Source organism: Rattus rattus, chromosome 12 (genome assembly GCF_011064425.1).
Source record: "Rattus rattus isolate New Zealand chromosome 12, Rrattus_CSIRO_v1, whole genome shotgun sequence".
NCBI classification, from domain to species: domain Eukaryota; kingdom Metazoa; phylum Chordata; class Mammalia; order Rodentia; family Muridae; genus Rattus; species Rattus rattus.
Genome location: NC_046165.1, coordinates 44929210 through 45073388, shown reverse-complemented (window position 1 = coordinate 45073388; position 144179 = coordinate 44929210). Strand labels below are relative to the sequence as shown.

Genomic DNA, 144179 nt, shown 5'->3' with positions numbered 1-144179 from the left:
AAGACCCTCCCCACCCCCTTTCTAGGAGGGAAGGTAAAAAGGCCCGGCTGTGAGGATCTTTTATAAGAAGGCCCAGATGGACTCCTGAAGATGGTGGTCGGACAGTCCTGTACAACATGCCCACAAAAGAGAGGGTATTTTTCAAGTCACCTCTCTGATAAGGAACCTCAGTAATTTTCTACAGCTCCACACTGAAACAGAAGTCAGTGAACACTGAGAAGACTTCCTTGATCGGACTCCTCGCCCAGCGGAGCTCTCTTCAGATAGAGACACCATCATCAAGGATGAGGGCACGGGGCAGTGGGAGGCCTCAACGACAAGTGGCAATGTGACACAATGTGACCGCTTCCATGACAATCAACAGTTCCTCAAAAGGTTAGCACAGAGCTTGATTTGATCCAGCAATCCTAGGTCTGCTTCTATAACCTAGAAGAGGTAAAACAGACCTCCAAACACTTGTACGTGGGAAGTAATGAGAGTGTTACTAGGCCAAAAGCAGAAACTCAAATGCCATCCATTAACTAAGCGATGGTTGTATATACAGAATGCGACGTCCTCATGGTGGAATACTATTTTGTTACTCAAAGGTATGCCATATGGATTAACCTTGAAAATACACTAACAGAAGAACACTGTATATAATTTCACGTAATGTGTCTAGAGTAGACCAATTCATACAGACAATGAACAGCGATAATGACTGTAATATCTGGGGATATGCTAAGAGCTTTGAAACTAAAATTCCAGTAAGTGAATCATATCTCAAATATTCTAAAAAAGGGGGGGAGGGGTGTGGTGAGATAGCTCAGCCAGTAAATGGCACTTGCTGCACTAGCCCGCTGACTAGAATTGAATCCCAGGAGCCCATTCAAAGTTGTAGGAAAAGTTGTACCTCACAAAGATGTACTCCAACCTCCACACATGCACTGTGGCACATGTGTGCATATCACACACACACACACACACACACACACACACACACACACACACACACAAGTTCTTTAAATTATGAGAGAAAAATGTTTACATTGTATACAAAGCTTTCTTAGAAAATTGGGGAAAAGAAAACAAAAGGTATCTTTTCACAATACCCTACAGAAGATCGAAATCTTATTAGTTCTCAAACATGCATTGCTAGGTGATTTTTACCACTGAAGGAACATCATAGAAAGGACTCAACGCAAACCTGGGCAGCATTATGTTGATCAAGCCTAACATCTTCATATAATCAAGAAAATTGGTAACCAATGTCTGAAGCAGCTGTTAGTACAACAGAGATGCTGTGTACAAACGTCTAACACCTGTGACCTAACGGTGGGAAGAAGGTAATGACTGCCCAAGCCAGTAAGTAGTGTGACTGTCGCTGTCATGCTCAACTCTTATGACTGAACGTGACACTATGTATGACCTGAAGCTCGGTAGGCTCACGCCGGCGTCACCACAAATATCTAATGCGTCCCACTAGATCACCGTCACAGTGGCTGTGATGTCATGAGGTGCTGGAACACTTCCAGCTCTGTTGTAATCTATAGGACTGTCATCCGATGTGGTCTGTCATCCACAGGAACTCAGGAAGGTCACTCTGCACCACGTGACTATATTTGTGGTCCTAGCTTGTTTTCTGTTGCTGTGATAAAATCGTGACCAAAGCTGTCTGGGGAGGAAAGGGATTTATGTGACTTACGTGTCCCCCTTAGTAAGTAAAACTCTTACAGGAACTCAAGCCAGAGCAGAGGCAGGAACCATGGAGAGACGCTGCTTACGGGGTTACCCTCTGTGGCTCCCTCAGTTTGCTTTCTTAAAGCTGCCAGGATCCCCTGCTCGGTGATAGCACTGTCCAGACTGAGCCAGACCCTCCCTCATCAGTCATTCATCCAGCAAAAGCCCCGAAGATAGCCCATTGGCCTATCAGTCGAGTGTAGTTCCTCAAATGAGGCTTCCTCTCCCAGGTAACTCCAGTCTACTCAAGTTTACAGAACCAAGCAGCACGAGGAAGGTAGGGGTGGGTACTGCATCAGCAGCACAGACACATACATACATATACATGTATATATACATGTATGTATATGTATGTATATGTACATGTATGTATATGTATATGTATAGTGTATGTATATGTATATGTATATGTAGAGTGTATGTATATGTATATGTACATGTATGTATATGTATATGTACATGTGTGTATGTATATGTATATGTATGTATATGTATATGTACATGTACATGTATATGTATATGTACATGTATATACCAAGACTGGAACAGGTGAAGCTCAGCACAGCCCTGAGGATGACACACAGAGTAATGAACTAGTCCATGGTTTTCATTTTCCTCGGTGGCCCAGCCACTGAGAAGTGGCTCTCCCTCAACCTCCCACCCACACTCAGGCAAGAAACTCTATAATCAAACTCTGGACTACACACAAAAAGACTTGAAAGTAGGAGGGTGACTTGCTGAGAAGGGTCCACAGGAAAGGGAGAGAAAAAGGGAGGGATTGGAGTGTATGTGAAAATGGCTAAAATGTATTCTATAAAGACAAAAAACTATCAATAAAAGAAAAATCAAAGACTTTTTAAAAAGATTTATTTTTATGGTTTTTTTCCCGCATATATATCTGGGCAGCCCAAGTGTGTCTGCTGCCTGAGGAAGTCTAGATTCCCCTGGAACTAGAGTTATAGATAGCTGGGAGCAGCCTTATGGGAGCTGAGAATTCCATCTGGGTCTTCTGGAAGAGCAACCAGGGCTCTACACTGCTGAGCCATCTCTCCCGCTCCAAGGGAAAACGTTGAGATTTTATTTTTTATGTCCTGTTTGTGCACCACATGCATGCAGGGCCAGAGGAAGCCAGAAGGTGGCGTTGTATCCCCTGGCACTGGAGTTCGTGACAGGTGTGCCTGCCGTGCGGGTTCCGGGCATTGAACCCAAGTCCTCTAGAAGGGCAGTTAGTGCTCTCAACCACTGAGGCTTCCCTCCAGCCCCACAAAGACAAGGTTTAAGGTAAGGAGTCTGTGTAAATGGGGTTCTCACTAGGACTCCAGAAGCCCGTCATGCCGCTAGGAAGCTACTGAGTGGAGACACACTGACGGAAATAAGACAGCTTTCAAGGTACAGATCCCAGTTTAAATTTTATTTGTATACAAAAATATATTATGATGGGAAAGCTTATTATGACCTTCAACTATATATAAGTAATTACAAATATCTCCATAAAAGCACTTTAATTTATAGAAGAGCTATGTTTAAGGAGTAAAAACACATTAGATAGATCATCTGTTGAATATGGTGCAGGCAGGTAAACAAAGTCAGCTTCATTGTCTGAACTGCCCAGAGATGGACCCAATGGCTAATGTTATGGCGAACCAAGAACGGCCGGATGGCGCGAGCTCTGCCCACTCCTGCAGCAGACTTAGTAGCCGATTTTGCCAGGGCCTGGCGCAGCCTTCTGGAGTTTCACTCTTGTGGCATAAGAACCTCAAACTCCTTGCTTCACATACCTGAAAAGAGGACATAGAATAAGTTACCCCTGCTGGAGGCTTACAGCTCCCGCGCTTAACCACATCAGAGTCTCAGACGGCATCAAGAGCAAGGTTAATGGCAGGTTTCCTGTGCGACGTACGGCTGGTTAACTGGAATGGCTAGGAGGCCAGCTTCAGTGTGCGTAAGGTAGGCAGACGTGTTGCACGGACTGAATACAAATTGTGTTGCAATTAGAATCGTCTCTGTCGAAACAGGCCTCCGTCTTCTGATGCAGGATGGCGCAAAAGAGGGCAATAAAACCATCAAGCAAATACAGAACGAGTGTTAGGAGCATGGCTATTTTAAACAGGCTACTCCAAAATTAGCTACTGGGTCTAAACTTTTTAGATTTTTTACCTCTTTGGCAGAAAAAAAAAAACCAGAATATTTCTTACAGAAAAAAAATATCACTTTCACAAAGTAATTAAGAAACCCCTATGAGAAATGCTGACGCCAGCAACCCTACAGGCTGGGGCTGGTCCTTCTGCGTCCTGCAGTCTTGTCCTTTGGAAGTGGATCATGCAGACAGTATGGCAGGTCCTCCCTCTAACACAGGTCCCCACCCCACCCCCATTTCAATTTTGATCTCAAGTTTTCGGTTTGGGGTCACACAAAATAGATATTGAAGATAAAATTCCCAAACGAGAAGCACGTACTGAATCTGGGTCGCTGGCGAGTTGGCCTGGGTCAGACCTCTCACCAGGCATCTGCATCAAACCCAGGGAAGTTACCAGACCCCTGTGGCTTGCCGGAGGAAGCCATCTGCCCCCTTCTCTCAGGACTGAACATCTCCTCAGCAAAGCTCTTACCATTTTTGAAACAATGTGTCACTGGCGCACTGCTGACCTGTTTGCACAGTTGGGAGAGCCACTCCGCCTACCTTCCTGCAGGCTCACCCTCCAAACTGCTTTCTGAGCCAGTGAGGTTGCTATACCTAGAGCCTTATGGTGAAACTTCCTACCCGCCAGGGGCAAGCTGGGAAACTTCATAGCACATTATCAAAGGCGTGGCTCGGGGTTCTGTCGGGTGATGTTTTAAACACCAAGCGTGTACTCACTTGCTAAGGTTCTGTCCAGATCGGCGATGAAGTCTTCCAGCTCTTTAGTGTCACCTAATTTGGCTGCAAAAGAGAACAGAGTTCAGCTTCCCTCTCGGACACAGCTGATAGGGGACTTCTCAGGGTTTTGGAAACCTTTGTCTTCTGAGACCTCACGGGAATGTGCCCGAACCAGACCTCAGTGTCTGCTCGACATTTACTTTCATCTCAGCAACTGGCCTGGAGGCTACCACCCTCAGCCACCACCCCACCCACCTTCCTAACCTGGAAGACGGGTCTCTCAGGGTCATAAAAGTGGGGAAGGGGGCAAATTGTGCTGTTACTGGAAGACATTACTGTAGTCCTCCAATGTGATGTGAGTGTAAAGCTACTACTATTGCGTGTCAAAGTGGAACATGGAACGTGACAGTCTCACTTGACACACGCAGAGTAGCACGGAGCTTGTGTCTAGACGCTGCTGCCTCTGCAGCGATGCCTACGGTCTCCATAGGCATTTTACTTTGCTAGCTATCGTTCTCCGTCACCCTTGCTGCCTACAACAGATCGTTGTTCTTAGCTCTCAAGCCCACTCACCACTAGGGCCTTTTCCTTCTGCAATCCCCACCTCTGGAGGATTAGGTAGCTCAGATCAAGCAGTAGGCAAGCCACTCTCTAGGCTGCTCTCTCCCCGGAGTGCACAGATCCATTACAGATCAGAGGCTGAACAACCGTGGCCGAATCCCCGGTGGCTGCCAGCATTCGCGTTGAGAAGGGAATTTAAAAATACCTCTTTCGAGAAAGAGAGAAAGAAATTCTACTTGAATGCTGCCTGGAGACAAGTGGTGGAATCTTCACGTTCCTTTGAAATTTGAAACTTTTTTTTTTTTTTTTTTTTTATTTTGCAACTGTTTCCAGCCACTCCAACTTTCCCTGGAGGGGGTAACTTCCTTTTGTTCTCAAAAGGGCGCCTGTCCAATGTAACAGAATATTCGGCTCTCTAGCTGGTGAAACTTGGCCAGTTCCGAAAACTAAGAAGGATTGGTGAAACTTTATCCCCTCTTCAGTCTATTCATACCTAAGCAGAGAGAAGGGGAGCTGCTGTTTTCAATTACGTCCACTTTACTTTTTAAAAACATGTATGTTTGTAACATGTATATTATAGATATTATCTATAATATTATATAAAGATCTATATTAAAACTATATATATATTTGGTATATGTGTGTATGTGTGTGTATGTATGTATGTATGTATGTATGTATGTATGCATGCATGCATGTATGTGGGGATCAGAGGATATCTACTGAGGAGGTTCCAGAGATCAAACTCAGCTTCTTGGGTTTGGCAGCAAGCACCCTTTCACACTGAGCCATCTCACCAACTCTACATGACATCGCTCTTGTCTCATAATGACAGTTGCTAAATTCTGTCACCCAAAAGCCCTGGGGTAAACAGTTAATGAAATTAAAAAAGAAACTTCTCATTGCTGCAAAGCCACAATGCTGAGTGTTTTACATTCCGGAACCAAGTCTGGGGAGACAATGAGAAGCACTCCCTCGGCCACAGACTTTCAGCCAAAATCCAATGGAATGACTCGCTCACTCAGCCCTCAGCCCTTCCCCAACCATTTTCCTCATCTATCTACTTTGTGTGCTGCGAAGGGAAAGCCTAGGTGAGGATGGGGGTGGGGATTAAAGAGCAGAAAAAGCCATGCAGTTGGTGAGGTCACCTTTCCGAGGAGTGACAGCGGAGGACAAGAGGGCTGGAGTGGAGTCCGTCGGAGAATTCAGCTTCTCATCACTGAAGGTGAAGCTGTCCCTGTACAGGGAGTCTGCACCTTGAAGGAAGGAAGCCATATTCATCAGGAGCTAATCTCAACCAAACCACATGCTAGCCAGTGTGGGTCTACGGCTGTTAATCTCAGAGAACCAGATGTTACAGATCTATACTTTAAAAAAGCAGGCCAGTTCCCAACTAGGCCCTAAATGATGTTAGGCAAGGAAGTATGTGTGTATTCAGTCAAGTAAGTCCACTGGCAACCTTTGTTCCTCTAGAAACAAAAAGTGTGACCCGTTAACAGGATCAGATCTCTACCGGTCAGATCCTGGGTGATGGGATAGGGGTTGGAATATGACTTAGCCTGGTTGGTAGGTGCTTGTCCAGAAGGCCTGAAACCCTGGGTTCAGTCCCCAGCACCATATAAATTAGGCACAGTGGTGAAAAGACCAGGAGTTAGACTCCCTTGTAGGCAGGACAGATAGGCAGAGGGGCCATGGTTGGATAATAAAGGTACTGATCTCCCAAGACAGCTGGCTTCTTCCTCAGCTTCCTGACTTGAAACAAAAACCTGGCAGTTTAAGCAAAAGGCCTTGAAGGCTTTTGTCACCCACCCTCAGGCTCTCTGCTGATGGACTGGCTCAACAGGTTCAAGGCTGGATCAGGACTTGTTACACTACAGCTGTGGCCCAGCCAACTAACTATCCTGTCCCTCTTCAAACTGGCTAGCCCTAGATTAGGGGGGGAGAACTCCATAGTCTTAAAAAACAAAAACAAAAAACTACAAAACAAAACAAAACAAAAAACTACAAAACAAAACAAACAAACAAAAAAACCAACCTGGCTTCTGCTCTGAAGAGGGTCTTGTTCTGTGCATCTGACACATACGTGTTTCCTCACCCCTATAACCACCATTTTCAAGTGCTAATTCTGTCTGCTCTGGTTTGCAGTATTTGAGATTTCTCTGCGGCTCCTGCTGCATTTAAGACTTTCCTTGCCTTTAATACTTTAATTGGTAGAGGAAACAACCAGAGCCAGAGCCCTGGACTGTATCAGCCACGTACCAGTCAGCGGCACGCCGGCGATCCCAGCACTCTGGAGGGAGAAATAGGGGGATTGGAAATTCAAGGTCATCCTTAGCTGCACACTGAGTTTGAGGCCAGCCTGACTCTGGAAATGCATGAGGCTCTGTCTTTAAAAATAAAAGGGGGCGGGCGGTGGGGTGACGGAGCAAGGACTAAAGGGATGACTCATCAGTTAAGAGCTAGCTGCTTTTCCAGAGGACATGGGTTCAATTCCCAATACCAGCCTAACAGCTCCCAACAATCCATAACTACAGGTCTAGGGATCTAATGCCCTTTTCTGGCCTCCTTGGGCATCAAGTACAGGAGTGGTACATGCATAGGGGCAAAACACTCCTACACATAAGTCAAATTTAAACACAAAATATAGGATCATTTTTCAGTGAAAAATGTTCTCTTCCTTCTAAACACTTTTCAGATATAAGCACAATGTTGGGCCCTGCATCTAATTAGTTTCCCTTCCTTGCTCTTGAGTCCTGACCACACAGTTCCCAAGATTCTGCACTCCTGTACTGGAGTCCAAAACAAAGACTGTTTTTGTTCTTGTCTGTTCATCCATTACAAGCAAGGGACTTCACGGTTTCTCCTATTCTTACGCCCTAAATGTCAAGGCAGCAGTAGGCAGAGGCCCTGCCAGGCCACGCTGCACCAGAGCCAGCTACTGTTTGCTCAAGGGTGCTGAGGAGAGACCATGTTCTGGGCCTCAACTTACTCATCAATAAGAAAGAAAGGAGGACTGGAAACCCTTCCAGACCTTCCCAGTTCTGAGATTCTAAGTCCTGCAGAGAAGGAGGAAGCCAGTCCTGCTCTGAGAAGGTAACACCGGAGGCTCAAAGACAGAGGTTAACGGAAGCAGGATGTGGCCCCAGAGGTGGTGGTGAGGAAGCCAATTTTCTGGTTAAAACTGAAAGGAAAGCAAAGCCAGCCAGGGTACAGCTGGAGCTCTGGAAGGCCCTCGAGGTGAGCAGCTGAATGAGAGCCTAGCCAGGCCCCTGCTCCCCCAGAGGGTCCTGGTCTTCAAGCCACTTCCCTCAGTTCAGGGAGAGGAAACACATCTTGCTCTAGTTCCATTAACATAGAATGAACTTGTCTGAATTATTTGTTAATGTGCTCAGAATAGAAGAAAATCCAGCTCTGACAGAAGTTTCTGGTCTTGTGAGAACTGGGCTCTATCCCTGCAAGGCTGCCACCCTCCTCAAGTTGTCGTTTGGTTCCATTTCCTCTGCCTTCCAACCACCTCCTTGTCATCAATTCCGGCCTACAGACCCACCTACCACACTTTCCCCAACATCTCCAGAGGATCCTCCTGAGCAGTCCTCGCAATCTTTGCTTCCTTAAAGAGTTCTAGCCCAGACTACCTTAAAGGCTTCCGGTCATTTTTCAGGGCTTTGATGATCAACCCATCCCGAGACCTTCAACACTGAACCTTAAATCCATACTTCCCCTCCAAAAATGTTATCATTCACTCCCACCCCCCCAGAATGCTGGTCCTTGAAATGTGAGACCAACTGTGTTCTGGCAACACCAAGAACACCATTCTGAATACCCTGAGAAGTATAATCACTTCTGGTCTACGGGGCTGGCCTCAGCCCTACTTCCCAAGTGTACCTGACAATGGGACACTTTGTGCCCTCCTGTTAATATCTCTTAGGATGTTGGAACTCCCTAGAATTTGACTTGGAAGCTCTTCTGATTTTCTTTTTCCCCAGCGGAGTCCACCTGTAGAACAGCACCAGTGGCAGCAACCCCATCCCCTGCACACAGGAAAGTACACCACACATATCTGTCGCTGCTCCCTGGAGCAACATCACCGTTTATCACTGTCAGTAACCAGCAGCGGTCACCACAGATGCAGGCTAAGAAGAAACATAGGAAGAGAAGATCTTTGGAGGCAAGAAAGCCCCGGAGAGGCTCAGGGGAAGCAGGCTATAAGCCAAGAAGGAATACCAGCCCCCTTGCCACCTTATCCTTGTCTCTTAAAGACATCCAAGAGCATCCATCATTTAGACCAGAGCTCCAGCTCCGAGACCCACTAGCCCAGAGCTTAAAGGCTACCCCTCCCTGTTCTCTATCTCTCAGAACAGCTGCCACTTCAGAGCCACTTTCAGTACCACACCTCATTCCACCCATCCCCGCATACACCACAGTCCTTGCCCTGGCTTTGAACTTCATTTCTGTTCAGCTCCAAATCTCCAGACACTTCACATCCACATATAATCAGGTTGGTTCGCCTTCTAAACAATTGCACCAGTAACCATTGGCTGTTTAAAGAGACAATAATCTCCACATGGGAAAGGCCATTACAAAAGAGAATGACAGAATAAAGACCATCCACAGAGGAGTAAGGGAGACCTCATCCTTGAGGCGGTGGGGAAGAGTCTCAGGGGACCATCCTGGCTTCCTTTGATCCTTCAAAATCTAGTCCGTGTGATAAATTCCTTAACCCATGCATTTCCCTCAAGGTCAGAAAATAGAGGCAGAATCTGATTTTGACATGGCAAATCCATTCAGTTATAAGTCTGACCGTCTGATCCGCGTTTGCCTCTTTGCTGAGGAACTCATACTGCTCTCACAATGAGGGAGGAAGAAGGGATAAAGTACAGCATCTATATTACACATACATACAGAAGCAGGTCAGCATAGCCTAAGGCAGTAACAACCCACTCATTCTGCATATGATGCTGTGGTTTCATAATGATTTGATTTTCGAGTTCCTAGGAAAACAGCGGGTCCAGGGAGGAGGACCTCATCACTGAGAAGAAAAAGAATCAAAATTCTGAGCCCTGGATTCCTGCTGTTTTCAGATTATAACATTTTTTTTAAAAGTTTCTCTTCAGAGGTAATTAACCAAGAACATACCCACAACACAGAGATACCCAGACTCTGAACTTCTGTACCCAGTTTTTCCCCTAACAGGCTTTTAGGAAGAGCCTGATTAACAGACTCTCATGCCAGAGGTTATAGTAGATGAATAGATAAGCCAGGTTCAACCTCCTACCGTGTCCGCTCCCTTGGAACTCTAGTTCTTGCAAAAATAAGATTCAGCCAGTCGGATAAAATGACAGCGGTGTGTCTCTGGCTGATATCACAGACAAGTGCTGCTGTCCCACCCTGTGCGGTGTTGTCACAATCAAGGGGCGCAGTGGTGATCTGAGGAACCTTCATGTGTGGTAAGGTAGACCGTAAACCATCTACTTTAGACTGCCTTGAAGGATGGCCCACCTCGCTAGAATCAAATTCCCGCTACAAATGTCTTTTAAATTCCTGATCCATTTAATACATTGAAATCTCAGATTCTGGGCCTGGGTCTCCTAAGGGACCATCAAAGAATAAATAGACAAAGCATATTAAATACACGACCCCTAACTTTAGGTATGGCCATCAAGTATAAGAAGTTCCATAGTACAAACAGAAGCTTTGTTTAAAAGAAAGGCATAGGATTTTTTTGTTTTTTGTTGTTTTTAAGTTGGGGGGGGCGGATTTGGGAGAAAGGTAATTTAGGGTTAGAACTGACACATGCTACCCCAGAGAAAAGTAAAACCACAGACAGTGAGCCTTGCCCAGAATGCCTGTAAATATAGAACGATCTGCAACAAGTGAACTACAGTAATTAACCAAGAAAAAGGAAGCCCTGGGCCTGTGGACTTTCCCACAGGGAATGACAGGCATGAGGGGGTCTTTCTTCTCCTCCATTTCTAAATTCTGACAGCTTCAGTGACACGTGGCACAGTGACAAAGAATCCTGGGTCTGTTTGATCGCCGTGCCCCCAGCTACCCTCTGGAATGGCCCTGTCCCCCCTAAGATAGTTTGCCAGGTATCAGAGAATAAGAGTCACTCGCTCAGTTCCTAATATGGTGCCAAGTATCTGGAGGGCTCCTACCCGGCCTCATCCTCTCACATCTTGACGGGTTTAAACTCCTGACTCCTCAGCTCCATTAGCCACTGGCTTGGTAACTGTAATTCTGGTTTCTAGGATCCCCAAGGCGTCCTCTCTCGGGGCCAGACTAGAATATTCTAAGCAGAACTGTGTAGATGTTCTAAGTCTTGCTATGCTAAAGAACCCAGTTCCTTATTCTCACCTAAGATATCTGCAGTCTCATCATAGCTACAGCATGGAGAGTAGACTTCAGACCCTTCCTACCAAACAGCAGAACACTTGCCCCCTCACAGGATGATCCATGTGAAACCCCAATATATAAGAATCACAATTGGCTTCATCTTTAAAGGCTTAAGTCAATATAATTAACCATTTGCAAAGTCAACCAGTAGAAACATACAATTAATACATGGGTTAAAATTTGGGATAGAATGAGTAAAAATTTTATTAGACCCACTTAAAGACTCATGCTGTACTTTCAAAGCCAATAATAATAATAATAATAATAATAATAATAACAACAACAACAGCAGCAGCAGCAGCAATAATAATAATACTGCAAAAGAGCTGGGCGTGATGGCACACACCTTTAATCCCATCACTTGGGTCTCTGTGAGTCTGAGGCCAGGCTGGTGTATAGCGTGAGTTCCAGGATAGCCAGAGCTACATAGTAAGACCCTGGCTTCAAATAAATAAATGAACCTAAAGGTGGTCAACTTCTACAGCACCCCAGAGGCTCAAGCCTGAAGACTATTTTCTAGCTCCCAACTGCACTGCCCTTTTACTGAGAATCTTAAAACTGTTCCTAAGGGAGTGCTATGGGAAAGACACAGCCCTGTAAAAAAAAAAAAAAAACAAAAAAACAAAACAAAAAAAAAAACGTTTTTACTTATTCCCCAATGTGAATGTGTGTGTCTATGCATTTGAATACAGTACCCTGGGAGGCCAAAGGTGTCAGATCCCCTGGAGGTAGAGTTCCAGGCAGGGCAGCTGTGAGCTGTCAGCACAGGTGTTAGGAACTGAATGAAGTCTGGTCCTTTTGAAAAGCAATTCCAGTCTTCAACCTCTGAGACATTGCTCCAGTCTCAAAACCTGTTTTGTTGTTGTTGTTTGTTTGTTTGTTTTGGTTTTTATGAGGAGAAGAAGGTATTTTTCAAAAGTCAGAAAAAGTCATCACCTATGTCCACAGACCTTCGATCCTGAAAGCCTTGAGGAAGACCTGCAATAACCTATATAAAAAGATGCATGGTCTGAGCTTGAGGGAAACACCAGGCTACTCCCAAGTTCGGCTCACATGCTAGCCAACCCTTTGTAAAGACAGAGCACGGCCGTAGATGGCCAGCCTTCCTTCTGTTATTTTATCAACAAGATTAATGAAGATAAAGGTGCCTACTTGTAGGGCTGTGGTAAAGATTTTGTGTGATAACATTCAAAGAACAGCCAGAGATGGCTGATAACAAGAGCTAACACGTTACAATCATAGCAACCCCAGGGAGAGCATGCTGAAAGTAAGCTACTTGCTGTTGCCGCCATGATCAACCAGATTGGCCCTCTCAGGAGAGCTAAGATTCAGTGGGCTGCACCTCTCCCAGACATCCACTTCCACCAGACAGATCGAGTATTAGGAATGTCTGCGCTCCATTCCTGGAGACGATTAAGATATACATGTTATGTGTCCTTAAGGAAGCATGACTTAGATACACACAAATCCCAAGAGGATTTCTAAGCATGCAGGAAACAAACCACATTGACAGCAAAGACCAAGGTCATCTGGCTTTCTCAGATCCATCCTGTTACTTCTCTAACCACCACAGTAAGAGCTTAAGTTAACAAAAGCAGAAAGCAAAACACGCAGAGATAACAACTCTCTCTCAAACTAAGAAACTGTAGCAAATTCTCTTTTTAAGACTCCTAAAAACACGCCCTGGATCTTAAACCCCTCCTGGCAGAACCCCTCCTGGTGGGTGCTGTCCACTGTCACCTCACAGGTTCAGACGCCAGACTGTGGCTTAGCAAGGAGCTGTCCTTGACTACAGGGCAGCAAGGACAGACCTAGCCTCCTCTCCTATGGAGAAGAGAATTTATACACGATGAAAAATGTGTCCCTTGATCCAGTGGAAGGAGATATACTCAAGTTACTCCACAGCTGTGGAGACAAATTTCCAAAGGAAGGCTTCCATTACATACTGAGAACAAGTGACCAGGCCATTGGCATCAAAATGCAAAAGCTCTAAATGGAGATGAACAGCTCACCAGCACTCTTCCATCCCCCTTCACCTCCTAAGTCACGTGGCGGTCTGTGCAGGCTGCTAAGGAAAATCAGACTGGAGCTCAGGTTTCGGATTCAAACCCTGACCAGGATGTCAAACATTATCCTTCCTTCGGAGGACAGCTCGGGCCCAGAATCTTCACCCAGAAAGAAAGGAAGAGTTTTCTAGACTTCAAAACAACAACATGACTTTTACTCCCAGAATCGAGGACAGCACAATTGGTGATGTCTGAGCCTGCATCTAGGGACTAAGGATGCATGAACAAACAGAATTTAAAGTTCACATTGAAAAAACAGTGAATAAGCCAACCAAGATTTGAAAACAATTATGTAATAATAAAAAGTCGCCAAATTCACTGTCCTTGCAGGTCACTTGGGTTACTGAAAACACCCCCCCCATCCCCCTTTTCTTTCTACCGAGGTTATTAGGACAGAGGCATTGTGGAAGAGGTTACCAGGATGAACCAACCTCTCTGGGTAACCCGGAGGGTGGGCACGTCTGAACCCTGCACTTGACCTCGGCAGCCCAGCGGGAGATTGTTTCAAAAGTGCCTGAAGTGGCGAAAGGGCTGGCAGCTCAGCAGAGAGCGAACGAAGTTATTTCAAGCATTCCAAAAACAGCAGCTTATGAAATCATTTTGGTTTCACAAATGGTTCATTATTTGTCCCCAAGTCCCCCAGCACCCATTCTGGAAAAGGAAAGGGAGGGTGCTGTTGGTTTAGTGTTTGCATAGCATGCAAAAAGCCCTAAGGCGGACCCCCAGCATTGCCTAAACTGATGTGCCCAAGGAAGGAGGATCAGAGGTTCAAAGTCATCCTCAGCTACATAGATCACCTGGGAAGGGTTTCAAAATAGTAAAAAAATGAAGAACGGGGAGAAAGGCGGGAAAACTGTTGGCAGGCCTGGCTGGACTCCCAGGAGTTCTGGCTGGCTGCACAAACCCTCAGGCCTCATGATACACACCTGCCATGACAGGTAGACCCACAGCTCTTCAAGAGCCCCCTAAGATCCCCTCCGTGACCGTCCCCTCCCCCAAGAATGCCTTAATGACCCCCGCACACACGGGCTAAAGACTCAGAAAGTCAACTCTCCAGGCCTCTCAGAGCCGGTGTACACCCCCAGACACCGTGCCTCAGTTTATAGATGACACGGGTGACCCTAGAGCTCTGGGAAGCCTGAGCCCTGGGGTTACCTTCTTCCACAGAGCTTCACTTACTCTCGGAGTCGCTGAAGCCGCTGCTGTCACTGACGCTGGCGCTGCTGCGCCGCTTCATGCGCTCCAGGTGCTCCTCATAGTGGAAGTGGCGCTCGTGGAAGGGCGACGCGAAGTCGGCCAGCACCGCGTCGAACTCGCACAGCACGTCCGTCAGGTCTGCAGCGGCCGCGGAGTCCATGGCCGGGGCTGGGGGAGGGCACAGAGGGGATCTGGAGGGGCAGCCAGCGTTCCCTAGAATGGCTAACTTCGCTCTGCCTTTGCCCGTGACAGCCACGCAGTCAGTTACTTCGTAAGCTCTCAACCACCCTCTAAAGCGCCTGTCACCAGACACAGACGAGAAGCGGCCTCCGTGGGTGGAGCTGGGAAGTCTGGAAGTCACTTAGCCCACCCCACGCGCTTTCCTACTCGTGCCCACGCTCGCTCCCTGGAGCGCGTGGCGGCGGGACGTCTGAGTCAGCAAGCACCCGTTACGTGTCAGGCTCAGGTTCCCTGTCCCGCGTGGGACGAGCGATTCGGGGACGGGATGCCAGGGTGGTGGAGGACAGAAAGGTGGACACTGGAAGGGGACCATCGCGACCCCTCTTCTCTCGCCCCTACCTGCAGGCTCCGACTCTCAGGGACCCCGGAGCTGAGCGTGTAGCTTAGCGTGGACACAATCCCTGGCTTCGATCCCGGGGCGCAGAGGTGGAGGGGACACCCCAAAAGGCACTCACCTGCGGCCGCCACGGCCGCGGGGCTGCTCTGCGTGGAGGGCGGCTTCATGGAGAGGTTGCTCAGTGACACGTGTAGCAGAGATGCTGCGAGGTGTTGGCCCTGGTGGCTGCCGCCTGCACTGCGGTCCGCTGGGGTGGTTCAGCCTCGCTCCTGTCTGAGCCTGAGCGCTAGCTACTCGCCTGCGCCGCCACCCGTCAGCTACACCCTCTTATAGCCACCGGCAGGGGCGGGGCGGGGCGGGGCCGCCGAGTAAGTCCCAGACGATCTAGGGGACGCCCCTGTCTCCCCACCCCCTACCCCCAGCACCGCCCTAGCCACGCGCCGGCCTCCGGAGAACCGCAGTGACGATTGGTGTCGCCGGAGCCCGGGTTACCGCCCCAAATATTTACCCGCCGTTTTCTCCACCACCCTGACAACCCGACCCAAAGAAGTGTCTTTGTGGGCATCAAAATTCCCGCCTTCTGGCCAAGCCTCCTTGAGTCTCAGGTCCCTCATCTGTGAGCCTCAGGTCCCTCATCTATGAAATGGAACTGCAAATGCAGAGCCTCCTTGCTTGCTGCAAAAATAAAGGACCTGAGGACCTCAGTAGGTTGTGCGAGGAGCCAGTCTCCATCTGATTTTCTCAAGGAATTTGCAAGATGGCGCGTGGACAGAGTAGACAGCTGAGGCTGTGTGTTGAGGTGAATGCAGTCTTCAATTGAGGTGACCTCAGAGTGCAGAGCACCACATGGACGGATGCATTCCGGTATAGCGCCATATGATTGAACATCCATACTTAGCACGGCCCAGTATAATTCCTGCCTCGGGTGACAAATTGCCCTTTTCCCCAGGTAGTTATTTTAAAGTACAGTAAGAGGATGTAAGTGCCTATAGTCCCAGGCCTGAGGAGGATGGGAGAAGGGGGCGGGGTCCAGGAAGAGAATGGAGATTTGAGGGCTACCGTGTGAAAACGACATAGCACAATCCTGCCTGTAAAGTGTTTGCTGTGCAAGCACGAAGATCTGAATTCGAGCCCTAAAATCCACATTAAAAACAAAACAAACAAACAAAAACAAACTGGAAGGACACCCATTTATAATCCCAGCCCTGAGAGGCAGAGGCTGGCAAATCCCCGGGGCTCCCCAGCCTAGCCTAAAGTGAGAACTCCAAGCCAATGGAAAGCTGTATCTTAAAAATATGGAGGGGTTGGGGATTTAGCTCAGTGGTAGAGCGCTTGCCTAGCAAGTGCAAGGCCCTGAGTTCAGTCCCCAGGCCCGAAAATATATATATATATATATATATATATATATGGAGGTGGGCAATGCCTGAGAAATCAATCACATTTGAAGTTGACCTCTGACCTTGACATGCACAACTGTCACCTGTGTCACCTGTGTCACCTGTGTCACCTGTGACCTGTGTGTGTACCTGCCCATGCTACACACACACACACACACAGACAGACAAAATTAATTAAATGTAAAGTAAGGGGTTAAGTGGCAGCTGGAAATATGTTTGGTGATAAAATGCTTGCCTAGAATGGGTGAGCCCTGAGTTTGAAGGCTCATCCTCAGACCTGCAAAAAAATAAATAAATACTTTTCATAAATAAAGGTAAAACCATCAAAATTGAAACAATGAAATGTTCAGTCCCTTAGCTACACTAGACATTTTTAAGGGATCAATGGCCATCATCACAGGATCTTTGGACAGTGTTCTGTGAGGACATCTTTCCTTGGTGACTCTGGCCCTCCAGCCTAGGTGTCAGAATGTGGCATGCACCCGGTCTCTTCCCAACAGCCACCCTGAATAGCATGATCATTGCCAATGGTCGGCAGGTGTGAAAACTGGAATAGGCAGCTAAGCAGCTTGTCTACCCCTTAGTGGTTTAATAGAAAGCAGGCCTGTCTCTTTTCAGCGCCACTTTGAGGTTAGCCACACCCTTCCTCCCTAGGGTGGAGAAGAACTAAGCAGTCCAAGGAGGCACTGAGCCCCAGAGAGCCGATAATGCAGGCTGCAGAAGCCCCAAGCAAGGCACCTCCTTCTTTAACCAGCACTGCCCCCCACTTTCTTCTCTCTCCCAAAGCATTGTTTTTGATCTGCCAGTGGCACCCACTGCTCATGCCCTGAGCTGACAGCAGCAGCCAACCTGGGAGGTGCAGCTAAAAAGGTGCTAATTACATGTTTCAGTTATTCATGGAGCACAGTTGATTTGTGGACAGTCCAGCTGGTGGGCCATCCTCAAAGGCCTCATGAGGTGTTACACATGTGCTGATCTTGATTTCTTCCCTCTAACCAGGTAAAGGTTTAAACCCTTAATTTCCAGAGCCTCCTGCCTGGGCTCCATAGCCCAGGGCCTTTTATGGCCACCACCCACCTGACAGTGGTGACAGAGATAGTCAGTGACCTAAGTGTTCAGGTGTGACCTGTCCCTCAGGAGGGATGGGGAGCTGTTTCCTTCACCTCCTCACTGAGACTTACCTAACTTCCGAGTTTCAAAAGGTCATTCGGACATCGAACACAATGGCCTCAAGAAAAAGACGGGCTGGAGAGATGGCTCAACAGTTAAGAGCTCTGACTGCTCTTCCAGAGGTCCTGAGTTCAATTCCCAGCAACCACAAGGTGGCTCACGACCATCTGTGATGGGATTCAGTGCCCTCTTCTGGTGTGTCTGAAGACAGTGTACTCACATACATAGAATAAATAAATAAAATTAAAAAGGGAAGAGAAAAAGACTTGATGTTGCCTTTGATTTCCAACAGGGAAATCAGGACTTCTTGTGCCATATAGACCTGGTCTTTGTTTTAAATAGTCTCTCCCCTGGTCTACTTTGCTATCATATAATAAAAATATCACAGGCTAGGTAATTTGTGAACCACAGAAATGTCTTCGCCACTGTTCTGAAAGCCAGAAGGCCCAAGATCAAGACTCTGATTGGTGAGGGTTTGCTGACTGCTCGTGGGGCAAAAGGAAGGAAAGAGAGCAAATGGCCCCCACTCAGGCCCTTTGGTAATCCCTAATTCCATCTGGGAGAGCTCTATTCTGCTGACAGCCAGTTCACAAAGGCCCTGTGTTTGTCCGGACCAAATTTGCAATTAGATTGCAATGTTCAGACCACCCCAAGGCCTGGCATATTCTGGCCATAGTCCCCTCTTCTCTGCACATTACTTACTGGACACTCTTTTCTTGAAACTTGTCCAGAGCATCCCCTATGGGCCTCATCTTTCCGAGTCCTCTGGGTTATCATGACTGAGCTCCGGCTCCCTGCCTGCCTCTCCTGGATCCTTCTCAGGTTTTACCTTCTCTCAGCCGTCTCACCCTCCTCCTCGGAAATGTCTGACAAAAATTCATTCACTTTATTTTTTTACTTTCAGAACTGATTTTCCTCCCCTTAAATGTCTTATCTGCCATGACCCATAGGACTCCTACACTTGATACTCCTCCACAAATACTCCGTGGAAGAAGCTTCTAGTTGAATCTGTAAATAAACAAGTAGACTCATGGATTCCTGAAATAGTATATTTCCAGTTTGAGTTCAAATTGGTGATATGACTACATTTTGGGCATCAGACCGAGATATCCTATGTAGACTCCTGGGTAAGTCTCCCTTGCTTGACCGTCTTCCCCAGGATGACAAGGAAGCCTTGAAGCTGGATTTTAGCCATGAGGTAGAGGTCACTTTCCTAGAATGGCAGCAGAAACATAGAAGTGTCTTGGTTCTCTGATGTCATGAAGCAGCTATGTTAACCAACCCTGGGTAACCAACATCTACAGGAGAAAAATAAACAGTCAGAGCCTGGAGATGTTAGCTCAGGGGACAAGCATGTGCCAAGCATGTGTCAAGCATGTGAGATTCGAGCACCAAAACTACCAAAAATGAATAAGTAAACTGAAATCTCCATTGTGTGTAAGCTCCTACAGGGGAGGGGTACATTCTGATCTTTAAAATTCAACTTTAGCCTTAATGCCTCCTGTACCAAATAAATAACACTCTTGGGGAAGGGGGGAATTCGCTCAGTGGTAGAGTGCTTACCTAGTGAGTACAAGGCCCTGGGTTCAATCCTCAGCTCCGAGAGAGAGAGAAAAAAAAAAGACAAAATAACATTCCTGGCCGTTCTGGTCCTTCCTGTAACTCTAAGAGACAGACTGGCCTTCTTCCTTAGGCTAGCTTGAGTCACCTGTTCATAGCTGAGCTGCTAGGTAAGTTAGAACAACAGATGTGCATTCTCTCCCAGAGCTCTGGAGACTGGAAACTGGTGGTCACATGCTCGCTGGGCCGGCTTCCTCTGAAGGCCCGCAGGGAGGATCGGCTCCAGGCCTCTGCCTGGTTCCTAGGGGCCTGCAGGTCATCCTCAGTGTCTGATGCTTGTCAGTGTGTCACCCTGATCTTCTGATTGTCACGTGATATCCCCTGTACATCTACTTGGATCTCTTCTTTTAAGGGTAGCAACGACTACCTTACATAGAGTAGGCTTGCTGTAACTTTGGACGGCCTTACCCTAACTCCATCTCGTCTCCAAAGACCTTATTTCCGAGTAGGTGACATTCATAGGTGTTTGAGCAAATCTGACAGTATGACACAATTTAACCCAAGCCAGTGATATAAATCCCAAATGGGCTTCCATTAATGAAAATCATAGTAGAAAAGATATGGTGTCAAGACTTGACAGAAAGCTACAATGACGAGAGATAGTTTTAGATGTAGCTTAACAGCAGACTGCTTGTACCCATCCCAGCACAGAGGGGGAAAAAAGATTAATTTGGCAAAGGATGGTAGTGCAGGAGGCTGAGGCAAGAGGATTGCTAATTCAAGGCCAGCTTGGGTACTGGCTTTGAAACCAGTGATATTCTGTTTCAAAATAAAAGACTAAGCAAATGAACCATTGGAACAGGATAGAATCCCCAAATGGATACAAACACATTTGGGCTTCTAAGAAGTAACAGTGCGGTGAGAAAAGTCCCTTTTCCAGTGATACTGACGTAACTGTCTACCACAGACCAGACCAAAAAAAACTGGTTTGAAATAGACCTATAGCATATGAGCTAAAACTATGATTCTTTCAGTAGGAAACAGGAGAATATCCTCGTGACTCAGTGATTTCAGACATAGTGCAAAAAAAGAAAACTGAAAGCAGGAAGAACCCCACCCATCTACACTTGCATGGGCATCGTGTGCATATGAGAAATAATTTGTTTTTTAAAGCATAGAACCATCTACAAACTCATAATAAAACGACAAAACGTAACAGCCAAGACACTTGAAGATATACCTCACAAACCAAGAGAGGTGAGCGACCCATGAGCACATGCGATCTTCTCGTGGGTTAGCAGTTCTCCTACCCAAGTGGAATGAAACACGAGGTGAGAATACACTTTTTCTGTGCAGTAGCCCCAGTTGCTAACTGAACATTCTTCCAAGGCATAAACACAAAAACATACAAGTCCTGATGTAGAACTCTCAGCTTCTTTTCTAGCCCCGTGCCTTCCTGCACACTGCCGTGCTTCCTACACAATGATAATGGACTAAACCTCTGAAAGTAATGGCCAGCCCCAGTTAAATGTTTTCTGTTATAAGAGTCTCCACAGTCTCTTCACAGTCATAGAATTCCTAAGACGGCCTGCATTAATTCATTTTCCGTGGCTGTCACAGAATACCTGGCTCTAAGTACCTCTCAAGTAAAAGGGAGATACTCAGCTCACAGCTTTGGAAGCTCGAATCCACCATTGGCCAGCTTTACGGTTTCCACCTCTGATGAGAGTCATCGCTATATCACCCCATGCAGATAGCATTGTGGTATGAACTTATGTAAGAGAGATAACACTAAGAGACAAAAAGTCAGTAAAATGCAGGGCATTTTTTTTTTTGCTTGTTTTTTATTTTTTATTTTTTTATAACAATTCATTTTGGGAAGTAACCAGAGTCACCAGAGAACTACATTAGTCTCTTCCTAGGACAGGGTCCCCAGTGACCTCACTACGTCCCATTAAACCTTACCTCTCAAAGATCACACTACCTCCCAACATCACCACATTAGGAACAAAGATCACAATATACAAGTCTATGGACAGGAGCATATTGAAGCCAGACAGGGCCCAGTCTGATGACATGAATCTGTAATTGTGGGATGATGTCATACAGGTGAGGCAGATACAAGATAGAAGGAGGCCTGTCATTGGACGAGAAGGAAGGATGGGCGGGGAAAAAGTCTGAGGGAAGAGGAGGAGACTGGAGGAGAAGGTGCAGAGAAGCTGCAGAGAACATGGAGGCTGACGTTAAAATTCCACTCTGTGTATTTACAGGTTGTTATGAATGTTCTTAAGGGATGGATGTGTATAGGGCTTTGTATGTTTAGGTGGGCAATTATCTTATCAATTGGATCAGAGGTTATTGTGTTGTGTGTTCTTTCATGTAGTGGTTTAAGTTTAAGAGAGTGTGTGGTGGCCAGAGACGCTGGGCCGCCACAGAATTGAGATGTGTATTTCTGGCACGGTGATAGCCTGCCTTGGGGACTGGATGGATAGAGAGATTGTTGCCAGGCTCAGAGAGAGTGTGTGATATGGGATGGAACTTCGTTGACTGAGATTAAGATATCTACCAGATATCCTGGGGCACTGCGGTGCCGATTCTAGTGGGGGTAAAACACAGCCAATTTTATACTTTTACAGCAACATGCAATAATTATTTATTATTACATTAATAGCAGAGAACGTTTCCTGGCTATGGCTAAGGGGAGGATGTGGATGTGGGAGACAGGGATAAGGGATGTGTCGGTGCTAATTTTGAAGACTGGAGAAGGAGTAATGGGACAATTAATATCAAGGTGGTGGGGAGGGTGTGTCTCAAGTTAGAAAGGCAGGAAGACAGTTTCCCTGTTAGGGAATAGAATTCGACCTTGCCAGGACACTGACTGAAGCCCAGCAAAGCCTTCGGGGGATTTCTTTTATGCTTTTGTTTTGCTTCATAGTGTGGTGGCTCAGGCTACCCAGGATTCACACTCTTCCCTTTTCTGCCTCCTGGGTGCTGGGATTTCAGGAGTGTATCGCCACACCCAGTTCCTCGTTGGAGTTCTAGCACAAAAGCTGTAAGATAGGTATGTGTGCGGTCACTTGTTACAGCAGTAGCGAGAATGCTGACAAGACTGTACACTGTATGATTCCATCTACATGAGATACAGACAAAAGGAAATCAGTGGAGATCGGAGCCAGAACTTCTAGGAAATGTTCTGTGTCTCCATTTGTGTGTTTAATACTTACAGTATACAGAAAACAAAAACAAAACAAAAACAAAAAGAATTAGACAGAATCAGTGTGCACTTGACTGGGTGTAAAATCTACTCTTGGAAGCAGGAGCCACTGTGCAGTTACCTTTCCACACTGTGAGGATCTGCAGTGCCCTCTGTCTCCCTTCCAACCGTAAGCACACACCCTTCACCACAGACTCCCAAATCACCATCTTCCAGTCGCAGACATTTCCCAAATCATCCTTAGAAAATTCCAGAAAAGCAAGCAATTAATTCCAGAAAAGTCAGCAGATTTCTGCAATGACAAACTGGTGTCCCCAACAGTGTTTAGAAACAATCCCAGCCCTTGATACTTATCAGACAGACTCTTGACAGTTTCTCTTCTTGGGTCCTGGTGACAAACTCATGAAGTTAGTATCAGGACCACCGTTTTCCAAATGCAAAAGCAGCCCTGTCCCTGTGACCCGGTTAATGGAGTCAGTGCTGGGCTCCACAGCAGTTCACACCCCCCTGCATCCTCCCCATGACCTCCCTACCACCAGCTCTCTCTCTGCTCTCTGGCAGGGCTCACCAGTCATTCATAACAAACAAGCAGTGGCGTTAAGTAGGGCACTCCAGAGGTCAAGGCGCTCCTTTAGGATGGCTGAGCACGGCAGAGGATCCTCTTGTGTTTGTTGGTTTTAAGGGGGTAATGGTGTCTTTTTTCTGTAGTGCTGGGTATCAAGCCCAGAGCCTTGTGCACGCTAGGCATTGGCTGCTGAGCTCCCCACAGCCCAAGTCAGTTCGTTTTTAAGCCCAGGTCTTATTCTCAGTCCAGGCTGGTCTTGAACTCCTATTTCTCCAGCTACCACTTCCCAAGTGCTGGGATCACAGGCGTGTGCTACCGTATCCATCACAAAAGAACATTTAAAGACATAACTATGCTTCTTCTCATAATTGTCTCTCAGTACAGTTTACATACAATTTAGCTGCACAACTATAGAGGGTCAAAAGTTGATAAATGTTGGCATATACTCACCAGATACTGAGCATAGACACACACAGGTTTTATTTCCTGCCCTATTGTGACCCCCATATTAATGTCCTTCATTCCCCTGACACCCCTGACACCCTGCTTCACTTTGTCACCTTCAGTTAGCTATATAAATGGAACCCATCATATGCACTCCTCTGTAATTATGTTGAGGCTTACCCATGCGGCTACGTGATTCCATTTTACTGATGGGTCTTCCTCCACTATGCAGATCTGCCATGGTTAACTTCTTCAAGTGTTGATGGGCATCTGGCTTGTGACTGGTTTGATCTATTACAAAGAAAGCCAGTAGGCAACTAGGGGCATCTGCTTTTCTTGAATAAATTTAAGAATAGAAAGACTGGATCATGTGGCAGGTTTGTGGTTAACTTTAAAAAACTTTTAAAAAAATGATTTATTTATATGTGCTTTGGTGTTTTGCTTGCATGTGTGTCTGTGTGAGGGTGTCACATCCATGGAACTGGACTACAGGCAGTTGTGAGTTGCCATGTAGGCAATGGGAATTGAACCCAGGCCCTCTGGAAGAGCAGCCAGTGCTCTTAACAGCTGAGCCATCTCCAGCCCCGCTCCCTTCTCACAGTGTCTTGCTATGGGAGGCTGCCCTCAAACTCAAGCCCTCTGTCTCAGCCTCCTACATGCTGATATGTGATACATGTGCCACCAAAATAATACACAGCACTTCTTGGGTGGTCTTCAAGCCAGAGATGCCCAGAGGTGGACTCTACAACTTTCTGCTGCCATTCTCTGAGAAACAAAAAGAAAAGAGAGCTGTCTCCAAGAGTCTAGTCCCAACACAGGATCTGTGCAATGTCTCTGCTTTCTCCAGCTGTCCCCACCTCACCGGACCTACAACTACAGCCCCTTCGGAATTTCACCTACCCCACTTCACTTGACTGTAGGAGAAGGGTTTCTTAATGGTTCAGTCACAAAATAAAACTCCTGAAAAGAAGACACATGTGACCTTAAACCTACCAGGGTACTATTCTGGAAGCAGCATCCTAATGTTCCAGAGGGAAAAGCAAATTTCAAATGATCAGTCGTGTGTGTGTGTGTGTGTGTGTGTGTGTGTGTGTGTGTGTGTGTGTGTTGCCCATGAGAAATACTACATTTTCATTTGTTGAATGTCCCTGGCTGGTTTTCTGTCAACTTGACATGAGGCTAGAGTTGTCTGAAAGAAGGGAAACTTTCTAGGAGAGGGCCCAGCCTGTTGGGGCGGTACCATCCCTGGGCAGGTGGACTTGGATTTTATAAGAAAGCAGGCTGAGGAAGCCATGGTACGTGAGTTAGTAAGCAGCACTCTCCATGGCCTCTGCTTTAGCGCCTGCCTCCAGGCCCCTGCCCCTGTGTGTGTCACCATGGCGATAGTAACCTTAACTATGTCGTGAATGAATAAATCATTGCCACACACATTTCTGACACAGGCACTCACATGAGTGGAAATCATTAGGTGAAACACAGGAACCAACGGTTTGTGTGGAGAGAAGTAGAGGGAAGAGTGCAGCAGGCCATTCTTAACCTGTAATCCCCAGAAGTCAGGAGTCAAAGTCAGGAGGGGAGCTTCAGGCAAGTGGATGCTACAGTTAGACCTGTCTCTAAAGCAAAAGAAATAACAACAAGCACCATATTGGGGTGATCCGGAATGTAGGTCCGTGGTAAAACATAGGCCTGACATTGCAGGCATGGGAGTAGGGGTGGGGGAGGAACTCAAAAGAGTGCAAAACTCCCTCCTGAGGAACATCCTGTTTCAGAATCCCCCCATAGAGAAAACTTCAAGATGACCATATAATTACAATGAAAACTAAGCAAGGCAGAGATCTCAGTAATAAGAAACAGACTGGCTGCAGGGGTTCCCAGAGTATGGGAGCTACACTTCCCACCCCACCCCCCATCTGTCATGCACTGCAAGAGAGAGAGATGCTCACTGCAAGGCTCCCCTGGTCTCCCAACTTGAACTGCTCTCCAAAAGAAGAACAGAAGGAAATGCAAGGTACCTTAACAGCTTCTTAAACACCGAGAGTAGTCTGGGTAATTTCGCTGGAAAAGAAACAGTGACACAAAGGTCTGAGTGGTCAACCTAGAAAAGTTAGAGCCACATTCAACCTCACACACAAACTCTGAGAGTAACTTGGGTCAACCTGGCGGGGGCTGCAGGCTCTCTCTGGAGCTGTCCCTTGGATTGTCCCCAGCACGCGTGCCACTGGCACTGAGATGTCATCCTCTCACTTCACTAAAGAAGACACTGTCAGGCTGCAGAGATGGCTCAGCGGTTAAGAGCACTGACTGCTCTTCCAGAGGTCCTGAGTTCAATTCCCAGCAACCACATGGTGGCTCACAACCATCTGTAATGGGTTCTAATGTCCTCTTTGTGTCTGAAGACAGCTACAGTGTACTCACATATGTAAAATAAATAAAAATAATATAAAAGATTTAAAATATCTAATACAATAGTTTATTTAAAAAAAGAGACATGTGTGGAGAAGAGGAGCTGATTGAATGTCTCAGGAGGAAAAAGATCACTTTTAATCTGGAGTATTGTAAAAGCTTTTTAAAAAATGCTTGGTGTGAGCGCTAGAGAGAAGATGCCATGGACAAAGTTTCTGGCACAGAGGTCTGAGGACCAGAGACTGGGTCCCCAGAACCCACAGCAAAGCCAGGTGGATCTCCTGGGAAGGCTGGCTTTGCTCAGACAGATTCCTGACCTCTGGGTTCTGCATGAGATCCTTCCTCAGCTGCACACACACACACACACACACACACACAAGGGGTTGATGGTGTGGAACAACCCAGGGGAAGTTCCCATTGAGATTCTCAAACTCAATTAAGAATCAGTAAAAAGTACAAGTGTGGAAACACTACCTGGCTCACCTCCAGAGTGCTAAATTTAACAAGTTGGCTAAATCTGACTTGGGACTTAAGGATCTGTATTTCTGGCTGAGCATGGTGGCGCATTCCTTTGGTCCCAGCACTCGGGAGGCAGAGGCATGCAGATCTCTGTGAGTTCGAGGCCAGTACGATCTACAGAGCAAGCTTTCAAGACAGGTAGAGAAACAGCTGCCTCGAAAAGCCAAACAACAACAGACAGACAGACAGACAGACAGACAGACAGAATCTCCATTTCTAATGTATCCCCAGTGAGCACAACTTACAAACTATAGATAGAAACTGCAGGTCAACTGGATAAGTCTTATCAGGGGACTTATCCTGATACTCAAAAGAGAAAAAAAATGAATATAAAGCGTACAGAAAGGCAATCGCAAAACACCGTTCCAGCCATTAATCTATAAGGATGCTTAGCCCTCTTTTGATGTGTTGTTGGCTTAGAAAGCACAGTTCACTTACATAGAATCAATAAGTGGACATGCATGGAAAACCCACAACTGAGTGAAACCACTCCAAAAATGCAGGAACTGTCCCCCAAGCAGATAGGACTAGACAGCACCAGCTGTGAGTGGAATGACACAGCAGAGAGGGGGCCAGCAGTCAGTCAACACCAGAAGTGTCCTATCACCCACGGAAGTGCTCTGCTCCAAAACCATAAACTAGGCAAACAGCCTAAAGGGGAGGAGTACTGGATTTTCTATTTCCTCCGGCCAAAACGCAAAAACTAAGACTAAAAAGTTAAACGATTCACTGTAATAAATATTCATGAGACAGTATGTCTTCAGTTAAAAACCAAACCAAAAAAAAAAAAAAAAAAAAAAGGAGGAGGCTGGAGATGTAGCTCAATAGTAGAGTGGTTGTGTTAGGTTCCAAGCACCATAAAAGAAGAACAAATGAGCCAGATTAACATGCAACAGTGGGGCGGTTAATTTGGCAACACCCACCAGACAAAGCCTGGACACTGTTTCTGAATGAGCTAGAACCCATGAGAAAGTGGGCCTGAGAACTCCTGTGGATAAAAGAGAGTGGAACTTGAATCTCTTAGGCAGCCAGCAGCGGGCCAGGGGTTCTGTTTGAGCTGAGCTCTCAAACTTGGAACCAGTCAGTCTGCAACAGAGATTCTAAAACCACGGAAGGTCTGACCTGATTTTGGTTTTTCACTTTTAGAATCTGTAAGACTGCTGCAGCTGAACGGGGAAGAAGCAGAAACACAGGACAAAAGGTACTACCTCCCCACACTCTCGGCTAGTACGCAAGGACACAAATGCAAACAGGATACCGTCGTACCCGTCGTAGGACCTAGCAGGGCCTGGCTAGCTAAGAATGGTTTGATTCATAAGAGCCCCCAGACTGGAAACCAGTCCAAAGTCTATGAGCAGGAAAAAATGAGCAAATTTCAATGAGAGAGGGGATGAATTACTGATACATGCCACAGTGTTGGTGAATCTCAAAAACAGTATAAGCCAAAAGAGCTGGGTATAAAAGCACAGGCAAGTGGCTCTTTTAAGTACCTTTCCTTTTGCTTATCTATTGAACTAGTTACTGTCTTAAGTGTTTAGAAAATATTGATAAGAATTTCTTACTTAAGATTGATAAAGATTTCATTTGTTCGGTTGTTTGTTTTTCAAACAGGGTCTCACTGTACAACTCTGGCTCAACTAGAACTCACTCTGTACACCAGGCTGGCCTCCAATACAGAGATCCACCTGCCTCTGCCTTCAGAGTGCTGTGACTAAAGGTGTGAGCCACCAATCCACCTCTGGTAGATAAGGTAGATAAGGGTCTTAATCTGTCAAAAATTCAAAATTTGGAGCCAGCAAGATGGCACCTTCTGCCAAAGCTGACAGCCTGAGTTTGACCCCCAGAGCCCACATATCAACTCCAAAAGTTGACCTCCTCTACATGTATACCATGGCACATACATATGCGTGTACACATGCAAGTATGCACACATGTGCACACACAAAGGAGTAGGCACACATGCATACATGCAAATAAATAAATGTAAAAATATTTAACAATGTTCAAAAGTCTAAATTTACCAGTTATGAAAGTCATATCTAACTATGTTAGGAAATATAATTTGTGTGCAATTCTAGGAACCAACCAACGGTTTCATGCCAGCTAAGTAAAAACATGCTCTGCCAGTGACTTATACTCCAGCCCTGTGTTTTTTTTTAAATTTTAATGGTTAAGAGACTGCTAACTGCTCAAAATATTTATAAGAAGAAAATATATTTTTGCTAATCAAGTCATAATAGCAGGAATGGCTCTTCTTTGCAGAAAAACTTGTTATAGGATCATTGTTCATCAACAGGTATTGAACAATCACCTCCAGCCCTCCCACATGAGGGCACATAAACAGAGCACAATCTGATGGCACCGGCCACCCTGGGTTCTGCCATTTACATGGAATTATATTCAAGGTGTGCAGTTTGCCTTTAGAGATGGCTCACAACATTACCCTCTCTCTCTCTCTCTCTCTCTCTCTCTCTCTCTCTCTCTCTCTCTCTGTGTGTGTGTGTGTGTGTGTGTGTGTGTGTGTGTGTTGTTGTTGTTGTTGTTGTTGTTGTTCTTGTTGTTTGAGACGTTGGTAAGGCATCCACCAGTGCACCACACTTGGCTGGGCTGTCACCACACTGCCTGGATCCAGTTCAGAGTTACTGGAGACTGATGTTCCCAACCACTTCTTCCTTGCTGTGCCAACCAGCTTTGCCCTAAGGCAGATCAGAGTGCAGTTCCAAGTTACAAAGACATGTGACCTCTGGCCTTTCCAAGCTGCTTATGGAGAAGAATACACCAAATATGTCTACAGTGCCTGGCACCTAGTAGGTGCTTAGATCACAACGGATGCTTAGATGGAACATGTTTTTCTGAACATCACCTCTCATCATTTCTTCCCCAGCAGCAATCGCAGCTGGTTCCCTGCTCTGGGCTGGATGTTTTACATACTCTGTTTCTGATATTCTTCCTGCCTTACTTTCCTAGGGTCAACACCCGGCCTTCTGCGGCTCTCTCGGTGCTATGTTCCCTGCTCCTCTCTTGTTGGAATTCAGCTTAATCTTGTCACCTTCAGGCATTCCTTGGTCACCCCGAATACCATTCTGTTTATAATTCATAGTCATATGATGATTTTCCATGCCATTAAGCAGTGTTTATCTTCATTTTAAATGTCTGGGTAAATAAAAAAATGACTAAGTTAAAATGGTAAAAATACCCTACTTTTTAACACATATTTCCCCCATGTTTACTATTAAAAACCCATACTTCAACAAATATTCTAGGATTTATAGATCTAAACTCATTCCAGATTTTCCTTTTTATTTTATTTTTTTTTCTTTTTCTTTTTTCTTTTTTTTTTTTTTTTTTTTTTTTTTTCCGGGCTGGGACCGAACCCAGGGCCTTGCGCTTCCTAGGCAAGCACTCTACCACTGAGCCAAATCCCCAACCCCCAGATTTTCCTTTTTAAAATTATTTTGTGCGTGTGTGTGTGTGTGTGTGTGTGTGTGTGTGTGTGTGTGTGTGTATGTTAAAAGGCAACTTTGTGGAAACTGTTCACAGAGGTTACATTTCTAAGTTGGAAAAAATACAAAATGTGAAGTTCTTGCCTGAATTTCTGCATAGTTCAGTGAGGGTTTTTCTGACTCTGTTCCAGCCCTCTGCAGACAGCACAAGGGAATACTGTCCTGCCATACATTTTTATTTAGTATTCTCTTCCTGACCAATCTACAGAAATGTAATAGATTAATAACGCAAAAGAATCTGATGCAAGTCACTGCTTTCTGAATCGTCACCCAAATCAGTGTTCTCAAGGGCCACCTTGCAGTGTGGCACCTGTTGAATAGAATTGTGTTCAGAGCTGGGATGTAACTCAGACACACAGTGCTTGCCCAGAGCATGCAAGGCTCTGGGTTTGATCCCGAGCACTGGATAAAAAGAAAGAATTCATTGTGGTGGGATTTGATGGTAGGAAGTGGGAAACCTCTGGACTGGAGGGAAACTGGGGTTGGAGGGGTGTCGGGAGTTTTGGGCAAGCCTGGGCTATAGAATACAGACCTTGTGTCAAAACAAAACAAAAAACAAACAAAAAACAAAAAAATCTACCCCCTCCCTTCACTAAATAAAATGTATACATTAACAAATATAAATAATCTGAAGGCATACGGAGCGGCTGCCAGGCCAACACTGTGGCACCTGTCAGCACCCCCTCCTTTCCCACTCCATTTTGTCCTATGGGTCCCCATTAAGCACTGTTTTCAGCCATAAGCCTCTGGGCTTTACATAGCTACGCATGTCTTTCAGATTAACCCCCATCTCTTCCCGCAAGTGGCTGCTTTATTCTTATAGCCAACAGGACACAAAACTCAGAGGCAGAAAATTGTCTTCTATGTTTTTTAATGTCTTAAAAGCATGTGTGTGCCCATCTGTTCTCAATCAAGAAGAAATCAGGCATATAAAAAGAATCCAGTATCGCGGATCAATCAGCTTGTTAACTAGTGTGGGGTGCCAGCGATTTTGTGCACAGTGGTGGGATAAATAGAGAATACACCCGAATACATCGACTGGGCTGGGGGCCAGCTCAGGAGTGGAGCACTCCTCTAGGACTTGTGAAACCCTTGGTTAGATCTCAGGAGCCGGAAAACCTGAAAACAAAAGACCGACAAGGACTCTAACTCCCTTTAGATCTGGTACTTTTTCTGAATTGGGAGGATGTTTAGTGTGTGGTTTGTTTCTCTAGATACTTGCTTCATCTTTAAACTATAAAAACAGTGATAGGAGGAGGGAGGGAGGAGAGGAGGGAGTGGGGGAGACCAGAGGGAGGCAAGGGTTAGAAATTATGTTTTTTAAATATCCTGTTTTCTTCTAACAGGCACGTTTTTATGGCTCCTTTGTTTGGAGACAGGGTCTCAGTATGTAGATCAGGTGGTCTTGAACTCACAGGGATCCTTCTGAGTATAAGACTTCCAGAAGGGCTCCACTTAGGCACAAAGGGACTAAGACTCCAAGTGGGTGCCAGGAAAGAACCACAAAAGATCCACTACCTGAACTGTGAAGACCGAACCTTAGCCTGTAGGAGACGAGTCCTAAACCATGATATATTCACAATGCGACATTATGGACGGCAGAGAGAATGAGCTACTGCCCAATGCGGTGTGGGTGAGACCAAGAACAGAGCTGTTTACCCCAGCAGCTCATCACACGGGGCTGTTCTCTGGGGACTGAGCCTGGCCTCTCCCACACTGCAGCCTATGGAGGGAGGTGGGGGCTGAGGAGACAAGACGCTGAACTGTCAGCACGGCCAACTCATGTTGTTCCCCTTCGCTGTTCACCTCACTCGGGAAGGAGCTACTAGCGTGTTACATGAAAGATCAACAGGATTTTTAGCAAAACAAAAAACAAAAAAGAAAGAAGGACTGAGAACATCAAAGAACTGATGGTGTTGATTCCTCTGCCTGGGCCTGTACAATATAGTATAGACAGCAAAGGATTCTCCAAGTGCTTGTGAAATAGAACAATGTGGTGGTGAAGTGGTTACCACAACCTGACAAATGGACACGACACAGCCTGCCGCTCATGTGCCCTTTCGTATACTTAAAGTTAACCACTATATACTGGTACACACACACACACACACACACACACACACACCACACATATACACACACACACACACACACACACACACACACACACACATATATATATATATATTTAGTATATATATATATATATATATATATATATAGAGAGAGAGAGAGAGAGAAGAAAACAAATAACATCTATTAGTATGTAGTATTTGTCATGGGATTCTTGGACTACGAGTTTGAAAGCCTAATAAAAATTTCTTTTTATGTTGGCCATTTACGAAAACATTTTAACACACGTAACTTATTTTAACTTGCTTACAGCCTGGTAGTCCTTCACAAGTGTAAATTTTTCTAATTTTAATTTACATAGGGATTTGAATTCTAGAGAATTATGAAAACTCCTTGATCAAAAACGGAGAATTTGGTATGGAAGACTAAGTTTAAAGGGAAAATTATGTCTGGGTCAGCAGATGCTGGGCTTGCCCTTTTTTTTTTTTTTCTCGGAGCTGGGGACTGAACCCAGGGCCTTGAGCTTGCTATAGGCAAGTGCTCTACCACTGAGCTAAATCCCAAACCCCCCCCCCTTTTTTTTTTTTTTTATGGTAGGTGGGTTTAGAACATGAATTTAGATTCTGTTATATAAAGGAATAAGGATGATGGAGATCTCTCTCTCTCTCTCTCTCTCTCTCTCTCTCTCTCTGCCTCTTGATTGACAGGGTCTCATTATATAGCCCAAGTTGGCCTGGAATTTTTGATTTTTACTTAATTTTTGAGAAGTATTTTTATTTTCCGTACATGGGTGTAAAAGTAGGACAGAGCGTGGCCGTGTCTGGGAGGGTGGGTGCTGGCCATCCATGGTCACATGATACTTGGGAAATCAAGTTCCCCTCTTAGGCGTCTTAGTTTCATTAATAGAAGTAGAGACACAAACAGAACCCATATCCACCCGCACCCCACTTCCTCACCCCACCCCCTCACCCCACCCCCGGCAAACACCCAGAAGCCTGAGGGCAGCTTTTACAGTCTAGAAGGAGAACCCTGGGGCAGTCAAGCCGGGAATCTCCTGGCTGCCTGGAAGGGGGGAAAGAGGGAAAACAGCCAAGCTATTTGAGATAAAGCAGCCCAGAGGTCAGCCACCTGGAGGCCGCCAGCCGTGCATCGGGAGCAGATCGTGAGCACCAGGAGGGGGACGTTAGAAAAGGTGTTAGGAAGTCCAAAGCTTTGGTTAGGGAGTTTAAAAAGCATACTTAGGTCCTGGTCCTACTGCAGAAAAGAAAAATAAATAGTTCTGGGTTCTGTGTCAGCCATCAGACAGGGCAGATCCCTGAGCCTCCCGGCAGCTTTGATGGCTGTCGGGGCTACACTGCAGCCTTGGGCTTGGGGTGGGAGTCGGGCAGTGAGCATGGACAGAAAAAGCACTTTGTCTAAGGTGAGCAGCACCCTAGCTAGTCAGGTCCCCGATCTGCCACAGCACTGAAGTAACCCTTAAGACAAGAGACAAGGGCCTGTCTCCACCTAGAGGTAGATTCTGCTCTCGACACTACCGGGCCCAGCAACTTAAAATGAAAAGTGTAGGAGACACCCTAAAATTATTTTATAGATTAGAGGAGTACACAATAAATAGTCTCAAAGGCGAGGGTTCCCCCACAGACACCCCAGGAAAGCTGGATCCCTTAACCCTGATTCTTACTGCTTTCAGTATTTTTTGTGTATTTCTTTTGTCTGTTTTGTCCTTTTGTTTCAGATCTAGGGCTCACATGGGAGGGCATAGCTCCACACCTAAGCTGCACCACACACACACACACACACACACACACACACACACACACACACACACACACACACACACAACACACACACACACACACACACACACACACATACCACACACAGACACACATACACACACACACACACACCCCACACACACACACACACACAAACACACACATACCACCACCACACCCCCCACACACACACACACACACACCCCCCACACACACACACACACACACACACCCCACAACACACACACACACACACACACACACACACACACACACACACACCCACACACACCACACCCCACACACACACACACACCCCACACACACACACACACACACACACACACACACACACACACACACACAGACACACACACACACACACACACACGCCCATGTGTTCTTTTACGTAGAAACACAATGCACCAACTCTTATGCTGAATCCATTCTTTTGAGATAGTATGTTTTTAAGGGAATAAACTGTGAGCACCCCAAAACATGCTGGTACTGACTCTTCAAGGGCTCTGAGCAGACTGATCATGGGGGATGTGTGGCCGGCACTGTCTCTATGTGTCAGGATTAGCTTTGAAAGAGAAGTATCTCACACACTCCCTCAGGACATTAGTCCCCTCTTTCCTTCCAGGCAGAGGTCCAATGAGCGTTTTGAGTTTCCTGGGCACCCAATGGCATCTCTGTCTCGTACATACCTCACAGGCTGTATTCTGCACTTGCTGTTTTTAAACAGATTGAGTAGCAGCTACTGGTCTAGGCCTGAACTGGACTGGTGTATTTGTGGCTATGAGTAACACAGCAGAGAATGTCTCGGGCATAGATGAGTGCAGACAGTTTGTCTCTGAAGGTGCTGGGAGGAGCCAGGCTCCTGTCCCCTTCTCGGCGTGTGGAGTATTTCTGCACCGTCTTCATGGGCACATAAATACCTTTACAGCTCCATTCTTTCTTAAGTCACTGTAGTGATAAACCTCATAGCAATTCCATTGCTTTATGACATTTCCCTTTCTTTCTATATTTATTCTCTCTCTCTCTCTCTCTCTCTCTCTCTCTCTTTCTCTCTCTCTCTGTGTGTGTGTGTGTGTGTGTGTGTGTGTGTGTGTGTTCACACGTGCCACAACATGCATGAGGTCCTCAAAGAATAATTTGCAGGGGTCAATTCTCTACTCTAACTATGTAGGTTCCAAGGATCCAACTCAGGCCACCACACTTGGTGACAAGCACCTTTACCTGCTGAGCCTTTTTGCAGGCCCCATCTTTAGGAAAATTTCAAGGCTGTAGAACCTTCTCCCTCTCCATCCTCTCCCCAGGCACCCAGCTCTCAAGAGCCATCCACTGACTCTGTCTCTATGTTTTTTCTCTCCTGGACATTTCCTGGTCTGGAATTAGACAAGTTGGCACTTCTTTCCTTTGAGTCTTCAAGTTCCATCCATTCCAGAGCATGTGCCAGCACACCAGCTTTTCAAAGCCAGACAGCATCCCATTTTAGAGAGAGATATGCACAACTTACTGGAAATTTTTCTCTCCTTTTCTTTTGGTTGCCACAAATAGTGCTATTGTGAACAACTGTGTGGAGATGGAATCTCATTGCTCTAGGAATGGAATTGCTTCATGTGAGGTTTGGATGACAGTGGTCCCTGTGGTGGTTTGAATAGGAATGACCCCCAGAGCTTCCTCATGTGTTTGAACGATTGGTCCAAAGGGCGTGGCACTATTAGGAGGTGTGACCTTGTTGGTGGAAATGCCACACTCTTGGGGTAGGCTGTGAGGTCTCCTGTGCTCAAGCTACACCCAGTGGGGCAGACAGACTCTCCTTGCTGCCTTTGTATCAAGATGCAGAACTCTCAGCTCCTTCTCCAGCAGTACATCTGCCTGTGTGCCACCATGTTTCGCACCATGATAAGGGACTAAACCTTTGAAACAGTAATCCAGCTCCAATGTCTTTCTAAGAGTTGTCTTGGTCATAGTATCTGTTCACAGCAATAACACCCTAACTATGACAGCCCCATAAGCTCATATGTTTAAATGCTTCCTCCAGTCAGTGGAACTGTTTGGGTAGGATTAGGAGTCATGGGTCTTCTTGGAGGAGGTGTGTCGCTGGGGGTAGGCTTTGAGGTTTCAAAATCCTAGGCATTTCCAGTTAGCTTTCCCTCTGCCTCCTACTCGTGGGTCAGATGTGAGCGCTCAGCTACTGCTGCAGCCTGACTGCCCTGCTCCCCATTGTAAGCATGGACTCACCCTCTGGGACTAGAAGCAAGTCCCCGATATTGTAATAAATTCCCACCACCACAGCCTCCTCAGCTCCCGGAGGGGCCCACAATCCTGGTGATGCAGCCCAACAGGAAGCAAAACAAAGGGAAGCAGAAATGAGAAACAGTATCTTAACCCGAGTTCTGGATCAGTCAGCCTGGGTCAGGTTAAGTGACTTAGCACTTGTGAAGCCTGATAAAACGAAAGCAGGGGAGCACCGCGTACAGATGGCGCAATGGGCAACTAAGAGGGACGGTGTCAGAACAAGGTTTCATAGAGACACCTGAGAAAGTCAGCCGACAGACAGAAGAGAAAGCAACAGTGAGATTCAACAGAAGAAAAGTAACGGACTCCGACGAAGATGACGATTATTAAAAGTTCATGCTTAGGGCTGGAGAGATGGCTCAGTGGTTAAGAGCGTTGACTGCTCTTCCAGAGGTCCTGAGTTCAAATCCCAGCAACCACATAGGGGCTCATAACCATCTGTAATGAGATCTGATGCCCTCTTCTGGTGTCTGAAGACAGCTACAGTGTACTTCTTACAATAAATAAATCTTTAAAAAAAAAAAAAGTTCATGCTTAGACAGACTTACGGAGCAGTGTCTAGGACAGTGACCACCTTGTAAATGTTTACTTTGTTCCCTGTCTATATGCCTTTTGAAAAAATAAACATGTACCCCCTACCCCAAACTCAAATAAATAAATAAATAAATAAATAAATAAATAAATAAATAAATAAATTGCCTTGATCATGGTGTTTCTTTTGGGGTGAAAAGTTAGGGACAGGATCTTTCTGTGTAGCCCTGGATGTTCCAAAACTTACTTTGTAGGCCATGCTGGCTTGGAACTCAGAGATCTGCCTGCCTCTGCCTTCCAGCTGCTGAGATTAAAGGCACGCACCACCATTCCCAGCTCGATCATGGTTTCTTTACAGCAGTAGAAAATAACTAAGACACACGGTTAAAAGAAAACTGTAAGGAAGAATGAGAGGCCCCGCGGTTTACATTAGTATCAGAGCGCTTGTCTAACAAGCACAAAGCCACATATCCAACCTGGGAAGGGATGGGGGAGGGGGGCCGTGAGCCCTCTGCCCTCTCTAATGCACTGATGTACTATAGGAGTGGGTATCTTACACAAACAAGGTTGATTGAGCAAAGAGGCAGGGTTCTGTACTTCCAACTAAGGACTCAGAGGCTGAGGCAGGAAGAACCAACCTAGAGCTTAGAACCCAAGATTGAACAGCACAGCCAGATAGCCTCCAACTCAAAATAACCAAATTGTAAATAAAATCAACTTCATTCCCCCGTTCTCCCCTCCACCTCCTCTCATCCCAGTCTGCCTCCCAACCCAAGGTGATGCCAAACAGGGGCCCTCACAGGAACTGGCAACCCCTTGATCTTGTACTTCTCAGCCTTTGAACCAGTAAGAAATGCACCTCTATTCTTTATAAATGAAGTATCCAGTCTCTAGTGTTCTGCTATAGCAGCACAAGATGGACGAAGAACCTCCTCCTGGTGTCCGTTTTCTGGTTGTGATAAAACATTCTGACAAACGGCCACTTAAAGGAGAAAGGGTTTGTTCAGCTTACAGCTCCTCTAGCTTACAGTCACCCGTGTAGGGAAGTCAAGGAGGTCCATTTGCTCTGTGAAGTCTCTAATTCAGACGTTTGTTTCTGTTTACTTTTGTTGGGATGGTCTACTAGTGCTAAAAATGGGATATTGAGGCTCCCTGCTGTTCAGGATTAACCCTGCTGGGGTTAATCTGTGCCTTTACACGCAGTAATGTTGGTTTTACAAAGCTCTGACGTTCCCCGATGGACTGTTCCCTTAATCACGTGAGATGACCTTCTTGTCCCACTAATTTTAACTTAAAGTTTACTTGTTGATATTTGCTTGGAATGCCCCACCCCCACCCCCTGGAACAGAGTCTTGGTACATTACATAGCCTAGTGTGCCAGATAATTTTATACCAACTTGATATAAGCTAAAATCTGAAAGGAGTGAACCTCAATTGAGAGAATGCCTCCCTAAGATCCAGCTATAAGGCATTTTCTTAATCAGTGATTGATGTGCGAGGGCCCAGTCTAATGTGGGTGGGGCCATCCCTGGACTGGCGGTCCCCAAGTCTACAAGGAAGCAGGCTGAGCAAGCCACGAAGAGGAAGCCAGTAAGTAGCACCCATGCATGGTCTCTGTATCAGGTCCTACTTACAGGATCCAGCCCTGTTTGAGTTTCTGCCCTGACTTTCTTCTCTAATGAGCAGTGCTGTGGAAAGTGTAAGCCAAATGAACCCTTTCCTCCTCAAGTTTCTTTGGTCATGGTGTTTCATTACAACAACTGAAACCCTAACTTAGACAACCAGGCTGGTCTAAAATGTATGTAACCCTCCTGCTTTTGCCTCTGAAGTGGTAGAATTACAGGTGCACAGCACCATATCTGGTCCTGCATCTGCCATTCCAGGAGTGGCATTGAGTGTCTTTCAGCAACCGGGAACCAAACATTCAACTACATGCGTCTATGGAGGGCTCTCTTAGTTAGGGTTTTATTACTATGAATAGATCCATTGTTGAAGTTGGACTGGTTCTTCCTCTCAGCGCCAGTGCTCCTAAAAATAAGTCAGACTCAAAATATATTTACAAATACCTTAGCCATATAGCTAGGCTCTTCTCTGACTAGATCGTAACTTAGATAACTCAATTATTTTTACCCACATTCTGCCATTTGTCTGGTTACTTGTGCTCAGGTACCCTGCGTCCTTCTCACACCTTCCTGGCCTGATTTCCCTTTGGCTCTATCCCAGAATCCTTTCTGCCTCCCGAATGCCCCGCCTCTATTTCCTGTCTAAGCCATAGGTCACAGGCTTTTTAATTGACAGGTGATGTTTCCATACAATACAAAGGATATTTTCTCTATACTCCATGACCAAAGCAACTCTCATAAAGAAAACATTTAGCTGGGGGTAATCAGGTTTAGTCTATTACCAACGTGGTGGGAAGATGGTGGTACTCAGACAGATGTGGTGCTGGAGAAGGAGCTGAGAGCTCTACATCTGGATTTACAGGCAGCAGGAAGAGAGAGTGACATTGGGCCTGGCTTGAGCATCTGAGACTTCAAAGCACCCCCCATCCCCATTCCCTGCAGTGAAACACTTCTTCCAACAAAGCCACACCTATCCCAACAAGGCCACCCCTCCTAATGGCGCCATCCGTATGGGTCTATAGGGGCCATTTTCATCCAAACCAGGACCAGGTGACCAGGGAGAAAGTGCTCCAGGACTGAGTCACAGATTTACACAAAGGATGCTTGCAGGCAGGGAAGGGCATCTTGCTCTCTGCCTAGCTCCTAGGGTTCATGTCAGTGGGAAAGAGACATTATATACATGTCAGTTGGGCAGATGAAAATATGGTGGATGGGTAAATACTTGCACACATGGATGGAGGAATGACCAAACAGACGGCCATGCTGCTAAGACAAAGATTTGGTCTCCAGAGCGTTGCTAAGAAACAGCACTCACCTGCTGCTGACTTCTCAAGTTAAAACCCCTGCTCTCCCAGCTCTTTCAAATGACAGCCCTCTGTGCTAAGTCAGAAGCATCTTGACACACCCCTGTCCCCTCCAGATCCATCTGAGTCAGGTAATAGCCACTGCCGGTTCCCCAGATCCCTACTTGTAAACCACAACTTCTGTTGCATCCGAATGCAGGTGTTCCCTGTCATTGGTGTCTCAAGTGGCACCTCCTCTTTTCTGACCTTTTCCCTTTGGAGATTCTGAAGGTCTCTTAGTCCTTCAACCAACACTAACTCTGATTTTCTGCAGCTGACTTTCGCGGTGTCATTTTGTTGATACTAGAACAACCTCATGAAGGGGGTGGAAGTTTTCCCTTTCTTCTGGGCATAATTTCTAGTGGTGCCAAAGTGACTCCTACAGGATCCAGGTATGCGCATGCCTGCACACACGCCGCGCGCGCACGCGCGCTAGAGACCACAGACTGTCTGAAATAAAAATGGTTTAAGGAGCCATCAAAGACACTAGCAAGTAAAACACTGCATCCTGGGATGTTTTCCCCAGGCTCCCGCAGAAGCGGCGGCAGGGTCCGGGAGTGTTGGGCGATAGCCACTGAACAGTGGTTTAATGTACAGTTGGAGAGGGAAGGTCCAGTTGTTTGTTCTGACCTGGATTCCCTGTGGATGAGGACGGAGCAGCGTTTAAAGCTGGCCAACTCTGAGGGAAGGTGGCGAGAAGTGAGAGATTTGAGTTTAGGTTTTACCTTTCCAATCGCACGAATAATATTCCCACCTTGACAACTCCATCCCCTAGTGCTTGAAGCTCGACTCAAGACAGCTTGGAATTCTGCCCAAGGCTCTACAGAGCCGTGTTTGTAGTGAGCTCACTAACTAATCAGAACCCTCAGGGTTTCTTAGTGTGCATTGAAAAGGTGGGCTTTGTCTGAGATCCCGACGACACGGGTGAGAAGCAGGAGATGCTGAAAGAAGGCATAAGGAACAGCAGGTCTGTGTCTCAAACACCACAGAGGGCGCACAGGAGAGAAAACCACAGGCCAGGAGAGAAAACCACAGGCCAGGAGAGAAAGTCGGTGTCTCTGGACCTTTGCACACAGGAGTCTGAGTTTTCTTTCTTTCTCTCTTCTGTTCACTTCTGAACATGCAGATTTTTTTTTTTTTAAGGACTATATGCAAGGGTCTAAGCTCTGGCTCATCCAAGCTGTATCCAATTCTTTTGTTAGCTTGTTTTTTGAGATAGTCTTTCTCTGTAGCACTGGCTGTCGTGGAGCTCACTGTGTAGAACAGGATCCTTCTGCTCCCCCCACCCCCCAACCCACCAGCCTGTGCTGGGCTCAAAGGCGAGCACCGCTATGCTTGGCTGATGTCCGTATTATAAGACCAGGAGTCCCAGTGTTTGGTATATATAGATACACAAGTATTGCACCTTCTCGATGGACTGTTCCTTTTATTAGTATAATATGGAAGAAATCAGAACATGGCTGGGGGCAGGCAAGAGAGATGAAGAACAACACAAAATAAAAATATCTATGCACAAAAGTCACAATGAGGGTTGGGGATTTAGCTCAGTGGTAGAGCGCTTGCCTAGGAAGCGCAAGGTCCTGGGTTCGGTCCCCAGCTCCGAAAAAAAGAACCAAAAAAAAAAAAAAAAAAAGTCACAATGAAACCAATCCATGCCTTTGCACGATAACCAAAAGAATAATTTAAAAGGCAGCAAATAAATACAACCTTGTGAAATACCTTTTTTTGGAGGTGGGGGTGGGGTGTATTTATTATAAAAGAAAGAAAACAAGATTCCATCGGCTTTTTCAGAAGGAAAGAAAACAGACAGCCGGGACACAGAGTAGGACACAGAATGACAAGTGTTTTAACTCCAGGCCTGCCCTTAGTCCCTCTAAGAGCCAAGTAGAAGGAGAGATTGAAACAAACAGGCAGTTCTGTGAAATTAGAAACCCTACAAATTTAATTAAAATCTAAACTTGTTTTGCTTTAAAAATTTTTAGTATATTAAATACATTAATATATCAAAAGGCCTGCTTTAGTGACATGCTAGTCCCACCAAAAAATAACCCCAGTAACACCCACCCACCAGTCAGTAACAGTGTTCAAGTTGACCACCAACTCAAACTTCTAACTCGTGTGTGGATTAAGTATACGGGTCCTCTACATCTAAGCCCAGGGGACAGTGGTGGCAAGCAGTGGCATCCCACTGGCTACCTCTCCAACATCTGCTCCTGCAGAGCAGGCAGAGAAATCCTAAGTAGTAATGAAGCTGAGCCCCCAAAATAACCAACTTTCCCAGACTGCATCCTCACCCCTACCTCAAGAGAGCCTCACTTCTAAACCAAGCTCCTCACTCAAGCTGGGCACCCAGGAAATAGGATGGTTTTCTCAATTAGAAAGACATATATCCACACATCCATATATATAACTTTTTGTTTTTTAACATTTAAATATAAAAATACTACTCTGTTTTGTGTTATAAACAGAGGACCCAGAAATGGCAACTTTTTTCTTCCTTTACAGTAGGGCCATTCAAGGTGATGCGCTCACTGAACTGTGTTTATGGAGGGGATGAACGCCCCTCCCCCAAGCTAAGGAAGCCTGGCCCGAGAGACCAACTTCCTCACCTCACTTCAACAGAAAGTTGGTTTCACCTGAAGAACTAACAGCTCTCAACCAACAGAGGAAATGTTAATCTAAGCCTTTGGGCCCTGCCCTTTCAATTATCCTGAAGAAAAAAAAAAAGTCCTCCTTCACCCCAAGTACACCGCTTTGTGACAGCTATGCCTACAGGACGTGCATTCCTAATGAGATGAAGCAGTGGATTACCCTTCCCCTCCCCCCTCCCGCTCCCCACTAGGAGGAAGCTAGATAGGAAAGAAAGGGTTGGGTGTGTAGAGATTAAGAATTTGACGCCTCTATTCTGACCACTAAAAGCAAGATTAACTGGGCACCAGGAATAAAAAGACCTTGGTAACCCATCCTTTGAGTTACCATGGGGACCAGTGGGGAGGGAAGAGTCGATGTGGGATGAACTAGGAAGGGCTCGTGGTCAGTTTCCTTGAGGAGACACGTGCCGACGATGGCTTCTGTCACCGCATAGGGGGTCACAATTGGCAGGAAATGGATTTGTGGAATCCAGTCAGACGCCTGGCGTTGTCCAGGCCCGCCGCTCCCCGGCCCCCCCTGGGATCGTAGGCACTGATGTGGTACTGGTGCCTCTTCCTAGGTTTGTCAATGGCCTCCTCGATCACTTCAGACCATTCTCCTCCCGCATGGCCTTGGTGCTAAAGTTGGTATGGCAGCCTGCACCATTCCAGTTCCCTGAAATGGGCTTGGGGTCCAAGGTTGCTATCACCCCAAAGTCTTCACACAGCCAATGCAAGATAAAACGGGCTATCCAAAGATGATCTCCCGTGCGGATCCCTTCACCGGGTCCTGTTTGGAATTCCCACGGGGCAGGCATAATCTTAGCATTTGTCCCTGTGATCTTGACTCCGGCATACAAGCAGGCCTGTAGTGAGCCTCCACAATATCCTTACCATAAGCTTTGTCTGCTCCCACACCGCAGTAATACGGACCGTGGGGTCTAGGGAGCCATTGCCAGGCCAACCAAAAGGGTGGCTGTCTGTTCCTGTCAGAGTATATTCCTGCTCCGTTCCAAACCAGGGATGCTGGTTGCTCACCGTGTCCATTACCCATTTACAGCACCTTCCATGGGGTTTTCTGTGACCAAGGCAACTACTATTCAAGAAACTTCTATTCAAGAAAATAGAAGTATAGCTGATAGACTGTTGGAGGATACACAGTGAGAAATGCTGCACTAAAGCCAGAGGAGGCAAAAAGGCTAGAGGTTAAAGGGCAGGGTGAAGGGGGCAGCAGGATGGATGGAAGGAAGGAAGAAAGGAAGGAAAAGAGACAATAAATAAATCCAGCACCATCAAGAAGGAAAAGCATGCAATACAAAAGACAACAATAAATACAGCCTGTCTGTCTGTCAGTCAGAGGCTTTCTTGCTGGACTGGCAAGACATAATTACTGAGAATGACAGCCAAGAATACAGTTCAAAGCTTGAAAGAAATGGATCTGGGTTGGACTCCGAGTTGAGACATCACGTGGCCCTAAGAAAACTATTACCTTTGAGTCACATCTAATGAGGGTGACAATCATGCCTCTCCAATGGTGAAGGGTGACGGAGATGAGTCAAAGTACGGAGGTGAGTGCCAGCATTCAGGGATAGAATTCACAATGAGTGCTGGCTCAGAGCTTCACATTTCACAGTCCAGGTTAGGAAGCGAGGATCAAGCTAGATACACTGTAGCAAGGGTGCGAGAAAGGAGTCAACTTCCTAGAACACACAGCTGTATTTCAAGGTTTGGAAAAGTGTCCCTTTCAGACGCACACACACATGCACGCACATACACGAGTGAATAAATATTAAAAGATCTTTATGTCAGGCTCATGTCAGCACTTGGAAGCAGAGGCAGGGTGGATGTTAGTGAGTGCAAGGCCAGCCTGCTCTACGTGGAGAGTTCCAGTGCTCCCCAGCTGCACAGGAAGGAAAAGACTGACAGACAGCTGTATTACTGACAGACAGACAGCTGTATTTTTTGTTGTCTTTTGTATTGCACACTTTTCCTTTTTGATGGTGCTGAATTTATTTATTGCCTCTTTTCCTTCCTTCCTTCCTTCCTTCCTTCCTTCCTTCCATCCATCCTGCTGCCCCCCACCCCCTGCCCTTTAACCTCTAGCCTTTTTGCCTCCTCTGGCTTTAGTGCAGCATTTCTCACTGTGTATCCTCCATCGGTCTATCAGCTACACTTCTATTTTCTTGAATAGAAGTTTCTTGAATAGTAGTTGCCTTGGGGTTTGCAACATAGCTTTACAACCGATCTTAGTCCATTTTAAAGTATCACTTTACCATTTAAATCCTAGGTCACACAAGTGCCTTGAATCAGAGCTCTCAGCTCCTCCTCTCCTTCACTCATTTCCACGGCTCATCCCATGAATCCCTAAGTTACAGCCATCCAACCTACTCTGATACGCTCTACAAATTAAATACAGAAGAAAAAGAAGAGTTTTACCTTAATTTAGTCCATCTCTAACACTCCGTACATTTGTTTCTAGCCGATCCAGTTTTCTTTCTCTCCTGAGAATGCTTAGCGGATGTAACAAGAGGGCTCTACTAAGGACCAAGTCAGACTTGTTTGGTTAAACTTTGACCTCTCCACCTCTGAAGGACACTTTTGCTAGACACAAAATTTTAGACTGCTTTTTCTCCCAATTCTTCTAGTATTATATTTCACCGACTCTCTTTTCTGTTTGGTTTGTGGAAAGAGATTTGATGCTAATTGTTATCTTTTCCCTCTGTAAGAAATGTGGATCTTATTTATGTAGGATTTTCTCTGTCTTTGACTTCCTGTGGTTGGAATAACTTGATATACTTTGCAACAGCGAGCCCATGGAAGTCACCGATGGCCGCAACACCTTGTCTTTGTAGACTAGACATGTTTGGCATAAGTTTGGATTGGATTACTTCATCTGGTTCACCTTAGCCTGCTTTCTCTATTTCTGTACTTTTACTACAAATTTTAGTTTCCCTTGTGCTTCTCATAAACAATTAACACAACTTAAAAATCTTGAGTCTTCTAGTTGGCTAAACCACGAGTCTAAACCAGTAAGCTACTGACTAACCAGTAAGCTACTGACTAACCACTGTAATTAGTGTCACATCAGAGTCTCTTTAGTCTCCAGCTGAGTCCACTTCGGAACTTTCCTTCTTGGGTTGCCACAGGTTGTACAACCATTTGTCGTTCTCTACTTATTTTGTAATCTTTTCAATCTTTATAATTATTAATTTCCTTTAAAGAAAAAAACCTACACTCTACATAAAGAATTACATGCAACTAAAGAATGCTGAAAGTTGGAGAAATACTTTTCCTCAGGGAAGAGCACACCGACTGGTTATCTAATACAGAATAGTCAGCCCTACAAACATAATACAGGTAGTATTATACAGACTGAGAAGGTTGTATTTAAGATATAATATGGGTCAATGTGGTGACCTTCACTGAGCCACCTAACAGTGGGGATTTGGAACCTGAAGTGGCCACCTCTTATAACCAGACAGCACCCCCCAGTGGAGGGTTAAGGAACCAACCCTCCCACAAAACCTACAACCCAAAATTTTTCCTTTCTAAAAGAAATAAAGGGACAAAGATGGAGCAGAGACTGGAAGAATGGTCAACCAATAGCTGGCTCAACCTGAGACCCATCTCATAGACAAGCACTAATCCCTGACACCCCTGACACTCTGTTATGCTTGCAGACAGGAGCCTAGCATAACTGTCCTCTGAGAGGTTCTGCCCAGCTCTGACTGAAACTGATGCAGACACCCACAACCAAACACTGGGCAGGGGTCAAGGACACTTATGGAAGAGCTGAAGGAAGGATTAAAGGCCCTGAAGGGGATAGGAACTCTATAGGAAGACCAACAGGGTCAACTAACCTGTTGGTCAACTTAACCGGTTGGTAACCACTGGTAGCTCTCCAAGACTGAGCCACCAACCAAAGGCTGTATGGGTTGGTCCGAGGCTCCCGTCATAAATGTAGCAGATAGATGTGGCTCAGTCTCCATGTGGGTTCCCCCCAAACTGGAGAGGGGCTGTCCGTAAAACTGTAGCCTGACTGTGGAATCTGTTTCCCAACAGGGCTGCCTTGTCTGGCCTCAGCGGGAGAGGATGAGCCTAACTTTGCAGAGTCTTGATGTGTCAGGGTCAGGGGATACCCAGGGGGCCCCACTCTCTCAGAGGAAAAGAGGGTGGGAGACAGGGAGAGACTTTGTGAGGGAGGAGTAGGAGGGGACAGCATTTGGGATACAAATAACTATGTTTTTTAAAAAAGAATGTAGGTATGTACATATACACATAGGCATGTAGCAACAATTAATACAACTTGCTGTGGATTTGAAAAAAATTAATTTCAACCCACTTCAGTTAGGAAGGAAGAAGAGGAAGAAATGCAGCGTTTACTCGTTCAACAAGCATTTTCAGAGTACACACAGAGCAGGGAAACTTGCATTAGTACCAGGAGTGTAACAACAAGCATTTTTCAGAATACACACAGAGCAGGGAAGCTTGCATTAGTACCAGGAGTGTGAAAATGAGTGCTGGAGTTCACCAGACGTCCTGAGTTTAAATCCCAACAAACACATGGTGGCTCACAACCATCTGTAATGAGATCTGATGCCCTCTTCTGGTGTGTCTGAAGGCAGCTACAGTGTACTCATATATAATAAATTAAGAAAGAAAGAAAAAAAAGGAAGGAAGAAAGAAAGAGCCCATGAGGAGGAAGAGGAGGAGGAGGAGGAGGAGGAGGAGGAGGAGGAGTGGAAACACAGAACTGAGGACTCCTCAACTGGACCATCGAGGTTTTCTGGGAGGAAGAAGTGGGTGAAAGTGCACCGTAGAGAGACAGGAAGCACAGGATTACAAAGTCCAGCAGAAAGGAAGCATAACGTGTTAGAGATAAACAGAATCTGTAGGACGACTCAGAGTCTGAGTCTGGAGAATAGAAGGGTTGGTCTTTAGACCTGGGAGGGGCTCAGCATGTGAGAGCCCTTGCTGCACTTGCTAACCTGACCTTGGTCCCTGGAACCGGTGGTGGCAGAGGGTCAGTGCCCAAAAGTCCTCTGGCCTCCACACAAGCATGCGCGCCTGCTTCCCTCTCTCTCTCTCTCTCTCTCTCTCTCTCTCTCTCTCTCTCTCTCTCTCTCTCTCTGTCTCTGTCTCCCCCTTCTTCTTTCCCTCTCTCTCTATTCTTTCTCTCTTCTCCCCCCTTCTCTCTCTCTATGTGTCTCTGTTCTTGTTTGTCCCTCTCACAAACATAAATACATAAATGAAAAATTCAAGGTATTAGTATTTATTCATCAGCTATGTGTCAGTTACTACATTCATGTACACACACACACACACACACACACACACACACACACACACACACGCACAATATGAGGGAGGCAAGTATAACCCCCATTCGACAGGAGAGGATAACCAAGGTTTAGCAAGGCTAAGCAAATTATTCAGCAGTGGGTGCTGCTCGGCACAACTACAAGACCAGGCGAGGAAAATGATGGGACAGGCCAACAATCTGACAAAGTCAAACCACTAAAGTCGCAAATTCTCAAACGCTTGACACGGAGTTGTACTGTCAAACGTGGTCCTGCAGGGCACAGGCAGGGAGGAGTGGAACCTGCATCATCAGAAAGCAGCTAACGCTCCCACAGTTGCTCTGGCTACCTGTGAGGGTCTGGGCCAGGGCACCAGGGACGAAGCACACAGGCAGGATGGCCAATGGAGGAAGCAGGAATGCCATGCCCCCTGGTTTCTGGTTCGGCTTCACCACTAGCAGGCTTGGGAAAAATCCGAGGTTCATGAATAGGACTTATTAGCTACTTTTATGTCAGTGACCCAAATACATCACAGAAACAACTTAAGTGAGGAGAGGCTTACTAGATTATGGTTTCACGGTCTCAGTCCATCATAGCAGAGAACACGGGTGGAAGAGTTCAGGATGGCGGACAGGATGTGGCACAGGACGGCGCACAGGACGGCGCACAGGCAGCAGAGGTGGGTTTTGTCTTCCAAGGGACTAATGACTGAACTTCTGCCAACTCCTAAAGTCTCCTTAGCTTTTAAAATAGCACAATCTGGGGACCAGAACTCATGCACATAAGCCCGTGGGCGACATTTCTGATTCAAACCATAGCACTCAATCCACAGCTCTCATTTCATAATGCAAATTCCATAACTTAAGATATATTCGGTCCTGCTTCAAGTCCCCATGGTCCTAATAAGGTCTCAGCACTGCTCAACGGTCTAAAATATCTTCTGACAATTTAAAACATTCTCTTAGTTGGAAAATCTGTAAAATCGAAAAAACCAAGTTATGCGTACTCGCTGTAAATACATTCCAGGTCAACATTCCTAGTCTGTCCGAAAGGGAAGAATGAGACACAGAAAGGGAATAGTGAACCAAAGCAAGATCAACACCAGCAGAGAAAACATGACACCCTGCAGCTCCATGTGACATTAGGGTCACACGGTGGCATGATGAGCTCTGAAGAGCTATTTACCCAGACCTACCATGCACAGCACATGTGACCACTCCCTTGGGGATAGCTTCACTGAGAGCCCACGATCCTTTCCCCAACAAACAAACATTCACATTTCAGACGTCTCCAACATCCTAGAATCACTCTACAACTTAGAACTCAGGCCTAACCTGCTTGGGGACTCCCTGCAGGGTATTTAGCCCCGGCCTCACTGGCTGTCTTCAGGTTTTCTCTGGTTCCCGCAGACCAGGGCTGCTGCAGCTTCCAAGTACCTGCACAGCTGAGCATGGGGAAACTTTTCCCTAGATGGCCCTTTGAGTTTGGCCCCATTTCAGCGCCCGTTTCTGTCTTTCAAATACACTTGTATTGCCATAGGATGGGAGCGTTATCTTAGGGTTTCTATTGCTGTGAGTAGACACCATGATCATAGCAACTCTTATAAAAAACGTTTAATTGGGGGCGTTGTGGCAGAACCTTGCCCTAATGAATAAAGATTTCAGGAAACCAATCATTGGGTGAGGAGTAGGCGGGACTTCCAGGTCAGAGCGGGGGTGGGGTGGGGGAAGAGGAGGCAGGAAAAGTTGACTTGCTTTTTTTGGACAGGGAGAGCTTGGGGGACAACATATAGAGAAATAGAGGCCCCGGGTTTAGATGGCGGATCCGCCAGGATTCGTCACTGGAGGATTTAATTTAGAATGGCTTACAAACTAGGACGCCAGTTGCTGCGCCCAGCGGTTGAGTTACCTGTTGATTTTAAACCAAGTTTGTGTGGTGTTTTCCTTGATGCGGGACTCAACTGAGTTCCAGAGAAAGGTACTGTGGCAGGGCACCCCAGCCAGCCACGGGAATTTGGATGCGTGGTGCTAGCATTGCAGCGATCGGCCATGGGAACTTAGCGAGTCGGGCGGAGAGATTTCAGAGCTCCGGATCAGAGAGTCTCCATGAGATGGGAACAGGCCAGGACTGGTCATGGAAGTAGCGGAAGTAGCCAGACCGCTGGGGCCTGAGGGTAACTGGTCGAGCGTGGATTGCTTTTTGTTACTTCACACGACAGGGATGGCTTACAGTTTCAGAAGTCCATCGTCATCAGTGGGAAGCCTGGCGGCATGCAGGCAGACACGGTGCTGGAGAAGGTGGAGAGCTCTCCATCTGGATCCCCAGGAAGAGAGTGAGCCACTGGGCCCAGCTTGAGCTTCTGAGGCCTCAAAGCTCACCCCCAGTAACACTTCCTCCAGCAAGGCCACACCTATTCTAAAAAGACCACACCTCCAAGTAGTGCCATTCCCTATGGAGCTTTGGGGGCCATTTTTATTCAAACCACCAAACCCTTTACAGAGGTAAATTTCTGATTTCCCAATACAAGGCAAGCAGTGTCCCTCCAATCCTGATAAGCTTTAATGACTGCAACTGATGGGGACTCACAAACTGCATGTTTTTCTGAGCTTTTTAACTATCAGTTCTCTTTATTCACTTAGCTAACAACCATCCCACAGCCCGAGCATTATCCTCTGCTAAATTTAGTCCATTCTTACTTTGATTTCAGACTCATCCAAATTTTCAGGCCACAGGCAAACTGTCAGACTCTGCTAGAGTGCAACACAGGCCTCCAGCCCTGCTACTGAGTCACTGTCCTCTCAGGAACTGGGCATCCACCATGTATTTCTTTCAAAACCCTCACCAGAATGAAGTTTTCTTAAAGCACTCTAGCATTTCCCTAACCCACATCCCTAAACTCTTTCACATTCTTCCTTCAAACCAGTCACAGAGGCCTATGAGCCACGCAGTAGGGTTAAATCATAGCATACCCACTTCTCTGGGACCAGTTTCCTATGTAACTTCATTGCTGAGAACAAAACACTTGACAGAAACAGCTTAAGGACCTGACCTGACATTTGATGGTGTCTGTATATATGAGCAGTCACTCAGGGAGCTCGTGATTTAAAACTACCAGAACTGGTAGCTGAGAACAGGTGTGGTCAGGCAGACTGGAAGAATGGGAAGTGGCAAGCCAGGAAACAAGTGCACATACACAGAAATCTCTCAATATTGGCTTTTTCTTTTAAATTGGATTAAGTTTCTGTCATATACCTGGTTAGGCCATGATCTTGGCAAGGCAGTTCTGGGGATCCCAATGCCAAGCCTCCCCACCCCCACCCCACTTCCCAGCCCCCATCATCCTACCCACACATCAGCTCTGGCTGAGGTAGGGGAAGTTTAGAAAGTACCACAGGCCTACAATTGACCACTCACATCTCAACGGCACATACCCAGAACTATATCAGAAACACTAAATTATCCCCAAGGAAATACTTAAAAAAAAACTTTTAAAAATAACTTTATTATCCACATTATATTTTTTTGCCTATGAGTGTGCTTTGCTTCTCAGAGGCCAGAAGAGGATGTGAGATCCTCCGTATGTGAGTCGTTTGTTACAAACCACCCAGTGTGGGTGCAAAGAACGGAGCTTAGGCCTGTGCACTCTTCTGCCCCACCCTTCTCAGTAGCTCCTTTGCAAGGCTGCTGTTGAAAGCAGTTTCCAGTGTAGTCCCTAGCATCTTTCTGAAAGTGGCATCCTGCTGACAGTAAGATGAACTACTTATTTGCCAGAATATTTCATTACAAATATCCATTAGTTTTTTCTTTTTTAAATCAGTGTCTCACCATGTAGCCCTGCTGCCCTGAACACCAACTGCAGAGCGCACTGGAACTCCAATTCAGAGACCACCTGCCCGTCTTCCAAGTGCTGGGTAAAAGATGTGCACCACCCGCCATGCCCGGCCTATTTCTACATTTTAAAACACCAAAGAATCCTATTTACTGTGGCACCGAAGCTTATCTGGGGGTTGGTTACTGACAGTCACACTTTCTATAAGCTTGAAGAATAATATGGTTAAGTTTCTACTTTCCCAAAAAATATTTTTCAAGTATGGACACATAATAATAGATATAAACAAGCAACTCTGTATGAAATAATTTATTGTAGCATTGTCAAGATTGGCATTATTTTACAGTATTTTTTTTTTCTCTTCAAGAACTACGAATCTAAAGAAATAAAGGAAAAATACTTTAATTAGAACTATCTAAATAAAATCTTCTGTTTGGGTTTATATCAGATAGATTTACAGACATATTGTCACTGAGAAATAGAGTGATTCCATTTATAAAATATGGCAAAAACGGTCCCCCCGAAATACTGTTCAACAACACTATGGTTTAATAGTTTAATTAGTTTAAATTCTCATCTGAGAGACCTAAAAATTTACTGAATGGCTGTGTGGGGACAGTGCTGTGTTTTAATTTGTACTTTGCCCAATCATCCTCCCTTGAAGAAAACTCAGGGTAAGCTACTTGCTAACTCTCTAAGCAACTCAATCAAGAAAACACAATTGCTATTCAATTAAAAAAAAAATCCAGGGGTTGGGGATTTAGCTCAGTGGTAGAGCGCTTGCCTAGCAAACGCAAGGCCCTGGGTTCGGTCCCCAGCTCCGAAAAATAGAAAAAAGAAAAGAAGAAAGAAGAAAAAAAAAATCCAATTTAAGAAAAGAAAAAGAAAGCAATTCCTCTGCAATAGTCTGTAAGACCAGAATAGATACACAACAAATTTAATGGTTAAATTTACATGATTAAGAGGCAAACCAGTCTTCACATTCTGAATCATCAACATAACACTGGTGTATCCTTATTCTACCATAAAGTATCACGTTTATGGCTATGACAAAGGGAATAACCATACAAGTTAAGGTAAAAAGGGAACAAATCACATTATCTGCCAAGATGGAAAATATGGCTGTTTCTTAACATTCAGTTAACACTTCAAATAATCAAATAACAAGAGGTCAAAACAGATTCTGAAAGTAGGCCCTAAAGGAAACAATGTAAGAAGGCTGTCTATACCTTAGTCAGCAACCGAAGTCTATAATACAGAAGCAACAACACTCATAGCTCAGGAGTGTGGGACTGCACAAGTATCAACAGGTAACTGTAACAGACGTCTATGTAAACTGGAGGCCAGACACAGCATAAAATAAGCTTACACAATATTCCATTTAAAACTTCTATCCAAATATTTTATTTCATAGCAGTTTAAAATGTACAGAAACCCTGATGTGAATTCAGCTAAGAGTCTGCAGGAGCAGCTTCTCACAAGGTTCAGATTTCATTCGTTAAGAGCTTGTGCTCGGCTGTGTGGTTCAGTTCAGTGCTGAGACCCAGGGCTTCATTGGCAGCAGGCAGGAAAGCAGGTGTCAGTGGAAACAGGTTATGGCAGGTCTTCCTGTACTCTTCATACTGGGAACTACAGTTCCCAAAGCTGCCGTCCCGCAGTGCCTCAGAAACCTTTATTAGAGTCTAGTGACAGAAGGAGAAAAGACCAACTGTGTAAAGATAGAGCAGCTCATCTAAGTGTTACCAACAGAGACAACTTGTCCCCCAGAAAGACTGCAGTAGCCTCTTCTTATCTACAGTGAGCAATCACTTCAAACAAAGAATGCTAACGTCAAGCTCTGAGATGGGTATGGTGGCACAGGTCCCTCTGATCCCAGCACTCGGGGCTGAAGCAGGATTCCAACTTCAAGTTCTGTATAAAAAGGCACTCAAGTGCCTCTATGGATGAGCGAGGATGTGGTACCTACCTCATGCTTTGTTATTTCAGTTAACTCACACTCAAGTGTACAACAGCTTGCACATCCATAGCTTGCCTGAAGCCACACAGGTAACAATGGATAAAGTAAGATTTGCATTCAGGCTGAGCTCTTTAACCCACCTAAAACTATGTTGTAAAGATCTATGTTTTGTTATCCCTTGCAAGACCTATAAATCAATCTGTGAAGAATCTTACCTTCACATTTTTATTTTTAATAGTTTCATCCAACCTAGTGGCTGTAGCAATTGCTTTCTCTTGCCTTGACTTGTCCAGAAAATACATCATTTTAGCACCTGAAATTCCAAGACATTACAGGGTGAGTGACTCTGAAGACTTACACTGATCACTCGGATGTGGCTTAAAGTGTTTAATAACTCAGTGGTGGGCTGGAGCTGGCATCAACCAGCTTTAGGCAGCCAATCGTGACAATTTCTTCCTATTCAATAACAGCTCATTGAACCTTTTGGCTACATTGAGACTGTGAGTTACCATGGCAAAACAATCAGAAGAGAAGGTAAGAGCTCTTGCTGCTCTTCTGGAGGACTCAGGTTTGGTTCCCAGAACCTATGTAGCAGCGCACAATCTGTAACTCCAGTTCCAGGGAATCTGACCCCCCTCTTCCGGCCTCCACAGACACTGAGCTCATGTGCATCAACACACACACAGGTAAACACTCATTCACATAACATTTTTAAACACATTATCAGAGTTTCTCCTTCACAGTTATTAAACACTTACTGAAAAAAAGCCTAATTTGACAATTTCTGTGATTTAAAATACAAAGTACAGGGCTTAAGACCATCAGTCATTTCAGCTGGAAACACTTTTATACAGCACAGCGCCTTAAGTAGAGCATCTAAAGAGCAAGTTATTGTCATGGAAGGCTGTACTCAAAGAAAGGTCTTTCCACAATCATAAAGAAGGGAACTTTTAAAAGCTATTTAGAATAAAACAAAACACAGTTCATACATGTCCTATAAATATGGTCATGTTCACGGTCTCACTGTATTCTTATTGATGTATATTATCTGGCAATAATTTGTTGAGAATATTATATAATATTAACTTACACTTACAAAATGGTCTTTTGACTTTGTTTTATTCTTATATGGTAGACATTTTCCTTTTCCTTAGAATTTCATTTAATATTTCAAAAGCAATTTCTCACAATTATTTAAATGTTTTCTATTATCCCGATTTTCTAAAAATTATTGCTTCCACCTATTACTTTTTTTTTTTTTTTTTTACTATTTTTAAGATATGTGTGTGTTTCTGTGTGTGGGTTATGAGTGAGTACAGGAAGTCACAGAGGCCAGAGGTGTTGAACTCCCCCTGGAGCTGGACTGCTGCTGAGAGCTGAAAATCTACCGCAGATCACCTGGAAGAGCAACACATATGTGCTCTTAACAACTGAGCCATTTCTCCAACCTGTCCTCTGCTCTTAAAGAGAAATTCTCTGCTCTTTCTGCCTAGAAATGTAATTTATTATTAATGTAAGCATTTCTTCCAAATATGTTAGAATGGAGACTTCTGCTTTAACAACAAAGTTCAGATTAAAATAATCTATATATAAATATGGCATACAGTAGAGCAGTTAATTTGGTACAACTTTCATTTTGTCTTCAACTCCTTTCCAACATCTTTCCTCTAATTTTCATTAATGCTGCCCTTAACATTTTAGGTACTTGTGTAAACAGCATAAAGTCCTTTCCATAACAAGACAGGATACAAGTAAATTTTCAAGATAAAAAGTAGATAAAGAAAGGCTAGGAATGAAGCCTAACTTGCATGAGGCCTGGGCTCAATTTCCAGCACTGCATAAAACTGGAAGTGGTAGCACATGGCTATAATCTCAGTACTCAGGGTGTAAAAGCAGTGAGAAGTTCCAGGTTATCCATGGCTCTAAGAGGCCAATGGAAAAGATATTACACAATCCATCAAACAAAACAAACAAAACAAACAAACAAAAAACCCAAAAAACATAAAAGCAATAAAGATTTGAGGAAAAAATTGGCTCATAGTCCAAAGTCAATGTTAAAGTTTGGTATACACTTCCTTTCAGACTTTGTCCCAGGTATATTTTTACATAGCTGAGATTTATTGTTTGTTAATCTCTGCATATGTATTATAAGAATTATTTATAACCAGGGAGATGTAATCCCAGCATTTAAGTCAAAGCAGGAAGATTAAGTCCAAACTCAACTACATACTAGATTCAAAGCCAGCCTGGGATGCATGACACCTTATCTCAAAACAAGACAAAACAAACAAAAAAAGGCTGTTACTATTATTATAAATTGTTTGAATAAACACTGGTTTAAATGACTACTTGGTATTCCAGTCTACCATTGACTGCTGTTTCCTGTATCTCTGAACATACATTTTAGTTCATTTTCTTTCCCCCAAATTTACATACATTTTAGTAGGTATCTTTGCATTGAAAGCTTTCTTTGCTTGGAATAATTTGGTTTGAGCCAGGGTCTGTGTATATAGCCAACTGTGTATAAGCTAAACTTACTGCCCTGCACCAGCATGTGGAGTCCCAGGGATTATAACTGAAAACTACTACCCCTCAGTTGGATTACGTTACTTACAAAGTATGACTACAGAATGAAAAGACACATGTAATATCTAACTTTTAAACAAATATTTATATATATATTTATAAATATAAACATATATAAATAAATATAAATAAATAATATATATGTATATGTATATATATATGTGTGTGTGTGTATGTGTGTGCTGCACACAGAAGTCAGAGGAGAGCACTGGATCCCCTAGTGGAACTGGAGTTAAGGATGGTTGTGAACTACCATGTGGGGGTCTGAAAACTAAACTGGGGTCCTCTGCAAGAGCAGCAGCACTCTTAACTGCTAAGCCATCTCTATCCCTTAAAATGTGTAACTTTTAACAAGACAGACAAATTGCTTTCCCAATGATGGTGCAAACCATCTCCAAGAGTGCTGCTTACTAAATATACTCTACTCTCCTTTCTGACAACAACACTCTGGCTAGTTACACCCTATGGATGGTCCTGTGCTATTTTCTTTTTTCCTCTGGAAATTAAAAGTAGACTGTTTTCCAAATACAAACCTGCAAGCAGATGCTGAAGAGAGGTAGCGTTGTGTTTGAGAAAATCCTCATTAAAGCTGTGCAAATCTTTGTCGACAAATATCTTCTTCATTTCTTGAGCTAAAACTGTGCTCACGATGTCTGGAAGATTACTGTGATTAGATACTACAAAAAACCAAAAACAGGTGGATTTGTTTTTCATGGACTTGGACGGGGGAACAACTGAAAGATTTTTATACTTAGGATGTTAAGCTTAATGTGTATGTATATACCCATACACACAGAGATAGTAAAATTACTTTCTCCTTTGAAACATTAATAGTCTAGTCAAAAATGCACTAATTGTATATCTCATTGCTTAATTACAGGTATACCACCATTTGAGTATCAGGTAAACATCTGGTTTGGTTAGATCTCTGAAGTCTCCTCCCTGTCTTATTAAATGGAAGATGGCTTATATTTGCTTCTCATAGTTCCATGCATATAAACATCTCCTCCTTATACTTACCAGATTTAGAAAATTTAATCAAGCATTCATGTAACCAAGGGTTATTACTGTCAATGGCAAAGGCTCGTTTAACAGACTGCAACATTAGCAAAAACTTCCCTGTGCCAGAAAAACAAAACAAAAATGAAGCATGAGCATTTGTGTTATCTTTACTTATTCCCTTTAAGAACCTACTTTAAAAAAACACGTGAGAAAAATTTAAAATTAACTTGCATTATCCAATTTTTTGCTTTCTGAAGAAAAATTTAAAAAATTGTTTCACATAAATGTTTTAGTTAGGTTTCTACTGCTGTGATAAACACATGACCAAGTGTGACTTGGAAAGGGTTTGTCATCATACAGCTGGGGGCTCATTACCCAGGGAAGACAGAGACAGCTTCACCCTGAGGCCTGAGGGAGGCCATGGAAGAACGCTGCTTCCTGGGCTGCTCCTCATGGTTTGTTCAGCTCGCTTTCTTATACTTCAAAGAACCACCAGCCTGTGGGTAGCACTGCCTACAGTGAGCTGGACTCTTCCAGATCAATCTGGACAGTACCCAAAGGACAACGTGTGAGGATATTTCCTCATGTGAAACTCCCTCCTCCCAACCGGCTTCGGTGTGTGCTGACACAGAACCAGCCAGCACATGCAAACAATCTGTATATTGTTCACACTAGGCTCACACCAAATTTTAGAATCAACATTATAAAGGTTAGAAGCTGAACTCAAGGCTAGGAGTGGGCAGCTCAGTGAAAAAGCACGTGCCCAGAATGTATGAGGCCGTATGTACCATAAAAAACAAAACAACAATTAACGGACATATACAAACCTCAATTCAAAACAATGTGTTACCTTTTCTAAAATATATTTCAAAGGCCAGCAGGTGGGTATAAATGTTATCTGCAGCAAGGGTTTTTAGAGGAGTGAGGAACTTGATGGCTTCTTCTAATGGATTGTCAACCTATTTTGAAGCAGAAAGGAAAACTTTTATATTTAAAAAGCAGGTAACACAAGCCAAATTCCCCCTCAAGTTTACATATACAGATGTATAACTATTCGTACACTTTCTTATATAACTAAACAAGCATGAAACATTTAAAAATTATCACCTACACGACACGATCAGGGGATAGAGAGATAGCTCAGCTGTTATGAGAACCCAGCTCCTAGAACCATGGTAGGTGGCTCACAACCACCTGTCGCTCCAGCTCCAGGAGATCCGATGCCCTCTACCAGGCTCCATAAGCCACCTCATTCCATACGTACATAAACAAATAATAAAGTTAATCTTTTTTTTAAAAGGCACATGACCAATAGTTTTATTTTTTTAACTCATTTATTCATTTTATGCATGTGAGTACACTGTAGCTGTCCTCAGACACACCAGAAGAGGGCATCAGATCCCATTACAGATGGTTGTGAGCCACCATGTGGTTGCTGGGAATTGAACTCAGAACCTCTGGAAGAGCAGCCGGTGAACCATCTATTGGTCAATAGTTTTCAAAGTAGAAATAGCTACATTATTTTTATAACTATAAAATCAGTGTACTTTTATACAAATCAAGAACTATTTGAAATTATTCCACAGAATTTATGAAATTATACACCAAGTACTGGTAATGCCTTATATATTACAAATGTCAAAAAGAAGTAGGAAAATATCATAACTGGAAAAAACGTAATGAAAAATCTTAAATATTTATTAGATTTCTAACGAATGAATCAAAGTTAAACATTTCTCTAAATCTGGTCCCAAAATAACTAACATTTTGACAAGATCTTAGTTTTTAGGTACTGTTTTTAGAGCTAGATCATTGTCTTAGTTTGGGTTTTACTGCTGGGAAAAGACCAAGGGAACTCTTATACATAAAACATATTTAATTGGGGTTGGCTTATCGTTTCATCATGGTGGGAAGCATGGCAGTATCCAGGCAGACATGGTGCTAGAAGAACCAAGAATTCACACTTTGATCAAAAGGCAGCCAGGAGAAGACTCTCACTCCACACTAGTGGAACCTGAGCATTGGAGCCTCAAAGCCCACACTGCCACAGTGACACACTTCCTCCAACAAGGCCTCCGATTGTGCCATTCCCTGGGTCAAGCATATTCAAACCATCGACCATTTATAGAGAGAGACAGATTAAACCGATAATTCCAGACTTTATAAACTATTTTACTGCTGCTACAAATTCCAAAAACTGGGTGGCTTCTTAAACACTTCTTTCAGTTTTGTAGATTATAAATCTCATACTAGTCTACTCATCAGGATTAAAAATCAACATGTCAGAAGGACTGCATGCCCTTTCATGGGTTCTAGGAAGAATCCCATTCCATGACTTTGTCTACTTCTAAAGGTGGCCCACATTTCTTTCTACTTTAAAAGCCAGCAACACCACATTAAGTCACTCTCACAGCACATCACCCTACCCTTATCTGCTTTTCTCCACCATGACAGACCCTGTCTGACCACACTGGGCCTTATGGACATTTCAGACCCATCTCAGCTGTTCCCTCTCCTTTTTATTGAAAACATTTTTCCCCTCACATAATATATCCTGATTACAGATACCTCCCACCCTCTCTCCTCCCAGTTCCTCTTCACCTCCACTTTTTCTAGATCCACCCCTTTCTGTGTCTCTCATTAGAAAATGAACAGGTTTCCAAGAGATAATAACAAAATAAAATATAGTAAGATAAAACAGAAATAACACATTGGAATTGGACAAAACAAACAGAAAAAGCACAAAAAGCAGTGACTCATTCATTTGCACAGTCAGGAAGCCATAACATATACAAGCAAAGAATCTGCTTCTATGGCTGGCATCTTAAGCTAATCTCTCCATCTTAAGATTGGCGTATTGCAACTTTAAATTCCACTTGATGGAATTTAAATTTCCCTTTGCCATGTACTCACATTCTAGGAATTAGAACATACCTTCAGAGGACCCTACTCTGGCCTATGATAGTTCTATATATAAGTAGCATTAGCCACATTTTTGCCTATTTTGGACACTGCATATTACCATTCAAACAATACACAGTGGCTCTTATATGACTTGAAATATTGCAAGTAACTTCTTTTTTATTTAAACATTTAAATACACTATGGCCAGAGCAGAATCAAATATCATAATTTTGCCATAAAACAATAGTTATAGACTCAACTCACCCTTTCCAGTTTTTCAGGAATAAGTTCTTCCTTATGACCACTGGTAACTTCTTCTTCTTCTTCTCTTTTTTTCTTTTGATTTTTCTGCTGACGTTCCCTTTCTGTGTGCTTTCTCTCTTCTTCTACCTTAGCCTTTTTCTGAGCTCTTCTTTGCTTGCTAAGCATTTTCTTCAGTTCTTTGGCTGACAGGTTTTCTATAAACATTCAAATATGCAAAACATCTGACTGTTGGTTTTCATTTTTTGTCTTTTTTACAATACACACTATTAATATAGCTTTCTTTTTGGAGAAAATGGGGGTTATCTATGTAAAAGGTTTTAGAAAGTATTTTTGTGACTAGCCGAAACATGGCACACAAAAGGCAGTCAATAAAAGTTGGTTGCAATAATAACTAAAACTAATTTCAACTAAGTCCTTCCTCTGTGTCAGCTTGACACAGTAGAGAATCATGAGACTATCTACATTAGGTTGGCTTGTGGACATGTCTATGGGAGACTGTCTTAATTATGCTAACTGCGGTGGGAAGTTAGTGGCACGCTTTCCTGGGTTTGGATCCCATTGATTAAAGAGGAGAAAGCTGAGTACTGTGTGTTCATTCACTCTCTGCTCCTGACTGTGGCTATGACCAGCTGTTTTAAGTTCCTGCTGCCTTTGTCTTCCCTGCTATTATCCTAACCTGGAATTGTGAGTTAAAATAAGCCTTTATTCATTAGCTGCTTTGCCAGTATAGTTTATGACAATAAGAAACAAATGCAGTTTCCCACACAATAGATAACAGGCAAATCACTTTATCCCTCTCAACTTCAAGTTGTAAAACATGTACCAACTATGCTCTTGGGATGTTCCAAGGGTGAGAGAGAATGTATGTGATGAGATCCAAATTCCCTTTTATCTACTATATACTATACACTGGTACCAGTGACTGACAAGCAATAAAGGCAATCTTACTCCATAAAGCAGACACCACACTCTGTAAGAACATGTATTTTCCTGAGGTTCTTAAAGCTTTTAAAATTATATAATCATTTAATTATATAAAAACGTACTTAATTATATATAATTATAAAAATAAATGTTTAATTAAGAACATTTATTAGTGTGTTTGTGGCAGAGAAGAGGCTGAGATTAGGGGTGCATGCCCTCTTGCATGTATAAAGGTCGGAGGAATGGAATTGATTCTCTCCTTCACAGGAGCTCCAGGCATCAAACTCCTATCATGAGGCTTGTGTGGCAAGAGTTTATCTGCTGAACCATCTCACCAGCCTTCAAAAGCCTTTTCTTCAATTAGCATTTCAAGAAAATAAAGTAGCATATAGACATTTATATTCTTTCTTAACTGATGCTACTAAAAACAGAACCAAAAGAGACAGTGCTTGATGTTGTGGTACACACATACACAGAGGCTGAGGCAGAACTATCAAGAATTTGAGGGCAGCTGGGCACTGAGACTGGGGGACAGGAGGACACATGCAAGGCCTCTCACTTGGTTGATGGAGGTACATCAGCTAATGTACAACAGCCCTCAAAGAAAGATGAACTGTATTGGAAGTTTCTCTGGCTTTTTCCTAACGTATCTATTAGTCAATACTGTCTTCACATCCATTTGACAACATGTCTTTTATTGTTATTTTAGTTATACAAACATTTGGATCGAGGCAAAGCAATTTGATATAGTATGTAGTGTATGACTGATTAGGGTAGATAACATTTTTATCTCCTTAAACATGTGTTGATACAATTTTCCAAATAATATGTTAATCTCTTATAATATTCTCAAGTTTAGTATTCTTTTTAAACCTTTTCATTACCTGAATCTATGTCTTGTTGTTTGCTGTCACTGGTTAAAGGGTTATCGTGTAATTTCAAATATATTTCAATTGCTGATCTAGCAGCCTTGAAATAAAAAGTATGTCTTCTGAGAGTGTCTTCTAATCTCAAGAGGTCAACATAAGCACGGAGGGTCATCCTTCTCATGCAGTATGTGTGGAAGTCAAACTGATCATCGGTTATCTCAACAAAATGCTTAAAAACAAAACCACAAGATTATCCCTTACATTTATGTCAATAACTTTTACCTTTTAAAAGAAAACTGTATAAGAAAGAAAAACTGTAAAAGCCTCCAGAAGAATACAGTCACAGTTTCACTGGTTGCAATTGATTTACAGTATCATTTTTTACAGCTGCAAAACTGAACACACCTGATCTCAACTTAACAGGCTCTTCTATAATCCACCCTACTTCCTGATATCACAATTGTGATGATACTCTATTTGACAAGAGAGGTATCAGGTTATCTCATGGTTATGTTGATGAAGTTTACCTCTGTACTCCAATATAAACCAGCAAGGCAGAGCTAATCACAACTATGAAGCTAACAGCATGCAGGTTCCCACTAAATGTTTACAAATCTGACTCATCTACTCCTCCCTGAGCTCTTTTCTTGTGTGGGCAAGACTCACCATCTTTAAGCCTCATCTCTACAGAGTGTAACACATAGCACAGTACCTACCAACTGGAAGGAAGGAGCTTATCATGCACAAGTCTTTGATTTCTTAGTGTCTTAATTATTTAATCTAGGGTAGGAATATATCTACATAGCAGTTTCTTAAGGTGATTGATCAAGCAACACATTTTAAAGTTTCTTCTCATTAACAAAGTATTATTACAAAGACAGCATTATGACTTTTTCTTAGCGAAGAAGCTCCCATTAACATATGAATATTCCATAAATTCTTAATTCGTAAGTCTTCATAATAACAAAAATAGTAACTTCTTCCTAAGAAGTAAGCTCAACACTTTCATCTAATTTCCAAAGGACTCACCACCTGAACTTCAAAGCTTAAGTAGTAGTTGCTTTCATGAAAAGAAGAAAATTCACCTTCAATATGTACACAAAACAATTTTATAATTTAGTTCCCCCCCCCAACATATATTTGTCCCTCTGCTTCCCCATTGCACTTTGGTTTCTCCAGACTCTATAGAAAAATGAAGTGTTCCACAGTCCCTTGGGGAGGAGGCGCACTGCAGTGGTCTAGTGACTAAGCAGAGGACACATTCTATCAATTATGCCTAACCACTTGATATTTTTAGTTATCTTGGTAATTAGAAACATGCTATATATACAAAAATCATACCAAATATCTAAGAGTTTAAGAAAAGAATTCTAAAAAGAATAAAAGTATAACACAGAGGACAAGCAACAGGAAAAAAATAAACATTTCATATTAGTTCACTTATTAGAAAATCATGTTTTAATGATATATTTGAAAATTAAATTTTCAGAAATAAATTAGTAAGTAATCACATCAATTTATTTCTTAAAAATCGAAGGCTAACATTCATAATGGTGTTAGTGCTTTTCCTTAATGTAAACCAGGCTTACATAATCCAACACAGTTGGCTAAGGGAAAGAGCAATGCTAAGTCATGAAACACCGTAAGATGAGAACATCTAAGGGAGTGCACGACATTATTTAAGTTGAGAAACATATGAGGGAGGGATGACAAGCTTCAAAAGATATTCCTAGAAATATCAGTAGATATGAATTTTAACTCACACTTCAAAAGTAATCTGGAACCACAAACACTTATCCACCTCTTTATCAGTAACAGCCCACAGGCTGCCTCTCTCCAGTTGATGTCTTCCATAAACTGAGTGACCAACTTAGCCCAGTTTAACAGAAGTCTTCCCAGTTTTTCCAGTGAATACACTGTCTTGGAACCACTTGACCACAGGCAAACCTGGGTGTTTACTTAGATTTCAGTTTAAAAATAAAATTAAAAAGCTAGATAAAAATCAAAAAAAGGAGAATACTACAGCTACGGTTTGTTGATATTTTGCTTTGGAATAAACAGAGGTACTGCAGAATACTACATAAGCAACTAAATAAATAATTTCAATCCCTTTCTCCCCTGCCTGGCAGCCACTGTTAGCAGATAGTCAAAATTAGGCCTCACTGTGAACTTTGAAGCTAGCGCTGACTACATAGCAAGACCCTCTCTCAACAAACAAATGGCAGAAAAAATAGGCTTGATTTAAGACCAGTTGCCAAAGAATTAGGAAATGCTCCATCAAAGCTTTAGAATATGACTTTATTCAGGAATCGTGTGACACCCTCTTCTAGCCATTCCCCTGGTCTATTACGTCTCTGAATTCTTGGCTGAGACAATTAAAAACTTAAACAGAGAAAATAATAAATGTCCGTTCTTAAAAGTGGTGAATGGGGAGGGGGCATGACTGGGAGGAGCAGATGAAAGGGAAACTGCAGTCAGGATGAGAGGGTGGATGGGTGGATGGGTGGATGGGTGGATGGATGGATGGGTGGGTGGGTGGATGGATGGGTGGATGGATGGATGGATGGATGGGTGGGTGGGGATGGATGGATGGGTGGGTGGGTGGGTGGGTGGGTGGATGGGTGGATGGGTGGGTGGATGGATGGGTGGGTGGATGGGGTAGATTGATTGATTGATAGGAAAAAAACCTATTCCTCTGAAGAATCTGTGATTATAAAGCCTGTGAGAACTTAAAAAGATGCAATATGTTTTATTCTGCCAGAAATCCTAGAGTGAATGAACAATAAGAAATAATATATTATATGCCCTATATATTATATTATATATTATATTATATGCCCTAACCCAAATAAATATAAGCCAGCACACTAAAGAGATCCCAATCAGTATTTAGAAAAAGAAAAATAATATAGGATGTTGCTGTGAACACGAGTTTATAATAAGTACTTTGAAGACAGCTGTTTTGTTTAAAAAACTTAAACATCAGATTGGACTGGGCCACATGACCTTTACAGATAATTTTAAAATCCACTGAGAGGGTCAAACTAAAGACAGAAAAGGTACTATGGACAATTCCAGAATGCTAAAGTTTCAACTCCAATTTCTAAGAAGCCATAACAGGATGAGAAAGCTGAAACTACTTTTAAAGAGAGAGTTCTTGATTGAAATTGTCAGAGCAGAAAGATCTATTCTTTATCCTTAGCTTTACTTCTATTTAAAAGATGCAAAGTTTTATTTGTGATTGGTATTTATTTCCTTATTAAATATGAGCCAGGTGTAAGTTAACTTATAAAGTAGTTACAAATCATGTTTGAGAGATGGGAGGTGCATGCCTTTAACCTCCACACTCAGGAGGCAGAGGCTGTGGGATTTCTGAGTTTCAGGCCAACATGGTCTAAAGGAAAGTAAGGAATACATGCATAGTGAGACTGTCTCCAGAAATAAAAGTCATCTCTCAATTTTATACTTTTGCATGTGCGCATGAGAATATGATGTGTGTATGGAGGCAGAGAACAACCTCAGATGTCTTTCCCCAGGTGCCTTTGATTGGCACAGGGTTTCTCACTGGCCAGAAATTTGCCATGTTGGTTAGGCTAGCAGATCTAGTAACTTTCACAGATCCACCTGTCTCTGCAACCCATTTTGTCACTGCTGGGATTATAGAAGCACATCATTCTACCATATTTTTTCCATGGATTCATTCAGAGGATCCAAACTCAGGACTTCATGCTAGCAAGTGGTGTGGGTGCACGTGTGCCCACACACTTTTCTCTGTGGGTTCATGTAGAGACCAGATGTTGAAGGCAGAACATCTTCCTCACTTCCCTGCTCCCCTCCCCAGTTGTTGAGACAAGGTCACTCACTGACCCTGGCTCACTGTTTCAGCTAGACTGCCTAGCTAGGAAGCCCCAGGGGTTTGTCTGTCTCATCTGTCTCAGCCCCTAAGATGTGTGCCTCTATGCCTGGTTTTTGTATCAGTGCTGGAGATTCAAACTCAGATCATGCTTGTACAACAGGTTCCTTAAGCATTAAGCCATCTCCCCAGCACCCAAGCCTGAACTTTATACTCGAAAATCTTTCCAAGGACATTAATACTTTTTTTTCTTTCTTTCTTTTTTTCAGAGCTGGGGACCGAACCCAGGGCCTTGCGCTTGCTAGGCAAGTGCTCTACCACTGAGTTAAATCCCCAACCCCCAATACTTTTCTTTCAATGTATTAATGTAAAAATGTACATATTATCCCTGAGTTAAGCTTTTTTATTTTAGTATTAATATAATCATTAAAAATGACATGAGAAGTGTTCAGGTTCTCCATAGAGTGAAATGCCAATAGCAAACTCTGAATAAAGATAATTATATTTTTAAATAAAAATAATTACGCCTTATGACCAGAGGGTGTTGATTTCTACATTTTAATCTCTGGTAATTAATGTAACCCTTTCCTTCAAATATACTTTCTTCCAATTAAATTATTTTTTGAACTAGAAGTAGTTTAAGAATTTAAGAATTTCATTCACGTTACTTAGGTAAAGTCACTATAAACTTAATGATACACAGTAACAGAAGATATATTTAACATAATCTGGCAATCTAGCAAATACTGAAAATCATAAAGCAACACAGGAATTAATATCAAGAAGAATTAAGACTTAAGTCACAAAGGTTCCAACTATAATGAACCTACAAACATTTAAATTAAACTTCTACGGGAAAATGAGTAGGTTTCCAATGGCATCCTTGCTCAAAGTACTAGTCTGTAAATGCTTAGTAAAGAGCTACAACATCCCACTGACAGTGAGGTACACGAAATGTCTTTCTTTAACAAGCAGAAGGCTTTTTAACTGGTAGACACTAGGGAGCACTGACACAAAATACTGATATTCAGTACTTTTCACTGCTGGCTTTTGTTCTTTTCTGTGTTATGGTTTGTGTTGACATTTGTATATGATGGCACATATATGGAAATCAGAGGATAAACTGGGTTCTCATATCTCACTTCCTTTTGATTTGCTGGTTCTTCCCCATTGTGTGTGTGTGTGTGTGTGTGTGTTTCGCCTGCAATGTATGCCTGTGCAGCATGGGCATGAGTGGTGTTCATAAAGGTCAGAAGACAGCACCAGATACCCTGGAATTAGAGTGAGGAATAGTTATATATCACCATTTGGGCACTAACAATCAAACCCCGGTCTTCTACAAGAGCAAGTACCTTTGCTGAGCAAGACATCTCTCCACCCCTCTATCTTGTTTTATAAGGACCTCTCTTGCTGTCTGTGTATTCAAGGCTAGCTGGTCCACAAGTTCGACAGGATTTTCCTGTCTCCACTTCCCAACTCACCACAGGAGTCCTGGGGTTACAGACGGTATACCACCATGTCCAGGTGTTAAGGATCCCAGGGATCTGAATTCAAGTTACTAGGCTTATACAACAAGCACATTTATACACCAACCCATCTCCTGTCCCTTTTTTTGTTGTGACAAGGTCTCACTATGTAACCTAGGTTGACCTTGAAAATCATCTGCAACTCAGGCTGGCTACAAACTTATGGTCCTCCTGAGTTCTGGCCTGCACCACCAGTCCTAATTCTGTCCTACAATTTCACCACAGAAATAGGTACCTGATTTAAACTATAATGTTTGGATATTTAACATATAATCCAAAAGGCTTATAATTCTCAAAGAGAAAATGAGAACTCTTTCCCCTAGAAATACAAGTTTAAAGGACAAGAAAGACAAAAACAAAAACAAAGCAAACTTTGGTGATTTCTATAAAAGTTCTGACATAATCCGAGTTCCAATTCCCATCAAAAGCCACCCCCTAAGACAGAGCCTTCTTCTGGGTAACCTCAGGAGTTTCACATGGGAAGAAGGCCAAAGTGACTGCCATGGTGCAGACATCAGGCTCACCTGACTACGACGCCTGTGGTTTTATACTGCGTCAGCAGGGGAAGAGTGGTGCCGAGTGCCCCACAACTGAGGGCTGCTGAGGACTGCCTCAGGGGTGCATTTGCGGCTCCTTTCCTCCTGTGGTCCATGTAGAAGAAGAGTGCTTCAGAGATGACAAAGAACAGGAAAACAAAAATTCACACAAAGGAAAAGAAAAGTGCCCTCACTAAGGCATATCACACACATAATTCTAAAAGTAAGTAATAAAATAAGCCTGCAACTGGCTATTTGATGTACAGGGTACCAAACGTGAAAACAAGCATCCTGGGAAGACGAACTGGAGAGAGGCTGACTGTGGACCAGATCCTGATGCTTAAGGGGAAAAGAGGTTGCCACCAGCTCTGTGTCCTCCTAGGCTGCCGATGAAAAATTAAGTAATGGCTGAATCAGGGAAGAGAAACTGTGAATATATGTCAATGATAGCACAAACTGCTTTTACTAAATTGTTTTTCTTTTTCTCTTCAGAAAAAGAATAAACATGTCGGAAGTATCAGAAAAGTAATCATTTATTACACAATGCTCACAGTACTAAATATAAAGATTTGTTTTCAAATGAAGCTGTCAAAGTCAGTCAGAAGAGGCAGACGATCCAGTGTAGACTTGTACCTGCTTTTCTTACAGATAAAACTAGACTCCACACCCTAACAACTCACCCTTTCTACTTCATGGCATTTTTTCAAGGCATCCCCGTATCTCCCCAGGCGCTGATAGGCAGAAATGCACTCTGTCTCAAACCACATACACTGCATTTCATTTAGATTTTCCATGGCAGATGTTCCTTCCTAAAATGGAAACGTGCATAAATATAAAGCAGCAAGCAATAAAACTACTCCTCAAATCACATTTTTTTAAAAAGGAGATTTAAAGCCTTGAGTTCAAATCCTGACAAGAAAAAAAAATCATCTTTTCTTTTCCAACTATGACCACAATAACCAGCAATGAGCGTAAGTTATGCCAATAACTAGCAATGAGCATAAGTGACATTAAGGCTTGTGATATTTTTAACAATTTATTAATTTATTTTGTGTTTGTATGTATACACACACACACACACACACACACACACACACACAAGGTCACAATTTGGGGAGTCAATGCTTTCCTTTCACCTTTGAGTCTTAAGGATCTCCTTGCAGGTCCTGGGAGCAACACCTTCCTCCTGAGCCATCTCTGCAGCCCTTCTCAGTGGTTTTACTTATTTACTCCACTGGACCGTTCACTACTTTTACAGAACAGAGTCCAGATTACTAAGACTATTTTTAAGCATCAAAGCTCTTATTGTAACTATTTCAAACAATAACATCTTCTTTTCACCCTCGTTTTCTTGCTGACTCAAGGTCACTATTGCAAAGATCTAATACTGTTATACTTCTTAGCAAGTTTCCAGTTTCCCACCCTCCCTACTGTATGCTAAGCTATTTCTTTGTTCATGAACTTGCTGTTTCAATAACAAGTCTTTTACTTCTCTAGCTCTCCTCTGCCACATACTATTACAACCAAGCCACATACTATTACAACACAGGGCGTGGTGGTGTATGCCTATCAGCCCAGCACCTAGGAGGCTGAGGCAGGAGGATTTTGAGTTCAAAACCAGTCTGAGGCATAATAATGAGACAGACAGACAGACAGAGACACGGACACGGACATACACACACACACACACACACACACACACACACACACACACACACACACACACACACACAGAAATATCCCTGGATTTGTTACAAATATTTGTCAGTTCAGGCTTAAAGGTAAGTATAAGAACTTTATAAAATACGTATACGTTCTTAGTTTCAATGTAGGGTATTATATTTTTGTCCTGACTAGAATATATTTATTTTAAACATTTGTGAAATCTCAAGAGAGATAATCAAAGTATATTTATGAAAACATTCTCAGTCTTTGGCCCTTTTTTAGCCCACTTTCTATTATCAGGTCAATTCTTGGAATTCATTAAAAGTCTAAAACTTTGGTATGCATAGGAGGATGCATAGGAGGTGAAGGCAAGAGTATGTCAGTGTAAGGCTACCATGAGCTTACACAGTCTCAAAAAAAAAAGTTTAAAAATTTATTATCTTCAGATTTAAAAAGACCTAAGAGATATATTATTTCTCATTTATAGCTATTATATTTTCCATTTTCTGATGACTGTATCTTCACAAAAATATTTCATCATAAAAAGTAACCATAAGGAACTATTAAGTAAGCATTTGTAATTCTCTATAATTCTAAGCTGTAAATAATCTGTAAATGTGAGCATTTCACTCATTCCTTGCAGGTTGAACTGTTTCTCATTTTCCTAAGCCCCTGACATGCTAGTTGTCTACTTAAATTGCTGGACTGAAATTTAACTTAAATTTTATAAATTAATTTTCTACTGGTTATTTTAGTTATTTACATTCCCCTTCCCAGTTTCCCCTCCACAAACCCCCATCCCCTAACCCCGGGCCTCTATGAGGGTGCCCTAGCATTCCCCTATCCTGGGTCACAGAGCCTCCACAGGACCAAGAGGCTCCCTTCCCAGTGATGCCAGACAAGGTCATTCTCTGCTACATATGCAGCTGGAGTCATGGGTCCCTCCATGTGTACTCTTTGGATGGTGGTTTAGTCCCTGGGAGCTCTGGGGGCGGCTCTGGTTAATTGCTATTGTTTTTCTTCCTATGGGGTTGCAAACCCTTCAACTCCTTCAGACCTTGTCCTAACTTCTCCCTGTGCTCAATCTGCATCTATGTACTTCTAATCCCTACCTTCACCTTCCAGAAAGTTTTTTCTCTAAAAGCCTAATAATTTTTATGCCTATTTGTTTTAGTCTCTTCTAATCTTGCCATCTAGGACAATGTAGCACAAAGGGCACTGAACCACAGTACTACTCAGTATAACCAAGCATGGTCTGTGTATCCTTTCCAAGCCTCAATTACTTTTCTGTAAAACATCAGACACTTGAATATATGCTATGTGAACATAAGCAATATGACTATTTTCCTGACTTACTTTTCTCCTAATATCCATTGCTACCCCTCCCCCAATTACTGCTTGCACCATTTTGTATATGCTATTGAGTCTATGACATCTCAGCTTCAGAAACACTACTTACTGTAGTTTTGGCAATGGTTACATAATTTAAACACCAATTTAGCACAGAACAACATGGGTTTAGAATCACGGATTTCCAATGCAGAGTATTGGCTCTAAATAACAACTAGCAAGGTAGTCTGGCCAGGACAGTGTTTGACTTCTAAACATTTTAACTGTATCATGTAGCTAATGATACACAAAACTATTAATGAAATGAAATCATGTATATAAGTACTTAGCTTAGTACTCAGAAGCACTGAAGCTATTTTCCTATTTCCCTTTATAAATAAGTCAATTATTAGCACTGTTGAAAATATTGTATATCAGGGCAATTCATCTAAAAAAAGAAAAAGGTTATTTTTATAGCAAACAACAAGTTTTCTTTAATAAAAGCTGAGAGTAGAAAAATGAGAACACTGTGTGTGTGTGTGTGTGTGTGTGTGTGTGTGTGTATGTGTATCTGAACAAAGATCATCATATCACCTGTCAATAATTCGTCATGTCAGACTTAAAATTCAGTCTATTCTTTTTTTTTTCCTTTTCTTTTTTTCGGAGCTGGGGACCGAACCCAGGACCTTGCGCTTGCTAGGCAAGTGCTCTACCACTGAGCTAAATCCCTAACCCCAGTCTATTTTTATGAGCACAACATGCTTAGAGCTTTAATTGTACTTTGCTAATTACTAGAGAAGACAGGCGCGTTTGGTGAATTACTCCTTTCTTACAGTGTCTTGTAACTTTTTCTTTTTTATGTTTATATTTCTAGAGCTTTTTTCCAAGTAGAAGTATTATTTGACAATAAGCAATGCTATTCTGTAGCTTCTAAATTATAAGGGTTTTCCTAAATATCAAAACACAATTCGAATCTAGTTAACATTTCTAGCATATAGGTGTGCAGAGGGTGGGGTAGGGGAATGATACCAGTGATATCTTGGCACCACAGGACACAGTAGTACCTTATTTTCATCCAGCACTGAGCCCTCTTCTTGCTATATAATGTTTATCTCTGATATGCAGATTTCGAATCTCAAAGTCTTATCTAAAACTCAGATCATTAACTTGTAAATAGGGTTTTCTTACTAGGTGTCAATGCCTCATTTAGTATGTATTAGACATTTATTTCAGTGAATTCTTAGGATTTTTTTCTTTTAAAGATTTATTTAATTTTTAATTATGGGTATATGTGTGTCTGAGGCCAGAGGCATTCAAGGAGTTATGAGTTACCTAACCCAGGTGTTGGGAATCAAACTCAGGTCCTCAGGAAGAGTAACTCATGGACTTAACCACTAAGCCATCTCTCCAGCTCCAAAGTTCTTGTCAAAGATTTTTGTCATCATCATAGGTTGGAAACATTGTCTAATTCTCGCTCACTTTGATAACAACTATTTTGTTATACACATACTTAAATTATAATATAGTCAAATATATAAATGCTATTCACACTTTATCTGAAACATTTCTAGGGTAACTGAATTTGATCAGTTCATGTTATATATGTTCACATATATAACACACTCGATAACCCCATTAATGTGCACTACTGTTATATGTCAATACAAATTTAATTAGTAGAGCTCAAAGTGCTGTAGTTCAGTTGGTAGAGTTCCCATACTGTAAATGAAACCCTGGGGGCTGGAGAGATGGCTCAGTGGTTAAGAGCACTGACTGCTCTTCCCGAGGTCCTGAGTTCAATTCCCAGCAACCATATGATGGCTCACAACCATCTGTAATGGGATCTGATGCCCTCTTCTGGTGTGTCTGAAGACAGCTACAATAATCTTTAAATAAAATTAATTAAAAGAAAGAAAGGAAGGAAGGAAGGAAGGAAGGAAGGAAGGAAGGAAGGAAGGAAGAAACAAACAAACAAACCCTGGGTTCAATCCATAGCATCACAGAAAACTGGGCATGTTGGGACAAACTTGGTAGCTCTAACACTCAGAAGGTAGAGACAGGAGGATCAGGTCAAGATCATCATCCCTACACACTAAGTTCAAGACCACCCTGGGCTACTGGAGTCTGTCTCAAAGAGTTAAATAAATAACTAAAAAAGATGATCAAAGTACCAAAGAGAAAGAAAGTTAGGAAAACAGTGTATTAACAACATAGAAATATAAAGAAATAGAGCAGGGGGAGAGGGATGGGATAGGGGTTTGAGGAGGGGAAATGGGATAACATTTGAAATGTAAATCAATTGATTGGAGGAGAGGTCAAAACAAATTGGCACTTAGCAAACAGATTTGTTTTGTTTTGTTTATTTGAGACATTCATAGTCTCTACATAGTCCTGGCTATTCTAGAACTCGATATGTAGACCAGGCTGGCCTCAAACTCATAGAGATCTGCCTACCTCCTCAGTGCTGGTATTAAAGGTATATGCCAATGGATATATATTTAAAAGAGAGAAATAAATGTATTTTGGAAGATACAGACAGACAGATATCAGTGCTGGTTGAATGGAAATGGCTGCCATAGGCTCATAGCAAGTGGTACTATTAGGAGGTGTGGCCTAGTTAGAAAAGTACGTCACTGGAGGTGAGCTTCTGAGGTCTCCGATGCTCAAGCCAGGCCTAATGTCACTCTCTCTTCTTGCTGTCTGCTTATTTGAATACAAAACTCTAGCACCATGTCTGCCTATGTCCTGCCATGCTTCTCAACATGATGACAATGTACTAAACCTCTGAACTGTAAGCCATCCCCAATAAAATGCTTTCCTTTATAATAGCTGCCATGGCTATAGTGTTTCTTCACAGCAATATAAATCCTAAGACAAAAACCTAAAAAGAATGAAAAATCTTTTTCCCCTTCTTTATGCCGTCTTGCTCCTTTGGAAAATAAAGAATACTTCCCCTTCAAGCATGAAGAACATTCTGTAGCCTAAACAGACTCCTGCTGTGTCCTTTCAAATGTGTTTTCTATATTTAACTCTCTGGTCCACCTGAAACTGGTGTGTGTGCAGGGTAAGACACGGATGCCATTTAATATTTTTAAACACAAATGACTATCTCTGCAATTTCATCTTTATTTTAAAGTACTTATGGCTACATATCAAGTCTCCAAATATATTTGAATCTATTTGTAGGCCTTCTGCTTGGTTTTATTAGCCTGAAATTTTAATCAAAACCAAGTATCATATCTATTAAAATATAACAGAAGGAATGATAAAGGAAGAAAAATAGGACAAATATTTGGTCAATTAGACAACTTAAATTTGAAACTGTCACAGAAAACACACAGAAAGAAATCTGAGCAATTCTGAAAATGAATTTATAGAAAATGAAAAAGATATGAACTAAAGTTTTAGTTTATTTATTTTAGGCATGGTGTCATTATGCAAGCCTGCATCTTACTATGAAAAGCAGCCTAGGGGTTGGGGATTTAGCTCAGTGGTAGAGCGCTTGCCTAGGAAGCGCAAGGCCCTGGGTTCGGTCCCCAGCTCGAAAAAAAAGAAAAAAAAAAAAAAAAAAAAAAAAAAAAGCAGCCTAACCTTGAATTCACAAAGATCAGCCTGTTTCTGCCACCTGCATGCTGGGATTAAAGGTATGCACCACCATACCCAGCACAAACTGAATTTTGCAGCTAGGGGCACACACGAACACATCATGGTAAGAAGCTACAGTCAGAACATAGACTAATGGGATTTTTAAAATAGGTATTCTTATGAATTTAATGATAAACTTAAGTCACAGAACTTCAGTTTTCCTAATTCAGGCAATTACATACTTGTATGTTATTCCCTACCCGTGTGAACCTGGAGCACATTTCCTCTGCTTCTTTTATCATATTTGCTCGAAGCATGTATTTGGCACATTTGGAATTGATGAATCTATCGGCTGTGTCCAAAGACTGTGCTTCATCCATCCACTGTGCAGCCTCTCTGAGATTACCCATATGCTGTAGGAGAGGAGACGTTAGGAAAAACCATTTTTGAGCAGGAGAAAAGGAGTGTCATGAAAATGGAAAACAATGTGTAAAAATGGGCTCGAAGTTTGGCATGACTTTGCAGTTTATTTAAAAATATGATTTCACTAAGAACTGAACCAAATGGCTAACATTGATTACACAATAAAGAATTCTTTAGGATTATTAGAATATAGTAAAACTGCCAGAGACTCCTAGGAGTTACTGCTACTTCCAGTCTTTTTTAAAATAACCCAACTCCAATTATTCAAAAATCAAAATTAAAAATTTACCTTGTAAATTTTTGCTTTCATGTAGAATAATTCTATTAGAGTTGGAGTACTAGCAATCACAGCATTAATATATTCCAAAGCCAGAAAATACTGTCCAAGTTTATCAAAATGCTGTGCCAGGAAATACTGGACCCAGATTAGAGTTGTTGGGGGTTCCTTTTCCCCATTCTCTGCAATCAAACAAATATTAAATTGTTATAGGAAGAATGCTAAATAAAGTTGTCTCTCCCCAATTCAGAATGAAATTGATTGCTATTGTTAAGAGCAAAAGTTTAGCAAAAATGATCAGCCTCAAAGGAAAGAGGTGTGACTCTGTGGCATCAAGTTCAAAAGGTAACAGCCAGGCAGAGAAATAAAACCATAGTTTAAGAGGCTTCTAACCCCTAACTACTTCCAAATAAACAGTGCTAGAGAAAAAAACAATCTAACTCCAGCGGAAAGCAAAATACAGTGAACCAGAAAAATAATCAAAAAAAGTAACTTCAAGAAACTATCTAGCACCAAATGACTCCAGCAGAACCAAGAACTGCCACATTACACATTGCCCACATATGCAAAATATATGCTCTTAGCAAACAGACAACAGAAGCAGAGGATGTGTTCCAAGTTTACAAGGGTTACCACATGAGTGTCTAATTGTCTCAATTAGCACAGTGTGATGGTTGGCATATGCTTGGCCCAGGGAGTGGCACTAATAGGAAGTGTGGCCTTGTTTGAGTATATGTGTCGCTCTAGGTGTGGGCTTTAATACCCTTGTCCTAGCTGCCTAGAAGCCAGTCTTGTAGCAGTCCTCAGATGAAGATGTAGAACTCTCAGCTCCTCCAGCACCACAACTGCCTAGATGCTGCCATGTTCCTGCCTTGATGATAATGGACTGAGCCTCTGAACATGTAAGCCAGCCCCAATTAAATGTCCTTTTAAGAGTTGCCTTGGTCATGGTGTCTGTTCACAGCAATAAAATCCTAACTAAGACACACAGTATACTCTTTAACACAGCCAGAACATCCTCGCTCTGGTGAAGAATATGGTGAACTGAAGAATACGACTCAAAGAACATATCCCATGAGATTAAAAAATAAAAATCCCTGATATGCCAGAAATCCAAGATTAAGGCACATGGTCAGCTAACAAAAGCAGCCACATAACTTACAATATCTGAGCTGTGTTTTGCTCCCTATCCTGTACTAAAGAAGCAATCAAAATGGCCTGCAGAATGGCAGGTATGTCTACAGTGAGGCAGAGTGAATCTACCTCTATTACTTCAACAGAAGATCTCCTAGTATATGCAGCCAACTAATCAACTGACAAGACAATAATGCAAACACCTTAAGTCATAAATTAGAAAGCTGTGGTGGCTTGAATGAGAATGGGCCTCAATGCACTCATGTATTTGAATGCTTGATCGTCAGTTGCTAAAACTATCTGAAAGGATTAGGAGGTGTGACCTTATTAGAGGAGCTGGCTTTAAGGTTTCAGAGCCCATGACATTCTGCCTGGTACTCAGCTACTACTCCAGCCATACTTATCTGTCTGTTACCATGAATTATAACCCGCTGGAACCACAAAACCATCCATAAACCCATATGAAACATTTGTTTTTGTATTGTTTTAAAAGTTGCCTTGGTCATGGTATTTTGTCATGGCAACAGAAAAGTAAGTAGAAAAATTCAAATTAGAACAAAAAAAAATCAATATTTATCTTTCACATATGTTATCTAATTCAGGCAACCAAAGTATATAAAGGAAGGTTTCTTAAAATAAATTCAGAACTGGGCTTATAAGTCAGTAGCATATCACTTGTCTAGCATAGATAAGGCCCTCAGCTGAACTGATAGCCTGCCCTGCCCAGCTAATAGATGGGGAGTAAGAATGAAATAAGAGATCCTCAATAATTGCATAAATCCTTAGGTCAGAGGAACTTTATAACAGGCACATCAGCCTGATAAGAAGCCCAGCATCAGAGAGATAACCAGAACGCCTCAAGCCTTCTGATATGATACAATCACAAACACAAGGCACCATCTGTGAAGTATTCAAATGGAACTGAAATCTACTAATCTCACTACCAATGTTACATGAAATAGAAACGACAGTGAAAAACAGTGATATCAAAAGAAAGAAATCAGCTAAAACCAAGAGAAGATAAGAAAACAATTAGAAAGTCTACAAAACAAATGAGCTTTTTCAACAAAAGCCATTTTACCTTAAAGGAAGGAGAGATCAGACAATATATTAAAAGTACATAAAACGATCAAATGTAAATCATGGGCCTTAACTAGATCTAGATTAAAATAAACCAATTAAACATTAATTTTGGACAGTGGGAGAAAAATAAATATGGACAGGTATTGAATATATGGTTAATTTTGTGTGTTTTAAACAAAGATGCATACTAAGCTCTTTACAGGTAAAACAATTTTTGGACTTTGCCTTAAAACACTTGAAGGTGATGGTTTAGAGGTAGGAGAGTCAGCTCAGCAGTCTAGAGTACTTGATGCTCTTCCAGAGGACCAGGTTCAAGTCCCAGCATCCACATGATAGCTCACAACTGTCTGAGACTCCAATTTCAAGGGATCCAATGCTCTCCTCTGGCCTTCATGGAGCACCACCAATGCAGGCAAAACATTCATTTTTTTTTTTTTATATTCAGAAATCAAGAAATAAAATACTCCAAACTCCAAGGGCAATGTGAAAAAGACACATGAAGAACCTAAAGAAATTGTCCCATACTTTCAGCATTCTATAGGATTTTCTAAATTTTAAGTTGTCTTCATTTACATATGCTTCCACAGAGACTCAAAGAGCCAAATCAAACATGATTAAAATTAATAAAAGAATAAAAAAGTAGAGAATTTAAGGATTCAGTGGAAAAGGTTCTAATTCAACTACTCAATCTTGGACAAGCCATCCAATCTCTTAAGTCTGTTTTCCTTGTTAACTAAGGCTAACTCCCAGACAAAAAGAATTTGGAAATTTTAAATTAAATAACACTAAAAATACTTTCATTCACCAATTCAAAACTAGTAAGTAGCCATTTATGTAGCACACACATAATAAATGTAAAATAGTATTGCTGTGATTAAAATTAGATAGAAATGAACAATAAAATTCCAAGTTAGTCTAGATTAAACTTACCATAAGGGCTAAAAAAGCCATTCATTTTAAGAGAAGCTTCATAATTAGTAACAAGTTCCTGGATTATTGAAACCTGTTAAAGAAACATATTTTTTAAAATTTAAAAACGCTTCACTGAAGGCATTTTTATCTGTGGACTAATTTGATTGGAACAACAATTTACTTTGTATTGATATGTGCCAATATGTGTGTATAAGATGGAAAGAGGGCACCCAATCCCCTCATACTGCAGTTAAGACAAACTCACAGGAACATGTACACACGCTACACACACACTACACACACACACTACACAGACACAGACACACAGACACACACACACACAGCATATTTTTAATTGTTTACTATTGTTAACCCCAGTAAAGAACAGAAAAAAAGAATTCGTGCTTTTTTTGAACTGCATGACATGTATGCTGGGAGCCAAACTCAGGCTCTTAGAACGGACAGCAAGTGTTCTTGATAATTAACCATCTCTACAGCCCTAAAACAATACATTTCAAAACTACAAGTTAACTAAACCAAAGTTTAATAAGGTTAATTCGAAATACTATTTTCTCCAATCTTCCAATCTGAACACTTAGAAGACTGAGGGAAAAAAAATGCATTACTGTCTTTATTAATGATTTTAAAGGAAAAAGAAAGCAAAAACACCTCCATAAATTCTCACCTCAAGAAAAAGCCTGAGGTTTTTTAGTCTGTTTGGTTGGTTTTGGTGTCCATCCCCTTGTCCCAACACCAGAACTGAGGATCAAATCCACCCTGGGCCTTCAAAGTGAACCCAGGGTCTTCAAAACATCTACCAGTGAACTAGGTCCCCAATTCCAGAATCCTGATTTTTTAAAATTGGATTTTTTTTTTAAATTTACATTTCAAATGTTATCCCCTTTCCCAGTTTCCTGTCTATAAACCCCCTATTCCATCCCACACCCATCACCCCAGAATCCTGACATTCTTGAAGGACAAATTACCACACTTACATGAATAATTGTCTTTGTTTCCCTGTTTTGATCTGTAAACTTAGAAGCCACTATAAAAATGTTTAGATTTTATTAAATGTCACTAACAAAAAAGTGAAATGATCTAAAGTTTAAGAGTTTACACATTAAAAATGATAGCTCAGTCAGTAAAATGCTTGTCACATAAGCATGAAGAGCAAAGTTCAAGCCCCAGCACTTACACAAGAGCTGACAATAGCAGCACAGCTTGCTGGTGAGGTAGAGACAGGAGATCCCTGGAACTCACTGGCTAGCAGCATAACCAAATCAATGAGCTCCAGGTTCAGCTAGTCTCTGTCACAAAAACTAAAATGGAAAGTAACTGCAGAAAACACATGTACACACACGCTCATGCACCTGTATGCACTGGTGCAAACACTCACAGGAATATGTTCAAACTTAATATACAAAAATTAAACATTTTTAAATGACTATAATATTTTGTTTATTATTATTAACTCTGGCAAAGAACAGAAAGTATAATCTGTGCTTAATACACTTAGAGGTCTTTCCAAATTCCATATCTGAAGACGTCTAAAACAGTTTACTATTTAATAAAATTTGGAACTTTAAAATATTTTGATTTTCAAAATAATTAAATTTATTTTCTTTCTACCTTCCTCTTTTATGAACAAATAAATATGTGCTATTTATACATTTCCTGCCAGTTAAGAATAGATCAGGCATCATAAAATCCCGAGGTTTTGGTAGATAAGGCTGTTAAGGAACCTTCTATATGCATTCCACTTAATAGAAAAAGACAGAATAATTTAATTGTCTTAATTTTGAATCCAAATTAATCTGTACCATACAAAGTAACACAATATCATCTATGAAACCATGAATCATATCAGTGGTTAAAAATTCCACTGCCCAACCCTGTTGTGGTTTGCCCTGAAGTTATCTGTATTTTGATGCTAATTCCACTGCCCCAAGGACAGCTGCCTAGTCACTTACTCAGGAATCAGGTGACTTCACCAGAACCTTTTCCCCATTGAATTTGTAAAGTACAGGTGAGGGGCAGGTACAGGATAGAAGGAGGCCTGTCATTGGAGGAGAAGGAAGGATGGGCGGGAGAGAAGTTTGAAGGGAGAGGAGGAGACTAGGATAGAGAACTCTGAGACAGGAGACAGAGAGAGGAGAGAAGCCGTGGCAGGACAAGATGGCAGGTGATGTTAAGATTCTGCTCTGTGTATTTACAGGTTGTTATCAATGTTCCTAAGGGATGAATGGTACCAGGCTTTGTATGTTTAAGTGGGCAATTATATCTTATCAATTGGATCTAAGATTACTGTGTTGTATGTTTTTTATGTGAGGGTTTGAGTGTAGGAAAGTGTGCGGCTGGGATGTGTTTCCTCTAAGATATCTAGCAGATATCTTGGGGCACCCGGTACAGAGTTAGCGGGGTAAAAGACAACTACTCCTTTTTACATTTATATTTTTACAACAACACAACCCTTTACCAAAAAGGGAGGAGAGGAAAGCCAAATTAAAACACTTCTCAGGCTTACTATACAACTGTCTGTAATTCTAGTTCCAGGGGATCTAGTTCCCTTTTTCAGGCCTCTGAGAGCACTACATACACATAGTACACATACATGCACGCAAGCAAAACACCTAGCATATAAAAATAATAAAATATAATGAAATAGGGGTTGGGGATTTGGCTCAGTGGTAGAGCGCTTGCCTAGCAACTGCAAGGCCCTGGGTTCAGTCCCCAGCTCCGGAAAAAAAAAAAAAATAATGAAATAAAAAAAAAAAAAAACAAAAAACCTCAGTCAAGCATACCTAATGAAAAATGTGAAATTAGTAGAAACTGGCTAAAATGATTCTTTAAAGACAGAGTGTCGGGCTGGAGAGCTGGCTCAAGAGTTTAAGAGAACTGACTGCTCTTCTAGAGGTCCTGAGTTTAATTCCCAGCAACCACATGGTGGCTCACAACCATCTGTAATGGGCTCAGATGCCCTCTTCTGGTGTGTCTGAAGACAGCTACAGTGTTCTCACATGCATAAAATAAATAAATAAATCTTTAAGAAAGAGAGACAAAGAGTGTTTAGTTTAAAACAGTATTTTAAATAACTTTGTTTTGGTTTGTTTTTAATAGAGTCTAGGAATACAAGACTAGCAGGTCTGGAACTTACTACATAGCCCTAATCTCAAAGTCAAAGCAATTTTTCCTTCTCATCCTTCCAACTGCTGGGATAACAAGCAAGTGGCACTATGTCCCACTGAACCACTATTTAAAAGTGTCTTTAAGGGGGAGTGTGTGTGCATACAAACCTAGCTAGGCCCTCAGGAGGGTGGTAAGCTTGAGACCCACATAGGGTACACAATAAGTTCATGTCTTGAAAGAAAAGAGGTGTGTCTCTGATGTGAAATCCAAAAGCTGACTTCCTGGGAGTAGACTTATTTCCACTAGAGGTCCAGGTGAGTGAGGGAGGGTAAGAAGTCGATATAACACGTACTGAATACAGACGGAAGACAGCAGTTACTGAGACAGAGGAGAAGAGTATAGTCTACCGCTCTAACTCTTACTAACCTGTGTACTCTAGCCTCTGGGGTCACAAATGTGGAAGACTCAAAGTGTTTGGTAATATTTAAAGGTTGCTGAATGTGCGATGATCAAAATAATAATAATTATTATTATTATTTTTTTTTTTTTAAAAAACAGATACACGGTGAACACTGGGTCTTTTTTGTACCATGCAACAAGAACACTTTGCACTAACTTCATCACACTACACAATGGCAACGAATGCTACCTAAAACACCGTGGCTTAAACTCAAGAACAACTATGGTATGAATTACAGTATTTTTTACACACAAAATTTTTTGTTCGTATAGCAACATGACTTAACTGCAAAAAGTCATTCAATATTTTTCCTACCATCATTCTTCAGCCTCTAAGGATCAAATATTAATATGTCTTTGTATTCTACTATAAGAATAACTTTTAAATTGCTATGTAAGTTACTGGCATAAGTTTCATTAAAAAAAAAAACATCGTTCAGTAGGGGATGATCATTCAGGAGAGATGATTCAGGAGTAAAGAGCACTGGCTGCTTTTCCAAAAGACCTGAGTTCAGTTCCAAGCATTGGTTCAGACAGCTCCCAACACTCTAACACCGGTTTCTGGGATCTGACATTCTCTTCCTGAGAACCACGTATGCATGTTTTTCACAGATATATACAATCAGGCAAAGAACCCATATACATAAAAATAAATAGATCTTTAAAAATAATTCAATGAATTTTGGCTTGAGATTAGAACAAAATTTCCAAATATTTCTGAAAAGCCATAAATATGCGTCTGTCATTTTGCCCCTTATATTTATGTGAACAGTATTCTCAGCATTGACAAAATATTAATCAACTGTGAAAAATGGGAGAAGGTAAACTAAGGAGATGGCCTAGTAGGTAAAGCCCTTGCTAATCCCTAGAACTCACACAAAAGCTGGGCCGAGTAGCATGTGCCTGTGATCTTAAACGCTCTATGATGAGCTGGGAGGCAGAAGCAGAAGTATCCCCAGTATCTCACTGGCCAGCTAACACAGTTTATACAATGTAGCCAATAACGAAGTTAAGACCCGTTCTCAGACAAGGTAAAAGGCAAGGACTGACACAAAAGCTACTCTCCAGCCTCTAAGCGCAAGCCATGGCATGTGCACGCTCTCACACACCACAAACTCACAATAAAAGTTTAAAAGAACTGTGTTCTATGTCCTGCAGTATGAAATGTATAGTCAAGATTTAATCCTTTAGGTAAAAACAGATAAGCACACCCACAATTAGCATGCAAATTTGCTCTCGTTTTAATAAACAATATAACTATGTACAAAGGGATGTTTTAAAATAAATTTCACCATGGCAGTAAATGTTTGATCTACACACTTATTTTATATACTCATAAACTCAAGGGTCAATAAAATCTCAGGCAAAAGGGGGATCACAAGTAACAAAGTTCAAGAATCCCTGCTCTATAGTTCCTAACAATTTATTATATTTTTTTCTGAAACTATAAGACAGGAGTTCCAAATTTCCGAATGCAAGTGATTTAAGGAGTCAGAGAGGTTAATTACCCTATCCAGTCACTAGATATTGTATACATGTACAGAATGGGCACACTGCACTCCATAATTATCTGTATTTTCTACCAGTAAAATAAATAAAAGCTAGCTCTCAATTTTATCACTACTTATTTTTCAGAAAAATGCTGAAGATCAAAGGCTGAGTATAGTGGCACATGCCTTTAATCTCAGCACTGAAGAAGTAGAAGCAGGTAGATTTCTGTTTTTCAGGGCTACTTAGTGAGATCCTATCTAGAATGGATGGGTGGGTGGATGGATGGATGGGTGGGTGGGTGGGTGGGTAGATGAGCAAGCAAGCAAACAAACTCATGGTCTGGAAATTAATGGGATTATTTTGTTTTCAAAAGAACAGTTCTGAAATTGGAATCCAGGGATCATTATACTCATTCAGACTAGCCCTAGGGATATACTTGCATGCCAGAAAAAGGCATTAGAACTCATTATATACAGTTGTGAGCCACCACGTGGTTGCTGGGAATTGAACTCAGGACCTGGAAGAGCAGACAATGCTCAAAACTGCTGAGCCATCTCTCCTGCCCAAGATTTACATTTTAAAAAATATTTATTTTATGTAAAAGTATTTGTCTGAGCAAAGCATTGTGGCCTATGCTTTACCCCAGCATGCAGGAAGCAGAACTCAGAATCTGAGGCCAGCCTGATTTATAGAGCTAATTTCAGGACAACCAGGGCTACAAAAAGAAACCCTGTCTCAGAAACAACCCCCACCCCAAACAACAACAACAACAACAACAACAACAAAAAAAAAGGTGGGTGTTTTGGCTGTATGTATGTATTTGCACCACATACATATAGGAACCAGGAGTAGATATTGGTTCCCTTGGAACTGGAGTTACAGATAGTTATATGCTACTACATAGGTTCTTGAAAGGAACCAAACCTGGGTCTTCTGGAAGCACGGTCAATGCTCTTAACCACTGATCCATCTCTCTAGTCTCCAAGATGTACATTTTTAGACAATCCATACAGAATTAGAAACTTTGGTTCTAACAAGCCTTCTAGTTAAACCAGACACAAGAGTTTGAGAAGCACTGATAAAACAAAATTAAAGGTAGCAGACATCTTTTAATGTAGCATAACCATCTCATCAACCTTTCTTAGAATACTTACAACCTAAAATATCTTTCAGGCTTAGAAATTTACTGTTCCAATCATGTTAAGTATGTGGCAATTACTTTTGTTTTCAATTAACTCACACTGCTATCTACTGACTGGATAAACATTGTAGCTAGCATAGATTTTTTTTCATATTTATTTTTGGTGTGTATGCATACTGGTATTTCCTTCCCCAGCCAAGAACATCACAGCACATGTGGAGGTTATCTAGGAAGCCTTCAAGAGTCTCCTCTTATTCCATCATGTATGTTCCAGGAGTCTAACTCAGGTCATTAGGCTTGTTGGCAATAACCATTAACCTGCTGAACCATCTTCCCAGCCCCCAAACACAGATTTTAAATAGGATTTACCATACAGTTCTGGAGTAAAACATACTTTCTGAACCAACTTTAAATAATCAAAGTATAACTAATTAGATGTGGTAAACAGGCCTTTAATCTTAGCACTCAAGAGGAGACAGAGGGATCTCTGTGAGTTCAAGGTCAATCTGGTCTACACAGTGAGTTCCAAGACAGCCAGAACTACATAGGTGAGTCTGCATCAGAAAAATTTTTATCAAAAATGACAATTTGGGACTGGCAAGACAGCTGAGTAGGTCTGGACTTGCCTCACAAAGCTTGATGTCCCAAATTCAACCCCTTGAACTCATGATAAAAAGATGATCAACTCTCAAAAGTTGTCCTTTGACTTTCACAAGGATGTCCTGGCATGTGCACGCCTGTATTCACACTTTATACACACAAAAATAATTTAAAAAGTTTTTCTCATAGGAATCCACTTCATTTCACTACTTTGATACCAAGTAGGTAGTATGTAATATGTGAAACTCAGCCCCTTCATTTGTTATATACTGAAAGCTCATTTTGTGTGTGAGGTGTGTGGTATATGCACCTGAGTAACCAGAAAACATCTCGTATCTTCCTCTGTCATTCTGCCTTATTACCTTTAGACAGGGTCTTTCCCAGTAAACTAGCTCACTTACTGAGCTAAACTATGGGGTATGGAGAGTTATGGGAAAGCACAGCCACATCTACCTTTCAATTAGGTGCTGGAATTCAAACTCAGGTCCTCTAGCTTAATTCCTTACTGATTTCACTATTGGAAGACAACAGCAATTTTAGGAGGGCCTATGTGAAAGGAGAGGTCAGTGGCAAGGTATGTCTTTCACAGTACTGACATTCCAGCTCTTTCCTTTCCCTTTTCAATTCCTCCTGGCCTGCCATTATGCAATCAAGTCTGCTCCCTTACATATTCCCCTCACCAAGATGTTTGCCAGAGGCAAGAAACCATAGACCAAACCTCAGAACTGTGAACAAGTAAGCCTTTCCTTCTCTAAGCTATTTATCACTGATACTTCCTCACAGTGATGGAAAGCAACACAATGTTTCATGTTGTTGTAAAAATATAAAAATAAAAAAGGGGGGCTGGAGAGATGGCTCAGTGGTTAAGAGCATCGACTGCTCTTCCGGAGGTCCTGAGTTCAAATCACAGCAACCACATGGTGGCTCACAACCATTTGTAATGAGATCTGATGCCCTCTTCTGGTGTGTCTGAAGGCAGCTACAGTGTACTCATACAATAAAATAAAATCTAAAAAAATAAAATAAAAAAGAGTAGTTGTCTTTTATCCGGCTAGGTCCGCACAGCGGTGCCCAAGATATCTGCTAGATATCTTGGTGGAAACACATCCCCACTCCTCGGCGACCCAGTGTCTCCACACTTTCCTATACTCAAACCCTCACATAAATGAACACACAACACAATAATTTTAGATCCAATTGGTAAGATATAATTGCCCACCTAAACATACAAAGCCCGGTACCATCCATCCCTTGAGAACATTGATAACAACCTGTAAATACACAGAGCAGAATCTTAACATCACCTGCTTCTCCCCTCTCTCTCTCCTCTTCTCCTCCTCTTCCTTCCAACTTCTCTCCCACCCATCCTTCCTTCTCCTCCAATGACAGGCCTCCTTCTATCCCGTACCTGCCCCTCACCTGTACTTTACAAATTCAATGACAAGGTTCTGGTGAAGTCACCTGATTCCTGAGTATGTGACTAGGCAGCTGTCCTTGGGGCAGTGGAATTAGCATCAAAATACAGTAACTTCAGGGCAAACCACAACAGTTTCAACTTTTCACAAACTTTAAACCTTCTAATTCCAACGTCCTCTCCCTTTAAGTGTTTTCTCTAAGCAGTTATATTTGATTAGGACTGAAGAACCTCTACTATAGTTTTATTAAAACCCAGCCTGGGAAAACATCTGTGCCTGTTGCAGAGATAAGTTCCAAAAGCATGGCCTCTGCAAAATCCATGGTGTTTATGACCTGAGCTCAAGCACATGAGTGACAGAGTCAGAATGCCCAATGAGCACGTATAGTGATTCCACAGTACCAGAACCTGCCTACAAATGGAACTTGATATGAATGCTGTAACTCACCAACCACTGTGGTTTGAAAATGGTTTGAGTGGAACTCTCAAGGCTTCATGAGCCAATCAGATGTTCTAATCACTGATCTTATTTCCAACATTATTTTTTTATTAACAAGTATTACTTTTAAAAATGAGTCAAACCTAAATAACCTGACAGAGGTTAGATGAAAATCTTAATGTCCAACAGTGACTTTTAAAATGTTTGACTATAAAAAAGACCAGCCACATGATTTCAGACCTTAATAAGTAAGAAACAATTCTTAGGAATCAAGTATAACTTTCTTCCTATTAGCCGTCTTCCCCCTTTATAGTGGGGAGGGCTTTGCTGCCTAAGTCTCAGATCCTAAGCTGAAGTGGCCCTCCTACTTATCTCCCAAGAAACAGGAACTGCAAGTGTGTGCTCCTGGCTTTCCTCTCAGGCTCTAATTATCCATTTATCTTTCAAACTTACAAGACTTCAGTGCAGAGGCAGTTTCTTTACCAAACTTACTTGTATGCAGATGCACATGGGGCGGGGTGAGAGAGGTTGAGTGTGAGTGTGTGTGTGTGTGATGTTTATGCATGTGCTCTGTTGTTTGAAACCTGGGACTAGTTACTTATGCAAGGCCACTTGGCCAACAAGCCTCAGGAATCCCCCCTCCCAGTACTGGATTTTAAGTACACACCCATTTTTACATGGATACTCATACAGCAAGTTCTACACTGCTGACTGAGCTATCCCCCAACTCCTAAAACTATTGTACCTATTAGGACTGAACCTGTTAATTAAAACTAGTTGCTCATATTCCACTAACCTAATGGTATTTACTGTTATACAAAATCAACTATCCATGCTAAGTCTAATATGATTACAAACTGGGAAAAAAAAACCTATACTGTGAAATATATAATGACTTAGGAATATCTAAATATAAAGTTCTAATATGTTTGGTTTGGGGTTTCTGTTGTTGTTGTTTTGTTTGTTTGTTTGTTTGTTTTGAGAGTAGGTCTCACTATGTAGCCCAGACAGACCTGGAATTTACTGTGAAACTCTAAACTGGCTTCACACTCTTGACCATTCTCCCACCTTAGCCTATCAGAGCTAGTATTACAAGTGTGTCCCACCACATCCAGCTGTGTATAGTTTTCCTTTTCTTGGGTTTCCAGAACAGGATTTCTCTGTGCAGTAGTACTGGCTGACCCAGAGCTTGCTGTGTAGATCAGGATGGCTCTGAACTCAGAGATCTGCCTCCCTCTGCCTCCCTAGGGCTGGGGTTAAAGGTGTGCCACCATTGCTCAGTATATCTCTTTCTTTCTTTTTTTTTTATTTGGATCTGGGAACCGAACCTAGGGCCTTGTGCTTGCTAGGCAAGCACTCTACCACTGGGCCAAATCCTCAACCCCAAGCATATCTCAGTATTTTGAAAATACCTTTCTTTTCTCTAAACTTACAGCACAATAACTCCTTTGTTATCACTTATACTATATACATATACTTTTGGTATATAGAATTGATATATCAGATGCAATTATTTGGTATAGAAGAAAAAAAGGGAAACTTGGTACAATAGAGAAAATAATTAAATCATAACACAGTTTATAGAAATCTGCCTATAATAATAGCAAAACTGAATAAAAACTAAACTTACCTTTTCTGTATTACAATACAAAGATTTCAAAGTAGTGAACAGGGGTGGACACCCTTTGCTAAAGTTTGGTCTCAGGAACTTATCCATGAGTTCTTGAAATTTTTTACCTAGAGATAAAAGCAAACTGTGGTTGATTGAGTCAATTCGTAAAGAATTGGACAGAACGATTATTCTGCAACCAGACATAAACCCCCAAAGTCAGCAATATCTTGTCACATAGAAAGCATAATAGCAATGTTTCAGTTGACATTTCCCCTAATTTCCACTCAAACTTCAGGAACAGGCAAATGAAATGATTATGCGTCTTCCTAATCTCTCCCTAACATAAACATGGTCCAAACTCCTAAAGACAACTCATATGGTGTTTGCCACATATTCTATAACAGGTACTACATTCAAGAAACAGCCAAATTGGGGTTGGGGATTTAGCTCAGCGGTAGAGCGCTTGCCTAGCAAGCTTGAGGCCTTGGGTTCGGTCCCCAGCTCCGAAAAAAAAGAAAAAGAAAAAAAATTATCTTCTTAAACACTAAAGTGGTATCACCAATTTCAACATCTGTTCATTCCTCAATCACGTATTAGGCATCCTACTATACCCCTAGCATTATTTCAGGTACTGGTGATATAGCACTGATTATAACAAAAATTTACCAACAGAGAACATCTTCTAGAGAATAAGAATGACACTAAAAGAATGTTACATGTTAGATTGAATTAAGGCATGTATCTATGAAGTAATAAACATCCTATTTGCAATATCAAACAAGTAAATTTCGTATTATTGCTACCTGTAACAAAACTTCTAGTATCTGTTTTATGAGATAGAAGCTTGCTTTATCTCAGGTTGGTTCCCACCAACCTAAACATCCTAACATCCTCCTGCATGCCATGATAGGAGCAGACAATGTCACAGTTTTGTAAACAGAAGCATTAAAAGGGGATAGAAATGTAACTCAGTTGCTAAGAGCATCCCTTCTATGCCCAAAGGCCTTAAATTCTATCCTTAGTAGCAGAATAAACAGGTTGTAGTGGTGAATGCCTCTAATCCCAGCACTGGGAGGTGGAAAAACAAAGAATCAGATATTCAGTCATCCTTAGCTAGTTGGAGACAAAAGACTGGGATTTTTGAGTAGAGCAAGGAAGAGGAGAAGGGAAAGGTAGAACAGCAGAAAATGACGATGATGATGAAAGGGAGGAAAATGGAACCAAGAGGAGGGAGAGAGAAAATATTGAAAGAAACCTACTTTTAAATGAAGATATATAAACCTAATGACAGTAAGACTTGAACTTACTCATTCATTAAAAGACAAAAACATGGGTCAGTAAGATTGCTCAGTAAAGGTGCATGTGGCCAAGCCTAATAATCCAAGTTCAATCTCTGGAACCCATATGGTAGAAGGAGAGAACCAACTCCAACAAGCTGACCTCCATACGTACACTTTAGCACATATACAGACAAACCCACCCCACACCCATCTAACAGATACACACACACAAATGAATTAAAATTTTTTTACAAGGTATTGGTATCATATGTTAATATATCATTTACATATTTTCTTAGGTTTCTTTATGAATAATAACATCGCACAATAAATCCCAGCAATCCCAAAACAATAGGCTACACTGGTTATTTGGTTGAGCTGACTATAATAAGTAAAATGCACATAAGCAATATCATTAGGTAATCAAGGAAATGAAAGAAAATGTTATTAAATAATATTAAAATACTATTTTCAGAGTTCTAATATCTTATTAAACCCTATGCATTCATCTTTTATTTTTTTATTTATTTTTATTTTTTTTTTGGAGCTGAGAACCGAACCCAGGCCTTGCGCTTGCTAGGCAAGCGCTCTACCACTGAGCTACATCCCCAACCCCGCATTCATCTTTTAAAAGCTACAAACTAACATTAACATTTACGGTTAGATATGCATTTCCCTTAAAACCAAAAATAGTTCTATCCTATCTTCCCAGCAGGAGGCAGTTGCTTAAAATATGCATGGTTCTACTTTGTGTATGCTCTTGGGTCTACTACACCCGGTTTCTTCATGTAAACCTAGACTACACCAAGTAGTATCAAAAGCATACATAGTATGGCTCAAACAAGTGAAGCATGTGACAAGTTAACTTGGTAGTCAGTGAAAAAGGCAGAAAAGAAAACCACTTATTCTTTTAATTTGTAACTATAAACAGACTATTTTTTCTATTTATTCATTTTACAATTCTCTCTCTTCTTCCAAGTTGCCTTATAATAATCACTTTAAAGAAAAAAACAGACTACCTACTATTACATATCTGCTTATCCTGACAATTTACAAAACAGCCTACCTGACTAAGAACTTGAAAGAGTGAGGTTATTCAGCAGTAAGTCTCAGAGGCTGAGACATTCTAGGCCTAGATAAGATTCTATGGAAGCTAGAAGCTTCCAGGACTAGGTCTATATTAGCAGACAAAGGCAATAAGCCTCAGACACAACAATTAATCAGGTGAATAATTACTTTTACAGAAAGACAGACATAAACTCTAGAAGACAAAGAAAAACGTAAAATACTAATGGTATCCATTAATTTCAAAAGTATTATTAGCATTACAAAGATATTCTAGTATTACCTGGGACAAAATTCAGTGGTAATCTTCTTGGTGAAACTGCTCTGGGGTGCTGCTTACTGATTTCTTCATAAATCTGAAGCCTCTCATCTAGAGAACCTAGTATCAGTAAACATGTGAGATTATATATTATAACTTTTATTTAAAACAGTAATGAATTTTCATTGAAGACAAGAATTGCATTGTTGGTATCAAAACTGTTCTCAATTTTGTCAAAAATTACATTTAAAACTGAGGTGGCAAAAATACTATAATCAGGAAATCATTATCCTGATTGTGTAGGGTGGGTGTTGTTTCTTGGTTTGTTTGCTTTTTAGATAGGGCCTTACTACAAAACCCTGGCTGGCTAAGAGTTCCCTATATAGACCAGTTCAGCCACTGAACTCAGAGATCACCTGCCTCTGCCTCCCAAGTACTAGGATTAAATGCATGTGCCACACCTTAAAATTATCCTTTGAAACCAAACCTCCAGGAGAAACCCAACCATCTTTTCTTGACTACAGATTCTACATACCACTCAAATAAATCACTTACATCAAGTCATACAGAGATGCTGTGTATTTCTCTTCTACTCGTTAGCTTCCAAATCATAAAAAAAAAGTCATTTTATAACATATTGTTTATAATATACCTTATATAAATGCTCTAAACTAATGGGGCCTCCCCCTAAAAGTCTACAATACCTATGAAGCTTAAATAACAGTTTTAGGATTGTGATCATAAATGTTTTAGTTTAAAGTGAACTATATTTCTCAATTTCTTTAACACTTAAAATCTTCAATGAAACTTCATAAGAAACAACAACAAAAAACTAAACAAAACAAAAAACCCTATTAAGAGAGTCTTTAGAGACAACAGAGATGGCTCAGCTATCAACAGTACTTGTTTCTCTTGCAGAGCACCTGGGTTTAATTCCCAGCACCCATATGGTGTCTGTAATTCTAATCCAGAGGACCCAGCCCCTCTTCTGGCATCTTTGAGCACCAGGTACACACATATATTCATAGACATAAAATATAAATCAGTCTAAAATAACAACAAAAAGAATAGACTCTTTAAAGTGGCAACCATTTCTCCCAAATAACATAATAGAAGTGATAAATTCTACCCAAAAATCATTTAACTTTTAGTACCATAAAGAAAATCCACACAAGAATGACATGCTGTATACAGAATAGTAACAGTGTAACTCCTGCATATTTAGAGATATCATCACATACAAGCAATTAGACTACCTATAGTAATGTTTTAAGGAAAAAAGTTAAACAAATATATTTAAGCTATAGGAGAGGTTTCAGATAAAAAAAATGTAATTTTTAAGACTAATCCACAGTCTCAGGCATGGTGGCACAATCCTTTAATTCCAGTACGAGGGAGGCAGAAGCAGGTGGGTGTCTCTGATTTCAAGGCTAGCCTTGGTCTACACAGTTCTGTTTCTGAACTATCAGTCAATCGATCCTTGGTAAATGCAAACAGGGTATCTTCACAGTAAATGAGCTGTTTGTATTAAGATTATAAAAGATTGTATTTGAAGATGTAATCTGGAAGATTTGAATAATTTGGAGAGGTAATTTGTGACTCATACCCCCTGTACTATGTTTTGGAGTGCCAATATGGTTGGATTTTTAAAATGGGGATCTCTGAAAAATATTTTTTCATATTCTGTTAACAACTTAAAGACTTCATAGAGCATTAAGGACCTTTACCTAAATTATATAAACGAAGGTTACTAAGTATACTTAAAAAAAGAGATATCTCTGCATTACATCCAGATAAAACAAATCTTATATATGAAGTTAAGTTGGTATTAAGATATTACTGTTTTAATGCCCTAGTTGAAGTAACAAGCTGGGGGGAAAACATCTGAAGGACTCTAAAAACATAGGTAATGTAATAGTTGTAAAGCAATATTTTATACCATCAAGCACCTTAAAATGTGAACTACGGTACAGTTATTTTACTAAAACATTTAAGGACTTTACTATTAACTGCTTGTCAGTGTGGTGTTTAACCTTCACTGTCAACTTGAATGGATTTGGCTTCACCTAAAACAAACTCTGGGTCTGACTTCGAGAGCATCGAAAGAGGCTAAACAGACAAGGGAGGATCCAGAGAATGAGCAGCCCCATCCCATGGGTGGAAATCCAAGGGCAGAATGAGAGAGAAGGGGGGGCAAGCTGAGCACACATATTAATCACCTCTGCTTCCTGTCACTAGCCACTTCATTGTCCCACCCCATTGTCCTACAGTGGGCCAAAATAAACCCTTCTCTACCTGTTTTTGTCTAGTGACTAGGCATTAGTTAATAACTAGACATTTAAGGAAAAAGGCCATAGTTATTTTACATTTCCACCTGGAAAACATGTAACTTTTGCCCTGTTTTTTCAAACACTATTTAGTCAATATTTTAATCATTTTCCTAAAAAGATGCACTTAAATTTTTTTTTTAAAATGTTGTAACTAGTCCAGACATACTTTCTGTAAATAAATACCATTTTAAGTTGGGTCTCGTGGTGTGTGCCTATATTAGAACTTGGGATAGAAGAATTGAGTTCAAGGTCAATCTCAGTTACATACCAAGTTCAAAACCAGCCTCAGCTACAAGACCTTGTCTCAATAAAATAAAATGAAATAAAATTATATTTTTGATTTTGGGAATAGTAACTGCTCCTATCAATATTCAATTCTACAAATTTAAGACAAAATTTGGATAACAATCTCAGGAATTCTCAAAAATTTCACAGCTATCTAATTTCAAGATACATATTTTTCATTGTCCACAAATTGACTTGGCTTGAAGAGAACGATTTTCATATTGCCTCTCTATACTATATAACCTCAGTGAATATTCTCTCACTCAACCATTATATTTAAAGTCTAAGATAACAGATCTCTAGTGACATAATATTAATTATGCCATTTTCCAGAAAGGAAATACTCATTCTTTTCCTCATCTCTCTAGTTAGGTTTCTGTGTTTTGTGTGTGTGTATGATGTGTGTATTGGATGTTCATATATGTAAGTGCAGGTGACTGCATGGCATTACGTATAAGAGGCCAGAGGACAATCTCTTGTATCAAGTCCTTACCTTCTACCTTGTTTGAGACAGGTTCACTGTTCGCTGCTGCATACTCCAGACTACCTGGACCACAGGCTTCCAGATAACAAACATGTCTAGATTTACATGAGTTCTAGATACCTGACCTCGGACCCTCACACTTCCTCAGCAAACACTTTATACACTGAGGCCTCTCTCCAGGCCTGTATTTGTTTTGGAAACAGGGTCTTAATATGTAGTTCAGGCTGCCCTTGAACTCCTAAGTTTCCTACCTTAGCTTCCTAGGATTATAGACACGCATCACCAGGCTTGACTCTTGTTTACTAAAATTTTAAATGACCCTTACTCTCACTGGCAAATTCAGAGTCTATTTCTTCAGGATTCCAATGTATACTGAAGAAGATCAGCTGAGACATCCAGCCTCATGCAATAGATTCCTGGACTATCAGGAGACAACCATTGTTCAATAGCTGGACCATAGCCTTCGAGCTGCTCTAATAAATCCATTTTTACATAATACATATTCATTCTATCAGTTTGGTTCCTCTAGAGAACCTGAGAAACACAGACCCTAATATGAATTTAAAAAAAGATTTTAAATGAGTAAAGGAATTTAAAAGGATCTATTAGCATTGTTATTTAAGTATAAACATTTTAGCTCATTTTCATGCCCACATATAATCTGTTACTTTACTACATGGAAAAACAATTGTTAATGTTAAAATTATCTATCTTTAAAGATTAGTATACCTTTCATTTTATCACACTTCAAAAACTAGTTAAGTGGAGAAAAATCATTACATACGGAGTTGCAATGCTTTTTCCAAGCCTTCATAATAACACCAATTTTCTGCATTCCAATCAATCAAGTTTTTGAATACTTCACTGGCTTCTTTTAGTCTTCCCAATTTCAACAGCATTTCCCCTAAAATTAAGTTTAAACATACATTTATTTTATTTAAACATTACTTTTCTGACCCAAGAGAATTCTCTAAGCATTATTAATAAACAGATAATTTAGGAAAACCTCAATTCTGTGTGCTTCCCTTAGGGCATATTATATATTAATGTACAGTTTGTCTTCAGAATGAACCACTTTCATTTTTGACTCCTTCCCATACCCTAAATATACAGACAGATACTAACTTCTTAGTAAAAAAATTCTTTTCAATATACATATTTTTATGGCCTCCTGGAGATAACTAAAGCAAAACAGTAAAATCCAACTGGCAAATCATCCACATGAAATATGCCAACCTTATTACTGTAAAATTTAAATGTGTCTTCCTTGATCAGTTCCTGTACTAAGTGACTGTCCATTCTCTTGGTTTCTTTTCTAGACCATTAAAATTGTTTAAGCACAATTATTTAACTAAACAGTATTTCACAGCAAGAAATCACATAAGCCATGGTGATAAGGTTTAAGTTCAAAATCGATTTACAAAAATCGCCAAGTGGGTCTGGAAAATAAGGCTCTAAAACCCCTCAGACACAATGGGAAATACATTTAAACTAAGGTAAAAGAGGCTTTTTTAAATGAATATACCACACATTCCTATTCCTAATAGTTCCCATTCCCCAAGGAACCATCTAAAAGAAAAAAAGGCTCTGGAATAGCTCTATAATATTATTTAAGATTCTGTAATGTTATATAATTATATACAATCAATTTCCAAAATAAAATTAAACTAGGTATATTACATTGTACATACCAACTTTGTGAATTTGAGCAAGGTTAGGCCTGATACAAAAGGGGCTGGCACCACTGTTGGGAACAGAGAAACAACGAACACACCCTAACTCCTGCACAACTGTTATTTTGCCCAATCTAATCACTGTCCTGCTTACCCCACATATAACTGGCGACAGCATATTTTTGACTCCCATAAACATGTTATCTGCTACCGCCATGAAGCAAACAGTGTCAGGATGCACAGAACAAACAAGTGCACATACTTATCAACTAAGTGAAAATATACTAACGTTTACAACTTTTAAAAGGATGTTTGCAAGCTAATGATTACAAATGACATAAATATCAGAATACTAAATGGGCCTACAAAGTTCACTGAAAAAAATAACATAGCCCAACACCTCTATAAGCCATATTGAGAACTGGCTAATTTATTCAAGATTAGAGGGCCCCAAATCTTTGCCGACAACATTATGAATGAATGTGGTGATGTAATGAAGCTATTTACAAGATTTTTTTTAAATGAAACCAATGTCACTGTATCATATTTATTTTGTAATAACTGTATTCTTTCTTAATGTTATAAGACAAAGAAAGCCAGAGAAAAACAGCTGTGCCTGAGAATATTAAGATTTAATCACAAAAATAGCAATAACACAATAAGAAGGAAAAATAATTGCCCTTTTCTTTGGTTCCATCACAGATAGTAGAATAAGAAAAAGAATACTTAATTATATTTTATTGATAGTTTGAAAAATAGTGCTGTCACTAATACTGATAGTAATATTAATTATAATAAATTACTAAGTTAGGTATCAGAAAGCCAGCTAGGTGCCTAAAAGCATGTATTGCTCTTGCAGAGAATTTGAGTTTAGTACCAGCACTCAAACTGAGCAGCTTAGAACCACCTATAACTGCAGCTTCAGGGGATCCAATGCCTTTACATCCCTGACAGCTGCATCACCTATTATACCCACATATAGCCAGACACACACACACACACACACGCACACCTATTATAGCCACATAGACAGACACAGACACACACACACCTATTATACCCACATATAGACAGACACACACACACACACACACACACACACACACACACACCTATTATATCCACATACAGACACAGACAGACAGACAGACACACACACCCCTACATAGTTAAAAGTAATAAAAAACAAATCATAAACAAACATACAAAAAAACCCAAAAAACTGGGGTTGAGGATTTAGCTCAGCGGTAGAGCGCTTGCCTAACAAGTGCAAGGCCCTGGGTTCAGTCCCCAGCCCCGAAAAAAAGGAAAAAAAAAAAAAAAAAAAATCAACAACAAAAAAAAAACCCCTAGAGGCTGGAGAGATGGGCTCAGTGGTTAAGTGCACAGACTACTCTTGAAGAAGACCTGGGTTCCATTTCTAGCAACCACTCGGCAGCTTACAACCATCAAAACCTCCAATTCCAGAGGACCAAACACCTTCTAGTTTCTGAAGGCACCAGTCATGCACATGGTACACACACACATGCAAAGCAAAACATTCATATACATAAAATAGAAACCCAAGTCAGAAAATGCTACATATTAGCAAGAGGACAACAGCTCCTTAGTTCCCCCCATGTCATCAAAAGAATGTCATGGTGATTAAATTAATAATGGTTTAGTAACCAAGTGCTTAGACAGCCACTAAATACATAGGGTTAATTGTTAGGACAAAAATGGCCATTTTAAAGGGCTATTTAAAAAACAAAACAACAACAACAACTAAATCAACTTACCCTTAATTTCTTCCACCAAAAGTTTATCACATATCAACTTCTCATATGTTTCTATATGTTCCAAAGATTCCTGAAATAAATTTGCCTCTCTCATCACTTGATTCTGATATAGTAACAGTTCGCTATATTCATACGCTATTTTGTTGGGAGGAACCTAGAAGAAAACAACCAAATTATCTTATTTGTGAAACTATATAAATTGTTACAGATCTTTAAATTTTTTACTCAGGATTCTTTTGCAAATTTAATCCAGAAGCAGTTAAAAATAGGTTAGTAAATGGTCAATTTCATCTTTAGAATAAAACAGGTTTATAAGGCCAAGTGAAGAGGAAAAGAGCTTAAATCCAGATATAAAAGTGGGTGACACCTTAAGGAATCTGCCAAAAACTTTTAAAGAAAAAACAGAACCAATAATGGAATTTAGCAAAGTTTTATACAAAATTTCCTCAAGAAAATACTGTGAAGCAGGGCATAGCAGAGTAATGTCAGCACACACAACTGTAATCCAATGCTCAAAGAAGCAGATGCAAGAGACTTCAGAATTTAAGGCCAGCCTCAGAGACAGGAAGGACGGAAGGGAAAGCTTCCTTAGGCACCTTTCTAAATTACGTGGTAAGGTCTAAGGAGCACCAAAGAGTTATTCTCTTCCTGCCCTTTATACTGTACCCAACAGGACAGGAAGAGCTGAGGCACTGTTATAAAACCTCTTGAGTGTTGTAGGCCTGGTCCAACACATCCACACAGAAAAAGTAAAAAACTGTAAGTTGGTTATGGACCAGATCAACAAAATTAGTAACTTAACCTAGAATGACCAAAGGGAAAAACAGATAGCATTAAAATCAGAAACTAAATCAGAAACTAAACATCAACACAGGCCTGAGATTTAAAGAAGAGGAGGAGGGGGTTGGGGATTTAGCTCAGTGGTAGAGCACTTGCCTAGCAAGCGCAAGGCCCTGGGTTCAGTCCCCAGCTCGAAAAAAAAAGAAAAAAAAAAAAAAAAAGAAGAGGAGGAGGAGGAGGAAGAAGAGGAGGAGGAAAGAAAGAAGCAAAGATAGATTAAAAGAGAAAGATAGATTAAAAGAGAAGACCACAGAAAATTAAATGAGAAATAAAATTAATAAGATGAATTAAATAAAAGCTTTTATAAAAAAACTGACTGAAAGGGCTGGAGATGGCTCAGCAGTTAAGAGAACTGGCTGCTCTTCCACAGGTCCTGAGTTCAATTCCCAGCAACCACATGGTGGCTTACAACCATCTGTAATGGTATCTGACGCCCTCTTCTGGTGTGTCTGAAGACAGCTACAGTGTATTCACATACAAAAAATAAATTTAAAAAAATGATTGAAGACATAAAAAAAATCTAAATAGCAATAGAAAATAAAATTCATAATAAATATCCCATAAAGACCAAGACGAGATGGCAGCACAGGTGCATTCTACCAAATGTTTACAGAATTAATGCCAATCCTTCAGAGTATTTCATAACGGAACAGAAGGAGACACTTCAAAACTTAAACCCTGAGGCCAGTATTACCCTGATATAAAACAAAACCAACCAACAAAAACCCCTATAGACCAATATCCCTTTGCCCAGGGTTGATGAGTGTGTGTTTGGGGGGGGGGGTGTCTTCTGTTGGTGGTAATTTTTGTTTTGTTTTGATCCTCTTACTATGTAGACCAGGCTAGTCTGGAACTCAGAGGCCTGCCTCTGCCTTGCTGGAAATAAAAGCATATGCCACCATACCCTGAGATGATCGTTGTAACTTGACACATTCTAGAGTCATCTGGGAAGAGGGTCTCAGTTAGCCTGTGGGCATTTCTGTGGGAGATTATCTCAACTGATGTGAGAGAATCTCCTTTCCCTAGGCCTGGGAACCTATACTGTATAAGAGAGAAGAAAACAAGCTAAAGATGTAAATGCATGCATTCACTCTCTTGGCTCTGACTATGGATGTCACTGGATACTCAAGTTCTTGCTGCCTTGACTTCCCTGATATGACTGCAACCTGGAATTGTGAGCTTAAAATAAAACCGTTTCTTCCCTAAGTTACTTTGGTTAGGATGTTTTATCACAGCAACAAGAAACGAAAAAAAGACATCTAGTATTCCTACACTTCATTAATAACAGGAAGACATAATTGGGTCAGGGAGATAGGCAAGTGGGTAGGGAGTGTTTTACAACCTAAGCTCAATTTCCAGGAACTGTACGATAGAAGGAGAGAACCAACTTCTCCAAGTTATCCTCTAACTTCCATATGTTGCACAAGCACAAAGAAATATTAAAAAAAAAAAAAGATGTAAAAACCAATAAATAACTGGCACGAGGCATCTGCACAATACAGAGAAACAAAATTCATATAACAGTGCTGGTGAATGTTTAAATTAGTATAGCTACGTCACAAAGCCATAATACCAGATGTAGCGCAGACATAATTACAGTCCCAGAACTGTTAACTTTTATAATTCCAGTTTTAGATTTACACTAAAGACAAACACAAATGTAGTCAACGCAGCAGCAAATAAGGGCATTTATAATAGCACTGTTCTTAATAGAGACAAAGTAGACAAACTATTCCTCATTTATACAACACAACAAAACAGTGTTTTAAAAAATGGATAAATGAGCCCTAAATTAATATTAATAAGTCTCCAAAATGTTGAAAAAAAAAAGCTAACAGGTTGGGGAGATGGCTTAAGGAATAAATCACTTGCTATAGAAGATGACGACCTGAGTTTAGATCACTGGAACCCATATTAAAAGCCTAAAGTAGTAGAATTGCAGCAGCTGCAATCCCAAAACAATTACAAGGAGGTATGTGCTGTAGACAGAACTGTTCAGCAAGCCACCTAGTCTATAATACACAGCACACGCATACATACACACACACACACACACACACACACACACACACACAAGACCCTTTCTCACAGCAAGATGGAAGGCAAGAACTGTCTCTTGGAGTTTTCCTCTGACTACACACACACACACACACACACAGTCACCCACTCACAACACACAAAAGATAAAAACTATCAGGCTAGAAACAGTGATACATGCTTATAACTCCAGGACCAAGAAAGGTAAGCTTAGAGGATCTTGAGTTCAAGGCCAGCCAGGACTACACTATGAGACCCTGCCTTAAAAACTAACAAGCAAACAAAAACTCTCATGTAAATTCTTAAATATATAAACAAGTCTGTATCTTTTATAGATGTATGCATGGCATACATACAAAAAGGAATCTCTGTACTAATTTCAGATTAGTGGTTACCTCTGGAAAGGTGCAGGAAAAACTTAAGCTACTTCTATATAATTTTTTAAGTAAAACCTTTAACAATTATAGAAAGTGTTAACATATGTAAATGAGCTAATATGCTTTATATTTTTTATAAAACAGGTTAAGTATTCTAAATATTCTAAATAAATTAACATAGAACAAAAATATACCATTTCCATATCCCTAACTAAAGTAATATATAATCATAAAAACAATTCATCTTCCAAATTCTTTTCATTTTACTATTTTTCTAGTTCTGCAGATTGACCAGGGCTGTGCACCCATAATACAACCGACCAGACAAGCACTCTTCCTGAGCTCCACCACCAGTCATCATGTTTTATTTCTTTATCTGTCAGAATACTGTTGAGATTACTATCCACAAAGCTTAAGAATTAGTTTATTTTATACTGGGAATTCTACATTTTAAACTTTTCTTAATTATTTTGAGATATTTTTCATTTTTTTCAGTTTTCTAAGAAAAATTTAAAGGTAAAACTCAAACTATTTTAGCCTGCAATATTAGGAAAAAGTGTTAAAGTTCTTACTTGCTGTGTTTGTCTAAATTCTTCTAACAGTTTTAGCGCGGTATCATAATCTTTCAGCAAATGGTAAGCGATGGCATATCCAATCCAGGAAGCACGCTGTGTCGGGCGTAACTGAAGAAGTTGGTATCTTGTCTCCTAGGAAAGAATTGTTTTTTCTAAGTTCTTTATTTATCTAACATGTTTACATTTTATCTGAATTTTAATAATCTTTAATAACACTATAATTAATTCAATCAACAAGTACCAGTTCTAAAACATTATAAAAATGTTCTTCACATTTCTAATCTAAGTCAAGTCTCTGTTCCTTGTAGTCCTTGCTGTGAGGCTGTTACAAAATTAGGATAGCTCTGACTATACTAGATTCTTAAAGCTATTATATGAAATTAGCTTATTTATATTATTGTAAGTGGTCTCCAATATAGGATGGAGCCAGGAAAAACACAATGGGGCTCTTCCAGTGGAAATGCCCACTGCCAATATGAAACAGCTGAATTTCTGTAATATTATGAACAAAATATCAGAAATCCTTCCACGGATACACTAGAAAAACCAAGGTTATTCTGTGTAGCAGAAAATCCAACTTTTCTACAGAGGCCCTACCTCCCAGGAGTAGCTCATTTCTTTCTCAATGTTTTCGCACACTGAGTCTAGAAAATGTCTATTTAACTTTGCTGACTATTCCATGGTTACAAGTGGTGCAAAGGAGGCCATTCTTTTCAGGGCCTCTTAGCCATCGCTGGTCCCTTTTCATAGAACATCAAAGTACAACACTTTATATTACGTTCACTCTTGCTTCTGTCACTCGCTCCTTCATTTAAGCGTGGGTCAGTTTTTCTCTCTGGCAAATACTAATGTGGGCCCAAGTTCAGTTCCCAGGACACACTCTGGGCAACTCACAACTGCCTATCATGTTAGTTCTATAAAATCCAGTCCCCTCTTGTAGCCTCCATAGGTACCTAGATACCTATGGACAAATAGAGACAATACCACACATAACTAAAGAGAAAAATGGATCTTTAAAAATACCATTTTCGTGCTCGCTTCGGCAGCACATATACTAAAAATACCATTTTCATGACAATCCTTTCCATAGTATTTTATGCTCACTAACTTAATAAAAAAAAGCTAAGTAATCTTCAGATTTCAGTAAAAGCTGAATGTCAAGTCCATTTTCAGTTTAGCAAAAATGTTAAAACAAAAGATATTAGTATAATATCTTTTTATTGTGTGTGTGCGTGCATGTGCACACATGAGTACACATGTGGAAGCCAGAAAACAACTTTCAGAAGTCTGTTCTCTTCCTCCACAGTTTAAGTCCCAAGGACTCAGGTCATCAAGCTAGGTGGCAAAGGTCTTTATTCTGCTATCTCAGTTTACCCTTATTTAATGCTCAAGTATTATCATAGGGCAGTCCAAGTGGGTATAACATCTTGCCTTAGGCTTACTTCATCCTGAATTCTATTAAAATTTTAATCTTTACCCCAAGTGTTGTAGCATATACCTTCAATCCCATTACTCAAAAACAAACAAACAAACAAACAAACAAACAAAAACAAACAAACAAAAAAAAAACCCCTTGGCCCCTGTATTGAAAAAGTACATTTAAAACTACTTACTCGATAACCTTCAAGATCTCTCATCTGAATCTGCAATAGAGAGAGATCCCTCAATATTTGCAAATTATCTTTATCTAACTTGAGGGCATTTCGGTAGCACTTAATAGCTTCATCATACTTCTTATCAGAACGTTGCAGGAGCCCATATACATGCCAACCTATCAAGTTAAGGAAACACAGACAGCCAGACACTACAATATACATTGCAATAATCTCAAAAGTATTTCATCTGGAATGTGTTTCACAGTGATCTGGGATCAGAGGGAAAGGACAATTAGAAACAGGCAAATACAAGCACAGCCAAGCTTTGACTATTCAAGCTGGGTGATGGGGACACAATGATTCAACACTCAATCTCTCCCATTTTATCCATGCTTGAAATTTTCCATAATATTTGTAGGTAACTTTTAGAAAATTCTTGGCAAAAATTTGTAACATTTTCCTACATTCAATTTCCTGCTTTTGTAACCAAACAATCTCAAAATTCACTTATATAAAGATTGTCTTTATTTTCTAAAATAAGTTTAGATATTATCCAATTCTAAGTAATATAACCACCATTTAATTCACTAGTGATATTAAAAGACACAAAATTAATTTTTATTCTCTTAGTTTATCTTATGCCAAACCCCCAAAACTACCATAATTACACTGTAGGGTAAAGTCTGGGATAAGAAAATAATCATTTAGTATTTTGAGAGACTCCTAAGTTAAATATGTGAAAATATGGAGACTATGAATGGCAAATATTAGTCATATGCTAAATGAATTAAATGCCAGATATATAAGGGTACTATGTTAAAAGACCAAACACAAACATGGGAAATGAAGAAATTTCAACAATCCTTCTTTAAAAGTTTTTTAAATTGGTTTACATGTTGAAATACTAGCAAATGAAAGGTACTGTAAATATTGAGTAAAGTAATAGTTGTATCTGTGTTAATAGAATTCAAGCTATAGAACCAGTTTTTCCTGACACAAAATAAAACCTGGTTTTCATTTCATTTGCTAGTTTTGCAGTGCTAGGGGTTATACCCAGGACGCCTTGCATGCACTGGGTAAGCACTCTACTACTGAGCTACAGATCCAGCTAAACTTGTTTTAAAATAGGTTTCTTCTAAATTTAAAAATTCATCTAAAACTTCTAAAAGAAAATTCAAGAAACACAAGTACTTATATAAATTAAAAAACTAAAATTCATTTTCTGAAGTAGGGAAATATCAATCAATTCATGGATGTTTAAGGAAAGAGCTGGTCTCTGTCTCTCTATGAAGATTTTCTTTAAAATACTCCAGAAAGGATCAAGGAACAGAATACTGCTGATGAGTAATGGTTAAATACATAGACTTCACTAAAATTCCTAAGATTTCAAGTTTCACAGAAAAGTTGTAAAATTTGAATTAGAAAAGACAAGTAAATGAAAACAAAACCACAAAACTATGGCAAAGGATACAGACATGACTCCTGACGTCACTGCGAAGTCCTTTACGAACAAATTCATACGCTTCTTCTCTTTTTCCTAAACAGTTCAATGTTAATCCTTTCATAGCCAAAGTCTCTGAAAAATAATTTTAATCTGTTTACAAATCAAAGATTCGAGTCACTCTCCTAGCACTCCGTTAGTATCTGGGATCTAAAGTACTAACTACTCTTACCCCAGGGCTTTTATCTTCATTACAAAGGTACAAACGATAGACTTACTGTTGGCTTGAAGCATCTCCCCACCCCACTGAAACCAATTTTAACTAATCATAATCTAGTTTATACCTCACGAAATGACTGGCTACCTAAATATATACACTGTAATCAGTATCACCATACTCAATACTGAAGTCGTATTCTAAAATGCCTTAGACTGGAATAGAGTTCTACCCTTTACAGGACTCTATATGGAGGGATTTATCCTCTGAAAAGTTTAACAAAGCAGGCATCCCAGTTCTCTTGAATTAAATTTACAGTAGTTCTATACTTTTGCAAGGCCAGTTCATTTCTGTGTGTTTCTATACACGTTTTTGTGTGTGAGTGCAGCTAAATACATCAGGTACACATGTGGAAATCAGAGGACAGCCTCAATGTTATTCCTCGATGTACACTTTCTTTATAAGGCAGGATCTCTTTGCTTTTAGCTAGGCTAGCAGGTCCAAGAGCTTCCAGAAATTCTCCTATCTACACCTCTCAGCTCACTGTAGAGGCACTGGAATTACAGACGCCCCACCCCCACCCCCAACCTGATTTTACATGGATTCTGAATATGTGAATGCAGGTCTTTGCAATTGCTCAGAAGAATATTGCCCACCAAGTATTGCCACCCAAGTATTGCCCCACCCAACTGAGACCAATTCTAACCACTCATAACCTAATTTTTTTGTTTGTTTGTTTACTTAAGACAGGGTTTCTTTCTTTCTGACTATCTTGGAACTCTGTAGACCAGGTTGGCCTTGATTAAAGGAATACACTACCAAAGCCTGGCTCAAAATCTAATTTATACCTCACAAAAGAAGAGTGACACTAGTTTGCATTTGGAAAGGATAACATTGTACTACAGAAAAGCAACCCAAGAAAATGTTAGGAAATTAATGAAAGATGAAGATGATTTATAATAAAGTATTTCTCTGAAAAACTCCACAAAGGAGTTACTTAAGATAGTAGCAGTGATTTTCAAACCGATCTCTACAGATCAAATAGTTTTCAGAACAGTGTTTCACTTTACAAAGAAATCCTGTCTTTAAAAAAAGAAAAACAAAATGATAAAAAACTTTATACTATGATTGGTTAGAATTAGTCTTAGTGGGGTAGGGCAATTATTTAGTAGGCTGAGCAATTGCAAAGACCTGAATTCACATATGCAGAACCCATGTAAAGTTTCATTTTCTAAAACTTCATAAAATGAAAGCTTCTATTTCCTTCAAAAGATTATCTAGTAGTTTTAGAAAGGTGAACAGTATCAGCCTATTTTCCCTAATTAAATGATCTTAAAAGTTGTCCAAGTCTAGTAGTCTAAGAGAACTTAATTAGCTATGTTATGTTATAGACCATAATTTTCTAAAACAAATCTGATCTTTTCAACAAACAATTCCAACTAGTAAAAATGATGGAAAAATAAATGTAGACTTTATTAGGAAGAATTTAAAAAAACCCTTAACAACCTAATTATGAATTGATGTAACATATTATAAAGATGAGGCAGACAGGAGCCAGATACATGGCTCGGTGAGTAAACACTTGGCACCAAGCCTGACAACCTGTCCCACCCATGGGACCCACATGGTAGAAGGAACCAATTCTCTGAAGCTGTTCTTGGGCCTCCACACATGTACTGTGGAATGCATGCAACCGTACACACACTCACACATGATAAACATAAAAATAATACATCAAAAACATCAAAGAATAAAATGTGTCTATCTTCACACTATTCTATACCGCAATAACAGCCTACTTTTATACAAGAAACTGAAGTAAAAAATTAGAGTCTAGTCAGAGTGACAGATGAAAGAAATTAAGCATCCCCAGCCCAAAAGTCCCAAATTCTAAATGATCCAAGATTTGAAACTAGAATTTCAAGGTTTTTTTGAATTGGTGTATAGAACTGGTAATCTAAACAAGTAATCCAAAATCTGAACTCCTCAAATATCTGAAGTCCTTCTGAAGGGGGATATTAACATGCACATTACCTCATCCAATTGTCTCAACTTCCTCATCTGAAAGTAAAGGCACTGCATACAGTAAAGCATGAAACCAGCTCAGCAGAAGATTCACTTGAAACATAACCAAAAAAATGCTAAACATTCATGCACAGACCACAGCCTTAGAACCTGAGCACTCCTCCACTGTCAAAAGTCCTCCTGGTTTTAGAATTATATTCTCCCAAAGCAACACCGCAACACGTGAGACAGTACCTCCATGGTCAGCGAATTTCGGGTTCGAAAGAATCATCTTGCAAAACTTGAGGCCATTTTTGTACTGTTTCTGTTCGTAACATTTCTAAAAGGAAACAGCAGGTTATTTTATAAAACAATGAAGCAATTTTCATTATATCATGTACATTTAAATTGAAGATCCGAAGTCTAAAATGTGATGACGTGCTCTTCTATTTATATTAATCACAGCATTAAGTGCAGCTATATATGCCTTGACATATAACATTTCCACTTATAATAAGAGATAAAGACATAAATGAATAAACTCAATAAATGCATAATCATCAACCAACACTGACACAGAATATAGTAAAGAACTTTAAAGCCATACAACTGTGACTTAGTACCCACTGACTGACTTTCCCCAGTCCCTTCCTCCAGTTATTCTCATCTACTCCTGGTAACCTCTGTTCAACTTTTCTGGTATCAAACTTCTTTTGGTTACACATGAACCGTAGAGTCCCTAAAGTCTCTGTCTATGCCTGGCTTATTTCACTTACCATGCTGTTTGATTTCATCCATGTTGCTGAAAATATTATATCTTCATTCTTTCTATAGCTGATTACTATTTCATTGTATGTACCACACTGTTTTATCCATTTATCAATTGAAGAACATTTAGATTGTTTCCATTTATTGGTCATTATGCATGATATTGAAGTGTTGTAATAAACACTACAGATGACTCTTCAACATACTGATCTCAATTCCTTTGGATATTACAGCAGTGATAGCAGGATCATATGGTAATTCTATGGGTATTCTAGTTTTAGTTCGATTTGGTTTGTTTTTAGAAACTCCCTCCATAGTTTTTTTTAAGTGTGCGTGTGTGCATGCTTGCGTGCACACGCACATGTACAGATCAGAAGACAATTTATAGATCTTGTCCTTATTCGTACCTTTCCACAGGCTCCAGAGATTGAACTGTGGTCCAAGCACTTTATCTGCTAGGCCATCTCACTGCCCACCATACTGCCTTCTATACTGGCAGCACTGACTTCCATTACAAAAAACGATGTGCACGGGTTCCATTTTCTCCACAACCTTCCTTGCCAGCACTTCTCTTGTCTTTTTAATTTTATTTAGTTCTTAACACAAATACAAATCTACCTTTGTTCCAAACCGTGGTGCAGCTACAAAGACTATCATTCATCTAACACTAACATAAAAGGCATCTCTACTCCCAAATCACACAAGTCGAGCTCCTCTCCACTTTCTCATCCACTATACCCTTCAGACTAGATGTTCATCTCTCAGTATTCAAGCTTTCCCCCACTTAGGACCTCTACACTATATTCCTTTGAACTAAAATGTTCTTCCTCCAATCCTGCCGTGGCTGCTCCTTCTGATCTAAGCCACTCTTCACCTACTTGGCCATGCTATGTAGTTCTGCCAGCCTCCTTCCCTCTGCCTATCTCTACTATCTGTTACTCTCTTTCATCTGCTACACAGTGCTATCCATCTATTGTCTCTGACAGTCTTATTTATTATTTACTGTCTATCTTCAGAACCATCTGTGAACCCTAGGAAAATGAATTCTTGTCTAGGTTTCCTTACGCTAGACAAGTAATCAAGAGCTCAATTAAAACTATTCTTCTAAATTCAAAGCAAAATGGCACCAAGGGCATACACAGCTAATTCTTGTAGCAAATGATGTGGAGGTGGTAACTTTAGAGTCTTCATTAAAATATATTTAAATTCCTTGATTGGCTCTGGAAGATTACTGAATGGTTAGAAGATAAAGGTAACAGGAAAAATATTGAACCATATGAATAAATTAATAATAGCTATGTGGCCTAGCCTGGTGGCTCATTCCCTACAATTCCAGTCCTTAGGAAGTTGAGACTAAAAGACTGTCATGAGTGCTAGGCTAGGCTAGATTATACAACCCACTGTGGGCTAGAGTGAAAATCTGAAACCTCGCCTCAAAATAAGTAAAATAAAACAGGGCCAGTGAAATGGGTCAGTTAGTAAAGACTCTGCAGCGAGTCTGACAACCTGAGTCTGACTGTGGGAACCCACGTGGAAGGAGACAACTGGAAGCTGCTCTCTGATCTCTGCACGAACACCACAGTGTGCACACAAGTCATAAATAAACGTAATAAAAAATGTTTAAGATCCAACTTGGCCTATAGAGGTTCGCTTGACAAATAACAAAGACAGACGATGAGATATAAGCAGAAGGAACTAATGAGGAAGAGTATCAAGTGTTTTTTAAATAATGCTGATCTGCGACAGTTACCAAAGGCGTGAACATTTTTGTCATTTATTTGCCAAGCATGCTTCTCCACCAACTGTATCAAACTGAGATTTGAAATACTCATCCCAAGGCTAGATGAGGTACAACTATAATCCCAGCATTCTCTAGGCAAAGCATGCATGCATATATATATGTATAGATATATATATAATTTTTTTCATCCCCTAGTTCACTTGTATCATTGATCATTGTTAACATTCTCAATACTAAACGGCAAGTTTCTAATTGGCTTGTATCATTGATCATTGGCTTGAACCAGAACTACGCCTGTAAAGTTTTGTCAGGTGATAGCAATAAAGTCCTCAATGACCAGTGTTTTATACAGCAAAGCTCATCCACAGCTAACTGCTATGCAGCCGTGTGCTCTCAATTTAAATTCACCCTGAAATTTAAAAGCTTGCCTTGCAAGTACCACATTTGCAAATTAAAAAGGCAGCTTAGAAAATACAGCCATTAACTCATATTCTTTTCTAAATCTTAGAGCCCCAGGGCATTCTGAGAAGCATGTCACTTCTCTCCTCCCTGAAGGGATATAACCTGGAAAACCATAAAGGTGCCAAGGTGGCAGATATGCTGGCACACATCCCAGAGAAAACTTCTTGTCTGGGCAGAGTGGCAAATGCCTTTTATCCCAGCACTCAGTTGGCAAAAAGAGCGACTTTAAAATCTAGGCTAGCTTTGTATACATAGAGAGATCCAGGCCAGCCAGAGCTACAGAGTGAGCATGTCTTAAGTAAAACTTAAAACGTAAAGCCGAGCCTCTTTAAGCTTGGCATGGGTCTGACATGACCAAGGCAATTATTATTATTATTATTATTATTATTATTATTATTATTATTATTATTATTACTACTACTACTACTACTACTATTGTCGTCGTCATCATTATCAATTATTAAGGCTTTCTTCAAAGCTACATAAATGGTTTCAAGAAGCGCAAAGCCAGCTTCTGCAGTTTTCATCACAAGGACGAGTTAAAAGCAAGTTTCTGGCAAGTCACTCCCAAAACGGGGCCACCACAAACATGCAAACTCTCCCGCACAGAGGCATGGGCTGCGGTGGACCGCGGGCTCGATTTCCCCGTACCCTCAAGCAGCGGTGATTGGCCCAGCCTGGACCCGAAGCAGCTTTAACTACCCTGACAAGAGGGGGGCGCTGAGCCTACCGCCGCAGAGGGCACCGAGTCGCCGGGGTCCCAGCGGCTTTGCCAGGGAAGTTTCTGGAAAGCTCCGGCAGCGGGGCCAGCCCAGCACGCTACAGAGTCTGGGAGGGAGCGCCGCAGAGGGAGAGAGGGAAGGGGAGCGCTGCGGGGGAGGGAAGGAGAGCCCAGCTCTGAGGTAAAGAAAGCGCGCAGAGGTCGGATGGGCCACCGCTCACCAGCACGCGCTTGAAGAGAGCGCTCTCCTTGGCGGGCAGCTGCACGCAGGGCATCGCGGCGATGGGGAGGCCTGCTGGACCGACCAGCCAGTACCCGGGCCGTGGGTTACCTCAGCGGGATGCCACGGGAAGCGGAACACAGCGCACTCCAGTGGGCGGCCCGGGAGGGAAGCCCGCGCGCGGCAAGATGGCGACCAGGACCCGCCCCCCTGCGGTGCGCATGCGCAGTCTCACGGCCGAGAGAAAGACTAGAAACTTCTCCCTGGGGAGGTCTCCAGCTCAGTGCAGGAGTATGGCTCCTGTCACACACACCCCCACACCCCCACCCCGTCAGCGCCAAACTACTCCCGTGCCCTAATCTCTGAAAGCTGTTCGTCTCACGCTGATTATTAGGCTTCCGCCCTAGATGTTGTAAATTTTTTCCAAGTTAACTTTTATTCTTTTGTTTTGTGCAGTGGAAACCCTGCCTGATACAATGAAGACTCTTGATTTAGAATCCATTTTTCTTGCTGTTTTTAAAACAATTCTTAAAAGAAGCCTTGTCTTTCGGGGCAAATCAAAGTAATGATCATGACTTTAGCGGGAACATGGGCAGACCTTGAAATGATGAAACTGGTGTGAAAGAAATCTCAGCCGTGTAGGGGACCCAACATTTTCAGTAAGAATTGTGGTATTTTTTATGGGTCTACTGATCATCGAGTCTACTGCCTCTTTCTCCATGTAAGCTTCCCAATAATGAGAAAAGCAGGATACAACCCTAGAATGTTTCAGGGACAATTTCTCCAAAAAATAAAACATACTAAGGGTTTGTAACAGCATACAGATAGACATCTGTGACAAGAAGGATCACACGCTAAGTGTTTGTGTAGCATTAAAGTATTAAAAGATATATGTAAACATGTCTATAAACGTATATACATTCTGAATCCTAATTTCTGCACGTGCCTGTTATAATAGCACTGGAAAATCAAATGCAAGAGGATTACAATTTCAACGCCAGGCGAGGCTGTGTAGTGAGAACTTTTTTTAAAAAAGGGGACAAGGAGGAGGCTACAAGCAGCAGGAAATGGTTCAGCTTACAAGCCAGAGTTCATTCTCTAGAATTCGTTTGTTTGTTTGTTTGGTTGGTTGGTTGGTTTTGTTTCAGAGACAGGGTATCTTTGTGTACCTTTGATTGTCCTGTCCTGGTGTTCACTCTGTAGACCGGGCTAGCCTCAAACTCCGAGATTGGCCTGCCTCTGCCTTCCTAGTGCTAGGATCAAAGGTATGCATCACCACTGCCCAAAATGGAAGGTGACTCCAAGATAGGGGTTGCCCATTTCAGTCACTTGCCAGAGATAACTACAGGTAATAATTCTACATGAGGTACCTACCACATTGAAGGATGCAATGTGTGCTTTTAGGTGAACTTCATCCTATGCCCCCCACCCCTTTTGTTTGAGAGGGGTTTTTTGTTTGTTTGTATTTATTTTTGGTTTTTCTTTGTTTTTTGAGACATGGTTTCTCTATGTAGACCAGGCTGGCCTGAAACGTTTAGAGATCTGCCTGCCTCTGCCTCCCAAGTGCTGGGATTAAAGGCCTGTGCCATCACTGCTTGGCCTAAAACAACATTTTGTTTTTGTTTTTCATATTTTGTTCATTTGTCTGTGTTTTGTTTGTCTGTTTATTTAAGAAAACAAAAAGAAGCTGGAGGGGGGTGGGGAGGCTGAAGAGACGACTGAGCACAAATCCCTCCAGGCTAAGCCTACCCTATCTGATGAACTCTGTCCTAGTAAATACCCTGTCTGAGAAACCAAGGCGGACAGCTCCTGAGTTATTAACACCTACGGTTGCTCTCTGACCTCCGCACACGTGCGCGTGTACATATACACACATACTTAGTTGTTTAGGCTATGGTGGGGTAAGACAGGAAGACAAGAATTCAAAACAAAAGCCTCTGCTAGTTGTGCTGCTGACAGTTCCAAGCCCAAATCTTCGTCTATATAAACGATATAATGTCTGCACAAACAGAAGGCCTAAGTGAGCCAGCAGCTGTAATTTTATTACTGCCTTCCTGTTTTGTCTGAAACAAAACTTATTTCTACTTTTCAACAGGAAATGGAGTTAGAACATCATTGTGATCTTCTTTACAGATATATGACTTCAATGCTCAGTCACTTTAAAGTCAAAATTAAAAGAAAAATGCTATGTAAATCAAATTTCAGTGTTTCTGAGAAGGAAAGTCAAATCTTGATTGGGAGCATCTGGGATTTCCAGCTAAACATTCTCTCCTGACACTTTAGACAAGCTGTGCCTCCTTTAGAATCATGCCTTAAGTGAAATAATAGTACAACCACATACCTGTTTATATAACTAGCTGGCCCAGTAAAATCTAGGAGTTTGTTATTATTCCCACAACCAATTTAACCACGAGATTAAAGACTGTTGAGAAGACAGCTGTGGTGGTTTGAATGAGAATACTTCTATAGGCTCGTGTATTTGATTGCTTGATCCCAACCGATGGAACTGTTGGGGAAGGATTAGGAGGTGTGGTCTTGTTGGAGGAGGCTTATTATTGTCACTGGGTATAGGGGGAAAGGCTTTGAGGATTCAAAATACCATGTCATTCCCAGTTAGCGCCTACTCTACCTCGTAATTATTGTCTCAACATATAAACTCATAGCTACTGCTCCATCGCCATGCCCATCTATGTGCAGCCATCCTCTCCAAGATGGAAGAATGTTCAAGTTTCACCCTCTGAAACCATAAGCAAATTCCCAATTAAATGTTTTTTGTTTTTTTTTTTAAGTTGTCATGGTCATGGTGTCTCTTCACAGCAATAGAAAAGTAATTAAGACAACTTATTAGTTTGCATATCACCTAATTCTTCGGAATGGTGGAAACCTTTGGAGGAAGTTAGATCCGAGGGGTATATTCTAGAAGGAGATACTAGAGTGCTGGCATCACTTTGCTTCCCAGTTCTTAAAAGGTGAGCACACTTAACACCATGTTCTGCCTTGCCAGAGGTCCCAAAACAAGATGTCCAGGAGCTGAAACTTTGACAACCACAAAGAAATTATTTCCTTTTCTGTTTTGTTTGGGGTTTTGAGCTGTTTGTTTGTTTGTTTTTGTTTGTGGGTGTTGTTGCTGTTGGTGGTAGGTGGTGGTGATGGTTCAGTTTGGTTTGGTTTTTAGAAGCAAGACTTCTCCTTGTAGCCCTGGCTGTTCTGGAACTCGCTCTGTAGACCGGGCTGCCCTCCAACTCGCTGAGCTCCAACTGCCTCTGCCTCCCAGGTGCTGGTATAAAAGACATGCTCCACCACACCTTGTAACACATTTTTTAAAAGTTTCCAGTGTTAGGGGGTTGGGGATTTAGCTCAGTGGTAGAGTGCTTGCCTAGGAAGCACAAGGCCCTGGGTTAGGTCCCCAGCTCCGAAAAAAAGAACCAAAAAAAAAAAAAAAAAGTTTCCAGTGTTTTACTACCATCTGTGCATGCCAAGTAAGTGTAGTGCCCGTGGAAGACAGAAGAGAACATCAGATTCCCTGGAACTGGAGTTACAGTTGGTTGTGAGGCAACATGTAGGTGCTGAGACTGAAGCCCGTTTTCTGTAAGAGCATCAAGGGCTCGTCAGTACCAATCCATCTCTCCAGTCCTACATAGTGGAAAGGGAATAGTTTGCTAGGCTTTAAATATATTCTTTCAAGCCAGGAAGCAGGATGCATGCTTGTAAACCCAGATCGTTGGTGGGTAGATGCTGGAGGAGCAGAAGTTCAAGGTTACTCTTGGCTACAATAGCAAGTTCAGGGACAGCATGGGCTACGTACGTGAGACTCTATCTGAAATACAGACTGAATAAATATGCCTTTTCAATTACACAGTGTAGATCTCTTTCTGCATTGATAAGCAAGTACATGCCGTATTGTTTTCCTTGCTTAAAAGTTGGCAAATAAAGCAATGTACTAAAAACTAAGTATAACTTTGTCCAAGATTCTTTCTATGTTGAGGGATAACACAAATACAGTACATAAAAATTAATTTATATTTTAAAGATGTTCCACATATTCGTCAGTCTAGTCAAGCTGCTGTACAAAATGCCATAAACTGGTGGTTCAAGTGCCTCACAGTTTGGAGGCCAGAAAGTCCAAGATTAAGATAACAAGGTGAGTTTAGTCTGTTGGCTTGTAGGTGGCTAATTTCTCACGTGCTCACATGACTGTTCTGTGTGGCAATTTTCTAACTGACTTCTACAGCTTTTCCTCTGACTTCCATCTGAGTGTGACACACACTAAAATACGTATTTTCATTATTTTTGGATTGAGGGAGGGTGTGTGTGTGTGTGTGGGGTGTGTCTGTGCGTGGGCGTGTACATGCGAGTATGGGTGCTTGTAGAGGCCCAAAGCATTGGATTCTCTGGAGCGGGACTAAGATGTCGTTGTAAGCCACCTGCTGTAGATCCCGGGAACTGAACTCGGTGCCCTGGGAGAGCAATAAGTGCTCTTAACCAGTGAGTCACGTCTCCAGCCCTGCTTTTGCTTTTGAGACAGGGTTTCACACATCTCATGGTGGCCTCAAACTCAATATATAGCTAATGATGACTCTGAACGTCTGATCTTCGTCTCTACTTCCCAAGTGTGACTTCAGACCCGCCCCACAGTTCCTGGCTTGTGTTGGAAACCAAATTTGTAAGTTTTTTTTTTTTTTTTTTTTTTGTATTCAAGTGGGCTTGAGTTTTTTTGAGACAGGGACTCACTGTTCCCAGGTCGGTCAGTACTCTATAGCCCAGGATGGCCCCCCTAGCCTCCTATCTCAGCTCCTCGTGGGAGGATTTCACATGTGAGCCACCATGATTGCCTCCTTAAATGCACTGTGCTTTAGTTTTCTCGTCTGCAAATGCATTTTAAGATTGTTATAGAAATACACGAATTAATAGGTTTAAAGCATTTAAACTAGTGACTGGTATGCAATAGGTAGAAGTAACTACCTTGAAGTGCATACTAGTAAATGTTAAGTGTTTTACTTTTTCCTATTTATTTATTTATTTATTTATTTATTTATTTTGGTACAAAGTCTTGCTATGTAGTCTTGGCTGGCTTTGTAACTCACCATGTAGCCCAGGCTGCCTCAAACCTATGAAAGCCTCCCCTGCCTCAGACTCCTGAGTGCTGGGATTACAGGTGTAAACACATTTCCAATTTCCGTTTTTTGTATATGTGGTCACAATTTCAGAAAGTAACTATTGAAGCCAGAGATAGGGAATATATTTATCTTCATTCTCAGGGGGGAAAATTGAAGCATGTAGAGATCTTATGACCTCTAAATGTGACAGCTAAGAACTGTATCCTACTGTGTTTGTATGTCTTTACAATTGATTGGACTTTTTTCTTTGCTTTCTCGCCTTGTTTTTTATTTGTTTGTTTTTGAGATGGTGTCTCATGTCTCTAAACACATGCAAACAACACTATCTTAAAAAATTCTAATTTGTAGATATAGTTCCCTATCCTTTGGGTCCTGTTATGATTTATACAAATTTATAGTTTTTTTTTTTAGTCGTTGTTTTAAACAATACTGGCTGAAAGTGTGACAGTTACAATTCAGAATCTCCTATAATTTTTAATGATTGTGGGAAAAAGATCTCATTTAAAAAACAACCCCTCAAGTCTGTGGATACAGCTCAATGGTAGACTCTTGTCTAGCATGCATGGTCTCTAGCTTTAACCTTCTGCACTCTGGGAAACAGAAACAAAAACAAAACAAAATAATAACTTAGAAACTACTGCTTTAAGGGTTGATAACGTATAAAGAAATTCTTGTGATCTCACCTATCACATACTGTAGAATTTGATATATAATTTAGGAAAAAGTCTCCCTTCTTGGTTTGCAAGTAACTGAAAAAACTCCTAAGATTAGGAAGAAAGATGAAGTGAAGGGGCTGGGATAGGAGCAAGGAAGCCTGGGAAAGGATAAACTACAACTCCCAGGATTCCTCTGTTAGGGCACTAGGAGGAGGTGATCTGCTCCCTTTGGACTTCAAGGCTCCCGCGAGTCAGCTCCAAATAAGTTCCGCGCGCGGTCCTTCCAGAGGAGTCTCCTTCTGACTTCATCATTTCATTCTTGTTTACCCTTACGGACACCTAAGGACCATTACTCTGCGAGAAGTGTCATATTGGAGGAGGAGCCGGGAGCGAACCGTAACCCGGAAGCAGTAGCCTGGAAATGCTCATGCTTGCAGTACCTTGCGCTGAAATGTTGCGGGCACAGAAGGCTCAGTTATCAGTAAGAAACGAGAATGTCATTTTTCTTCTTTTAATTAGGTGTTCACAATTCTGTCTTGGCCGTAAGCGGGCTTTGTTTTTTTTTCCCCACTGCCCACTTGTGTTACTTCCATATAGAATCCATAACACTGACTTACACAATATGGTTTTTACATTCTGCGCCTGGTGCCCGTTTAGTGTCACTTTTAATACGCCAGAAACTGAGAATTGCTCTTAAAATGTCGAGTAAAACTGGGTTGTGGGGGCGAAGTTGAAGCCTTGCTCTTTCTAGGTTTAGGTAACTTTAGAAAGTAATTAAGATTTCTGACCTTGACAGTTACTCATTCCATGGCTACTCTCAAAATGGAAAATTTAGCCAGAGCTATTATTACTAAAATCTGCCATCCTTTTTTATTCTTTCCACTGTCAAATGAATACTCCTGATGTATTCAAGGTTAGATACAAAGATGCACAGAAACTTCTGGACTATTAAATGTGTAGCTGCTGGGCATTCCCAAATTCTTTCACAGTCCAATTTCAGCTGTGATTTGTTACAAGGAATTTATTAATAGAACCAGTATATGCTGAATCTTCTGAATATTTAATTTTTTTTTTTTTTTTTTGGAGCTGGGGACCGAACCCAGGGCCTTGCACTTGCTAGGCAAGCGCTCTACCACTGAGCTAAATCCCCAACCCCTGAATATTTAATTTTTAAGATGACAATGCTAAGTTAGATTTAGCAAAACCAAGGGGGCTTATATATGAATGTGTTGCCAAGCACAGCAATAACAGTTGTAGTAAGGCTGCTTCTGGTAATTTGTTGTGCAAAGGAGTAAACCATAGGCCTTGAGCTGGTTGGGCAACTGAACTACATCCCCAGGCCATTCTGCTAAATTTTGACCCCTTTTTCCATGTTTAATATCAGGAGGCAAAACATTTTCCCTCTCTTGCCCAATAAAGTCACACTACTGTTAGCCCTTATCTGAGGGGAGGACAGATAATTATTGTACACAGCCAATTTCACCTAATCTGTCATTTTTAAAAATTATTTTTGCATGTGTGTGTGTAACTAACGACATGTATGTATGTAAATCACATGCATGCTTGGTGCCCAGGAAGCAAGAAGAGGGTGTCAGATCAGTCTCCTGGAACTGGAGGTAGGGACAATTTGTGAACCACTGTGCAGGTGCTGGCCTTGGTCCTCTGCAAGAACAGGTAGTAGTCTTAACTGTCAAAATCTCTCCAGCTTGGTAATATTATGTAACTGTTAACTATGAAAATAACGTGTACTGTTTAAAAGACATGAAAAGTAGGAAAACTTAGAAGTTTTCTGTAATTCCACAACTACATGAAGAATGACTTACTTAGTTATACCATTTTGATGGGTTTCTTTTGTCTTTTTAAAATATGTGTGATGGTTTGAATGAGAATGAACCCTCATAGGCTCATATATTTGAATGTTTAGTCCCCTGTTAGTGGAACTGTTTGGGAAGGATTAGGAGGTGTGGCCTTGTTGGAGGACATGTGCCACTAGAATAGCTTTGAGGTTTCAAGAGGACATAAGCCCAGTCTCTGCCTGCAATTTATAGATCAGAAGTGAGCTCTCAGCTACTGTTCCAGCACCATGCCTGCCTGTTATCATATTCACCGTCATGATGTCCATGGACTAACCCAAAACTGTAAACAAGCCCTCAATTAAGTGCTTCTTCTTAAAAGTTGCCTTGGTCATGGTGTCTCTGTCTCCTCATAGCAATAGAACAGTGACTAAGACAGTATTCTTTATCTGCTTTTACCCAGATAGGATAGAATTTTTTTTTAAAAAACAGCAATTATATTGTTTTGTAACCTGGTTTTTTTTTTTTTTGAGATATTAAAATATCATTGTCCTTTTTTTTTTATCCCACCAGATCCTCCTGGCATGTTAACTTGGTCTTTTAATATTTGAGAATCTCTTCCTTTAGGTTCTCAGCTAAGAGAGAAGCATCCTCAAGAGGTGGTCACAGGGTTGAGAATGAAAAGCACTGATCTTGGAATAGACAAGCTGTTATAATACAAACTCTGCCTCTATCCAGTGAGTGAATACTTGTGATTAAGTTACCTAACTTTCTTTGGCTTCTGAATGCCCTGAAATTAAACAATTAAAGTGTTTGCTTAGCATGTGTAAGGCCCAAGACAATCCCTAATCTCTCTCTCTCTCTCTCTCTCTCTCTCACACACACACACACACACACACACACACACACACACACACACACACACTAGACACCCTGTTTCTCTCACACACTCAATAATAATATTAATAATAATGATGATAATAATTTTAAAAATAAAAATTGCTCATGTAAGTTTATCCAGACATATTGACGTACATTTGAGATTCGGGATTTGGAAGGCCAAAGCAGGAAGCGCCCAGTTTGAAGCCAGCCTGAGCTACGTATGAAGACCCTCTTGTCAGTTTAGATTAGATGGTAGATGAGATGTTAATATTCCCCTTGGACTTCATACATACATGACCATGAATCACCTAAGATGTGTCATTATTTTATAGCTGCTTTTCTTTTCTTTGTCTTTCGGGACAGGTTTCTCTGTGTAAGCCCTGGCTGTCCAGGACTCGCTTTGTAGACCAGGCTACAAACTCAACCTAGAACTCACAGATATCTACCTGCCTCTGCCTCAGTGCTGGGATTAAAGGCCTGTTTTACGGCATGTAAGTGTATATGTATACACTCATTTACAATAAGAATTGCCTTAACCCATTCTAGTGCAGTATTTGTTAGTTGAACTCCTACACACTTGTCATAGTTAGTTGTAGATATAAGGTTACTCTTTTTGCTTTTCTTCAACAAAATTATTATGTATGCATGTGGGGATGTGCAGGTCAACAGCTTTCAAAGATCAATTTTCTTTATATCAGCCACATGGTGGTGGTGCACGCCTTTAATCCCAGCATGTGTAAGGCAGAGGCAGGAGGATCTCTTTGAGTTTGAGGACAGCCTGGTCTACAGAGGGAATTCCAGGACAGCCAGAGTTACACAGTAAAACCATGTCTTAAAAAGAAAGAAAGAAAGGAAGAAAGAAAGAAAGAAAGAAAGAAAGAAAGAAAGAAAGAAAGAAAGAAAGAAAGAAGGCAGGCAGGCAGGCAGATAGACAGACAGATAGACAACGACAACAGACAGCAACAATCCCAGGGACTGATCTCGGATGTCATCAGAATTACCTGTAGGTACTTTTATTCTCTGGGCTATTTCAGCAGCCCCTCACTTGTTTTAATAAACTATTATTTAGAGGTTTTGAGGATTTTCTTTGTGGGTTCAGCCTGGTGGCACTTCCTTTTAGTTCCACCATTTGGGGAAGCAGAGGCAGGCGATCTCTGAGTTCATGACCATCTTGGACTACACAGTGAGTGCTAGGATAGCTAGAGATAAATAGTGAGACTCTGTCTCAAAATTAAATAAATAAATAACAAAAATATATAAAACATATATATACTCATATATGTATATCTGTGTGTGTGTGTCTGTATGTATCTCTGAGTTATTGACCAAATTGGAGCTAAATGGGGCTATGAGCTAAAGGTTTCTCTGAAACTCCATATATCTTGAGAATCGCTGTTCTCAACTGGTGTACCTTACATTACAGCTGCTGAGATGAGTTTTCACCTGTGTGTTTGGCTTTTTCGGAATCCGTCGTCTCTCAGTGCGTGCTCCCAGAGACATGTCTTCCTCTATGGTCAGCAATTTAGACAAATAAACCTTGATCCAAGGCTGTGGAATTTTAGACAAAACAAGACTCACGTTCTCTATCAGCTCTTAAATAAAAGTTGGTCCAGGGGCTACTGTCAAGGCACGAGGAAGCTTTGGAAACATAAAGCCCTACAGAAGTATATGGAAGGCCTGAATGACGAGTACCAAAGCCTTGACCAGTGCTTGCAGGACATCTCTGAGGACGAAGGAGACCGAAGGGCCTCTCACAGAAGGCACGCTGAGTTGGCGCCACTCGTGGCTGTTTATCACGAAATTCAGGAGACTGAACAAGCCATTGAAGAATTAGAGTCAATGTGTAAAAGTGAGTGAAAGATATGTAAGTGTACACAAGTGCAGCATTGGTTGAAATTTGAACCGTGTCTTTTTAAAAGCCTGCAGATAAGCTCAGTTCTGGTAAGAAGAGGACCATACACTACTCCCTTGGTGTTTGGCAAGTTTCAGTTACAAAGGGTCTGCTTTTCGTGGTGCTTACCTAGAGGTTTAGAGTCTAGGAGACTTGATAATCTCATAGGTTTTGATTTACTGAGCACTGTTCTACATACAGGAACACAGAATGGTGGTTCCTCTTCCATTGAAGGAGTCATGTGACAGAGTACATGTGTCCTGTGCATGTTACAACCTGGAGACCTCTACATGATCTCAGTCAGACACCACACCAGATCCTAGGCCCTTAAGCTATAGAACCGGTCTTCATGGTAGAGACCACATCAATGTAGTCACACCTTAAGCTTTATTGGGTACATGGGATAATTGGGATAATTGCTACCAGGAAACTTTTTTCCAAGATAGTACTGTACTTAATTATGGCTAAAATAAACTGGCCTGGTGTTGGACTCCAGAAGTTGGAGCCAGCATGGCTAAGTCATACTAAACAGGGTGTTCTTACCTCTCACCACTCATTTCTTTACCAGCCACAGCATTCCTGGGTTCCCCCGACAGACAGGGTCTTAGGAGACTGAGACTCAGAGGCAAGGAGGTCAAGGCCAGTCTGGGCTACACAGTGAGACTCTGTCTCAAAACAAACGGAAAACGTTGACATCGATGAGGTAGTTATTTAATGCTTTCTCTGTAAGAATTTTCAAGAATTTACTATTATCCCTGTTGCTGATTCTAGGTCTAAATAAACAAGATGAAAAGCAGCTGCAAGAACTTGTGTCAGAAGAAAGGCAAATCATTGACAAGAAGATCCACAGACTGTGTAGTGAGGTACGGTCCAGGCAGGAGACTAATCTCCATAGTGCTAACATGAAGGACTAGAACCTTCCTAGAAAATGGTTTGGTGTTCAAGGTAACTGCCCCAACAGTTCTTTTATCACAACGAGTAATTAACTGTACTTAGTACAGTTTGCTAAAGGATAACTGGGAGAGAAATTGAGATGTCAACAAATGGGATTCCAGAGGGAGGAAAACCATAGCTGAATCCATTGGCTTGGTAAACAAGCAGACATAATCCTTTAGTAAGGAAAGGTAGGGAACAGTGAGATGGCTCAGCAGATAGAGGTGATGCTATATATCTGTCCTACAACCTGACAGGAGAGAACTAGCTCCCTTCAATTGTCCTCTGACCTCCCCATGGGGTGTGTGTGTGTGCATGTGCGTGTGCGTGTGTGTGTGTGTGCGTGTGTGTAAGCAAAACAAATGAGTTAAACTTTAAAAAGAAATATAGTCACCATGAGGACAAGTCAGATGGTGTTAAGAGTAAGAAGGGATTCATAGGTTCATGGTGATTTGTTAGATTGAAAACTTGCATGCTGAAATGATGAAATGAATCCTAAGGGGAGGGGCAGCTGGTTACTGCAGGTCTTTAATTAGAACTAACGAGTCTTTGGCATTCTGGGGACTCTCAGGGTTCATGATAGGATGTCAGCTTTAGCTGACAATCTAGATATGGAAGGGCAAATTCTTCAATAATGTTCTCTTTTAGTTCAGTAGGTGGTTTGTTTTTAAAGACAACGAAGACCATAGCACTGTGTACCATGTTTCTTTCTGCTGTAATCATTATTGTCCCTTCAGCTTTCTTGCTGTGGGATTTAGAGAGGGGCTTTTGAGGACTTAGAAGGATGAGTAGAGATGTCACCTACTGCCCCAAAGGCAAAAGCTATCTGACACCTAGTGTGGCTTTCCCTCCCACAGACTGGAGCGTTTCAGAGAAGTGGCAGTAGGGAGGAGGGTCGGAACATGTATGTGTTTTGATTTGAAAAACCTTTTAGTAATCAGGAGGTTGTTTTCCTATTCTTCCTAAGAGGAAAATTTTATTTGGCGCCTAGGAGCCTCCCACCCTTTTTTTTTTTCTGTCACGTGAGAGAAGCTATTTGAATCTTACCTTGAGTCCCCTTCATATAGTCTTTAGACAGAGTGACCCCACCAGGAACGCAAGGTATGGTATAGTGCTGACCATCATTTATGGCAGGGGAGTCTATAATTATATGTCAAAAGTCATTTGGAGCAAATGAAGATTTTCAAAGACTCTCTTCATTCGTCAGATGAAAGATGCCACTGTGTAGAGCTAATAAGAACTAATAAAAATCTGAACAAAGTTGAATGGAACTCTGGACTTTGATCATAATAAACTTCATTTTAGAAAATTAAGTTAATGTGATAACATTGCAGAAAACACTCAGATAAGTAACTTCATTGTCATATGAACTGACCATCTAATTAGATTACTTAGGATATGGTTTTAAGGCTTACCTCCTTGGGATATTACATGGTTTTGTTAATTACTGACTTCAAAAAAAAAAAAAAAACTGTTTTGAGGGCTTTGACTTAATTTCAAGTAATAATAGACTGAGGAAAATAAACACATCAGCAATTGCATTTTCCTTCTTTTCCAGCTTTTGGAGCATTTAGTGCCTAAGGAGAAGTGTGACCGGAGTGATGTTATTCTAGAAGTGACATCCGGAAGAACTACTGGAGGTCAGGAAGTCAGTGTGTTGTAAACAAGTTTTGAAAACCGAGTTTTGCGTTGGTCTGGCAGCGCTGTCCCTAAGAGGCTACAGCATATGCTTGGTTTAGGAGACGCTCCTGCCTAAGTGCTCCTGCACTCTTTAATACTTGTGCTTACTGAGTGGTTTGTGTACTCTCTTACAGGTGATATCTGCCAACAATTTACCCGGGAAATATTTGATATGTACCAGAATTATTCATACTATAAACACTGGAGATTTGAGCTGCTAAATTACACACCAGCAGATTACGGTAAGCATATGGAGGCAGAGACAGACACATCTCTGTGAGTTTGAGGCTAGCCTGGTCTATGTATTCAATTCTAGACTGGGCAGAGCTAGAAAGTGAGATCTTGTCTTAATAAATAAAAGATAAATAATAAATAAATTAAAACTCAAAAAGTATAAAAAAACAAAAAACTTTGTAACAGAGGCTGGAGAGATGGGTCACTAGTTAAGGGATAGTCTCTTCTAGAGAATCAAGTTCAACTCTCAGCACCTGATAGAAATTCACCATAATGAGGGCACCAGGCACGCATGTAATAATCAGACAGATAGACAAATCACCTGCACACATACGCTTTTTAAACCTTAAAAATAAAAGTACTAATACAATGCAATCAGAAGATGACCCATAGGTTCTGTCTGGGTTACACAGTACTACACCAAGATAGACAGAGGGGTAATTAAAGATAAACTAGAAAATCCAAGAAGAGTAGAAGGATTAATTAAGGTAAACAGCAGAGGGAACTCAGTATGCTGCTCTGGTAACCTGGTTGGTACAGACTGGCAAGTCCAGCAATATACCTTCACTCCCTTTCTCTAGGGGATATCAGCCCTTCACCGTCTTTTGAAATTAAGGCAGCAGGGAGCTTTGTTAGCGTCCGTCCAGATGCTGGCACATTGGTCCAGGGGCTAGTGGGTAGTATCAGTCTCACAGCTAAATGTCAACATTGTATTTAGTGCTCTAAACAGGCTGCTGTTTTCCCCTGCAAAAGTCTCTTGATAAGTAGATGAACTGAAAAATGTGTCATATTCCTTTATATGCACTGGTCAGATAATCTGCACGCATAGCTCCTCTTTATCTGTGCAGCACCACAGTCATAGATGATGCTGTGGGTGGGGGTGGGAACCAAAGCATGGGCAAGGATATAAGCTAGCTGTTATGTAAGCTAGCGGACGGCACATAGCTAGGGAGAGAGATTGAATGGAACCCACTTGGCCCGATACTGGCTCTATTATTTACACAGGAAAGATGTAGGATTCTCCAGTTTATATAAATTCAAATGTTTGTATTCAGCATGAAGTTAAGAGCATGGCTGGGAGAGAATGATTTTGTTTCTCTGTCTGTCTGTCTGTCTGTCTGTCTGTTTGTCTCTCTCTCTCTGTCTCTCTCTCTGTCTTTCTGTCCTTCTTTCTTTCTTTCATGTTTTTTAAGTTCTCACTACATAACCCTGGCTATCCTAGAAATCACTTTGTAAACCAGACTGGCCTCAAATTCATAAGATTGAACTGTCTGTCCCTCTGGAGTGCTGGGATCGAAGGTGTGTGCCACCACCCCTGGCAAGGAGAATCATTTTAGAGTGTTAGGTAGGAAACTTAAATGTCGTGGCTTCACTCTGTTTTAGTTCCTGGCTTAATGCATGGAATGCGACCATCACGTTTTTTATATCTGTCTCCTAATGCATATCTGTCACCTAGTAAAGGCGCTGGCTGCACAGGCCTGGAGACCTGAGGTAGTTAGAGAGAACCTGTTCCAGGAAGGGCTCCTCTGATCTCCACATCAGTCTCTTTGCATGATCACTCTATACACGCACTATTAATTAATGAAAAATAATTGATTATTTTCAGATGGTTAAAGGAACCTACCTAATTCATTGTGTTTTTTCAAAGCTCTATTATATTGGTAAGACTAGTAAAGGACCCAATCAAGCATTTAGCCTTTCCCATGTAACTGTGCCATTGGCTAATCAAGCTGTAGTCAGGGAGGATGGGTGTATCCTTTTAAATTGCTTTTTGTTATTGTTGTTGTTGTTGTTTTTTGAAATAAGGTCTTACTGTGTAGCTTTCACTGGCCTGGAACTCCCTATATAGACTAGGCTGACCTTTGACTCCTAGAAATCCACCTGCCTCTGCCTCCCAAGTGTTGGGGTTAAAGGCATATACCACCATACCTGGCAGATATATCTTTATAAATGATCTATTTTATTTGATGAGTAAAAAGGGAATCAATAAGACTGTTTTATAACCCTTAGTAATGCATTAGACTTGATAAGAAGCTGCCGAGACCGTATGTTTGCCAAGGAGGCGCATGTGTGCTGCAGTGTGCGTGTGGGGGTCAGAGGACAACTTGCAAGAGTCAGTTCTCTCCTTGTACCATGTGGGTCCCAGGGACTGGACGCAGGCCTGACACAGAGCCTTTACCCACAGGGTCATCTCATCGACCCTTTCATAGATTAAAGGAGAGCTGGCAGGTCCACACGTCCCTATAGTCTTGCCAAGGGCTCAGGCTGGTGTAGGTCCAGTCTCTGGACCCCATCTCAGCAGCAGAGCAGGGTTAGCTTGCAGCAAGAATATGTAGTTGGGCTGGAGGCTGGCTCAGCAGTTAAGAGCACTGGCTGCTCTTCCAGAAGACCTGGATTCAATTCCTAGCACCCGCGTGGCAGCTCACAGATGTCTGTAACTGGATCCATTCCAGGGGATATGACACACAAACGTTCATGCAGACTGCTGGACTTCTGTAGGTCAGCCACCTCAATACATAGGCATTTGAGCAGTGAAGGAAGAGCTTGGGGTTAAGAGACTTAAGGGACTTATCTCCTGGGGCTGGGGGTTATGGGCATTGAACCTAAGACCTTTTTCATTGGTGAGCATGAGCTTTGCTACTGAGCTATTAATTGGTTTTAAACAGAAAAGACTTCTCTGTAGAGTCTAGGGAGGATTTTCAGGTAAGTACACGTACAACGAAGACAGTAGCAAAGGTCACCATGTGCCAGCTCACTGTGATGATGAGTGTCCACGGGACACATCCTGAATCGTCTAGTGAGAAAGTCTCAAGGAGCGACTGTCCAGACTAGACCGGCCTTTAGGCGTGTGTGCAGGTGGTTATCTGCCTTAGCTGATGTAGGAAGACCCGGCCTGAGGTGGGGAGCACCGTCACCTGGTTTTAGGCCTTGGACTGTAGACTGGAGAAAGCCAGCCGAGCAGTGGGCACGCGTGTGTTTATTTTCCTCTCTGCTGACTGTGTATATAATCAGCTACTTCAGGTTCCTACTAAACTTCCCTGCGGTGATGGACTGTAGTGTGGAATTGTGAGCTCGAGTAAACCCTTCCCCCCAAGTTGTTTTTCTCTCAGAGTGTTTTATCACGGCAACAGACGTAGTGGGACTGAAAAGGACCTGGGGGAGGAGAGCGGGAGCAGGCGGTTACTGAATTACATATTTGAGTCTTGTGCTTTTCTATCCTGAATATTCATGGAGTCGTTTGCCTCTTTTACATTTAGTTTTTCATTTATTTTGGGTGGAAGGGCACATTGTGGGGTTCATGTAGAGGTCAGAGGACAACTTCAGAACGTAGAACTTGGGTCATCAGGCTAGGCAGAAGTGCCTTTTTCTGCTGAGACATCTCATTGGCTATTTTATAACTTCTTATATCATAAAAATGTTTTTAAAAAGCTATTAGATAAAAAGCTAAAGCCTAACCACTAAGATTTTTTTGTGTGTATGTAACAATCTTTCCACATCCCAGATAAGGGTTAACTTTTAATTCTTGAAACTCAGAAGGGCTTAAAGATATTCAATGGTGTGAAATTGTGTTATTGAGCCTTTTCTGATGTATGGTGCTTATTTGCCTAAAAATTTACAGGTAATCCAATGCAGAAAATGTCCCAGTATTACTTTTTTCTTAAATGATATTTTTCTTAATATTACCAAGTAAAAGTTCTTTATAGAACAATTGGAATCCAAAAAGTGCAAGCCAGATGTTAAGTGCAGCTGCATCTTGATTCCCAGCATTTGAGAGGTTGAAACAGAATTGTGAGTTCAAGGCCAGCCTGAATTACATAGCAAGACCCTATCTATAAGTAAATAAATAAATAAATAAATAATACAAGAATTAAAACATAACAACACTGTTACTCACCTCCCCAGAGATGACCATAATAATATTCTTGACTTGTTTTATTTTATATATTATTATATTCTATATAGGGATAATCTAGTTTATTTCTCTTGGGTTTCCATCTCATGTGCTAATTCAGACAGGCCTTAGTTTAAGGATAGCTATAATCTTAATCTTTTTCAAAGTAGATTGCACTAGTATTGGGGTTGGGGATTTAGCTCAGTGGTAGAGCACTTGCCTAGCAAGCGCAAGCACTAGTATTTCTGAATCTTCCTCCCCAGGTGGACTGCATCATGCAGCTGCCCGCATTTCTGGTGACAGTGTCTATAAGCATTTGAAGTATGAAGGTGGAATCCATCGAGTTCAGCGAATCCCAGAGGTGGGCCTGTCATCTCGGATGCAGCGTATTCACACGGGGACGATGTCAGTTATTGTCCTTCCACAGCCAGATGAGGTAACTTCCCCAGGAAGTTCCCCAGGACATGTTTGTTTATTTTTATGTTCTGTCTGCACGTACATCTGCACGCCAGAAGAGGGCATCAGATCCCTTTATAGATGGTCGTGAACCATCATGCGGTTGCTGGGAATTAAACTTAGGATCTTTGAAAAGCAACCACTGCCCTTAACTTCTGAGCCATCTCTCCAGCCCCAGATCCCCTTTTCAAATAAAATTCAAGGAGTTAAAATGTGACCCACCAATAAACACACACGCGGTGGGGAGGGGAAAAGAGAGACCACTTAGCCTTAGGAGCAGTGGTTAAGGATTTACTCTGTAGTTTAGAATTCACCCATTTATATACATATACATAGCTCATATAGACTATAGTCTTAAATCTCAAAAACAACCCTCCTGTTAGATTCAATTTTTTTTGCCTTATAAGAGAGGAAACAAGTCTCAGAAGTGGTTAGCCCGAGGCTGCTCCACTGAGGTTAAAGCCCTCATAACCCCAAGTCAAAGCTCCTTTGTCCTCTGCTACTCTGCCCAGCGCACTCTACCCATCCTGTGGTTGTCTGTGTGGGAGCTGAAACAAGAAGATAGAATGTCACCCTGTCTGACCGTGGCCACAAACACCAGAAGGTGGAGCGGCTCACGTGACTCACTGTGCACGTGGCATGGGACGCAGAGAGATCTTAGGGGGTTTCTAACAGGATCTGGTGACAATGAGATCAGTAATGTGCATTATAGACATCTTTATGGTCTAGAGAACTGTTAGATAATCAGCAGTGAAACTCTTCAAAGATCCCACAATTCAGTGATCTCATACCATTCTAAGTCAGCATTTAGAACCTGCACCCAGAAAGCGGGGTAAAATTCAGAAGTATAATGCACGCTGCGCGCCCAGCTTGCGGGCCACCCGAAGTTCAGGCCTCGGCGCCCCCCAAATTAAAATAGGATCTCGTTAAAATTGGTCGTTTATTTCACTGCGTGGTGGTAGCACATGTCCTTAATTCCAACGGTCAGGAGGCAGAGCCAGGTGGATCTTTGGGTTCTTGAGTTTGAGGCCAGCCTGATTTATAGAGTGAGGTCCAAGACAGCCAGAGTTACACATAGAAACCCTGACTCAGCTGAGGGTGGGGTGTGGGTGAAAGTAGGTTCTTTGGTATTTTTTTTTTTAATTCATGGTTTACATAAATAGTTTAGCTTATCTGAAAACTCTCAGAATAAAGTGTTTGTGGGATTGTGAATTTTCTTATGATATATATATGTATATATATATTTTTTTCTCCCCCCCCCAGGTAGATGTGAAAGTGGATCCCAGGGATCTGCGCGTAGACACATTTCGAGCCAGAGGAGCCGGTGGGCAGCATGTCAACACAACAGACAGTGCCGTGAGGCTCGTCCATATCCCCACAGGTGAGCAAGACTTTTCCTTTTGTCTTAGTTACTTTCTATCGCTGGGCTAGGACACTGTGACCAAGGCAACTTACAGAAGACATTGTTTGATCTGGGGCTCGTGGTCCAGAGGGTCCGAGTCTGTGACCGTTGTGGCAGGGAACATGGCAGCCGCAGGCACAGTGCTGGAGCAGTAGCTGAGAGCTTGTGCACAAGCCAGAGAGAGCTAAGGGAATGGTGTGGGCTTTGAAATCTTCAAGCCCACCCCCAAGTGACAAACCTCCCCAATTAGGCCACACCTCCTAATCCTTTCCAAACAGTTCTACCAACTTAGGACCAAGCATTCAAATATCCGAGCTGATGGGGGCCACTCTCGTTCAAACCTCCACAGCTTTCATTTTTTCTTCCCTCTATATACTAACTAGCTAGTACTCAGAGGAAGGTCCTAGGGTAGTTTACAGCTCCTTGCACAAATGTAATTGCATTGCATTACAGATTGCAATGGCATTTGTGGGTCTGATGGGCCAGTGGTGTGTAGTTTCTCCTTCTGTTTGAAAGCAGTTCCTCTTTTGAAGGATGCGGGTGGTAAGCATAGCTGTGCAGGAAAGGCCTGGATAGAGGATGATAGTGGCTCCACGAGTTGTGCTTCGGTCCGGTTACAAGAGGACAGAGATACAGTGCAGACACACCATCGCTCTGGATCCTTTTTATCTTGAAGATGAACTTCCGGTGCTGTGAGGCTCTGCTGCACTAGCAGTGTCCCTGGTACCAGGACACTTGGTCACCTTAACAAAGTACAAGATTTTATTTTTAATTCATCAAGGTGATTTTAAATACATTGTTTCACAACAGTGATAAACTCTGGGGAATTTATCATTGCACAGTGTTTTCACTGGATGAAAATTATAAATGACTGAACACTAAGGCACGCCCCAGTAGGCAGTGAGAGGTTATAGGACAGCTATTGTACATGCAGACCGTCAACTTATTATGTGGTGCATTAGCATCACTTTTCAGAGTAAAACAATTTTTCCTTTTACTTTCATTTCTTTTTAAATTGTGTGTCTGTACTAGTGTTGGCATGTGTGCAAGTCTCGGCATACATGAAAGCTGGAAGGAAATTGATCCCAAAGAGCTGGACCTTATAGGTGTTTGCGAAGACACCTGACTCGTTATGTGGCTACTAGGATTCAAACTCTGAGCCCCATGATTGATCTCAAGCACTGTCAGATGTTAAGCCAGGGCTAGAGAAATAGCTCCAGTTAAGACCACATACTGGAGTGTAGTTCTTAGCACCTCCAGCAGGTGTCTCCCATCTGCCTCTCACTCAAAGGCCTCTGACCACATGGGCAGTGCACTTGTCTTTTGTTGGTGGTCCAGAGTTGGGTGATGGAAGTCATACTTGTTGGGGTTCAGGAATCAACACTCAAACCAAATACTGACCTCAGCTAAGCAAGAATAATTTATTGACTGCACACCGTAATACTGGATGTCCAGGACAGCAAAAAGGACTCGAGAGGCTAATTGCAGCCCCACTCTGCTCTCAGGATAGACTTTTTATAAGAAAAAAAAATTAGGTTCAAAGGTTTAAAGGGCAAGGAGGGGAGCAGTTGACTCACTAGGCAAAATAGTACCAGGTAACCTTTAAGCTGATTGGTCGTGAGTAAGGAAAGGGTTGGTGGATGGGTGATGAATAGGGGATTTCAGAACACTGAGATAACAGAGCATGAGTATTATAACCATAACTCTTTGGCTTATTAGTAGCATTCTTCAGTATCAGCCACAAAAACCATAGAACTCATACATAGGTGCAGGAAGGGCTGCCCAGTGGTCAGCTCTGACTCAATCTGTTTTAGGTATAACAGTTCATATTGGCTGTTGTGGGTTTGGTCTAATGGTGCCTGTATTATGTTAATCTGGGTCCCTAAAATTGTTGGTTTTGATTGGTAAATAAAGGTGCAGGTGGCCAATAGCAGGGAGACAGAGGCAAGACTTTTAGGATTCCCAGGCTAGAGACCAAGAAAAGAAGAGAGAGATCCACCATGCTAGGACAAGCAGAGGAGAGACATCACACCTGAGAGACAGAGAGCATAGCCACCATGTAGGAGCCGGGGGATTGTGCCCTAAGAGGGCCCCTGACTGGGTGTGGGGCAGCCACGATGGAATATAGGTTTTAGTAGGTAATAATTTGGGAATATTGGAGGGGGGTGGATTAGCCATGTGGAGGTTAAGAAGTGACCCAGCCATTGAGCTGTTTAAGGCATCTTTCATTCCAGAATCAGAACATTGTGGCGGGTACCAGGAGCTCTGCCACCGCTGGGGTCAAATGAGTAGCTTAATTGGGTACAGCTACGATTGACCTTTGATTTGTTGGGTCCTATGTAAAGCTTTGTGAGATTTCTTAAGATTAGCAAACTTCGTACAGAACATTCAGAACAAATAGAACAAAACAGGGTGTGTGGTCAGCATGTCCTTGAGCCAAGTCACTTCTCTGTGTTAGTGACTGGCAGGCATGTTACAGCAGCAATATGGAATAGCTGGCAGGCGTGGAACAGAATGGTTACAGCTAAGGATGGAAGCCAGGCTTTGCTCTTGCTAGCTTGGCAGATGCTCTGTCACTGTGCTACATCCCTGGACTTAAATAAAGGTGTGTTATCATCAGCCCTCCCTTTGTGTATTTGTGACTGAAAGAGGAAAGGTGAAGTGCTCCCTGTGTAGGACAAAGGTTGGGTCAGCACTCCATAGAGGATGGTAGCAGATTGCTCTTGGAAAAATACCCGGATGAGCAAAAAAAACAAAAAACAAACCAAAAAACAAAAAACAGAGAAGAAATGCTCAGAGAACAAAAATAAATATAACTAATTGCTGCCTCACCCTTCTCACCTGAAGTAGCTAAGAGTTGCACCTTACAGCACACTCCTATAAGCCTAGCACTTGAGGGGCGGGGGCCGGGGCGGGGGCGGGGCGGGGGTGGGGGCGGGGGCGGGCCGTTCTCTGTGGTTAACAGGCCAGCCTGGTAATAGTGAGCCCTAGGCTAGATAAGGCTACGTAGTGAGTACCTTGAAAAAAATGAAAAGAAAATGGTGACTATCTTGTCATCAGAATCTAAGTAGGCACCTAGAGCTATTACCAACGGTTTCTAAATTGGGCTAACTCTAAACTGTTGCTTGTCTTTTGTCAAATTCCCTGACTAATCTTTCACCTTAAGATGTCCCTCAGCCAGGTGTGGTGTCCCATGCCTTTAGTTCCAGAACTCCTGAGGCAGAGGCAGACTGAGTTTAAGGCCAGCCAGGGCTACTCAGTGAGACCTAGACACACACAAACAGTGAAGAAATGTTCCTCACTTCTTCTTTCCATAGAAATGATAGGTGACAGTTCCTTCTGATTGTTTTTCAGGACTGGTGGTAGAATGCCAACAAGAACGATCACAGTTGAAAAATAAAGAAATAGCTTTGCGTGTGTTGAGAGCTAGACTCTACCAACAGATTATCGAGAAAGACAAGTGTCAGCAGCAGAATGCTAGGAAACTGCAGGTAAGACAAGTGGAGCCATGGCCGTGCTGTAGCAGAGTCAAGTGATGTGCAAATGCAGTGCATGTCCTTACGTGAAAGAAGCGTCATGTTACGGACACGCGCTTTTCTGTAAGTGAGGCGCCCGTAGCCTACGGAGTTAGGCGTGCCAGTTTCCAAAGGAGTAAATAAATAAACAGAAGCATTTCCTACTTGTTTCCCTGCAGTGTTTATGGCTTAACGACTGTCTTAAACTGAAATTGGTTGTTTTGTTTTGTTTTTGCTTTTTTTTTTCTTGACAGATTTTTTCTGTGGAACCATGGCTGTCCTGAACTAGACTCAGCTGGCCTCAAACTCTGCCTCCCAAATGCTGGGAGTAAAGGTGTGAGCCACTATGCCTGGCAGGAAATTTGGTTTAAGACAAAATAATTCTCTTGAAATTTGAAGATTTTCGGATACTTAAAGGCCTGTGGTTTTTATTGTAACTCAGTATGAGTCAAATTTAAATAACATTCGTGAATTCAAGGAAGGGAGATTGCTGCTGGAGTCTGGGGATAAGGAATAAAAGGGAGATTACCTTTTCATTCATGCCCTTTGGTATCTCCTGAATTTTGCTTGATATATATTTATAGTTGTTGGGGTCCAGGAGTCACCCCACAAACCATAGGAACACTGATCTCAATCAGACAGGGATACTTTATTGAACACATACCCCAAGACTGATTGATCACAGACATAGCTCATACTTCAGGAGCTGAACATTCTCAGGGCCAGCTTATAAAGGCAAAAGCCAAAAAAAACCCACCATGAGCTCATACGCAGGTATGGGGTGGGGGAGGCGGGTAATGGTGGTGCTGTAGGGTGGTCTATCTTTTTTCCGTGTTTCTTTAGTAATTTAGACATAACGGTTCAACTGACCCCTATCTTGCTTGACCCTAAGTGAAGGCTGCAGCTGAGGAGTTTTCTAAAGAGAGCAGCTTTCAAAGTATAGCAAACCTCCGAGCATAGCAGCAGATTTGTGGTCAATTTGACCTTGCTCGGAACCTAATTATTTTCTGTGTCTGCTTTCTTTTTGTATCAACAATATGGGATAGCTGGCAGACCTGATGCAAAACGACTATAGTTATTTCTAAGAAGTAATGCTAGAGAATCAGGTCAGAGATGTAGACTTCAACAAAGTATTAAATATAGTGAAAGCTGAGTGTGGTAGTTATATCTTTAATCCCAGCACACGGGAGGCCAAGGCAGGCAGGTCAATATGAGTTCTAGGCAGTCTTGTCTACCTAGTGCTAGAGACACTATTTCAAAAAACTATGTTATATATAAAATATATTAGTTAGACTGTGGTGACACATGCCTTTAATCCGGGCACTCCAGAGGCAGAGGCAGGGAGATCTTTGAGTTCGAGAGCAGCCTGATCAACAAAGTGAGTTCCAGCAACACTACTACACAGAGAAACCTGTCTTGAAAAACAACAACAAAAATTTTTTAAACATTAATCCTTCTGTTCTAGTTTTTTGCCCTCACTGCAATAGAAGTGAAGGGATAGATTAGGTCTTATTTGAGTGGCCAGAAAGACCTCTGACTACCTTGTTTGTCTGTGAGCTGTGTAGTAGCAATTTCTACTGTTTTGGAAACCTTTTCATCAGTCAATCATACAGTGGTCTTTATGCAGTGCCCGTTGTTCAACCCCAGTTCCCTCATCACCCAGAAAGTTTTGCAGACTGGATTCTGATCCAATTGGTCTAGGGTCCTAGGATTGGGGTCCTAATATGGTGCTTCCCAAACCCAGCTGGGCAGAAGGAATAGCTGAGAGACTGTTTCAAAACACACAGTCCCTTGTTCATTATGTCTAGCTTAGAAATCTATAACTTTTCAAAATTCTCCTGATCAGATGTTTGGTTTCATCATGTGTGTTTGCCTCAGACATAAAGAAAATGAGTCAGTATTTGGGAGGCTAAGTCCAGTTGCAGAAAGAACAAGAGAACTTGGGACCGCGGAAGGTGGAGAGGGAAGGAAAGATGCAAAAATGTGTTTCTTTAGTCTTAAAAATGAAGCAGTTGAAAGAGTGCTGTGTATAGGACTATTGTTAAGGGCAGGAGCGGACTGAGCATGTCAGTAACCTGAGCAGACTGAGCGTGTCAGTAACCATGGCATGGGTAAGGGCAGACTGAGCATGTCAGTAACCATGGCGTGGGTAAGGGCAGACTGAGCATGTCAGTAACCATGGCGTGGGTAAGGGCAGACTGAGCATGTCAGTAACCATGGCGTGGGTAAGGGCAGACTGAGCATGTCAGTAACCATGGCGTGGGTAAGGGCAGACTGAGCATGTCAGTAACCATGGCGTGGGTAAGGGCAGACTGAGCATGTCAGTAACCATGGCATGAGCAGGAGCGGACTGAGCATGTCAGTAACCATGGCATGGGCAGGAATGAACTGAGCATGTCAGTAACCATCACATGGGCAGGAGCGGACTGAGCATGTCAGTAACCACCACATGTGATGATCGTAACGGAGATTCCAAGTTGTAAGTTTAAAGGAGTCAGAGAACATATTTCAGTTACTGGGTCGGGGTGAAAGACATGTCAGGGAAGGGCATCCCTTCTAATGAGCTAGATAACATTTGAAACTGGCATGATATAACAAGCGACATTGTAAAGGTTCGTGTGATTCTCAGAAATAATGTTGGGAAGGCTGCTCATGTTAAGAAGGACCTGGAATGCTGACTTTAACTATGTGCTCTGAGCAGACAAGAAGGACCCACAGCAGAAAGCTTCTCAGAAAAAATGCCTTAGGAAGATGAAGCAAGGCCACTTACAGAAGCGAAAACATACAGTGTTAATCTGTAGTTTTGTAGACGTGGATGTGAAGGTGACAGTGAAAATGCAGTCAGGACACACTGAGAAATCAGCTAGAAATGGGCATCCGGATGACGGACTGAAGGTCGTGCTCCTGCAGGTCCCTGCAATGAGTCTAGCACCGTAAGCTCCCTGGCCTGTTTGTTGAATTGCAGAATGTCAGGGTTTCCTATGTGGAAAAGAAAGGAACATCCCAGGCCTGGGCCTCACATCTGTAGTGCCTGTAGTTAGGAGGCTGAGACAGGAGAGTTGCTGTGAATGAGGCTACCCTAAGCTATTCAGTGACACAGTATGTTTTTAAAAATGAAAAACTCTAAAAAGGAGGGACAGGAAAAAATTTTAAATGTTAAAAGGAACTTGAAACATCAAAGAGGCATTTGTTCTTATTTCATAGTTAAACTCTCCACAGGAGTTTGGCTGTTTGTCTGGTGGGCTGGGAATGGAACCTTTGCTGGGTTAGCATACATTCTCCCACTAAGTTCCTTCCCCAACCCCTGACCTGTAGTCTTAAGATTTCCTCCTACATGGGACTGGAGAGATGGCTCAGCAGTTAGGAGCACTGACTACTTTTCCAGAGGTCCTGAGTTTGATTCCCAGCAACCATATGGTGGCTCACAACTATCTGTAATGGGATCAGATGCCCTTTTTCTGGTGTGCATGAAGACAGCTACAGTGTACTCACATACATACATAAATTTTTAAAAAATCTTTAAAAAAAAGAGAGATTACCTCCTACCTGTTCTTGTCTTGGTCTGTGGATATAAAGGTTTGTTTTCCTTCCTCCCCCATTCCTCCCTCCCTCCCTCCCTCCTTTCTCTCTTTCTTTCTTTCTATTGGATATTTTATGTATTTACATTTCAAATGTTATCCCTTTTCCCCCCTCCCCCCTGCATCAACACCCTGGCATTCCCCTACACTGGGGAATCAAGCCTTCACAGGACCAAGGGCTTCTTCTCCTATTGATGCCAGACAATGCCATCCTCTGCTACATATGCACCTGGAACCATGGATCCCTCCATAAATACTCTTTAGTTGGTGGTTTAGTCCCCGGGAGCTCTGGCTGGGTCTCATTGGTTGGTATTGTTGTTCTTCCTATGGGGTTGCAAACCCCTTCAGCTCCTTCAGTCCTTTCTCTAACTTCCCCATTGGGGTCCCCTTGGTTCAGTCCAATGGTTATCTGCAAGCATCCTCATCTGTATCAGTAGGGCTCTGGCAGAGCCTCTCAGGAGACATCCATATCAGGTTGCTGACAGTAAGAACTTCTTGGCATCTGCAATAGTGACTCAGTTTGGTGGCTGTATGTGGGATGGATTCGCAGGTGGAGCAGTCTCTAGATGGCCTTTCCTTCAGTCCCTGCTCCACTCTTTATCCCTGTATTTCCTCCTATGAGTATTTTGTTCCCCCTTCTAAGAAGGACTGAAGCATCCACATTTTGGTCTTCTTCTTATAAGGATTTATTAAGGTTTTATAAATGTTATAATTTTTAATTTTAAAATTAAAAATATGAATTTCTTTTTGTTATGGGACAGGTGGGAACAAGAGCCCAGTCGGAGAGAATTCGGACATATAATTTCACCCAGGATAGAGTCACTGACCACAGGATAGCGTATGAAGTCCGTGACATTAAGGTAATATTACTGCTAGGCCTTATGTACCTTGGCTTCATTGGAAATATAGTCAGGGACTGGAGAGGTGGCTCATTGAGGAGCACATTCCCAGGATCCATAAGATGGAAGGCAAGAAATCAGTGTGAGTTGTCCTCTGATCACACGAGTGCCCAGACACACAAACACACAAAACACATAAGTCAGGGAGAAGCTGCTTTAGCCCTAAATGTTGCTGCAGGTTGCTTCATGAATGGCTCCCTCCAAACACCTTCTCCCCACCTTTAATCCTTTCTTGCAGGAATGGCTAGACCCTTCACCTGATTAGGTGAAACCCACTAAGATGGCATTATCTTTTAGTAAGTCAAAGTCACCTTATTGGTTAATTAATCCTGGAAGTAGCATTCCTTTATTGTCAGAGCTCCGTCTATGAGCTAGAGAATTATACATGGTTACTACACCTAGGGCACCATAGAGTTAGATCTTCTACAATGTGTGAGAGTGTGTGCTAGTTGGTTTGCTTGTTTGCTTGCTTTTTTTTATTTTTTTGAGACCAGCTCTCACTATGTAGCCCAGGCTAGCCTCATAGAGAGATCTACCTGTCTCTGCCTCCAAGTGCTGGGAGTGAAGGCATGACTCGTCACACCCAACTAATGTATATTCTTTTTCTGTAAGCCGTATAGCCAAGCTGTTGGAGAAAATACCCTGCAATGTTGCTTGAACAGCATTAGCTAAAATCCGTCTAGCAAGGACTACAAACATTAACACATTAGCAAAGAAACCCAGTGGAATAACTAAAGCCTCATCATTTTGATTCTGTCCATTTTGTACCCAAAACTAAAGTCTTGGTTTTACAAGAAAGATGTCCAATTTCTTAATATGTTTATAAAGTTCTGTGTATCTTACAACTCTCCCTCTGGTGTCTTATGGAGCACAACTATCTTGCATATGACCTTGAAATGAGAAAAAATTTTTTTACTGTTGTTCTTTTGTTTGTTTGCAATCGGGTCTTACTCTTGTAGCCCAGGCCGGCCTGGAACTCAGAGTAACACTTTTCTTGTTCTAGTGTTCGGAGTCCTTGGGTTACAAGGGAGAGCCACCGACCCGGTAGATGGAGCAAACGTTTTTTAACTTCTCTTTCCTTAGATAAACCACAACCGTAAGCAAACATACTTGTCAACATTGTTCTGACTGCATCACAGTTTCCAGTTGTTTTTCAGCACTTCCGGAGGCTGTGGGAGGAGAATCACTACGTATTTGAGGGCAGCCTGATAGCAAGGCCTGCCTCAAAACCACAAAGTAAAAATCACACCGCGCCGGGTCAGAGGGAGAGACAACACAGATGCTGACTGCGTGAGCAACTTAGAAATGAGACTGAAAGGAGAGACTGGGGAAGGAGTAGGGGCCTCGGCAGGAGACTGGCGGCCGGAGGCCAGAGTAGGGGGTAGGCTGCTAGGGGCTCTTCTGCCCGGCTCTCCACCCTTTCAGTAACTCCAGCTTCCTCTGACTCCATCCACATCATTCCTGATGGAGCAGCTGCACCTGGGCATATCATGATTTGTTTGCCTCAGGCGGTGAGCAAGCCACAGCCCCCAAGGAGTACCTCCCAAGATTTCTAAACTAGAGAGAGTGAGAGTTGCGCCCACTTCTTGGTGGCTAACCCTGAGTTACAAACTGCTGAGAAGAGGTCAGAAGGCACATTTCCCAGCTCAGAGAGTCAAAGGGGAGGTCAGGAGCACAAGAGAGCATAGTCATGATGTGAATAGTCACGATGTGAATGTCCTTAACTCGTTCCCTCCGGAGGCACACGCAGCCTCAGTCCCAGGGGAGCAGCAACAGGCCCCAGTGCTCCAGCACTTCCGTTTCCGTTCCGTGAGGTCTAAGGAAGCTGGCTCTTTTGCCCTTCTTTGACACAGTATCTCTAGTCCAGTCTGGCAACTGGAACATTACCCTGGCCCGAGCTCTCACTCTACTTCATTTCTCTGTCTCTCTTCACATTCAGTCATTTAAAATGCCCTCTGCTCAGGAAATATCTGTTTCTTTTAAAGGCTCAGTTGAAATGTCTCCTTCCCAACTCAGCCTTTTCCAGCTCCCACCTACCTGTTAACGGGTTCTTTCGGCCCTTGCCTTCCCCTTAGTTTTTTAACTTTCTGCATTAGTCTATGATATTTGATTGCTTGTCTCACTCTGACACTAGCTTGTTAGCTTTTGAGACTTAAGCACTGGAATCTTTATATAAACTTTAATCTCTATCTAACACAACACCCTGGGTGATCCAAGCGAACTCCCAAGCTACTATGATTAGTGTCGAGTGGAATTCCTTTAATGTCAGTTCCCCAGTGAGGTCCACTTGGCAGTGCCCTGATAGGTGCAGCTCCAAGTGTGTTGGCTTTTGTGAGCAGGCGCATAGCATGTGTTAGTTGTGTGAACCTTTTAAGGTTTTTAAGTGTGAGTCTCTGTCTGTTTGTGTGTCTGCATGAAAGGGCATCAGCTCTCATTACAGATGGGAGTCTAGTATACAAACTTCTACAGAGAAAAGCTACTTGAGGAGACCGTTTTAGTCATTCTGCAGAGGTGACTGAGAAGGAAATGACGGGGAAGTCTAAAGGAAGCAACCTTCCCCAGTGCCATTATTTGGAGAATTGTTTTGTCTCAGCTTTCTTTGAATTTGTTCATATATATGTATATATATTATACATATTGCTGTAAAATTATAAAAAAAATGCTGTGTTTTGCCCCTCACTAGGTCTGGCACCACAGTGCCTCAAGATATCTGGTAGATATCTTCATCTCAGTCAGCAAAGCGTCTCACCCGCTTTGCTCTATCCCATATCACACTGCTGATGGCCTTTCTCTGAGCCTGGCAGCAATCTCTCTACCCATTTAGTTCCCAAGGCAGGCTTCACCGTACCAGAAACACACATCCCAACTTCATGGTGGCTCAGTGTCTCTATCCGCCATACACTTTCTTAAACTTAAATCGCTACATGAAAGAACACACAAACACAATAACCTTTGATTCAACTGATAAGATATAATTGCCCACCTAAATATACAAATCCATGTACACGTCCATCCCTTAAGAACATTCATAACCTGTAAAGGTACAGTGTGGAATCTTAACATTAGCCTCCGTGTTCTCTCGCCGGCTTCTCTCTCCCATCTGCTTCCATTCCAGTCTCCTCCTCTTCCTCAAACTTTTCTCTTGCCTATCCTTCCTTCTTGTCCAATGACAGGCCTCATTCTATCTTGTACAGCCTTCACCTGTATGACAGCCTCCACACACACACACACACACACACACACACAGCCTAGATGTGGGCTAAGCAGTTGTGAATATTTGCTATATTTGCCTCCTACTTATGCCTCCATTCCTTCTCTCTATCCATCTCTTTGGCCGTTGAACCATTTAAAAGCAAGTTGTTAGGGAAGCGAAGACAGAAGGATCAGAAGTTCAAGGACACCCTTTGAGTGCTAGGCCAGCTTGTGCTACAGAGCTGCTCAAAAGAAACAAACAGAGGGAAAAGTAAGAAAGAGATAAAGGAAGTTGTAGATGTAAGAGGCTTACTCCCTTCACTGTTACAGAATAGTTTGCAGTTACACAGGACTTCTACATTGTATCTGTTGGGGAATGTGCACCTGCAGGGATCAGACTCCAGGACTTCTACATTGTATCTGTCAGGGAGGGCGCTCCTCCAGGGACCAGACTCCAGTGTCTTCCTTTAGACTCCATTCACCTTGCTTTTAGACACAAGGTCTCTTCTGGCCCAGAACTCACACATTGTGATAGACTGGTTAGCCGGTGACCGCAGGGATCTGCCTGTTTCTGCCTCCTCAGTGTAGGTTACCTTGCACATGTCACCACACTGAGATGTTACAGGTTCTGGAGGTCAAGCTCGGTCCTCATGCTCACAAGGAAAGTGTTTTACCAGCTGAGCTATTGCAACAATCCAAGATTTCTACATTTTCCGGGTTTTTTTGTTTTTTTGTTTTTTGGTTTTTTTTGCTTATTGTATGTGCACGTGTGTGAGCATATTTGTGTGGCTGTTACATGTATGTGCACATGAATAGAAGCCAGAGGTCAGCATCAGGTGTCTACCTCTGTTTCACCTTTTGATACTAGGTCTTTTCTGTGACCTTGGAACTCACCAATTGACTAGACTGCCTAGCCAAAGTGAACTTTGCCTATGTCTAACAACATACCCTGCTCTATGGTTATACACAGATTGTGTGTGTGTGTGTGTGTGTGTGTGTGTGTGTTTTCTTTTACATGGGACCTAAGATCTGTACTTAGGTCTTCATGCATACATGGCCATGTCACAGTCCTTGACTTTCCAATTAAAATTTTTAGATTTTCTTATGTATATGAATGTTCTACCTGTATGTATGTATGTATGTATGTATGTATGTATATGTATATATGTATGTATGCATACCGTGTGCATGCCTGGTTCCCAGAGAGGTGGAGGGCATTGGAATTGGAGTTGCAGATAGTTACGAGTCACCTTATAGGTGTTGGGACTCAAACCCAGGTTTCCCTGTGTATGGGGAACTTGCTTTGTACAAAGATCAAACTGGTCTTCTGGTCTTAAACTCAGAGATCCACCTACCTCTGCCTCCTGTGTACTGGAGTGCTATTTTTTTCTTTAGCAGACAAACACACTCTTTATTAACTTATAGAAGCCACAGGTAACATTTTCTGTCAAAGATAGTGTGCTAACAGAGACTAGTGTAAAAAAAAAAAAAAAACCCTCAGCCATGGGTCTTTGAAGACAGGCAGTTGGTCAGTTTCAAAAACTCATTCAGATGTCTCTGTCTTATCTCCAGAGTCATTGGAAAAATCAAAGTCACAGATTTCATTGTATTGATTTCAAATCAATGATTTGTAATTCAATCAATTTGAGTTCAAAGTAAAATGATAACTTAAGCAATTAAAGTAGAAATTTGTTTTTTTAGATTAATGTTTTAAGAAAAACATAGACTGAAACCCGAGACTCTCCATAGATTAGCAGTTGTGTTAATAATATCACAGAATATTAGTAAACCTTTGTTGTTAGTGATAACTATGAAGAAACAGACAATTGTTTGCTCTCTTTCTTTATTATCAGGAGGTGTTAGTCTGCTTTCCCTCAGGGTAACAGATACCTGAGAAAAGCAACCTGAAGAGAGAAGAGATTGCTTTATCTCTCAGTCTCAAGGTTTCAGACTGCGCATCTCACTTCCAATCCCCTGAAGACATACCATGACCAAGGCAACTTGTAAACGAAAGGCATCCAGCTGGGGGCTTCTTACAGTTTCTGAGGATTAATCCATGACCACATAGTGGGAGCATGGCAGCAGGCATGCATGGTGCTGGAGCAGTAGCTAAGAGCTATGCCTTATGTGCAAGATGAGGCAGAGAGCGAGAGTGTGTGTGAAACTGGGTCTGGCTTAGGCTTTAGACATCTTTGACATTTTTAGAGCCCATCTCTAGAGACATACTTCCTCCACTAAGGCCATACTTCCTAATATTAAACAATCTACCAACTGGGAACAAGCATTCAAATTTATGAGTCTGTGGGGCTATTCTCATTCAAAGCACCACACCATGACTACCTGGCCCCTGTTTTGGGCCTATGACAGCACAGAACATCATGTGGGGAGCGAGTGGCAGAGGAAGCCATTTACCTCATATCCTGGAGGTAAAATGGAGAGGAATCCATTAGTATCCTTCAGTTCCACTCAGGGCACACCTTCCATTAGTCATGCCTCTTTTAGGTTTCTACCACTTTACAAAAGATGAGGGTCTATCGTTTACCACATGGGTTTTTGGAACACACCTGAGATCCAAACTGTATAGTCAGGTTTCATAAATAACTCCTCTGTTATCAGGAATTTTTACGTGGTGAGAAGTGCCTGGATCAGCTAATTGAGAGACTGCTTCAATCAGCAGATGAAGAGGCCATTGCTGAATTTTTGGATGAAAGCCTTCAATCAGTGAAATAAATGTGGTTTATTATTGTTATATAAATGAAGTGGACTTTGATCAGGAAACAGACAGGTGTGGAAACTATATGAATATTCATAAAGTTTGGATGCGCCCACAGAGTTTTTATAGAAATCATTTTAATGAAAGAAACTCACATTTCTTGACATAGACGTTTATTTTAGATTTCAGTAAGTAATCCAACTCTCCAAGTAGAAAATAAGCTTGTAACATCAAAAAGAAAAATAAAATATGGAAAATTGATGGTATAAGATGAATCAACTGTTTCTTTTAGGACTTTTGAAAACCATGAGCATTTTCTTCCAAAGGGAGTAAGTCTGAGTCACCATGCCTCACTTGGATTAAATCACATTTAAAACATTACATAAGCTCTTTTTTCCAAAGGGAGCACAGGTCTGCGCCACCATGCCTCGCTTAGATTAAATTAATTTAAGATATTACATGACAGGTTCAGGACAAATTCATAGCTACTAAGTATTTGAAACAGAAGGGATGCATACAGGGCGC

General features: G+C 41.7%; 3 protein-coding genes and 1 pseudogene across 5 annotated transcripts; 1 reads left to right on the top strand and 3 right to left on the bottom strand.

Annotated features, from left to right (window-relative positions):
- Positions 1–3101: 3101 nt before the first annotated feature.
- Rgcc (regulator of cell cycle) lies at positions 3102–15688 on the bottom strand. The gene is made up of 5 exons (XM_032918058.1): positions 15492–15688; positions 14779–14964; positions 6286–6393; positions 4577–4639; positions 3102–3497 (listed from the first exon to the last, which is right to left on the bottom strand). The coding sequence occupies exons 1-5, from the start codon at positions 15538–15540 to the stop codon at positions 3490–3492; spliced, it is 414 nt and encodes a 137-aa protein (XP_032773949.1). The 5' UTR covers positions 15541–15688; the 3' UTR covers positions 3102–3489.
- A 26994-nt stretch (positions 15689–42682) lies between these two features.
- On the bottom strand, positions 42683–48154 carry LOC116913158 (annotated as a pseudogene).
- A 4315-nt stretch (positions 48155–52469) lies between these two features.
- On the bottom strand, positions 52470–110999 carry Naa16 (N-alpha-acetyltransferase 16, NatA auxiliary subunit). Of its 3 annotated transcripts, XM_032917483.1 has the most exons (20): positions 110823–110994; positions 107165–107249; positions 104719–104823; positions 103266–103423; positions 101650–101784; positions 97824–97977; positions 95157–95276; positions 91298–91393; positions 88688–88794; positions 78406–78478; positions 75271–75440; positions 74819–74971; positions 68660–68788; positions 62080–62293; positions 60272–60465; positions 57954–58062; positions 57122–57220; positions 56635–56778; positions 53731–53828; positions 52470–53240 (listed from the first exon to the last, which is right to left on the bottom strand). In XM_032917483.1, the coding sequence occupies exons 1-20, from the start codon at positions 110874–110876 to the stop codon at positions 53043–53045; spliced, it is 2595 nt and encodes an 864-aa protein (XP_032773374.1). In that variant the 5' UTR covers positions 110877–110994; the 3' UTR covers positions 52470–53042. The 3 variants fall into 3 exon arrangements, 1 of the variants encoding a protein (XP_032773374.1); XR_004389606.1 differs by lacking the exons at positions 52470–53240; positions 53731–53828; positions 56635–56778; ... (1 more) ...; positions 57954–58062; positions 62080–62293 and adding an exon at positions 67968–68109 and having other exon boundaries at positions 60436–60465; positions 110823–110999; XR_004389605.1 differs by lacking the exons at positions 52470–53240; positions 53731–53828; positions 56635–56778; ... (1 more) ...; positions 57954–58062; positions 60272–60465 and adding an exon at positions 67968–68109 and having other exon boundaries at positions 62188–62293; positions 110823–110999.
- A 5811-nt stretch (positions 111000–116810) lies between these two features.
- Mtrf1 (mitochondrial translation release factor 1) lies at positions 116811–143929 on the top strand. Its single transcript, XM_032917801.1, has 11 exons — positions 116811–117075; positions 119015–119124; positions 120693–121118; positions 121932–122023; positions 123652–123733; positions 123908–124015; positions 128163–128335; positions 129619–129736; positions 133112–133248; positions 137612–137710; positions 143558–143929. Exons 3-11 carry the CDS (start codon positions 120701–120703, stop codon positions 143669–143671), a joined length of 1341 nt encoding a protein of 446 aa, XP_032773692.1. The 5' UTR covers positions 116811–117075; positions 119015–119124; positions 120693–120700; the 3' UTR covers positions 143672–143929.
- Positions 143930–144179: the final 250 nt, after the last annotated feature.

What these genes read in the sequence shown, in the direction of transcription:
- Rgcc (XM_032918058.1), bottom strand. Translation starts at nt 15,540, where the DNA reads ATGAAGCCGCCCTCCACGCAGAGCAGCCCCGCGGCCGTGGCGGCCGCA. An exon ending in CGCGGCCGTGGCGGCCGCAG is followed by an intron (nt 14,965 to 15,491) that starts GTGAGTGCCTTT and finishes GCCCTCCCCCAG; the next exon opens with CCCCGGCCATGGACTCCGCG. An exon ending in CGCTGTCACTCCTCGGAAAG is followed by an intron (nt 4,640 to 6,285) that starts GTGACCTCACCA and finishes TCTCTTTTGCAG; the next exon opens with CCAAATTAGGTGACACTAAA.
- Naa16 (XM_032917483.1), bottom strand. Translation starts at nt 110,876, where the DNA reads ATGCCCTGCGTGCAGCTGCCCGCCAAGGAGAGCGCTCTCTTCAAGCGC. An exon ending in GAAATTCGCTGACCATGGAG is followed by an intron (nt 104,824 to 107,164) that starts GTACTGTCTCAC and finishes ATTATTTTTCAG; the next exon opens with AGACTTTGGCTATGAAAGGA. An exon ending in TGTATTGTAATACAGAAAAG is followed by an intron (nt 78,479 to 88,687) that starts GTAAGTTTAGTT and finishes TTTCTTTAACAG; the next exon opens with GTTTCAATAATCCAGGAACT.
- Mtrf1 (XM_032917801.1), top strand. Translation starts at nt 120,701, where the DNA reads ATGAGTTTTCACCTGTGTGTTTGGCTTTTTCGGAATCCGTCGTCTCTC. An exon ending in TTACACACCAGCAGATTACG is followed by an intron (nt 124,016 to 128,162) that starts GTAAGCATATGG and finishes CTTCCTCCCCAG; the next exon opens with GTGGACTGCATCATGCAGCT. An exon ending in AGAATGCTAGGAAACTGCAG is followed by an intron (nt 133,249 to 137,611) that starts GTAAGACAAGTG and finishes GTTATGGGACAG; the next exon opens with GTGGGAACAAGAGCCCAGTC.